The sequence below is a fragment of the Arvicanthis niloticus genome, chromosome 2, assembly GCF_011762505.2.
Source record: "Arvicanthis niloticus isolate mArvNil1 chromosome 2, mArvNil1.pat.X, whole genome shotgun sequence".
In the NCBI taxonomy this organism is placed as follows: domain Eukaryota; kingdom Metazoa; phylum Chordata; class Mammalia; order Rodentia; family Muridae; genus Arvicanthis; species Arvicanthis niloticus.
Window position 1 is genome coordinate 75,284,061 of NC_047659.1, and position 144,179 is coordinate 75,428,239.

The window sequence follows — 144,179 nt, forward strand, 5'->3', positions numbered from 1 at the left end:
CACCAACCTTCTTGGGAACTACAATAAAAATACTTCTGTTGAAAAAAAACTGGTTTGTTAGTTAAAAAGATGGGGAGACAGTTCAATTGATCAAAACGCTTGCTGCCACGCTAGCACAAGGACTTGAGTTTCATCCCCAGAACTCAGTAAGAAGTTTAAAAGGTAGAGCATGGTGGATCACTGGGGTTTGTTAGTTAGCCAGCCTAGCTCAATCACTGAGATCCAAGCCAGTAAGACACCCTGAATCAAAACAAAATGAAACAAGCAAACAACAACAGAAACAAAACCCCCAAATGGATGGTATCCTGAGGAACAACATCTAAGGCTAACTTCTGGACTCCACATGTACCCCCTACACAACTGTACCTTCACACCAACCCTCACAAAGAGGGTTTGGTATGTTCAAGTAAAACCAGAGTTATGTAGGAGCTCAGAGGATGTATTCTGACCCAGGCTGTTCACACAGAGCTCAGCCTGCCCCTTACTAGTGGAATGGCCATGCTTGCTGTGCCTGGATTTTCCTATCTGTAGGATGAGGATAAATGGAGCTTCATCTCAGGTGCTGAGTCTTGCTTTACTTTTCTTATTTTAATGCATGCGCTTACAGAGTACTCTTTGCTAAGCAATATTCTGAGAACTTTAAGATATCAATGTGTTTAGTTTTGATAACTCTGTAAACCACATTCTATTATCTGTATCTATTAGTCTACAGAGAAAGAAACTCAGTTTGGTATACACTCTGTTTAAGACAGTGCCTGAAAGATAACCAGTGCCCAGGGTCATCCGTCATAGGTAAGAATCTTTCTTTGTATCTTCCTTAGAAAAGTCACTTGACTACTATTGTTTGTATTCCTCAGATAAGGATGTGTCCAAATAGACCCAAAAATCTCTAGAAATTAGCAGATAGTAGGTAAATGACAGTCGTGCTGGAACTTATTGTCTCCTTTCCCCCATGATCTGTGAATCCTTTAACAATACAAGATGCTGATTAAACAAGAACATGGAACATTAGTTGCACTCTGAACTTTTCAGCCCAGACTACTCCAAAACACCGCTTTTCCACACAAGCCTTTAGTGAAAGGATCCCCACTTTTACCCTCTTTCTTCTTTCTAGATTTGCCTCGAGGATTCAAGGATTAAAATCAGGTAGCATTCAACTTCCACAAAGATCAAAAGAGGTTTTTGAGATGTCCACTAGGGGGCACATTATCAACAGGCCAGAGATTGCCAACAAGATGGCCTAAAACCACAAAGAAATGACAGTTTCTAGGAAGTATATGAACCCAGGTGTCAGGGATTTTTTTTTTTCTTCTCATTCAGTGAGCCTCCAGGACTGGGTTACACTAAGAAAGACCCCAGGATCACCAGTGGCTTTGCAAACTCGGGCTTTGTATTTCTGAGCTTCAGTGGCCCCCGAACCCTGGCTTCAAACAGAAGAGAAGCCAAGAGCAGCTAATCTACCCTGCCCCAGAAATTCATCTTGTAAACCCCACTGCTTTATAGCTATGTGATTTATGTAGCTACTGTGTTTACAAATGAGACTTAATAAACAACTGTTATCTAAGTGCTCCCGAATAACTGTTTTGATCCCTCCCTTCTTTTCATGCTTTTTCTTTAATCTTTCCAACATCTTTCTCTGGATATTCTCTCCAGTTCAAGCGATGGGGAGGGGTAAGTAAAAAGCAAAGCTCTCAAGAACTCCAATGACTTAAGCAGAAATCTGAATTGCCGTCAAGTCTCCAACTACTCAAAACCTGCCTCTCCACTTCTAAGCTGATGAGTTCCAAATTGGCTGCCTAGGTTCTGAGGAAGCTGGGCCCTGGAAAGGAGTACCCATTCTCTCCTCTCTACATCCAGAGGACACCAAGCTTTGGCAAGGCCTTTGTGTAATAAAATAAAAAACAGTAACAAACCTGCCTATTTCCACACTCCCCAGAAAACAGAAGGGGTCCCTGTTTCTTCTCTGATGGTTATTAGAGTATCTGAGTGAGAGGACTAGAGTTTCAGCATTTCTGTTCTTAGAAGGCTTTAAGAGGGGTCCCAACGACTCTTGGAATATCTTTAACTTCCCTTCCATTAGTGATCAATATTCTACCAGCTCCCTGCTGTATAGTACACAACAGTGCTGTTGATAGTGTCAGGAATGAGGAACAGAAAAGCCATATGCATCTATGAAATTCTGTCTTCTTGTCTCATTCAATTTCCCAGGTATCTCTCTGATAGACACGACTATTTCCATCTTACAGATGAGAAAATGAAGACACATCATTGCTAAATTACTTAAGATGCACATAAGTAAACAAAAGAATGCCAAAGGTGGGTTTGAACCCAAGGTCTGACTTTAAAGACTTTAAAGCTAAAACTAGATGTAGCTGCTTTTCCTGGAGTTTTTGCCATTTCTCCTCCAGGAGTTGGGATGGAGAAAATGGTTTGGATGAAACTGCTGGAAAACAGCAGTCACCACGTGATGAGGTCAGCAGTCTGGAAGCCTGAAGGGGGTGGGAAGGAGGAGGCGGGAGTTGGGGAGTCCTAACAAGCAAACAAAATACTGGTGTTGAAGACTAGATGTCAGCAGAGGAAAGAAGTGGGGCCCGAGGCCAGGGTGCTGGATCAGACTTCCTTATTCTATGACCCTTTGCGTGGGCCATGATGGCACAACTCCCCACACTTCCACATGACCTGATCCTTCACCTTCCAATAAATGCAGCATCCACGAGGTGTTTATGGGTTTCTAAATAAACTCTTTTGTCCAGGTAGCCTACATGGTGCATATCTTCACTTATGCTTCTGGAAAACTCTTTTGACTCCCACAGAGAGCTCTGGAGGGCTGGCCTGGCTTACAAGGTTTGAAAATAATCTCTTAATATCAACAAACTCAAGTTAGCAAACTTATGACAATAGGCCGTGAGACAGGGGATGTCAGAACTTCAGTATAACTATGCCACCTTCTACTTGGGTGGTTTGGAGACTACAATATACTTCTCTGTGTTCCTAGCTGACTCATCCATTAAAAATGGGATGAGAATTTCTTCATCGCTGGTTGAATGTATAAACACAGACATTCATTAAGTGATCAGTAGTAGATAGTAACTTTGGAGGCCATAATTGAGCTGGGACATTTGTCCCCATTTGGAGGTAGAAACACAAAGTCTGTTCTCAAGAAGTCTGCCAAAGTGGAAGAGACAAGACAATGGGGAAATTGATAAGATTGAACTATCCTAGTGACATGTGGAGAAGGTCAAGGTAGTGCTAGGGAGGGGGAGTGGGCTCAGTTTGAGTAAAGGTGGGGTGAGACGCTTCCTGAGGATGACATCAAAGCCACAGGTTGGTGCCCAATTTTGGTTAATGTGTAGCCACAGCTTGGATAGCTGATATTCCATCAAGGATACCAAATGTTTGCTTTGGTGACTCCTTGCTCTTAGGTCTTGCTTTGAAAACAAAAGCTCTTCTGTGAGAATCAATGAGCTTCCCTCACAAGGTGCCTTGGATTCCGAAATAATCTGGATATAGTCACCCTAAGTTAATAACCACACAATTAGGGTCAGAGTTCAGGAAACTGCAAGGGATGGGGAAGGGAGAAACTAAAGAACTAAGCGTAAATGTTGACATGGCAGGTGGGAATTCATGTGTGCATGTGTTGTGTATGTGTGTTTGTGTGTCTGTGGATGTAGTGCACTCATGCATGTGTGTGCATGTGTGTGCTTGTGTGTGTGTTTATGTGTCTATATGTCTGTGTCTGTGTGTTTGTATTATATGAATGTGTTCCTATGGCTGTGTGCACCTGTGGGAAGACCAGAGATTGATTTCAAGGTTCTTGACATCCCTGATTGTTCTCCACCTTGATTTTTGAGACAGGGTCTTTCACTGAACATGGAAGTCTATTAAGCTAGGCTATCTGACCAATGAGCTCCAGATATCTGCCTGTACTGATGTTACAAAGGTTGGGGCACCAAGGCATGTGACTATTTACTTGGATGCTGGAGATGTGGTCTGAGGCAGGTCCTTGTGCCTGAACAGCAAATGGTTTATTGACTGAACCATCTCTCCAGCACTGGAATTAACATTTTTGAGAACCTATAACATACCAGACAACACTAAGAACCTTGCCTAATACTGTAGCTATGGACAGTTTTCCTGCCCACTCTTTATTGCACGTGATAAACTACAACTCCAATTATTTAAGAAAATGTGAGCAGGACCAGACTACTAAGTAGGTGAAAGAACCAATATTAAAAAAAAAACCCAGCTTTTAGACCTGACTTCAATGCTCATGATCTTCGTAGTACTCTGGACACTCTCCCAAACACATACACTTACATGTGGCTGCTCCTTCTTTTCCAATAGTATGGCATTTATGAAGTTGTTCATGGTTTTCCATGCTAATGGTACTGCCAACATGGCCTGAATGGTGTTTCTTAAACATTAACATCAGAGGTACCCTTAAGCCATGAAAATCTTTCAACACACCTACTATAAACTGGTTGTACTAAAATCCCTTGTAATTGGTCTCCTCCTGCTTCATTCTTTGGAAGGTATCTTTGTAGCTCTTCCCACTGGGAGACAGAATCAATCTCTCTCTCTCTCTCTCTCTCTCTCTCTCTCTCTCTCTCTCTCTCTCCTTTAAATCTGAGCTGCTCTTGGGTTTGGGTTTGGGTTTGGGTTTGGGTTTGGGTTTGGGTTTGGCCAAAGTAATATGGTGGAGTCATACAAAACTAGTTCTGGGCTTTGACCACCAGAAGCTATGTAAGCATTCATTTCCTTTTTAGGTCTCTGCCAGGCCTACACAAGCCAGCTGGTAGCACATGAGATATATATGGAAACAATCTCTTGGCATCCAAGATGAAACCAACCTAGATCAGGCAGCATCTCTCCAAGAAGTCTATCAACAACATAAACATGAATGACTCAACTGAGCCAGCCCAGATCGGCAGAGGCCCTGAATCAGTCTTCAGACTTGGGAGAAATAAGTAAATGTTTGTTATTTTAAGCATCTAATTTTAGAGCTCATCTTACCACATCAGCAGTTAGCTGATACAAGCAAAATGTGAATTCCTTTTTAATTAGGAGCCAACAGAGGCAAAACATGTATTCACTCCATTTTTAGTCTGTTCTCTAATGAGGACTGATTTCCCTCTAGATTGGATGGATCATCTTCCCCTGGGATCTCCTTCTACCATTTTAAGAATCCTCTTTATTTCTTTACCCTCACATCTTTCTTTGCTTGGTAACATTTTCTTTGCTAGGTAGAATGCATCCTTTGGGGGTTGCCTGAAAATTAGTGAATGGGCTTGGATACTGTGCATATCTGAAATTCTCCTCTTACCCTTAATTTGTATCATAACTCAATCAAGAGTCTAGCCTGGAAATAATTCCCTTCACATTTTCTTTATGTGTAGTTAAATGAGTTTACTTTAACACAGGCTAAGCAAAACACCTTTATGAGGTTAATTTAGTTCAAGGTAGAACTTCCAATGTTGTATTCTTGAAGGCCTACTATTTACTGTTACAGTTCTAGGGGCCCTTGATTTGAGAAGGGTTCTACAGGTGCATAGGTTTTACTACTCGGCCAGGCTTAGTGTGATCTGAGGGTTGTAAGTTATTTTTCTTGGAAATACCCAAGTCTCTGGGAAGGTCTTTTGAGTGCACATTGTATTTAGCAAGCTTCCTCAAGGCAGGAAACTTTCATCCTACCTCGTCTCTTGGCCTTCTTTCTTCAAAGGTGATGAGTGAGGAGTCTGATTCTATGCTAATTCTTTCCTGGCTTATTTGGTTGGTTTTATTTTTGAGATGGTGTCTTTCTATGTAACTGAGGCTGGCCTATCAGACTTATGATCTTCCTACCTATTTTGAATCCTGAGATTATGAGTACACACTATCTTATACAGATCAACAGAGTTATGTTTAGGCCCTAGTTTGACTCCTGGTTCTATAAATAATGCTCTTTCTTTCTAGAAAATACAGGATCATCTCTTGCCCCAGAATGTTAAGAAATTTAAAGACAATAGGACTTGATATGGTATTGTCTTTTACTAAACATGTTCTTGGTCTCTAGTCAGATATTCATATTCACAAACTGTGAGGCATTTCTTGTTTTGCCTCTTAGATGATCTCCACTCTCCATTGCCATAGTTGTCTCTTTCTGTGTTTTCTTGTGATTTGCATGTTAGATTTCCTAACAGAGCTGTCTTGGGGATGCCCATCTTTCTGTTTACATTTGTCTGTTGCTGCCTTTGTAATGACATTTCTTCAAGATTATCTTACAAACCTTCTCTTGGGCTTATTTTTAAAATCATATATGCTTTAGTCCTTGTATTTTGATGCTAGGTGCTTTTTGCAAGGATTTAGTACCTATGTCTCTTATTAATGTACAAAGTGAGGCATAGAGAACTGGGTGTCTGATGGGGTCTGATGCGTGATTCTTACTGAACAGTCCCTGACAGTTTCCCTGGGGCACTATCATATGAGTATCTTCAGACATTTTTCCTGGCTTATAGAATTCCCTAGAAAGGTTGAACTTCTTGAAGGAAGCAGGACTCTCTGCCAGTGTTCTGAGAGCCAAAGAGAGAGAGAGAGAAAGCCAGGGGATTTGAACATTTTCATATGTACAGCTTCAGTGTGTGTGTGAGAGATTTATATTGTTAACTGTTGACCTTAACTACTTCACCTTCTCCAGATGATAGATAGAATCTGCTTCTCTGTGGGGACTGTGAAAGGGCCATAAACTAGGCTGCATATAGCAGGGGTGGGGCCTGAGGTTCCAACTGCCTCTTACAAAGACTCTAAGCTCCTCCATCACTTTCAGAATAGCTGATTTCAGAGCTTTTGTGGCATTCAACTGGTAAGTTTATTTTTCAACTCCCCCAACAACTGAATTGGGATTGAACATTTCCAAAATAACCATGATCTTCCATCTTCAAAGCTGTTGCTGTTGTTTCATTTCTTCTTCCAAGATCCTTTTGAGAACAGCTATTTCTGTATTGTATTTTTGTTTAAGAGGGAGTCTTGTATATCCTAGCTGCACCTACTTTCACTATGTGTCCAAGAATGACCTTGAACTTTTGATCCGACAGTTCAAATTCGGGGATCGGCATGCACAACCAAACCAATATATGTAGTGCCAGGAATGAAACCTTGGCCTCTGTGTATGCCCGGCAAGCTATCTCTCAACTAACCAGCCATATTGGAGAGCTTTGAGTTTGATTTAAAGACCCCCTACTACCTCTTCATTGCGGTTAAGAAGCTTTCTGATGGACTAAATCTATGTTTCCTGCTCTCTTAAGCTGAGGGACCCAAGGCAGCTCTAGGCATTATAGGAAGCCACACTTTACAGCATCAGACTCACTTTAGATGGCTCTGAACCACAGATCTCCTGTGGGAAAGTCAAATATCCTCAACACTGGCTTCAAGTATGGAAGTTTGTACAGATGTTTGTTTGTTTGTTTGTTTGTTTTTCCTTAATGGAAATAAAAGAGGCAACTCTGGTGGTGGTATATGCTTGTAATCCCAGCACTTAGGGGGTAGAGGCAGGGTGATGGGAGATGGGATTCTAGGGCTGGGGAAATGACTCAGTGGTTACAATGCAAATGTGCAGAGTGGAGAACAGATTCCCCGAACCCATGTAAAATGTTGGGTGAGCATGGTGATTTACCTGTAAACCCAAGAGCAAGCTGGCTAGCAAGACCAGCCATATTGGAGAGCTTTGAGTTTGATATAAAGACCCTGCCTCTTTATTAGAGCCATCCTTATTATTAAAGAATAAGGAGAAAGAGACATCAAAGATGACTTCCAATATCAACTCAGGCTTCAACATGCATGTCCACTCCTGTATGTGTTTCTATGTACATGCAAACACTCCCCCACACACACACACGAGAGAGAGAGAGAGAGAGAGAGAGAGAGAGAGAGAGAGAGAGAGAGAGAGAGAGAGAGGAAAGAAAGGGCTCTAGGTCATTTTCAGCTACATAGTGAGTTCAGTAGCAGCCTAAGCTGTATGAGATCCAGTTTCAAACAAACAAAGAAACACACACACACACACACACACACACACACAAAAAAAAACCACAAAAGAAAAATAAGGGGTGGGGAGAGAAAAGAAGAAAACAAAACAAAAGATCATGATGCCAGCTGCCTCTGATTTCTTCCATATTATTCAGACATCCAGACAATTACCTTATACCCCTCTCCACTTTCCAGACCCTTCACAGCAGAGACCCTGGGTTCCATTTCTTATGACCTTTTAATGTTTTCCAGTACACACTTTCAACTGGGTAATATACACATCATGTTTTCCTCATTATTATTAGTCAGTCAATAAATATACAAAAACTAGAAAAGGATAGGGTTGTCTCTGAAAAATCAAAAGAACAATAGAAATACTCATTGTACATACTTAGCAATTGGCTATGTTTGAAAAGTCAACACATAGGACTTACACAAAGACACAGGACATCATAGTGGGCAATCCCTGTTCTTATGAACATTTTACTTTTCCAAAGAAGGTGTCTGTTTTTTCTACTTTGCTGTGACAGACTTGGATGGATGTTAGCTAAAAAGCCACTTCTTGGTATTATGGATGTCAATATAAAGCTTTTTAAATGTTCTTCTGGAAACATCCATTTTATCTAGCTAAAACATACAAAATATACACATGAAAGTATCTTTCACCTCATTTGATTTTCACCCAAGGCAAACCAAAGGAAAGCCTTCATGATACATGGAAGATTTATAATTGATGGTAAAAGAACACTATAAGTGCTCCTAGTACTTTACAAAATCACTGAATTCCAGCCTGTTATTTTTATTTACAAGACCCCAGTTTAATGACTTAGCTCATATCACCTGACAACTCATTGGTAGGAGTAACGCAAAGTCAGATTGTGCTACCAGAATCATCACCACTGTGGCAAACAATATCCTACTACAACCCAACTAGTGGACATTTCTAGAATGGGTGGAGAATCATCTCTAGCTCTGAGTCTTGCATGACCCCTCCTTGTGCCCTCAAAGGGCATCAGGGGTCTTGGAGAGCTTGACGGCACTCTTTTATGCCCAATCCCAGAGTGGCTTGCTGCATGCAGGTTAAAGATCTCCAGGGAGCCTGTTGTGGGTGTGGTAGGCCAGGACAGCTCTAAGCACCAGGAACATTCTAATACCAGTGGAAAACAGCAAAGAATCATCTAGTGTCTATTTAAACAGGAAAACCAGGTGTCTAAATATGGAACTGGCTAATAGTATTCACAGAAAGGGGGAGAGAGAGAGAGAGAGAGAGAGAGAGAGAGAGAGAGAGAGAGAGAGAGAGAGACTGTGAAAGCCATGGCCCTGGGGAGAGCTGGGCAGGGAAGGAGGGAGGCTGGAATGTGAGTAAGGAGAGCTGAGGCTCTCAACGAGTGTCAGAAAGTCTGTGTATCTCCTTTAAACAAAACCTTCACATCCACTCTTGATATAAACTCAAACCTGACTCAGGTGCAAAACTTGTCTCCTTTTTTGTTTGTTTGTTTTATTTGAAAAAACCTACTAAACATATAAATTTAGTCAGCAGTAAAAATGGGAGCCATAGAAAGGAAGTTCCGTTTTAGAGGCAGCCTTATTTTATAGATTTAATATCTTCTACAAGATACCTAGGAAGATCCAGGAGCAATGAGATGTCCTGGCAGATGAATAAACACTTGTCCAGTATGTGGAAACTATGAGGTCAGAGGGTAACAGCATTCTCCTTTTGCTAAACCATAAACCTGCCTATCTAGTGATAAGATTCTAGTGGTGGGTAGTCTTGTGGCTTTTTGAGGGATTCTCCGGGGAACTGATTCTAAATACCAACTGGCTTGTGAAAGCATCGACAAACAGAGCTACGGAAAGAGTAGGATGGGGGTTGTACATTACACCTCCTCATTCCAGTCTACAGCTCGCTGTCCACACTTTTGTTTCTGTTGGCTTCTCCTTTTATTATAAGGTGTCACAAGTCCCCACCACACTGTTTTGTGAAATCACTAGTAACATCAGTCTCTATGAAACAGGACTGCAAAAGTTATAAGATATAAAAACTTAATGTGACCTTTAAGAAAGAGAAAAGCGTGGTCACCAAAGCACAAAAGGGACTGAAGCTCTCCTACTCTCAATTCACAGTCTTGAAGAGGAGAGAAACCCTTTGATAGCCTAAAATGAAAACAGTGCTCCTAGCCTTGATCTTCTATGAGATTCAGCTGGGTGAACCCAAGCTGGGCATAGATGCTCTAACATGAGTTTAGGAGCACATAGTGATGTGTGTGCTACAAAGACTCAGACCTTGCTAGTTTAGAAACTGAAGGATCACAGCACAACAGGTCAAGATGGAAGATGGACAGGTATTTATTATGAATCAACTTATACCCTGTTATGCTTCTGACAAAGTAACCTAAAAAAACAAAACAAAAAAAAATTTTTTTTTAAAAAGTCATTGAACAAAGGACCTCCAGGGTTTGATATTTCAAAAAACAAAGATAAATAGCTTACTAAAGATAAATAGCGTCACCCTTTGGGGATCTCTCAGAAGCATCTGAAAATTTTCCAGCAGAAGGGAGTCTATAAAGAGAGTGTGTCACCAGTACACCTGATCTCCCACCCCACTGGAAAGCAATGCCTAGAAATTGGACTGCTGGAGAGGCAATATAGACCCATTCAAATTTCCTCCCAGAGACCAATCTCTCTAAGTTCTGGGGAAAATCCTTAGCTAGTGAATGTTACCTGGGACTTTGGGTAGAGATAAGTTTCAATAGGGACCAAGAATATGCATTTGGTAGAAGCCTATGGTAGCATACCCTGGTAATGCAAGGCCTCTAGGAAGGAACTGGAAGAGTCAAATTCTTAATGGAGTATCTTTTGGACCCTCATTTCAGAAAGCAATGCTATTTTCATAGATTGGAACAAACTTTAAAAAATAAAATAAAAAAGAATAGAAAATTTTATGCTAAAAATAATCCCCAATAAAAATAATCAGTAGCACATTGCATCTGTCAAGGGTCCCAGCTCCCAGTAATGACATGTCTCCAATTGTGGTGTCTTTTCAAGTTAATGGTGTAGGCACTACACCCCAATCTTCATGTCCACACTCTGCAGATTCCGGGTCTCGTCGGCTGTCATAAACTGGTCCGGAGTCTCTGATGGTTCCTTGTTCACCAGATGTACCATTTCCTGAGACTTGCTGGCCTCCCCGTTGAGCTCACTTGGTTTCCTGTCCTCCACTGTCCCGTTGCCACTGTTGATCACCAGCTTTTTCTTCTGCCCACACCTGGTGATTTTTAAAAACATCGCATGAGAAAGGGTGCAGAAACCAACCCACCAGCCAGCCATCATCATCATGACCAGTACCACTGGGGATATCATCTCAATCAGCACTACAACTTAACATGGTCCTCCTATGTGCCCAGAACCGAGCATGGTACTTTCTCTACTTCATCTTCCCGACTCCAAAACTTCTTAAAGTGAGAGTCCCTAGTCTAGCATCAGAAGGGAACTTTTCAGATGTGGAAATTATCTATTTATTCTACTGAAGAAGAAATCAGAAAGAGCAAACATTGGGGTCCGGAATCTGAAGTTTAACAGCCTATACTTGGAGCTACTCTGGAGGCTGAGACAAGACTGGAAGATCACAAGTTCAAGGCCTTCCTGGACTACAAAAATCAAGGTCACGATCAGCCTGGATAAATCAATGAAAACCAATCTCAAAGAAGGCAAAGAGGTCTGAGGATATAGCTCAGTGGTAGAGTACTTGCCTAGTATGGATGATGCTCTAGGACAGTGGTCCCCAACCTTCCTAATGCTGCAACCCTTAAATAACAGTCTATCCTGTTGAGGTGACCTCAACTATTAAATTATTTTCATTGCTATTTCATAACTGTAATTTTGCTACTGTTGTGAATTGTAATGTAAATATCTGATATGTAGGATATCTGACATGTAACTTCCGGGAGTCATTCGACCCCTCCTCCCAAAAGGGGTTGAGACTCACATATAGAGAACGACTGCTCTAAATTCAATCTCCGGTTTATTAAAACAACAAACAATAAACCACCACACTGCAGAGGCTTCTGCTGCAGCCTTTGAGAATCAGAAGTGTGGAAATCCATAGATATTATTACACCTTAGCCCCTATAGAGTTGAAGAAACTCTCAGGGGCATGAAAATCTTTCTGAGTTAGTCAACACACAATGAAAGAGTAAGGATTCAGACCCTGATCTGTCTGACTCTGGAGCCCTGATTTTCTTTCCCCGAGCACTGCAAATGTTTGCCTCTGGAGTGGAGCATTATGGTTCTGCAGCCTCAGATAAACCATGACGACTGTGATCATAAATCATTTTGATCTGTGTACTCAAGAAAGTTCCGCTACTTCCTCTTTCAGTCAACACTGTGTTACTTTGTCAGTGTTATTGCAGCATGTATGGGGAGTAAGAAAGTAACCGTGCTCCAGAAGGATAAGGCCATATTGATTTTTCTCTCCCCAAGGTTGGGTAACTTCCATGTAGTCCTGCAATAGGACATTTGATATCAACAGAAGACAAACTATGTGTGCACTTTAAGGTTTCTTAGCAATGTGGCTCAAGATTCTAGGGCAAGAGAAGGGCTTCTATAGTATATCATGACTCTGACCTTGTCCTTGTGATTCTGATGGCACTTCCTGGCCCCTCCCAGCCTGATTCAAAGCTTCCTCTTTGTTGTAACCTGATTGTTGCTGTACATGTACCAGTTAGGTTAGGCTAATGGAAGCCAAGTCTTATGGCTTCACAGCTATGATGAGGGGAAATGGATGAACATTTATTTAATGCATGGTTAATTCTAGACAAAACACAAGAAGCTGCTATAACACTCATTACAGTGGCCATCACTTGCATTTTACAGCAATGGGAAGTGAGGGCCAGGGCACTTTTAAGGCTTGCTTGAAATCACATAAGAATGACCAAGACCATACTCAGAGTTTCAGGATTAAGTGGTTGTGCTCTGCCTGGTTCCGTCAGTGCTGGAGGTTTGGAAACAGTATGAAACTGGAACGGTTCTCTTTGCTGCTGGATATTTTAAACTCTAGAGACAAAATATCTATTATTTGTGATCATAGGCTCTTCCCGGTAAGACTGCCAAGGCCACAAACTTTAATCTCTGGTTTGGGGAAGTCAAAAATACACTGTCCCAACAGGAAGCAAATCCTATATCGTCTAGCACAAGTGTGGGGAAGGGTGGAAGGGAAGATGTTTCAACTGTGAAATAAATGGATGAGGGCTGGGAACACTGGCAAGGTCCATACAGACAGCAGGGTGTGAATGCTTAGTGCAGCTGTGTAGCCTGAAGCAACTCACTTAGCCTCAGTTTATGTGGTTGTAAACTCAGACTGTTAGGATTGTCAGCTCCACAGGATGGTGGGAATTCAATAGACAGTCTAGTGCTGCGATGTATTGTTTTTATGAATATTGTGGGTTGAACAAACTAAGGCCTCGGATAATCAGAAGAGAACCTGGAATGTAGTAAGCATTCAAGAGCAGACTGTGGTTGTTAATAGAATGGAAGCCATGTGACATGAACTTTAATGGTTTCCTTGGCTGCTTTCACTGTAACTGTCCTCACAGGAATGATGGCACCCTATAGAGACCTTTGTTCTCCTCCTTTGGGCTATTAGACCATTGGAACAAGGGACACCAAGAAATTCAAATTTCCTAAGAATATCATGCTTGGGAGAAGCAAAAGCTGAATTTTGGTGCAAGCCAGAGGGGACCTTGTCTTTGGGAAACAGATTTCACATCTTCTCCATAGCATTAAGGACTGCCATGCCAGACAGCCTGGAAACCCACACAATACGGAATCAAGTTTGGGTGGGGTCTTGTCATCACTGGAATTGCTAGCTGCACATACAGCTTATCCTGTATTCATACTTCTAGACTCTGGAGATGAATTTAGGGGAAGAATCGTCAAGGTATATCTTTATTTGCTCCTCTTCCCAACTGTCACATTGTCTACCTCCTCTTTTTCTGCTTTGCACCGACTTACCTGTTTAACTAGCCTACTGAGAATGGATAGCAAAGCCTGCTTGTTAGAGCTGCCAGAGAACAGGCTAACAACCCCAGCACACCACCTGCAGTTCTCTATGCATTGGCAAGATGCATAAAAAGCTGAAGGGGAACACTGCCTGTATTATTCTAAACTCTCAGGTTACATAGCCTGTGTTCTTAAAGGAAGCTTGCTTAACTTAACTAAGTCTCATTTGCTTATCAACAGATTGTTGAGAGGTAGGATGAAAAACAGCAGTATAAAAATATGTCTATTCATGCAGGCAGGACCAGATTGACGCTGTTCCTCTGAATCAGTCATTCTCAACTTTCCTAAGACGATAATACCCTTTAATACAGTTCCCCATGACCTTCAACCATAAAGTTATTTCTGTTACTACTTCATTACTTCACAATGTAATTTTGTTACCGTTATGAATCATAACATAAATATCTAATATGCAGGATGGTCTTAGGTAACCCCTGTGAAAGGGTCATTCAACCCCTAAAGGGGTCACAACCCAGGTTGAGAACCATTTTTTCTAAATGAAGAAACTGATTTGAAAACGTGTAACAGCAGACAGGTAGACATGTCTACTGTGCTGACCCACTGACCTCTAGATTTCTGTCTCTACTGTCTATCTATGTTCTTTCAGGAAGGTTACTTAGGATTGTCCTAAGAAACAGTGCGATATCAAGTGCTCTGGGCATTTAGTGAGCACTTTTAAGACTATTTATAAGACTATTTTGATATATTTTTTTTCCTTTCTCAGCAAAGGAGATGGGTGCTGAAGAGGTTCCTGTAAACCAGATGATGAATCCAAGAGAGATGTCCAATGCCATACTATGTCTGGCATCTTTACAGCTATGTCTGAGAGACCAGATGTCCTTACAAAATCTCATCTCATCTTTGTCTTTTCTTCCCTTCAACTGCAAGCACTACGGAACACACAGCAAATACAAGAAGGGAAATGAGCCAGCCCTGGACTTATTCTGGGAAGGGTGGGAAGACCAGGTAGGCACTGGATTCAGGTTACATACTTGTAGAGCATCCTGGAAATGATCTCTATTTAGACAACTAACTTGTCAACTGATTTTATGGCTTTTCTATCCCCCAATCCCTTCATATATTTATGAATTCTTTTTTTGCGGTGTACTAAAGATGTGCTATCCAATCTAGTAGCCACCAGCCAGATGTGGCTATTTGTTTCTTTGTTTGACCTGTTTACTTTGAAACAGGGTCTTGCTATGCAGCTAGGCTGGCTTCACTCCCATGATCCCCCAGCTTTAGCTTGCTAGGATTACAGGTGTGCACCCCCATGCCCAGTCTTACATGCAGTTAAATTTAAACAATGAACAATTTAAAATTCACTTCTTAAAATCTGCTTTAACAAATGTATCCATATGATTAATACTCTAGTTACCTCTAAGCACCCAACAGAACACTTTGCTAGGCTGCTCTTCTCTCCGATGATGTGCAGCCTGCCTGTCTCCAAACCTGTGCTATTACATGCCCTTTCTTCAGCTCATGGTATTTCTAAATAAAAAGTCTGCCTGAAGGGGAAATGTCTTACTTCTATGATAGAATGCGTCTAAAGTCACTATGATCATAGCTTGGAGAGTAGACATGGAACGTGATCACCCTGGAGGAAGTCTCATGGATAGCACTATTCTAGGATGCAGAACCAGTTCAATCGAGCACAGATCAGACAAAGCCTGACTACTACACAACAGAAGGAAAATCTTACCAAATCATGGAGATTTATGACTAGGAAAATGTTTCCTAAAAATACCATTATTCTCATGAAAGAGAAGACTGATGGGGCCTGCTCTGCACAGCCAGCATAGAATCTTTTCAGACCAGTCCTGAGTTCTGAAGCCTTCTTTGGCAAGGCCCTTGGGGCTTTTCTTCTTTCCAGACACATCAGATAAATTCTTCAAGGGGAAGGCGCCTAAGGCCTGCTACTTTTGGGCCTCATCCAATATCTACCAACACAATTGGCTCCTGATACAACTTGCTCTGATGGGGAGCACAGAAAGCTGTAATTCAGGCCCCTGGTTTCATAAAGGGCAGCAGGGAAAGCTGGTTTGGATCATGTCAAGGGTGGGAAAGGCTGAGGAAATCATGGAGCACCCCGCCATCAGTGTCATTTCAAAAAATGATTGTTTTTATTTTATGGGTGCTTTGCCTGCATGTATGTATGTGTACCACATGTTTGCCAGGTACCCTCAAAGTCCACAGGAAGGTGGTAGTAGATCCATGGACCTAGAGTTACAGGTGGTTATCAGCCACCATGTGGGTGCTGGGAACTGGACAAGGGTCCTCCTCAAGGGCAGGCAGTGCTTATATTGCTGAGCCATCTCTTGGAAAGCCCTCCCCATCAGGATATTCAGATGCTGTGACTCTCAGAAAACTTTGCAATAGAAGCGCTGGGAGTTAGTATCTGTGGCTAAGGCCACCTCTAGTTCAATGAGCACTAAGGGTGTCCTCAATGACAGCTGTGTGTTTGTGTGTGTGTGTGTGTGTGTGTGTGTGTGTGCACTCATGCATACATTTAGGTTCATCAGCTCCTGGGCACATGTGAGCATGGAGGCCAAAGGTCAATGTTGTGTCTCTTTCTGAGTCACTCTCCATCTCTTTTATTGAGACAGATTTTTCCTCACTGAACCTGGAGCTCACCAATTTCACTAGACTGGCCAGCAAGCTCCAGGGAGAGACTCTTGTCTCTGCCTCCCCAGTGCTGGGATTATGAGGTCACACCATCATGAACAGCTTTTTATGTGGGTTCCGGGGACATGAATCTCAGGCCCTCATTTTTGCACAGCAATACATTACAGAACTGTCTTCCCAGCTGTCAGCTGGTTAGGCAGCTATACATCAAACCTCAAGACTGTTTTAGAGAACAGACATGCTCTTCATTTTCTCTACTTCCTCATTAATGCTAACAGCTGTAGATGCCTGCCAAAAAATGCTTATTGAATAAATGAATCCCCTCTGGACCAAACTTTCTTTGATGAAAATAGGGTTCCATATCTTTCTTAAATGTGGTGCTCAAAGCAGAAAGGCTCCTGCCTTCTAATGGGATTAGAGATGGGCTATTAGCCTTAGGAACACAGCACACATTAAGGGGCCCATTCAGTCCTTAACCACTTTTCAGCAGTGTGGCAAATCTGTTTTCAATTATCAAATCAGGACACAGTAATTTATGGAGTCCACGAAGCTGCTTTCCTGGTGAGAGGCTGGCTCAGCCAGCTTTTGCCTGTCCCTGTTTGCAGGTTGCTAGGGTGATGGCTGGCCTAAGGACAAGAGGAGAGGAGGCCATGAGGTCCTTTCTCTGCTGCTGAGGAGACAGGGAGCCATGAGGGATAAGATGCTACAATATGCAGATTCCAACTGCTCTCCAGGACAGCTGAGATGCTGAAGGATGGGCCCCCATGCCAACAGCATCTGGGACATCTCCATGGTGACATCTGCAAAACTTATGGACTGTACATGTGACACATTCTAGGGCCTAAAATCAAAGGCTGATTTCAAACAAAAGGAAATTCATATTTAATTGAGCAAAAATAATCCAAGAGAAAACAGGGAGGTCAAGAGGAAGAATAAAAGCTCTTTGAAGGGCTTCTCCAGCTCCTGCTTCCCCAGCTCCCGTATTTGCTTACATCTAATCGGAGGAGCCCATAGAAGGGCTCTCAGATTTTCCCCAGTTTTTGTTCCATGGGTGGTCAGCACTCATGACTAATATTTTTCTTATCCCCTCAAAGGCATAGGTGGCAGCACCATGATTTGAGTGAGCACTTTCATGAATTCTAAGCACCGTAGAACAGTGCTGTTTGGTTTCTGCAGATGATGAGAAACCCTTCAGAGACTGTGCAGGGCACTGGAAATCATTGCATATTGTTTCTGAACAGCAACAACAAAGTGTATCATTCTCTCCTGACTTCTCAGAATCTGAAGCATTTGGGGCCTGCGAGGTGATTTAGAGGCACAGCCAAGGCAGCCCAGTTAAGCAAGAAGACTTCAACCTTCCAAGAGGCAATCCCAAGGGATATTTACAAAAAGCTTAATGTCTGAAGCAGACATTTAGGAAAACAATGAATCTTTAAAACGTCTGGGAAGGAATTTAGACTTATAGGGTCTTTTGGTTTTTTGATTTTTGTTTTTTGTTTTGTTTTGTTTTTTTGAGTGCCCTGGCTTAAAGTTCCCATCTTTTGATGCTAGAGTTACTGTTGTCCTCCATTTCATCTTGGGTAGCACTCTAGTGAGAGGCTGATTATAATTAGTTAAATATGCATACTATGTACATGACTCTCAGAATACAGAGCCTTTGCTACTATGGGAGAGAGAGGGTTCCAGGATGTGAAGACAGCCCATTGCCCTTTCTTTGGTACTAAACAGATTCTCTAGCCTAGAAAAGTTTATCAATGCTTCATAGACCTCACTGTGAGAAAGATTTACCTAGGCAATGCCCTGAATCCCTTCAACTGAATCTTTCATAAAACACAAAATAACATCCTTAAAGAGAAACAAGCAACAAGACAAGGCCCATGCCAATTTTGGGCAAAGATTCTAGAAGGTTTCATGAGCTTCCGGTAGTCAAAGGAAGATGATCAATTCCTGATTTGTTATACAACCTTTTAAGCCTTGGAATAACTTAGTTAATATTTGTTTAATGAGCCAGTGGATAAGTATATACTTTATGTGCCTTACTAGCGAGCTATTTCATAACTTCTATCAGATAGTTACCATAGGGTTTAACCATGAAAAATGTAGAAATAGTAAAACTCAACCACTGTTTAAAGGAGGGGTTCCAAATCATCATAGATGTCTTATTTCTCTAAAGAATGGAGGAGAGAAGGGCTTCTTAAACTATGATTGATATAGGTAGGACTCCCTGACATATTGCTAAAGGGCAGGCTCTGATGCAAGAAATCTGGTGTCAGGCAAGAAATCCTACACGTCTAACAAGCTCTAGGGTACCAATGCTACCAGTTACAAGGGCTACAGTCTGAGTAGCACCGATATAAAACCCAAGTTCCACAATGCCCTTTGAAGTGGAAAGCTGCAAGGGGCTCTCTCTCTTACCTTCTCCTACTGTTGACAGCAATGCAAACAGCAAGAATCAGAACCAGTGCCAGGAGGGATGCCAAGATGATGAGCCATTCTGGTGTGAAGAAAAGGACATAGTGAGCTTCCCAAATATACTTTATGAAATAAGAATAATGCAACTTAAAAACTGATATGCTCCAAATAAAACCCCCAGTCAGCTCTGCAGAGAAGCCTGACCAGCAGCTTAGCTAGAACCTTCTAAGACAGACTCTACTGTAGATGTTCATCCAACAGGTTTCTTTTATTAACCTTTTATCAATAGCTCTCCCAGAATAAAAATGCTTCCAAAAAAAAAAAAAAAAAAAAAAAAAGATACCAAGCAACCTGTTGAAGCCTGTACATGTCTTTGGTGAAATGCTAAGTCGATTAAAGGAAATTTATATTTCTCTTGACAGAAACATCCCATGCCTGTGTAAATGCATCTGCCTTGCATTTTATTCAAAACAAAGATGGAGTTCATAATCTAGTGGGCAAAGAATGTTCCTAGAGTAAGAGTAAAAACAGAGAGACACCTTCCACTTCTTTCAGTCATTCAGCTCCACTGATGACAGACTCCAATTACTCATGCTTTTTGATTCAGCAGTTACACTTCTAAAAAGCTAGAGGATCTCAAAATTAGCTTTAATGATGTCCGCCATTATGCTGCTTATACCAATGAAATTTGAAACAGACCTAATGTCCAATGGTGAGGGATTGAATAAGTAGATCAGGATTTATACATTTTGTTATGTGCTACATAATTCAAGGGAAAGGTACTTAATGACATGGAAAGTGGAACTGACAGGCAGAAAATATTAGCCAAACAGCACATGTGGCAGTTTTGAAATAAATTACTTTGAAAAAAATATTAGGAAGAATATCACTTAAGACTGGAGTTTTAACACTTGTGGGTATTGAGATACAGTAAGTGATTGATATTTCCATCCATTTTTAAAGTTATAGTTTCTAAAGTGTACTGGATAATTATGTATCACTTGTGGATTGATGCAATAGTATGAACATGTTTTAAACTCTGGCCTCAATAGGAATGACAAGTTGAATCGATTCAGTTGCAGGTGTGTGTGGTAAATGAAGGCTTGAGAAAGAAGAAAGACAGGGATTTGTTAGCCATAGTTCTCCTTGGAAGTCTTGCTTTCTTCTTACTTCAGACTGTGAAGCCCTTTTGGTTTACTTCAAGAAAGCAGCGACACTTTCAGAAGATGTCATTTCTGTTCTTCCTCCCCCACTCTGCCTGGCCTTCAGCACTGAGAAGTCCACATTCCTTCTCACTAGATTGGGATGAATCCTCGGGTTTGAATTCAGCCTGCCTTCCCCTGCCCACTCCTCCATGAATGTCCACTCCCTCTCTGTATATGTCCCACCTCCTCAGGTGCTCAATAAGTTGAGACAAAGGAGCAAGACCCACAAGGAAAGCTGTTTTGGAGGCCTCCAAAGAAAGGGTTAAAAGGGTAATTTTCAGCATTAAGAGAAACTTCCTTTGTGGAATCTCCCCCTTTACACATACTCAGTTTTGACCCCAAGCTAAAAGAAGAAATTGTGTCAAATGCTAAATTCTGTAGCATGGGGCAGCCAGATGCCAAAGCTCCCTCCCTGCATGTGTAAGACTTTATAAACATTTTCTTCTAGCTGCATTAGCAGACTGTCCCTCAAGGAAGAGTGGTTTGAGGACCAGAGGAATGTTTTCACTCCAGCCAACACAGATGATCCGGTATCTCCTCCCTGCCTGCCAATGCAAGAGAATGACACCCTTATCTCAGGCTCAGAAATATAGGGAAAACTGGGTTGAGCTATGAAGGACTCAGGTGTTCCATGAGGTCCTCTGAGTGATCCATCATCATTCATGGGGAAAAGAATCGCTTAGTAACTGATGCATCAATTCTTAGAGGTAGGCCTCAATGTGAGCTCATTCATCTAATGGGTACCTAAAGGGGGGAAACAAAGAGAACTACAAGGAGACTGTAGTATTTTTATTTATACCTAAGCTTGCAGAGGGGAGCCAGATGTGCATTTGATGAGGTCTCATCTAGGACATTCTGAGAATCTTGCTTTAATTATCTAAATGTTTGCTTCATGATGGGAAACTCACCTGGAATCTGAGGTCTCCTTTCAGGACCAGAAGTTGTGGTCACTCCACTGTCTTGATTCCCACTTGAGTGTCCTAAGGGGAAAAGCAACGAGCTCTTTCAGACCAAGTTTGGAATATATAGCCAGGAGTTCCTTCCACAGCATGGAGCTGGGCTAACCCTCCAACTGCTGCCTCACTAGAAAAACTATAAATAGATTCAAGATACAGATGGTTATAATGTGTTAGGCAAAAGATATCATCTCTCCTCACCTCCTAAGGAAGTTTAGTATGATTAAGCTAAAGCTTACAAATGTTATTTTTGTTGCAATGAACAGTGATGGGCAGTGTTTGAACTTCAGCGCCAAAGCAAGTCAACCCTGGGTTTGGGACCTAACTCTGCCTCTTATTAGCAACTTGCGCCTGGACAGGTCATTATCTCTAACTCTCTGTTTTCTTACTTATAAAGTGAGGATCATAACAGAAACCACTTCATTGTTATTTTACAGAGGCTTAAAGAAGTATATTATGGTAGTAGTTGTATGTATTTATTAGTTCTACAAATGGTGGTACCATAGGCCAACAGGACCCACTCACTATGGAGCTGGCTAGGAATACAAAAATCTCAAGCAACACTCAAAACCTCCAGAAACAACATCTTCATTTTAGTACTATCCCTAATGTATTTATATGCTTCAGAAAGTCCAAAGTAAGCCTAAAAAAATTATATGCAAATTGTACTTGTTGATTTTTAATATACATGCAAGCCCAAGTCATCTGTGAAGAGAGAATTTCAAATGAGGAAATGCCTCCATCAGATAAGTAAGTCTGTGAGGGAACTTTCTTGATTACTGAAATAGGAGAGCCCAGCTCACCAGGGTAGTACCACCCCAGACAAGTGGTCCTGAGTAGTATAAGAATTCAAGTTGAGCAGTCCATAGAGAGTAAGCTATGAGTACCATTCCAACATGGCTTCTGCTTCAGTGTCTGCCTCCAGGCACCTGCCCTGACTTTCTTCAGTGTACCATGACTCGGGATATGAAAGTCAAATAGACCTCCCCCACCCCAAGTTACTTTGGTGAAGGCCTTTATCATAGCAATGGAAAGCAAACTGGGACAAACATTGCAGGTACTAAAGTAAATGCCAATTTTATTTTTGCCGTGGTGTGGACGGGGTTGCACTGTCTTTTCCTGTCTATAAATAAGAAGTTATTAGAGTCTGTGCTAATACAGAATAATAATAATAGAAAATGAATGCTTTCTACTGTCAGAAGACAAAATAAGGAGAAGAACTAAACGCCCAACTTGCAAAAAAGCATTGTGAGAAGACAATATCTGAGTCAGAGCCCTTATCAAAACAAGGAAGACAGCACATCTAAAAAGAAACACCTTGGTTTTCTGTTTCCTTTCTTCTTTTACTCCTTGACACTAAACAGCAACCTGTTCTGGAATCTTGAAGGCCACCAAGGAGAGAAAAGCCTAGGCAAAATTATTTGGTTAGCCCATTGGCCAAGATAGTTGGGCTTAAAGAAAAATATCTGAGAGGGTCAAACTTTAGACTCTGCAGAGTGAATGCTGAAATCTAACTACATAGGACAGCTTGGTTTTATAGTTTGGTGCATTTGCTAACGATCAAACAAAATAGAGCCAAGTAATTTCTGTGTTCTTTCAACAGACGGCACCCTATTCTGTGAGTGGACTCTCCTTCACAGATCTCAAGAGTCCAAGGCAATTTTTCTACCCACCTATCAGTGTCCTGAGCAACTGGCAGGTTTTGCATACACAAGTCATGGCATATCAGCCCTCCAACTGGGGAACTTTGGCCTTGAAAACCACTGTAAAGGTATAGTCACTCCCACTGGTCTCTTTTGTCTGACTCATAGCAGCCTTTGATATTTGAAAAGGAGGCCATTAATAGATCATAATCTATTTATTTTCCTTTTCCAAAGAAGTGCTCCCAGCAAGGAAAGATCTAGGTGTGTGCACAAATTGAAACCTCCTGTTTGAACAATAGACACCTGCACAGGAGCCAAAAGAAAAAGACCAGTTCCCACCCACCTGATTCTCACTTCAAGCAAAAGCCCAAGAGGATGGGCCACAGATCGCCCAAGAGCTCCATAAATCTAACCAGGGTAGAACAGGCCTGGAAAACAAGTTCTGCAAAGCAGGGCACTGGACATACCAGTTTGGAAATGTGGCCCAACCCCAGACCTGGGCATGGAGATCATTCAGTTGGCTTCAACTGTGAGAAAGGCAGCAAAGAGTGGAACACACAAATCAACCGAAGGGGAGAGGCTTGGGTAACTCAGACCCTCATCCAGTGTGGATCTATCTGGATGGGGCAAGATTAGGCACTTCCAGCAAGCTTCTATATGCAATCTCTGCTGCTCCACAGGCTACACTCATAGCTGTAGGGATCTCGTGGTGTTGGAAACTGTGTCTTCAAACAGTAATCTCTTACTCTCTCAATGCCTTGACTTTTATATAAAACCTCAATTACTGAGGTAGGTAACCCTAGGTCTATTTTTCTAACAAGGAAACTAAAGCTGGGGAATACCAAGTGTGCTTAAGACCTCATTGAGCTTGAAATATTACTCTCTATTTAAGGATAATTTCTAAAGAGCCCTACACCCCAACGCTCATTTACATTTAAGTTCTATTATCAAAGCCACCATGTAAATATCCATCCCCAGATTTACTTGAACACTAGAGGCAGCACTTGCCCCAAATTCATGCAGCAGAGGCTGCTAATTTGTATGGATTCCCTGGATCCTATGGACCACATAGATTTGTAATAATCAGGAGCTCACAGAAGTGCTAAGAGAACGTCTCTGTAACCTCAGCATTAGGGATTAGACTTAAGCTTGCCTCATGTCAGACTTTGCTGCCTGGAGTAGTGTTTCCAGGGGTTGATTTGAGTCATGATCAACAGCAGTCTATTTAATAATGCAGGTCTGGCAGTAATTATGGTCACTGTGGAATTTTCTTCCAGACTGGACTTAGGAGAGGCAACATGAGACCCCAGGCTTGAAACCTGTGTCCACCACTCTCTGGTCATATTAACTTGGCTAGTTGCTTCCCTCCTCTTACCTGTCTTACCTCTTACTTCACTCTCCTCATTTGTAATAAGGTGATGATAATAGTGTTTTCATATATTATAGGATTTGCAAGGTAATTAGAATGTTTATACTAAATGAGCTCTAACTTCCCTGGTATTGGGATCACTTGCCCTACAGAAATATCAGTTTCATGTAGTTTGATGTAGAAATGAAATGCTTTGCTTAATCTTTCTGGCACACAGTGAATTCTGAAATTCTGGCTACACTATCAGGTTTATGCTAAATACTTTCTAGGAATTTATTCTGTCATTTGGCCTGTAAAGGGTGCCCCTGTGACAATATCTCCAGATTATCATCTAGGACATTGAATCTCAGACCCTGTCATCATCTCGCTCTATTTATAGGTAGAGGAATGAGGACCAAAGTCAAGCTATTTTATGCCTAAAGAGCTCTCTTATTGACTCTATAATGGGGCAGTGTAAAATGGGGTTGTCCTTTTTAGGGTCACATAATGTGATGAACACTATGACCAAAAGCCATTTGGGAATGAAAGGATTTATTTGGCTTCCCATTGAGGGAAGGTAAGACAGGAGGAACTCAAACATGGCTGGAAGCAGGCTGATGCAGAGGCCATGGGGGAAGTTTGCTTACTAGCTTGCTCTTGGTAGCTTACTCGGTTTGCTTTCTTATAGAATACAGGATCACCAGCTGAGTAGTGGTCTCACCTACAACAGACTTGGGTCACCCTACGTCAGTCATTACTAAGAAAATGTGTTGCAGGCTTGCCTACAACCCAGTCTCATGGAGGCATTTTCTCAATTGAGGCTCTCTTCTCTCCAATGACTCTAGCTTGTTTGTGTCAGGTTGCCATAAAATGAGCCAGCAGAGAAGTACTGCTTGAAGTCTTCCAGACCCTGTCACATGGAAGCTCATTTGCTAGAGTGTTAGTTGTCTAAGTATAGTGCCCATCCCAGCAGTATCAGGATGACTGGAAAGTTATTAGGAATACAAATGCTTGGGCTCCCACCCAGACTTACTGAATCAGAAACTTTGGGGTGGGGTTCAGCAAAGTGACTTAATAAGCCTTCCTGTGACTGAAAATACATGTTTTTTTAAAAAAAGTGTGAAACAATTCTCTAGGGACACTGATGCATGCTTCATTAACAATCATCACAATCATCGGGTTCAGAGATTATAACGGTGAGTAAACATTTTAAACTCATCGGGTTCAGAGATTATAACGGTGAGTAAACATTTTAAACTCACCAGCTAATTCAGATCCACGAGTCACAATGCGGGAACCCCCACTGGGGTCCATGGATGAGCCTTGACTGCCTAGAATAATAAGCAATAAAAACCAGTCATCATTGTGTCTTCTTTCACACTGTCACCTTCCTTTCCATTTGGTTGAGTTTTGAGAAAGCCATTGTCTGCTAACAACAATGAAGAAGGCACTGCTCATCCTTTAAGACATTGATGAACAGGCTAGATCATTATTCAAAATTTAGGAAACCGAGGCAGCACAGGCCGTCCTGGATGCACACTAAAAATACTGTGTGGGTAGAAATCCAAGAACAGAGCTAAGGAATGTTCCGAGAAAAATATTATGATGCTTTCACAGGGCTGAGATTTGAATGAGATACTTCATAGCTTGGATAAGGATTGTGCTACTGGAATATGACCACTTAAATGAGTGCACTGTGGCTCAGACCATACAGCATAAAAATAGGTTTCTCTGACTCTGAAACAAAAGAATCTTAGGAATGAAGGAGGCAAAGGCTCAAAGGGAAAAAAAAAACTATCCAAAGAGGAGAAAGGTCAAACTTAAGTGTAATAAAAATCAGTGAAATGGTGTGAATGGCATGGAGCTGGGTATCAGAAGAAGTCTCAGTTCATGTTTTCTTTAAAAAGTTAAGCCCAAGTGATCAATATTCATTGATATGATCCCTTTTCAAATATCCATCACCAGAAAGCTTTAGGTAGAGACAAACTCAAAAGCAGCTAATTTTAAGGCCAAAAGTCAAATTATATGGGAAACAAATATACACAGAGAACAGGGGTTTATAAAGTTGGTACAGATCATTAGAAGGGTGCCTAGAAAAAGAATACAGTGAAATGCGCTATATGTGATTGCCTGGTTAGGAGAAGTGGGCTTGCTTGTAATTGCTCATAACTTTATTACAGAGAGACTGCTTTGTTCCTTTGAGAAGGGTTATGATAACAGAGCACAAAATGCCACACTGAGAGTCCCACCACCAAAATCACCCTTTCCTAAGCCATCCCCTTCACCAGACCCATCACCACAACTGCCATTGCATGTTTCAGTGCATTACATTCAGTGTACAGAAATATTTATGATAAGAAAAATACACTTTGTGAGTCTTCTGAATTAAAACAGGGAATGAGAATCAGACCATTTACTAATCACTGAATTCACAAAGAACTGAAGGCCATCCCTCAGCACCGTTGCCTTTCTTACATTGATCAAATGGGATCAGCACATGGGAGTGCTAATTTGGTAGAAAGTATTTTATTTGCTAGCAATTAGACTCTGCAAACCACCTAAGAAACTCTATCTAAGACTGCCATTTTAAATACAAATCCATTAAGTAGCACAGGGCCATTTTAGCATGAGAACATTTGTGGCACTCCTTTGACTTATTCGGCATGAATCTAACAATAGCACTTGGAGGTTTTAATGAGGAAAAGAAGATTATTAATAAAAAAAAATAACCAAAAGCCTTTGGAGTGTAAGGGGGTTTGGTCTTGCCAATACTGCTGAAGTTGCTATTTTTAAAGCTCCTTTTCTTGAAGCCCTAGAATGGGAAGCCAGAGGGAATGTGCCAAGCATATAACACCCTGGATTTTCCCTCCCTTTGTCAATCAGAATGTTACCACTGCCATCTGCTTTGCATATGGGATTCCCATGAGATCATTTTCTCATCTTTGTCTTTCGGGAGAATGGAGGAGGTAAGGTCTTTCTACAAATTCTATGTGGATGTGCATACATATTCGTACTTAAACTTATTCCTTTTTACTGTGTCAGTGATTGAATGGTAAGAGGTACCCAGATTACAGGCACAGATTACAGGGAGGAGGTATCTAGTTTCTTAGCCACAGAAATCCCCTTTCAATTTCCCTTTCTATAGTGTTAGTTTCTTAACATGAACAAAGAAATAAAGAAGAGAAGTAGAGAGGATTGCTTACTTGAGATAAAAGTTTTGTTCTAGGTCCGTGTCAGACTTAATTGAGTAAGTCATATATTTACTATTACAATAAAAACGAGGGTCTCAGTTTTCTAAGAGCAAATCATAAACTTTGAAGCACACCACAAATAGAAAAGGTTTATATACCAACCCATCACCAAAAATAAAACAAGTCAATCCATCACCAATTAAAGATAATTTCAGAGCAAAGATACCAGTATATGAAAATCATTTGAACGATTAGTAAAGCTTTACTAAATAGGTAGAATATATTATCTGAATCAAATGAAATTGCTAATATTCAAACATTTCCATCCATGAAAATATCAATTTCAAATGATTCAAGTTAATATATCACAGAATGAAGAAAAGACAAAGAAAAAAATCTACAATATGAACCGTTACACACAAAAAAGGATGTTACACCAGGAAATGGAAGCATTATTTTATCTCAAATAAATCCAAGTTTGCTGTCACTATAGTTGATGACCAACATGAAAACTATCCCCATGGCACAAAGTAATCTAATCACAGCCTGCACCGAAAATATTCCCTACAATAGGAAAAATATATGTTGTTTCTCCAGAGAAGCAAGCCAGATGACAAATGGCTAAATTACCTGGTTTGGAGCCATCAACATTAAAGTTGGAGTCAGTAGCAACAGTCACTTCAGTTTCTTCAAAGACCTCAGTCTTAGCAGGGGTCATTGGGAAGAGAGTCCCATTTTCCATAGTGTCTGGGTAATGAGGGGTGTAACCTTCCACTGAAGTAGTCGTATCACTGGGAAGACTTCCACCTCTTCTTGTGTTCTTACTACCACTCTTTGCTGCATGGAGGTGGAATCAATGATAAGCCCACACCTGTAAGGTCACCACCCACTGTGTGCTTGTCTTCAGAAGGTAAAGTTGCTGAGACATCTTTCTACTTGTTCTCCAAAACCAAAAGTAATGGTACTGAGCAAAAACAATGTTTTGCAAGACACCAGCCACATAGCACTCAACGGAAGAGATTTTGGTGACTACTTACTACACAGAAGAGGCACTTGTTACAAGATTTTTCTGAGTCATCAAGAGTATGTGGTTATCCCATTGTGACCTTGAAGTCACCTGAGGTACTATAAGATTTTGATCTTTTTGTCTCAATTGAATCCACCTCTGAGGAAGGGGTAAAGACAAACCATTGGATGGAGAGAAAACCATTCTGCCTGCAACTGGAATAATAAGCTCAAAATCCAAAAGACCTGAGTCTACTGACTTAAATTTTCTTTTCTGTGCTAGGAGGGCATCCTTCATAGTCACCAATACCACAGAAGATAAATTAGAAATAATATTAGTTCAATGGATATCAAAGAAAGCTTATAGAAACAACTATTATTAAACTAAGTTACTAATCTATTACCTTTAAAATTCAGCAGAAAAGTTTGTACCTAATGTACAATGGCTTCTAAAAGGTCTATAAAGCAGAAAAACCAGAGACCACCACCAGACACACCTTTTGATCAAAAATAATGTATAAAAACAGACAACAGAGATACCACCACCAAACATACCACAAAGGTACCATCACCAAAGAGTCTACAAAGCATCGCTACCAAAGATACCACAAAGTACCACCACAAGAGATACTACAAAAGTACCACCACCAAGGATACCACAAAATACCCAAAATGTCTTGATTTCTGCTTAAAAGCCACTTGGGTTTTACGATCCTTACTGCTAGATGGCAGAATAGAAGTTGTTGGATGGTCTTCGTATTCTTCCAGCTTTCCTTGTAATGTAGAGAAGTTCTGAGAATGACTCTGTGCTGTTTCAATGAGGGACGAAGCCATTGTTAATTAGAAACCACAACATATGAACTTACATGGATAATCTAGCTATAGAACATCAGATGGACAGATACAATGGGAGAATGATATTTGTGCCTTTCACCATCTGCTGATTGATACAAAGATACAGAAAGATTATATTTTGTCCCTAGTTAGCTTCCTTGCCTCTCAGTGAAGTTCTGATCTAAAGCTCAAGCCAAAACATTGCCCTCCCTGGACCACTTTAACCCAGCTGTAGCAAGGATCCCAGAAACAAAGACCACAAAGACATGGAAAGCGGTGCTGTAATTTCAGTTTTTCCTCAACAATAAAGGTTACCTAGAAGATAAACTATAGGGTAAATATTGCTATGTAGTGTCTGTGGACACAAAAGAAAAAGCTCGTCTCTATCAATGCACTCAGAGTAAGAAAATACATGATTCCCTTGTAGAGAACATTGTGTTTGAGTTAGTACTTTTTTTAGTAGGGCTGTGGTCTCCCCAGTAGGAGGGTTTCTCTTCACTGCACCAAGGAAATGCTTGCCTGGGCAAACACAGGGCCTACAGTGATATGTATCAAATTGAGATTGAATCATTGCCCATATCTGAAATCACTTTGACTGTTTTGAGTTCTTTTCTTTTGTGTTCTTCCAAGAAAGGCACTGACCTCCGAGGTGCAGGTGCAAAAGCCCCATAAAACACACCCAGCATCCATGTCCACCACCAAACAAATATAATCAGGAGGGAGACATTCACTAAATCCCAAAGCCAACATCAGAAAAAAAGCCAACAGTAGGACAAAATGAAAATACAAGTCTTGCATTGGCAAGGGCCATTTATAGACTTCTTTATGTCTCCTTTGATGCCGAACACGGGGCTATTTACATTGATGACAATTGACACATGCCTGCTGGCTTTTTTCCTATGTCTAAAGGGCTCCTATAAAGGGCTCTGCCCATTATGTGTAGCAAGCAGAGAAATGAGGTCTTCTTAATTTGGGATTTCTTTGATATTCTGCCAAGAATTTATGAATGGCTTCAGGTTGAACCTTAGGCTATACTTATAAATATGTTGAAAATTAAGGGTACTACAATTTTCATATTTCTTCCTAGTAGATGTTTAGTGATAGAAAAAGATGTTCGTAACTGGTTCTTTTTGACTCCGGGGACTTTGCCACCTTAGTCAATTATCAATAACATGCCTCACCCCTTCTCTGAAAGCTAAACGTGATTTCCCTATTCACTATAATGATCTGGCCCTCGTATATCTTCACACAATCATGAAAACAGTATTTCTTCTGCCTGGCCTGGAAAAAGAGTGGGAATCAAAAGCCGTCAGTTAAAACAGAGACACCACTCTACAAGTAATGGTCTTCAGTGTCACATGACTAGTTAGAGATGAAAAATGGAGATAAATGACATTTCCATATCCTTTTGTTTTTGTTTTGTTGTTGTTGTTTTGTTTTTGCTTTTTTCCATATCCTTTTGTTAATAAAAAGTTTTTGACTCTTTTGAGTGGACCTTGGATGAAAATAAATTCAGGTTAGAAAATACTCCACAAGAAAGACTGACAATAAAAAAAGATTCAGACCCTGGCTGAGCTAAGCCACCTGGCAAAGACCGCCACCATTCCACCACCAAATGCAACATCCATCTTGACCAATATGAGCAAGATGTGAAGTAGATAGACAGGTCAACAAAGGGGCTGTGTGTCATTATCCTTACGAGTTGTCACTGAAAGTGGTCCTGTCCTGTTCAAGTCTTCCACCAAATGGGTATTTGGAGCTGAAGTAGGCTGAAGGGTTGTACTATGACTGGAGTCCATATCTGAAGGAACCAAATTGATGTTATTGCCATATTCCAAATGCTGGGATGACCCAAGGGTTATTTATGTGACATAGGCAAGTCATGTGTACATTCAGCCTGGTGAGAGGAAGTAATAGGTTCACATGCCCAGAATTGGGATAAATGATTGTTTGTTCAAGAATATCACAGGATATATGTGGTCTTCAGTTCAGGGCAGAATTAGATGAAAGCTATCACATTTATTTGTTAGTTTGTCTTACTTAGTCTAAAAGGAAGTTACATGAGCACACAATGGGGCTCGAGGTTTTTGCAAAAGGGCAGAAACATAACCCATGTGTGACTTGCTTCAGTCTAAGATAGACAAGTACAGTCAAACACATGGAAACAAATAACATACACAAGCATCATTTTGTCATCTCCTGCTCACCAGGCCAAACAAAACAAAACAACAGTAATAAAAGTTTTCAAACAGACAGTGGCTTTTCTTGTTTCCCTTTTTGTTTCTTTGTTTTTGTTTCACAAAATAAACACAGAAAATACATACATACATATATATATACATACACACACACACACATATATATACCTAGGTGGAGACAACAGGAAGTGTCCACAGACAAATAAGAATCATTTTCCCCACAAATAAAAGCAAGAAGCATCTTGGGACTTATGATTATAGTGTTGAGTGGTGTGAAAATCTCCCTGAAGTAATTAAAAGGTCTGCTTTTTCTGATGGTTATCACAGACTATTGGGCTGAAATAACAAGTTCAGAGTGAAATAGGGACCAAGCAGACCATAAAGAGCATCAGTACTGCTTACTGTACAATTTACTCAATCCACCCACACCTCTGCCTCTGGGTGACTCCAGTGGAAAGCACTGGGATACAAGCACCCCCTTGGGTGGTGCTACCCAGTCGTTACATGCTAAAAGCAAAAACAGACAAGATCTCTCAGAGAAAAATGTGTGGCTGATTCAAAGAACAAAGTCAAGTTACCCACAATCAAAATTTCAAATGGATGCCCAATCAGAAGAAAATCCATGTCTACAGAGGGCCTGCATTCATTCTTGTTCATTTTTCCTTTCAGAAGTAAAATTCTTTGAGAACTATCATGTCACCATATGGCAGAAGCTAACTATCTTGTGTGTATGAGGAGGCACAGTAAAGGATCTGCCAACATGACTGGCCCATAATATGGTTAAGATTTGTATTATAGATGAGAGAGAGAGAGAGAGAGAGAGAGAGAGAGAGAGAGAGAGAGAGAGAGAGAGAGAGAGAGAGAGAGAGAGAGAATGAATCACAGAGGCATCTGGAAGAGTCCAGAACAGAGAAATAAAGAAGTAGACTGAACATGGCCATTAGATTGGGTATGGCCAAGGCTAGGAAAGATGGAGAATGGGAAAGAATGGTGAAGATAGCAGATAGTGAGGTAGCAAGAGATAGAGAATGGAATGTAAGTGAGAGAGTAAGAGTAAGTCTAGGAACAGTAGAGAATTGCATGCTATTAGGAAGGTGAATAGCTGCGGGGAGGGAAGGGCCAGCGGACTGGGAGGTGGGCTTTGAAATGTTGTAAGAGGTACTTGGAAGCCAGCATAGGCTTTGACATGTAGACACAGGTGTATGTCAATGGAGAGCCATATGTCCCTTCAGCCAGAGTTAAGGGAAATGACTCCTTTGTCGAATGGTAACTCAAAAGTTTCTGAGGAATGCTGGCTTTTATTTAACCACCAAAAAATCCTCCTGTAGTTCAGCTTGAACTCATTTCTGGAGATTCTGACTACCTAGGAGACATAACATCTTTTTCTTTTTGATGTATTTACTCAAGGAATGCAATCATGTTGGAAAGTTAATAATGACTCTGGAGTTCTTTTACTTTGCTTTTGTTTGTTTGTTTGTTTGTTTGTTTGTTTAACCAGGGGTCTCTATAGATCCTACCCGGAGAAGCTATGCACTTACTGAGTGCTCAGTCTTTGTGGTGCTTTAGGAACCTAACGTAATAGTCCCAGCCTGGCCACTTCCTTTTAAGGCACATTTGTCCAGGCATAGTGATGTATATGCATCCCTTGGCTTTTCTTCCTTTATTGATCAGCTCACATGAGTCTCCTTTTCAAAAAGTTCTTCAACATGCTTCCTTTTTCTGACTATTCTTTGTTGCCCTCCCACAATCATATTAAAACCTTTGTTTTAAAAATATCCAGGAAGTGTGGGGTCTTCTAAATTTCTTTAGTGTTCATTATTGAAACTATGAATTTTTCTATTTATGACTGACTCATGTTGTCAGATCTACGGTGCTAGTAAATGTTTTCTTTTGTCAGCTGACTTTTAAGTTTCTTGCAAGTGTAAACATGGATGACACATCCTTGTGTCTCCATGATGCCTTACAAATTTAATTGTATGTCTTCATACATGATTGTTTACAGAGTGTTTGTTCACTAAGATTGGGATAAGATAGTATTTCTAAAAAAGAGAACTATGCAAGTTTTTGGTTTACTTTAGAGATAATTTTGTAGTTATCCAATATAGAGATATATATTCACTGGACTATTAGGATGTGCTTCAGTTCAAATATATGTAGAGTATAAGGCTGGCAATTTATATCAGAAAATATATCTAAGTGAAACTTCTCTGAAAAAATTTACTCCTCTATTGGTTATTTTTAGAATGTTACATTTCTGTGATAAGAATATTTTGTTAAAACAAACAAACAAACAAAACAACAAATGACTCTACTCATGAGTGTAGTAGGAACTGAGTCTTCCATTTGTTGAATACTGAGAGGGCAGAGGCTACCAATTCTTGATATTTCTGTCAGACAGGCTGCTGCTCTTATAATAAAGGAAATTTGCTCTTAAATATAAAAAATAGTAAAATAATTTACAACCTTTCTTTCTTGCAAAACTACAACTTATATTTTTTGCTCTTTCTAAATTGCTTAAATGGGTAAGTAAAAGTGAAAAGTATTAGGAAAATAGGGGTTTCATCTCATGTACGAGTCATCTATTCACTAAATTCATAGCCATTCAAGAATAGTCTAAATCCGAAATCCTCCAATACCACATTATCTCTAACTGAGGCAAGAGTGAGTAGCTTTACAGCTTTCTGAGTCATCAAGGTCTTTATATTAATTATTCGAAATTTTTTAACTACTTAGATTTTTCTACCCAAACCAAAATTGTTTCAACAAACTTGTTTCAACAAACATTGTTGAAGACACATGAGGATGCTTACGAAAGTAGACTGAACTAAAAATCAATGGCACATTTCAAAGGGAAAAGGCACTTAGTTGATTCTAAGAAACACAATACATTAAAAAGTCTCAGAGGCTATTACCCTTGCTTTCTGTTTGATGACCTTGTCCCATTGGATGTGAGATCGGGTCGAAGAAATTGGTCCAGGAAACATCCTCTTGACTCTGTGTTGTTATTCTTTGACTTGGATGGTTGTTGTGGGCTGAGGCTGTTGTAACCATACAGTTCAAATAATTGTCAAGACGTTAATTGGCATTTTGGTCAGGGATATACAGATTGACTTTTTAAAACAGACTTTATTCTCTATAGCTGATAATGGAAATAGCTTTCTAGTTCTGAAGACAAGGGGATGTATCAGTTTAGGATGTTTCCCAGGTTTGACTTCATTTATAATCATTTTCTTGGTCACCAGACTATGAGCTGGAGGAAGCATTGCATTAACAAGTGCTGTGATGGATAGAGGAAGAATTATAGGCATCAAGGGAAGATAAAGTAATTCTCTTCTTGACATATGCCCCCACAGTCTCCTAAAGAAGTAAGTGTCAGAGTTCAAGCGCATGATATCACTCTGAGACAAGCACATCCCACAGCAAAATGCACAATGAGCTGGCAGTGATATACAGAAGACATAAGTTAATAGCTTCCCAAGTGATGAGCATGAAAGTGGTACTCATCACAAAAGCACAGATGGAATCTATTTGAAGCATTGTCTTCTAACAGTGACAAATGGCATGTGAGCACATGGTTTATGCCTTTGTTCCATTCAGTGCCACTGTAGAAGTATAGGAAGAAAGATTACAATAGCATCCCTTAGAAATGAACACACCAGGGAGCTAGTCACCAAACCTGCTGTTCTACTGGTGATACATTTATAAGTTGCCATGCACTGCAAAGAAATTATGCATCAAGTTTTATATTGCAGATGGAAACATGGAGATATTTCCCACTGATACCAAGTGATAACATGGAATTCACATGCTTTGCAGGGCAGGGTGAATCCCAATGCTTAATCATCCAGACAAAAGAACCATCCACCAGAGCTTGCAGAGACTTGTTATCATCCTGCGTCCTTCAGAGATGATAAGACTTAAGTCTAATTCCCACAACCCCACAGTTGCAAAATAGAGAAGATGGCTTATTTGTAAATGTGATTAAACAGTAGTACACTTGAGGAGATATGTAAGAAACAGGTGAGAACAAAAGACTTGATGACATCACACAGTTGTCTTTTTTTTCTTTTAATGCTTGGATCCAATCCCCCAACACTAGGTTTTTTATAAAATTCTTATAAGCCTAGTGTTTCACATAAATACAAGGAAAAAGCAGAGTCTTGTTATATAGTGAATAATTTTTACAAACCAGAAAGGGGATTTTAATTGGATAGGAGCTCTGTCATTGTTTCACTACCTCAAGTCGGATATGAAAGATGCTCATATAGACTATTGCTCTTGTGTGCTTCTATCTATGCCTGGCCAGGTAACTTCTTAGGAGCTTTTAGATTCTGGATCTGTGTTTACTTCAACATGATGTAGCAAGAAACAGACCACTTCCTTCAGTGTATTTTGTGCATTATCTTCAGTGTCCAGCATTGACTTCAAAAGGTAGTTTCAACCCACATTATGAAACCCTCAATTACCAGTTGTCCCTTCTGTCACATGGGAGTCTTCACTTGGGGTAGGGGGGTTCTTCCCCTGCCATCCATTCTCAAACCACTTCTCCTGCTGGGTAGCTGCTTCTTCTGCTGTACTATTAGGAGCTGCCCAGGCTGAGAGGAGAATGATGATGGTGAGCAGTATTGTCCAGTTTCTTAACAAGCCCTTTAATATGTCTTGATATGTCTTTCTACATTACAGGTAGAGATAGATAGATATATTATAGATAGATAGATAGATAGATAGATAGATAGATAGACAGAGATATAGACAGATATATAATATGTATATGATACTACAAATATACATACATATATATACATGATACTACAAATATATATATACATAGATGATAGATACAAAATACATAAATGATAGATAGATGCATATGTACATAGATGACAGATAGATGACAGATAGATGATTCAAACATACATAGATGAAAATAAATAGGTGATAGATATATGCATACATAGATGGTTGATTGATATATACATAATACATACATAGATGGTAGATGGATGGGCCATCTATACATACATACATACATACATACATATACACACAAATATAGATAGATAGATATAGAGAAAGATAATAGAAACCAGGGGATAAATTACTAATATTCTAAAAGGTAGATTCTAGAACTACAACATGCAACCTGTTAATTTTTCTGATGAGAAAACAAGTTTCATTTTCTGAAAATCATGTACCCAGAGTAGCACAAAGTCAAAACTAGACCCTAACCTGTGAATTATGAACTCTCAGTATTATTTCTGATTTAATATTTTCTATGGTTTTACATATTTTGCCAGAGGGAGCTTCTGTTGGAAGAATAACCTCTGTGTTTGGATGACTTTGCAGGAGAAAATGTGTTGTATAACAGCTCACAACACTATTGTAATAGGAGACTTTTGCAAACAGGCTGCATAACCTATAATAACACTCAGCAGAAATGGCTGGCGTGCACGCTGTCGGGATGCCTGGGATGTTACTACACTGACCTACTATGTGATTGTCTAGGGACATTTTTAATTGCTAAAATCTCTTCTTAACAAAGCTAATTCAGTGGAAGAAAGACCTATTCTAGCCAGTTGGGGAATTCTATAAATAATAACAGTATCAGACAGGCTTAACCTTTCATGCATTGTTTTTAAAAGTCGAGATGACTAGGCTAAAATCCCATCAGGGTGCTTCCTGGAAAAGTCAGAAAGCCACTGACATTTTCATCTGGAACAGCTCATGGCCAATTTCTGATTCATCAGGAAAGCTAGAGACTAGAAATTGCCAAACCAAATGAATGTGTGTTCACTCTATCTCATTATCTTAGAAAATAATGTGTGTGACTTTATAATAGTAAATATAGTTTTTTAAATGTAATTCATGCTAATTTTGCTTTTATATTTTCCAATCCATTTTGGGGATTAACTGATTGTCCAAAGGGAGAAAGGCCCAAAATCTTAACTTATTTTCTATTATTTTAAGTTATTAAGCACATGTGTGTGCTCACAAACTTACACATATGTCTACATTCACATTATCATCTTTCATATAAATATAATGATTATTCAAGCACTCAACTATGCCCTGGCATTTTCAGAACAGTCAGGAACGTGTTAGTAAAACAGGACTTTCACTGTATACCATAAGGGTTGACTCTTTTCTAAAAGTTGTTATGTCCCCTCAATGAAGTCGTGTGTATTTTTGCAATGATGGTAACTTCTTTTTGTTAACTGTATCTGGATTCTTCAATTTTCTTTGTAAGGATGACCCTAGGCCATCACATTTTGACATTAGACACATTAATTCCAAGTTTCTTAATTAGTATTCTTCTTAAGAGAAAATATTTTACAGTAATTAATAAGATTTCTGATAGATCCTGGAGGAGATTGGCATGAGTCCGATTTCTAAGAGACATCTGTTTCCTCTCTGTTCTTTTTTTAATAGTCTACTTCTTGGTTAACTCAACCCTTAATCTTTATGCATATATCAACTTTACTGGGGTAAAGAAGAGAACACAATGTCTGTTAGACATTCAGTACAATGCCCAGGGTTTATTAATTCATATCTCAGCTGTTTCTTTGATTCTCTGTGAACACATCCATCAAACCAGGAAATCCTAAGCGTCTTTGGTTTCTAAGTAGCTTGTTCTTACATTTCCCTTTAAGAATGTTCAAACATATAGAAATGGTGATTGAGTCATAACTTTAAAAATGCTATAAGATGTCATCTCAAGGATCAGTTGTATTCTAAATTATTGGGCATTTCTCCTAGATACAGATAAAAGATGAGTACATTTCCCTCTTTGTTTACTTGTCCTGGGTTCACAAACCATTGTTGAAATATGAGATTGTTTTTTTGAAAAACTTGATATATTTGTCTATAAGTAGGAGCATCAGGACCTTTTCCAACTTGCCATGAGTGTTTTAAACAAAAGAAAAGCAGCTTAGAATTTAAAAAGAGAACATAGGAGCCACTGACTTTTCACCAAGGACAGAAGGGGTTCCATTTTACCACAGGGCAAGGAAGAGTGTGATAAAAGAAAGTGTATCACAGAGCTTCATAGAAGATGAAGACTAAAGATCTGCCCACTCCTAAAGCTTTCCTCCCAGCTCCCACACTAAATAACTGAAGGGCACACTCACATCACACATTTCCAAAAACATACAGCAGCTACCAAAACAGAACCCTTAGGAACCATTAACACACAAACAGCATCTCACGTCTATTTTGCAAACATTCTTGTCTCTTGGAAAATCTGACAACTTGACATCTTTCTTCCTTATTTTCAAAAATGGCCCCTTTCGGGCTCTGCAGATAAATTTACTGTGCAGACAGAAAAGATGTGGCCAAAAGCTAAACATCTCTGATAACTTGGGTACCAGAACTTCAGTGCATCATCCTTCTTACTTGTGCTTGTAGCATGTGTGGTCTCCTCTTCATCCTGATACTCATGGTTATTGAAAGGAGGCTGGGGTTCCTGGGTCCAGTTTTCTCCATGAGCACTGGTGCTGTTTCTGTCTATATCTGTTGCAATGATGTTTAAGTACACTGTGACTTTTAATCAAATAGTCTTTAATAATCCTTTTCTACTAAAGTACATGTTATTTATCTACTGGTCCTATGCGTAAGCACTATCTCTAAGTACTTACTCTCAATAAATCTGAGTGATTTCACTAATCTTCCCCAAGAAAAAATGAACAGGTACACATTTCTTTGATATTACTTATTATTCTAGAATAGCCACTTTGTCAGAGGGAGTACCATAAACCATTCAGATATATTCATTTTTATAACAAAGTGACATAAAATACCTTATGTTCAGGAAGTATGGTTGACAAGTGACTCCTGTGTGAAAAGTTCTCTAAGGATTTGTGATGAGACATTAATTAATTGTTCCATCACATCCAAAGGTTTGACCTTCACAGCATCATAAGATTCAAGAGAAAGTATCATTAATGTGCATAATGCATTACCAGTAATCCTGGTGGTTGTCTGAAGTAGTACTTCCGGGTTTGAATGGATTGGCTTCCACTGGGTCCAGTCTGGGTTCTGTTCTGTGTGGGCAGAAACCCGTGGAGTAGTCGCAACTGTCATAATGATGATTGAGGCAATTAGGAAAATGTTATTTCTTGAGCCTTCACTGCTTGCTTTGTACATTTGTCTCTTCTGTAGACTACACAGCAGCTCATCTATACAGGGCTGTATAGATGGTTGAGTGGAAATGACGGAGAAGGAGAGTCTTAGCTTCATCCACCATGTTGCTTTGAATCTCAATGTCCTTTCAATTCTATCATAGAATGTCTTTGGTTTAGAACATGAGATCTTCTGGATATAATAGTGAAGGATGTTGTAGCAGTAGGAAGAACAGCTTGAAAGCACTAACCCTCCACCAATAATGACCAAAGCTGTGAAGAGTTTTGCTCATTCATGCAAATTGGAGGAACCCACTGCACCTGAAAGTCCAAGTTATTCACTGGTATCACTGGCAGGTGTGCTAACTGTAGATCCTCCAGCTGAAGAAGTTGATAGCTGAGTTATAACATAGGAATCACTATTGTGCTAGTGATTTTACTGGGGAAAGAAATAACCAAAAGAGCCAAAGCTTTACCTGTAGATGGCTTTTGGAAGGAATGTCTGCTTCATAGAGCCATTTGGCTCAGCTACATTTTTCTGAATATATACTAAACATCCATGAAAGTCCCATTAAATACAGACATGATATAAGCAAGCCATTCACAGCTAATGAAAGAGGACCAATATGCATATGTTTATAGAAAAGAGCCAGAAGTAACCATCCACCATCAACTCAGCACATTGGAAAACAAAGACATGCCAGTTCACCAATGTCTCAATAATAGCATGCAAAATAGGAAGCCTGGAACAGAAGGTGCAAAAAGATCCATTTTGACAAAGTCTGAAACAATATATTTTGTGAAAAGGCTATTTGCAAGTTCAACTTTCTTTAAATTCTATTTTGATACCCAAATAACACAAACCCATTTTACCAAGAAAATATTTTACTAAGAAAATAATTTAGAGTCATTAACCACATTTCTAATAATCTTGAAAAAGTGGTAGTTAGCCCAATTCTCCAAAAGAAAAAGGGCATCTTGTTGAATTAAAGGGTACATGTATTACATAGAAAAATGAACCGAAATTCAATACGCTCTATAAATATGGGGGAGCGGAGCACGGGAACTTTATCTCCCAGAGTCTGACCATGAAGCTACATTCTAAACCTAAAAGACACTGTCACAGTAATGCTCAATATGAGGTTCCTTGGGTTCTTAAGTTCCTAAGCTCTGCAGAGGCATCCAGCCCAAGAAATATACCACTTAAGTCTCCATATAGAAAATCTGGTTCGTCTCTAGTATTTGCTGTATCATTGCCACACACTCAGATGCCTTCGAGCCACAAGTTATTTTTAGATCCTGCCCTCCCTAGGTACTATTCACTTGAGAACGAAATCCTCCAATTTTAATAGAATAGATAGAACTCTTATTGTCTAAGATAGTTGATATAGCATCTCAAAACCCTTTCTCCAAAGATTAATTGAATCTGCTTTATGAATCTCATCTCTTTCCAGCAAAATCTTCACTTAAGACAAGTATAGGGGAATCTGTCATCTGGCAGGACAGGATGTTTTTCTCTACAATCCCCACCTCAGTGTCCATAGGAAGTTTTATAGAGCTCACAAGTTTGGACATGGTAACACAATGGTGTCACTATTTGCTTTTAGTAGTCAACACTTTTTTAAGGCTGTGGTGGCATTTATTCTTCCCTCCAGGGTCATTCTGTTATATGGTGTCCAGTAAGTTTGTTGAAACTTTTTGAGTTTTTTCCTTTAATCATAACCATTTTTTGATTAATTAAGGTAGTTTTTGAGCTCGGGCTTCTATGCTTTAAGCCATTCTAGGGCCTCCCAAGCTTTTAATTCGGGGCATGTGAAACTTTTAATGACCATCTTCCTAGTCACACAAACATCTGTTTCAGAAGTCCTTGAACGTCTTGTAGGTAAAAGTTCTGGCCTTTCCATCCCTGTGTTCCTATCATCTGGCACAGCAGGGACACAATGGATATTAGTTGTGGTGCTTTAATATGCCATCCCCCAGTCACACTTGATAATGTAAATATTTCTCTAAAAGCAAACACCGATGAACAGAACAGGAAAAACACTGGGTGTCTGAAACTTCATGAGTTATTTTTCCCAACAATATCTTTTGGTTCTCATTCACGAAGTTTTATTCCCTCCTCCAAAAATCTCATCAGAGTGGAATTAAGGTAAAATCACAGGTTCAATCATTGTTCACATGACCTGTTTCCCAAGAGAGATCCTATAACACTTAGGTCCCTCAGCGAGCCTTGCATAAACGGTTCTACTGTAATTGAGTATTCTTACTGGTGCTGGAGATAAAATCTTCATCATCATCAATGCCTGATCCAGAAAAACTGGGGTATTTGTCTGTTTCATCTTCATTTTCCTCATTTGGCTCCCAGCCTGTTGGCTTGGTATTTGACTCCGTACCTGTTGTGGTGACTTACATTAGAAGTTGAGCTGACTGCCAAGCAACCCATTTCACCAAGGAAGAAAGTCAGGCATGGGAGGTATCATGGAGTTCCCAAGATTTTAAGAAGAAAATGAGAGAGAAGTTTTGTATATCTGTAAACCCTCACCACTGAAGCTAATGTGTGGACTTTAAAATGACTGGCTATGATCTTTACAACTCAACATTCTCATTAAGAAGGCTAAAGAATAACCATCAGTAGAGCCGTTCAAAGGAGTTAGAGCAAAACACAACAAAACACAGGCCCATTCAAATCCCCCTGGCTTTCAGATGTCTTTCTTATTACATCATTAGCATACTATATTGAAGCCAGGATGTCAGGACAAGAATAGGAAGATTTCACATATCCCTATTTGCTGTTTCAAGACACTTTCAATAATACCCTGATGTCTAAAATCTTATAGTTGCATTCATATTTTTAAAATTCATTTGTTTTCTTCTATTCTTACTTTTTTTTAATCAGGGTTCATTGTATGAAGTAAAGGGTTTCATTCACTAGAAGCAAGGGTTTTCATTTGACATTTCTAAAAAGGCACATGCACTTTTTCGGTCTTTAGCATCAGATCCTGTGTTTCTAATGTGAATAAAAGCAAGGAGTTCCCAAGATTTTGCCCATTCTCGATAGAATTTACCATGGCAGGGGGATAAATTAACAGAAATATTCTTGCCACTTATTAATCATCCAAAATTGTTCAAAAGGGTTTATGACAGTGAACCACAGTTCAAATATTTAGGATTTCTCCCTTTCAATTATTGAACCCAGCTTTTTATAAAGAAAATGGAAATCTTTGTTCTCTTCTTAGCAGATACTTCAAAAGATTTCACTTTACTAAAAGGGATTTTTCTAACGTTTGAATACTATTCAGGCTACCTTATAGGATGACCATTTGGGTTTCTTACTATTGGTGTCCAACCCAAGACTAATTCAACTGTTAGAAATCTTTTATATTTTGGTAGCTATGGTTATGTTATTTTACATTCTCACAAAAAAAGTTTTTGACTTCGGTAATTTGAGGGTATGCCCAGACACTCTTTTAGAATTTAAATGTTCTGTTATCAGCAAAGACTTTGGCCACTACATAGTTTCCTAATTAGCTTTATACTGGGCTATATAGACCCCTATAAAGTATAGAGAAGAAAATCATGTATTAGTAATATTAAATCAAACATACAGAACGCAGAGTTCAAGATCCTTCCTAAACTAACATACATTTGTGAGACAGAATAGTGTTTAGACTTTAACCACATCCCATAGGTTAATGAGAATTATTAAAGGCTGTCAAGCAGGCATATGTTATATGGCATCTATAACTCATTACCAGGCATCTTCGTTGTTGTATGAAAATGACTCTTGGACTCTGATGGTTGAAAAAACCATGAAAACCAGCTCTGGGCTTCTTGCCTCTTGGGTGGTGTTTCAGGGGTGGTCATCAAGGCTGTTGTAACCATGATTGAATTGATTGTTGAAATGTTAATTATCAGTTCCTAAGAAATAGCACCATAAATTTTTTCACTCTCTCCCTACATAGAAAATCATCTCTTCTTGACATAGGTGGTAGAAAGAAAGAAAAAAAAAGTAAAGTAAAAGAATAGAAGTTCTGTTTCTTTCAGGAGCTCAAACTGTAGTCCACAGAGTGTCAGATGCAGAGGAACCTTAAATGACAAGTGGTCCATGCTTTCATCTTAAGATAAAAACCTTTCTTTGCTGGACACTTGTGTGAAGTCCAATTGGCAGAAAAGGCATCTCAAAAAATTGCATGAGAACTATCTGAAGTTCCAGTCTATAAGATAGACAGGGATTTATGATTTGCTTCCTTTTCCATTAGGCCAAATTATTATCCATGGTAAGAATTTCCAAAATAGAATGTTCTTCTAAAAACTAGAATTAAAGTATCAGATGATTAGAAAAGTTGGTTGAACTAAACCATTTAAGATCGTCTCCAAATCTGACCATTTGTGACTTTAATGGCCAGCTCTTAGGAACCCAAGCCCTATGATGTTCTTCACAATTGAAGATGGCCAACCAATATCATTCCCTAGGAGTTCAGGGTATGATATCTCTGCAAGAAGTCACAGGCATGTGACCCCATGAACCCCAAATGCAAGAGAGAATAGAACAGGAAGAGGGACATAGAAGATGTCTTTTCACCTTTTTCCAAGGAGGATGCATATACCATAGAGACATGGCTCATAATCCTTTCCATGTCAACACTGTACTTTGCAAGGAAGAGCAGTCCATTTTAAAAAATAGTATAATAAACCAAGAAAAACAGGAAGAAATGAAGAGACCCACTGACTCCACCAATACCAAAGCAACAGACTTGATTTGAACACTCCCAAAGATTGCCAATTATGGCATCATGATGTACATGGGAATATGAAATAATAGGAACCCAAAATACCAGGATAAGTTGAAGCAAAGAAAACTGAAGCCATCAATAAAATTCCAAATACAATGATCAATAAGATTCCTTTTGCCAGCTATCAAGAAAGCCCAGTAACAATTCAAGAAGAAGCACAGCTGCAGAGCCCCTTTCCTTCCCATGGTTTGTCCTATGAAGATGTATTATACAAGTTCACAGATACAAATATTATTTTCCTTACTCTGACATTTCTCCCCCACAGCCACACATCTCAGCATTATATTAATCATTGTGATGTAGTAACTGTAGTAGAACATCATCAGGGTTTTTTTTACATGATTACAAGGATACATACATACATACATACATACATACGCATACACACATCACTTTCCCATTTCTGAATAGAGAATGCCTACTTGGAAATATGGCCATATTATCTGTCAATATAGATTAATAAGTGGAGAATTTCATATTATCTCCCATTATTATAAACCAGTGGTTATCCATCTTCCTTGTGCTGCAACCCTATAATACAGTTTCTCACATTGTGGTGATCCCTAACCATAAAATATTTTTGTTGTTACTTCACCACTGTAATTTTGCTACTGTTATGAATTTTAATGTGAGTATCTGTGCTTTCTGGTGGTCATTCAATCTCCAAAGAGATCTCAACTCACAGGTTGAGAATTGCTGTTATAGACTGATTCCTTTTGCCAACCCCCTAGGGAAAAGCTACCAAGTCAAAATACTTGAGTGCTAATGACCACATATCCTCAGAGCTTATCCTAGACACTGATATAAAGCAACAGGTCATGTCACTTCTTGGTGTTTTCAGAAAAGGTATTCAGTGTCAATTTTTTAAAAAGTCTATGCTTTTTATTCATTAGTCATTACTTTTTTCTTTTATTGATATGATCATTTGGTCCGTAGATGTCTTTTTAGAGGTCATCTCTTCAGTGACTCTCCTAGACCCAGGAAAACTAACCTGACTCTGTGTCCTTGTTGCCAAAGTGAAATTAAGGCATTTAGGAGACATTAGGTCCACAGGTTTCTGTGGCCACTGACACTATCAGAACCTGATGTCAGCAAGGATGCTGTCTATATATGACAGTGAACATCTATCCTTCTTAACACCTCACTGAAGACAGATGATCAGCAAAAAATATGAGAGTTTACCTGTAGTTGCTGTCGTTGTGGGCTCCTGAGTCTGAGTTGTGGCTTGTGAATTACCAAACCAAGACCATATCCAATTATTTTGTTTCTGAGCTGCTGCATGGTTTTTTGAGTACACAGTTGAAGCAACTAGATTAATTATGAAAATAGTGTTTAGTGAGATTCGCCTTTCCTCTATAAAACTTGTGTGTTCTCTGTCCTAATAGAATATATTTATTATAGAATGAGGATTTTAAAAGGGAAGTTGAGGCCACTTTTATATGTCTAGACTCCTACTATCCAGCAGAATCTCAGGACAGTATGAAGAAGGTAGATTAGGGTGTGAATTCAGTGCTTCTCGGTCTTCTACTTTATCTCTCTCAATCATATCCAGAGCCGACTCAAGCAGCAAAGTAACTCTGATGGAAAGAGATTTGCTCTTCTCTTGATGGTATCATTCAGATTGGCCACAATCTGGAAGTCTTCCGTGTAACAGAGCTTACAATGGCTTCCGTTAATTTATCTTCAGAGATTCTTTGAGGATGCTTGCATCTTTTCTGTCTGTTCAGCATTGTACCTACCCAGATAGTCTGTGACAACTGACATTTCAAGGCTCCACCCACACTCATCAACACAACTTAAACTTTATAGTTGGGTAAGAATTTTGTAGAGGGTGTGTATCTAAATTGTTGTCAGTAAATAAAACTTTCTTCAGTATCTGTCTATCACTTCCCCACATAGAGATGACCAAAGCAAAGAATTGTTGAACTCTATTTAAGTTAAAGAAAGGATAATATAAAAACATTTTGTAATTAAAAAAAATATTTCATTTGACTTTCAAGTTGAACTAACCAGAATGTCCCCCTATAGTAACAAAATAGTAAATGCTATTGGAATAATTGTCTGAATCCACTGGGATTTAAAAAAAAAAATGTTTTAGATCAAACATTTCCCTGAAATTCTGGGTTATGATCTCCACATACTGCAAGTGATTCTTGCGTACCATGGAGAACCTGTTGGATCCCATGTAAACTCCAGTTTAGAACTGGAGCATCACACATAACAAATGCCAAAGATCACATTAGTGAGAGCAGAGAGAGAAGGTAGTTACAATGCTCCCAGGAAGGCACCCACAAGAGGCTACAGACTGCCTCCTACAGAAAATTATACTCAAGATGCATAGTTTCTGGCCTCCAGAAAAATGAGCTAAGAAAAAAAATGGACATACAGAAGACAAAATGAACATTATGTCACCTTCCTAAGTGGAGCTGTATGAGAGGAGACAGTGAAAGAAGTGTCAGCCTAGCCATCAGTTTTCACTTTGCCCCACCCAAGTAAGGTCAAACAAGATGGAAAACAAATTATTCACTTGACACCCAGAAGACAGGAAATAGAGCTTGCCAAGGCAGGAGCCTATTTCCTAAATTAGTTTAGGCTTCTTGATTCCAGAGAATTCCAGATGACCAATAAGAAGGAACCGATGGCACACCTCCAGGCAGTCTCTCCCAAAAATAACATTTATAATAAGTGGCCAGTGGGATAACCCAAGCCTACAGAGCCTGTTCTTGCTAGTTTTCCCTGTTGCCACCCACTGAGCACCCTTAAGGAAGGAATGAGCTGGTTAAGCCAGGCACAGCTTCTTCCATGTCCTCAGCCAGCCCAGCTCCTGACTTCTGCCCCCCTGCATGCTGATCTGCACCCACTCCCTCTCACTGTGCCTCAGCCCTCCACCCAACAGTGGTGAGTAAGCCCTTGGGAAGCTCCTCGTTGGCTTAAACAGTAGGATTCTCCTCAGAAGCTCAGCTAGCATAACTCTATCATGCTACATACTACATTAAAGCAAACTTAAGCTGGTAGGCAAACTGGCCTCTCCTCCACACCCATTAAAAGAAATGAATAAGCCACATTTTCTGCAGAGAGAGAGAGAGAGAGAGAGAGAGAGAGAGAGAGAGAGAGAGAGAGAGCAAGCAAAGGCTCCTTTTCCCCTTAGATCCTGAGCTATGTTTTAGTTAAGTTTCAGGCACCCCTTTTCTTTGATTTCTGGGCTAGGATGATGTATCCATGAAGGAGGACCCACCTCTGACCCTCATAAACTACAGCAGTGTCTGGAGCAGAGAAGACACAATATGGAGTGAATGGACGAGAACCTCACTGACCCTGATTTCTCTTTGATATGACTCTACCACAGTTCCCACCAGAGAGGAAATGACCTGGGAGGGCATGGGAAGCTTGAACAGATATACCTTATGGACGGATGGATTCTGTATATTTGTGTATGTGTGGAGGCCACAGGTTGACATAAAGATGTTTTCCTTGACTGATGTCCACCTTATTTTTTGAGCTAAGATCTCTCACTGTACCTGAATTATTTGGCTAGACTGGCTAGGCAGCAAGCAGGAGATCTCCTGTCTCTGTTGCCCTTGTTATTAGGATTGCAGATGCATGCTGCTGTGCTCAACCCTGGGGCTCTGAGTGTTAAAATAGATCTGGTACAAAATTAGAACTTTAAGATGGATTAACTGACTGGCTAGCTTGGATGGGGAAGGAATGGTGCTTCAGGAGTGGGCTAAGGATGCTCATATAACTGGCTAATTACTTCTCTTCAAGCACATGTGAAACTCCCACCCCACACAGGTTGGGATGCCAGCTGCATTCAATCTCCAAGTGACAGAGTTTGTTCTTTTGGGGTAGGAAATAGAACTTTAGGTTAGACCTGTTCTGCTTCCTTATCAAACCACTAATTACTGTATTTGCCAACATCTGTCAAAACTGCACACCCCAATGAGAAGCACGCCTGACATAGTTGCATCCAAAGGTCAGGGATCCAAGTTGCTGCACATAGCTAGCAACATCACCTGCCTGCTCTGCACAAGTTTCTGTGGAGAAGTATTTCCCAGGACACTACAGACAAGGTGACAAATCATCAGAGAGGAAGTGACCTAGGAAGACATGAGATGCTTGAGTGGCTGTACCTCCTGTGGACAGATGGAGTCTGTGTACTTGTGCATGTGTGGAGGTTTGGGGTTGACATAAAAATGTTGTCTTGATTGCTGTCCACCTTAGTTTTTGAGATAGGAACCCTCACTGAAGCTGGAGCTCACTGACTTGACTGGGCTGGCTAGCCAGCAAGTTCTAGGTCTTCCCCTTTCTCTGTCTCTCTAGTATTGGGATTACAGATACACACTGTCATGCTCAACTTTTGGTGTAGATGCTGGAGATCCAAATACTCATGTCCCCATGTGCTTGCATGGCAAGCACGTTACCAGTTGAGCTATCTCCAAACCCCCAAAATCTGATGGTCTCTTTGTTGTTGTTTTGTTTTTTGTTTGTTTGGTTTGGTTTTTTGGAAAAGCTTCAAAGAATTTTCTGGGAATGATTAGAATCCTGCACCTGTTCGTATCACCCCTTCCCCTCACTCAGCAACCTGATAACAGAAATCTAGAGCACTGTTGGGTAAGTTCAGCTTACATCAGAGTGCTAAGGAGGCCTCCTGGCTTCTGGGTGACAATAGAATTAAAAAGGGCCCTATCTTGAATATTCTCAAGCCAGTACATTCCTGTAAAACTATGAAAAAGCCAGAGTTCCACCCTTCTGAGTTTCAACCAGGAGATGAGAAAATCCACACCATACTAGGAGACCCAGTGAAGACAGTCTTAGCTGCTCTTTTGGGTCTGAATAATCCTCTGCAGAAGGAGCCCAGCTATCTGAAACCTTGTTCTAATACAGACCATAGAGGAAGTGCAAAGAGGGAAGTAGAGGAAGCTCTGAGCCCCTTCCTAACAGAGCCCAGCTGCACAAACTCAATGCTGCAAGGGCAGCCTTCCCTGCTGTTACCCACAGATACCCAAAGAGCATTAGGGTCTTCCCCCACCGACTGCAAACCAGAATGCTGCAGCTGACAGGTGATTAAAAAAAAAAAAAAAAAAAAAAACCCTCCACTTTTGGTGCCTTGGGGGGGAAAAGAATAGTTTGAAAATTAGGGTTGAAAATTAGGGTTAAGAAATATGGATATTACACAATCAGAATCCTAAGAATGGATCTTTTAAGGTGTTAATGAAGCATAGACTCTACAGTCCTGACTTTAACAGAACAGTTTTCTCTATAGTGTAAAATGACAAGAATGAAGCAAGCAACATTACAAATTATTTCTGCAACAGGTCTGAGGCGTTCTTCAGTCCTTAGGAACAAGAGAAAAGTGGCACCTTCCTGAGGAAACCTGTCTGATATGGCATTCCTCATCCCAGGGTAAGAGGTTCAGAGGTGAAGATGAAGGATGTGGGCAGGGGAGTAGAAGCCAGTGCACAATGACCAGGAGCACTGACAGGAACAGGAGCTGGGCTCCCTAAATGATCTCACCCACATCTAGATGCTAGGGATGGTAGAAAACAGACCCTGGGGTGTGCATTACTCAGGAGAGCCATTGGCATTCTGTCCAAGAACTGCTAGAGGAAAACCCAGGATTCCCTTCTCCTTACTGGTGGCCGAGGTGCTCCCGATAAAGTTGTCATCCTGGTCTCCAGTAGGCTGTGTAGTGGGAAGGTGGGTGTGGAAAATGTAGCCTTCTGAGGTGCTCGTCTCAATGGTGGATCCGCTGCTGAAGTCATCATCTATAGTGTTAGAGGCATCGATGTCTTCTTGGTGTGTTCTATACTCGCCCTTCTTGCTGTAGCGGGTACCATCACGGTTGACAATAGCTGAGGGAGATACAGATGCACTTTTAGAACTTCATAATGGATTGTCCTATGACATGACATTAAAGCTACTTTCTTTTGCTTTAAAAAACAATCTGTCTGTCCAGTGCTCACATAGAAAGGGTAAGATGTTGAGATAATTCACCCTCCTTGCCCACATACTCTGGAAATGAGGAGGAGAAAGTTGAAGTACCGGGGAGTTCCCATATTTAAATCTGAGCTTTGAAGAGCTTTAGGCAAGGTGACCCTGTGAGCTTTAGTTTCTTCCTTAGTAAAGGAATGGCCCAGCCTTCTGGATGGGGTTGTCATGAGCTGCACATGATTCATTGTTATTAGCGTTCAACATGGTAGTCAAAATAAGAAAAGGCTCAATAAGTGACACTTCTGCCACCCTATACAGTCCCTTCTGAAATACGTGTACATTTTGTTACTGTTAATTTCATCCAACCCCAGAACGGATTTGAAATAGTAATTTGGACTCCACACAAAAAAAGCATATATTTGCAATCCATTAGAAAGATTCTTTTTAAAAGGTAACTTTTGTCAATTTAATCATCACCCTCCCCTATCCCCCTCGTTTCTGGCTAGAAAACCGGTTTGTCTAAATACTGACAGAGCTCCAAACATCCTCAGGAAAATTCAATTTTAAAATTAACAAACATGTATACATGTATACATGTTTGTATATATATATATATATATATATATATATATATATATATATATATATCTTAGAGAGAGAGAGAGAGAGATCAGAATCTTTGGTTTGATAAGAAAGCAACTAGAATGAACCAGAAGAGAAAAAGTAGAAATGAAATCAATTAATTTTCCATTCTTAAAACCTATTTTCTGCCTTAATCCTCAGCCATTTGCTACACACGGCTACTTGTGCACTTTGCCAGAAATTGTTTTGGCTGAATTGCATGTGTGGTACCAAGGATTCCTTTGTTTCACTTACCTACCTTGCTTAAATGAAACTCTCAGTTGGAAAAAATTTCAACATCTCAGTTACCCTGAACATCAAGCCAAGGCAATTTATATTGTCTTATCATTTTAAAATATTTACTTAATGTTTGTGAGTGTGTTTTGTGTGAGTTTATATGTACCATGTGTATGCAGGAGCCCACAGAGGCTGGAAGAGCATGTTAGATATTCTTGAACTGGAGTTACAGGCAGTTGTGAGCATCCATGTTGATGCTGGGAATTGAACCCGGGCTGTATGCAAACACAATTAATACTCTTAACACTAAGACATCTTTCCAACCTCCAGACAGTCTACAAAGAATGGAGGTTTATTTGGATTGTGGCCCTTGAGTCTAGGCTGAGAAGTCCAAGAATAGTGTCTGCTAGGGATCTACTGCAGGTCCACTCGCTGCATCCTATGGCTGAGGGTATCACATCGAGACACAGCAAGAGAGCCAACTCAGGCCTTTCTCCCTCACCTTATAAAGCTACTGATGTCGGCAGGCTTCATCCTCTTTACCCTATCCAGTCCTAACTACTTCTCAAGGACCTCAATTCCATTTCATCTTGACGTGTAAAATCGGGAGTTACATTTTTCAATGCATGAATTCTTGGCAGGTGTGCAGGGCACATATTCAAACCATGGTATTGATAAAACTTACAATAACCTGGACTTTGGAGAAAATTTTTAGAAACCATGGAAACTGAACATTTCTCAAGCATCTGATGTGGCCCAAGTGTTCATGAGACACATTAGAGTTGCATGATAATTCTTATATGTTGTATCATTATACACAAGAGAAAACTGAAGGTTAGGGAAAGTTGTTGCTCTAATATCACATGGTAGCTGTTGGGATACAAAGCATCCTGCAGCTGCTACAGGCACAGGCCAAGTGGCTGGATTTACACAGTTTGGGAAGGCATCCCATTACTGCTGCCCCTATGTCCATATCCTCGCTGGAAGCTAACTCCAAGGAAGCGGAAGCGGAAATCAGCTTTTTCCAACATTGCTCTTCTTCCCAACAAGAGGGGGCACAGAAGCAAAGCCTCTAGGCTTATAAGTTAACTTGTTGGAAAGATCTGAGGAGGGTTTTCCATCTTCTAAATTGGCACATGTAATTTTCTATAGATGATCTGAGGTGGATGTGGCATAAATGGTATTGAAACTCACATCAGGAAGCCTGTGTCCATCATAAATCATGTACAACAGCTTTACAACCAGAGAATTCCCAAGTGGAAGTCTCCACCCTTGAGACTGATTTACTCTCTATTAGACAGAGCACAGCTCAGATGCACAGTCTTCTACAGCTATAAGTTGAAAATATTATTTACTTTTTCTTTCACTTTAAATTGATTTTTAAGGTTGCCCTCAATTTATGACCAATGATGTTGACTGTTCATTTGCAATCTCTTTTGCAAAGCAAATGTATTTTAAGTAGGAGAGAGTCAACCACAAGAAAAACAATCAAGTATACTATAGTGCTGTGGAATACACAAATTGGTTTCCAAACTGTGGAAGTGAGTTTCAAATGACTGATGTTTTAGAAACGGGACATGGGGTAAATCAGAGAACAGTTTCAAGCCAGCATGGGAAATGGGAGTGGGTTCGTGTAATCACAGCTGTTCTTCCCTTAGGGATACAACTTAATAGGCTATGCGAATATTAACAATGAGAACACATCAGATGACTTCCCCAAGAACAAGACAAATCACCAGAGATGAGAAGGGGTACGTACTTATGGTAACTGGTCCATCAAAGGAATTGGGTAGGTCTGTGACTGATGTACAGTCTTCTTCAAGAGGAGCTGTGAGGAAGGAAAACAAGAGTATGAAATAAAAATAAATAATTTAAACAAACTTCACAGTTGATGTGTCCTTTTAGTCAGTTAGAATAATGTTTACTCGAATTTATCCTAAATAACTTTCTTTCCCGAAATTTGGTAAATCCAAAAGGGACACCCCTTTGTAATGTGCTCTTACAATCTTATTTGACTTCAAAAGTTTCAATAAACTTACTATTCCCATCACAGCAACTGCATTCATTAAGAAAGGCACGTGTCCTAGGTCAGCTGTGTAGACAACTTGTAATCCAAGAGCTGGGATAAACACATTGGGCTATCCCAGAACAGTGGGAGGCAGGTATTCTGTGTCTGCACTGTAGCTGTTTCGTGTTTAATTAGAAATAAGACAGACATAGGCTCATCTCTAATTAAGTATACCATTAGAGGGGATTCAAAAACTCTTTCCAATTAAAAAAGAAATATGTAATCATTGTGAGAAAAGTTAAAATGAAGGCATGTATAAATGATCATGAAAAATAATTTATAATCTCAGATATCAAATTGGGTGATGAGAAACTGGTGAACACATACAATCGGCATGAATATCGAAAGACTCTGAAGATTAAAACATTATCAATGGATTTACCTGATAATCAAAATATATAGTAAGTAACAAATCCCATCTTGTATTAAAAAATTAATGGCTTCATTAGTTTGGCTAATATTATGAGTGCTTTCTCCATATGCAGGGCTTCTCAGTGTCCAGCTAGGGCTGGCCACCTTTGACATGGACACTCATGCTGTCTTAGCATATATCATTTGGCTCCTCTTCTCTTATCTTCTATTTATCTTTTACCCTGATCCCTTCTCTCTGATTCCATGCTGTGATTTGGGCTAGCTGGTCACCTGCAGGGCAGGTGTTTCTCATCGCCTTCTGGCCAGTTCTGCCTGATACCCTCAGAAGCCAGGACTGGTGTTTTACCTTTCATGTTATCTCCTAAATCCTAAAAGCAAACAAGGTTGTCTTAACTACCACCCCAGTCATGCCTTGATGCTCAGTGCCCATCAGTTACTACAGAGCTCTCAAACCCCAGAGAGCTATAAATGATGTTGCTTTAATGTGATGGTTGGTTCCATTTGTATACTTTAGGGCTAGCCCCCCCCCCCCCTTGTTTGTTTTTCTGAAACACAGGCTGTTCTTACTCTCGTAGTTATCCTGCCTCAGCCTCTTGAGGGCTGGAGTTACAAGAGTGTTTCCATAACACTGCATAACAGCTTTTATAGTAAGCATTTCCACTAAAATGTTAAACAAAAATTTGTTAGGTTAGTTTCTTCTGGAGATGCTTCCTGACAAAGATGAAAGAAGAAAGATATTAGTTGGTGGGTGGATACATATAGACATGTGTGGAGGTTTGGAGGGACAGAGGCAGGCAACTGTCAGACAACTGTCACAAGGAAGGCAGATCACAAGCATTTTTAAGTTCCCTGTCATAAACTGTTGCACACTCAGAACACAGGCAGAAACAAGTAGTTGGGCAAATAAGTAGTGGTTGCTTATCGGTAACTAGAAACCAAATAGAAAGGGTTTTTTTTTTTTTTTTTAATCCAATCAGTTTTTTTTAAACACAAAGGATGTGACTGCTGTAGACATTCAATAGTAGAAGAGTGGGTTTTAGGAAAAGCACTCTTGCTATAAGAAAATTCATAAAGAGAACCTTTAAATGAACAAATCACTGATAGCAAGGCCAGGATTCCATCCCTTCCCGACACCTGTCACCATTGCATATCGGCTTTGCATTTCTTCTTCCTGTGCACCATGATCTAAAATTCTCTTGCCCATTTTACCTTATAGCAATTCATATGGTTCTCATACCCACCTCCTGCTTGTCAACCCACCACAGAGATGTGTGGGCTCTACAAAATGAGTACTAAGTTCATCTGCTTGGCCCAAAACATTGTGAGAGAACAGACTCTTAGCAGATATTTGTCAAATGAGAGGAAAAGAGAGGAAAGATTTAAATTCTCCAAGAAGGCACATCTAACACGGTAACTCCTAAATGGACCACAAATATTAACAGAGACCTAGAAATAAGCCTGAAAAGCAATGATCTGAGTAGTGATTATAGAACATTGGTTCATCCACTCTTTCTAAGGGCCACTCAACATATGCAGACCAGGTCATGGAAGAAGAAAAAAGTTGGGGGGAGGGAAGCAGCCAAAGATGAACCTGCTCCTATCCCTGATTCTAAGGAATTCACAAGGTCTTAGAAAATAATATTTCTATAACTCTTTATTCCTTAAAAATATTCTTCAAAACCCCCTTATTTAAAAGTAAGGACAATATAAGCTACTGGGGAGATTTGGGAGGTATTATTCTCTTTGTCTTGGGGCTGAGCCAATCTGTGAGATGTTTCTAGTATCCAAATGTGGACCATCCCCAGAAATGGGCCTGTGAAATTTCCTCGCACAAAGTTGCAATGGATAGACAACAAACAGTCAACAAAACTGAGGCTGGTCTGTCGGTTATGAGAGTGTTCACACAGAGCCTCCTCATGCTCCATTTCACCTACCATTTCATACACTAGTTTAATCTAGCCAGGATGCCAAGATGCACGGTGACCCAAATATGCACCATATTCATTCATGCCCATGTCCACTCTTGTGACCTCATTAGACGGAACTTCAGTCTCTGAAGCAAGGCACAGCTGTGAGAATAACTGAGCACGGGGGTGGGGGTGGGGGGCAGGGGGGTTATTGAATAAATAGTGAACTGGGCTTCCCTGGGGCTGTATTCTCAGGATATTTGGCTCCACTAGCTCTAAAGGGTGGATACAATTATTCAGTTTAGGTGCCAAACTCTGGGTAACAGCTAGAAAGGCACTTCCTCCAGGGTTGATAACTTATAGGTGTTCCATGAATAAATTCACTCAAATAAATGAGTGAATGGACAAGTCACAAATGTCAAATCTGCTCCTCAATTCTACCATAAGAAGAGAATGAGACATCTTACTGAAAGCAAGCTTTAAAACATGAACATGAATGCATCTGTGTCCCTTCACCAGAAGTCACCAGGCTCATTCATGTCAGGTCTTAGATACTGAGAGATGAGGCAGAAAAAAAAAAATCACAAAGCCTTTCCTTCAAGCTGACTTATTTTTCATTGGGAAGCCATAGAAATATGAGCAGGCTTTTAAGCTTGTAGAAGTTATCTGCTATAGTATTTATTGCTGCTTCCTCCCCCTGTTGCAGGTTTCTGTGGCTCCCTTTCCCTGAGATCTCCTGCTTGCAGTCCTTGGGCTAGGTCGAGTCTAAAACTCTTCCTAAGAAGTTCTTGGCAGGGAGCTGGGCACTGCCAGGATCTTTAGCTCACTCACTCTGGCATCCAGGATATGCAAAATGTTTATCCCCAGCTATATTTATTCCTGTCTCTCCTTTCTGTATTTTCTATATTATAGCTTCAAGAAGGTTGTTAATTCCTTTAAGATAAGAAACAGTTTCTGGTTCTTTCATATCTCCAATATAGTTTGCCCAATAGTGTGAAGATACTTCTGATAAATATTATCTTTGAACTTAAATGGAAATTATAAAACTTATCAATATCAAGTCCATGTGGAAAATGGAAAAAAAAAAGAGGGGGGGAACACTATATTTTTAAATGTTACTACTTTTAACAGTCATTTGGCAATAAAGCAGACCTCTAGTACTTGTTCTGGTTTTCAACTGAACTAACACCTGCCTCTCTAAGGAGACATTCATCAACACCATGGACCCCTATGCTAGGGATGGACATAAACTCACAGGCAACAGGAAGGGTAGGAAGAAGAGCCGCAGTAGTTGTTTGCCTGGATCACTTCAACTCTTGGCCATAAAACAATATGTGCTTTTGCCTGTTTCAATTATGTTTCTCAGAACCTTAACTCAAAGTGACACTGACTTGTAAAACACCGGAGACTGTGTGGGAACACAGTTGTGTGGTTTATTGCATATATTCACTGGACAAGATTCAGCAGGAGAAACAAAGCCAGAACTCAGAGACTGTGAGCAGAAGGCAGGACCACATCAAGGTGGGTCCTTGCCACCTGTCCAGTTCCTTTACTCCTGACCCTGTGCACCAAGATGAAAGAAGCTAGGCCCAGGGTCCTCTTTGTCTACCTCCTGTTTATCCATTTGAGTTTTGGGTCATGTTATTGAGTATGGACAGTGTCCTGTCTAGTTTCTGGTGGAAGTTTCCCATTTTGATCAAACTCCATGTGGTTTTTGTTAATATAATAGGGGCAGGTAAACTTTCTGTGGATATTTCTCCTTGTTTTATGTTTGTGTCTCTCCATGCCCCATATATACTCGAAATAATTCACTGGGTTCATGTGCTGTGTTTTAACTACTCAGCCTCAATGCATACATCCTTTTTCCCAAAATTCTAGATTCCCCCTCTGGATTCCCAGTGCTTATGAAATGATGGGTGGGTGACACTGACACAGCCTGGAGATACTGATGTAATCTCTCTCAGTGTCCTTGATGTCCCATGTTATCAGAAAAGTTCACACTGATTTTATATCCTACCACCATATTATACTACCTAAGGTTTCATGGAGATAAAGTCTTAAGCCACTTTCCGATCTAACATCTTCCTTCCATGTTTAAGGAAAAAATTTCAGTCCTAGAAGATGTGACAAGTTAATCTCAAAGCTTTTCCATTCCAGCCACATAATTTCAACCCTTGAAGGAATAGAAGATATAGTTTACAAACTAAGACTTTTGATTGTTGGTGTTTAAAACTTTGACATTTATGGTTTTAATTATTTTCAAATGACTGGACATTTTCAGTTCATAGAATTCTTTGATTGTGTGTGTGTGTGTGTGTGTGTGTGTGTGTGTGTGTGTGTGTGTGATGGCTTGAATTAGACTTGTAGGTACAACTTCTAAGCTCTAAGTTCATCTTGGAAAAGGTTTCCTAGGCAAAGGAGGGAGCCCGACAGATCTGTCTTCCCTTAGCGTTCTTATTCCCAATGATCTCAACTGTTGGGTAAGAGGCCTTCAAGAAGGTCAAGAGTCTATCATATCCTTCTTTCCAGTTCTCTAACTCCATTTATAAAAATACTCTCAGTCGTGTGTCTTGTACCCCCAAATTATTAATAGATGAGTGCTATGTTCCTTTAGAAAATGCTTCAATTTCCTAATACTACAAAGGGTCTAGGTACTGTTCCCCTATAACTCTCTAACCTCATTGCATGAAACCCTGTCCTCTGACCACTGAGCTTTTGCCATGCTGAATTTCCTGGTATTTGTTGGGTAGAATTAAGATGTTCCTGATGCTGGCTTCATATGGGCTTCCTATCTGCCAACAGCTCTACTCTTTTACTTTGATTGTGGCTCTTCTAAATACCTCCTCAGATGGGTACTACCCTCCCTGTTTACCTCTCAAATGGAAAGCATCCCTAAAGCTTGTGCCTTCCATTCTTATGTAAATAGTTGATATTTAATTGTTCATCATCTGCTCCATACGCGTGGCACATTAGTACCATGAACACAGGCATCTAGCGCCTCCTTCTATTGTAGAAACCCTCAGGACTCATTTTGAGTAGGAGCTTCAGGAAACTCTGCCCATGCTTCAGCCAATGCTCCCACATGCAACCCCCCAAACCATGCACTTAGAACCAACCTGAGGCATTGAAGCAATATGTGTCATAGTGGGAGGTGTTAGACGTGAGGAGGATGTACACTCCTGTGTTGTTGGCCGCACAGATAGCGTTAGGGTGGATCCTTGGGATTACCACATTTCCTTCTATGAACCCATACCTGCCAAGGAAAAACAAGAAGCAATAGACATGAACAGCTGAGATGCCATTTCATAACATCCCATCAAATGACATTTAATACTGCACAACACTTTTCTAGGGATGTTAGGAGTTCCAACAACCGGATTATGTAAAATCCAGTAACAACAGCATAGGAGAGTGAGAGAGACAAAGACAGACAGAGGCAAACCAATTTTATTTAAAGGCTGAAGATTTTTCTTGTTTTTAGATAAATATTTTTTAAAAGGTCCATGAATACAAAACAATAGTTCCATATAAAATGTAAGGTCAGTGATATCCTTGAAAGCATCAGGAAGCCTGGGTTACAGAAGAAAGAAGTTACACTGTAAGACTTGACACCAAATTAGCTTTATATATTTTTTAAAATGGCATAAAATAACCCAATCTCCCAGGATACCAAGTGAATTGGCCTTCTGTTCAGTCTAAGACTCCAGACCTGCCTTATTTTCCCATCCTCCTCTTCTTTCCTATCCTCATCTTCTCCCTCAGGACTCTAATTTATTTACCCCACTATTGCCAGCATGAAGCCTTGCTCCTGCGCTGAGCACATGGCATGTCTGGCTTTGTGACCAAGATAAATTTGCTATCATTGAGCTGAGAGCAACAGCAATTATGGAATTAGATGGCAGTGGCTCACTTAACAAAGTTCTCAAGTAAAACACACTCCCACACCCGTCTAGGCGTTTCTGGGAGTCTGTTAGGTCTGGGGGCCTTTTCTGATCCAATGCACATCATTACCATCCTCAGAAGCACCCTAGTGGCCATAACAGAGATATAAAATGTCTCAAAACACAGATGTGGGCTGAGAAGATGTTACTTGAAGGAAAACCCGCAAGAGAACAAAGAGGGAGATGCTAAATCAGCAGGGTTTGAGGAGTAAGATGCAAGCTCCAGTACACCTTCTCTTCCTTCTTCTAGCCTCTTCTGCAGGGGCAACAGAACTGACAGCAGCACCCTGCAAGACCTGTGGCAATGAGCATGACTTGGAAGCTCCTAAGCTCCAAGTCTCTCATTATGTGGGTGTTGCAGTGGAAACTGAATGACTAACTCCCCATCCAAACTGACAGACTGGTTTCCCCATAGTCTCTCTAGCTCAGTGCTGGGAGGGCACACAATTAAACGTTAATAAGTTCTCATGGACCTGAGAGCTGCCACTAGTCAGGGTGGGGCAGATAAGACAGAAGTCGTTGCTGAGGCTTTGGCCGAGCCTGTGAGATGATTCCTTCTGTCTTTTGGCAGATATCCTATTCCTTAGCTACCTGAAGCAAATTATGAAAGTGAGTTTTGAAACACTTAATACCAGTTATGGGTGCGATGACAGATCTCTGAAGCAGAGGGCTTTTTTCTTCCTGTTTTCTAAATAATACTCAACAGTGAAACTTCCACATTATGTTGACAAATTATGGACATGTATACGTATACACACACACCACACATGTGTGTGTGTGTGGTGTGTGTGTGTGTGTGACATTCTAGAATTAAATTCTCTTGGTAGTTACTATGATTTTTCACCACATCACTCTACCTGACACTTATATGTGCATGTACTCTATGTGAATTGGGGACATTAAAATTTCTATATGTGTACATGGCCTCCATTAGTAACTGTCAACAAGGAGGAAAGACATTTAACAAGTCCTTGCATCCTCTCCCTTTATCCTCTGTCCCTTGGGAGAGCTTGGTCATTATGCTCAAACAGATCACATGCAGACTGGGACTCATCTAAGTACAGTGTGACCCATGACAAGCTGTGAGGCTAGGTTGCTTCCTCTACAAAATGTCTTAGAAATAAACAGAGCAGTTTAAGGATTAAGCTAAAGGATGCCTTTGGGATTCTCCTAGCAGCTCAACATTCTGTAGTTTTTTCCCCTCTGGCTCTCAACGGGTGACAAAACAAAACAAACAAACAACCCCCCCCCCCAAAAAAAACCAAACAAACAAAGCCCTATTTCACAAGTATGTCTTAACTGCATTTCACAACCATGGACCAGCTTCCTAAAACCACTTTCCTAGCACAGTGACCTAGTCAGACCTCATTTTAAAACATAGCCTTGGGAGTGGAATAAACGTTTGGCTAACCAGCTATCCTTCATGAAGCTAATGAGTCAGGACCTATAGCTGTGGAGCTATCAGTCCTTCATTAACATCCCTCAGAGGTAGCTCTGGACAGCTACAGACAGATGCCTAGCTAGTGTTACTCAAGAGAACACTCTTAAACAATGAAAACAATCTCTACATAATCTATGCCATTTGATACAACAGCCACCAGGGAATTGAAACTCAGCTAGTGCCATCAAAAAACTCATTTTCATATAACTTAATTTTAATTAACTTAAATGTAACTCACCACATGTGACTCATGGTTACTACATTAGGCAGAGCAAGAGTCTCAGTTGCCACTCAAGAGGTAGGGGCCTGAGTCTGTAACTAAGGGCTGGAGACAGATGCAATTAACTTACATTTAATAGCTTCCATGAAGAGGACTACACTAGACTTTCTAAAAGCATTGCTTGCATTGTGTGGGCACACATGTGGGCACGGAAGAGAAAGGAACTACACTGCCTAAACTATAGGCTGGGGCGGGGATTCATAGCACTTATGAAGACTCTCTAGTTCTTCTAGTGAAATCAAACCACACTAATTACTCAACTGAGGTTCTCACTAAGCCCCTCTTCATGTACACTACTGACCACAAAAGAAGTATACATACACACACACACACATACACATTGTAGAGGCAGGAAACATAAAATATGTATATGTATAAATGTATATAACATATATATATTATGTGTGTATATATTATATATAGTGTATATAATGTATGTGTATAATATATAGTATTATGTAATATAATATTTATGTATAGTCATAAATAATATAAATTATATATATAAAATGTTCCCTGCCTCTAGCAATTATCCTGGAACAGAATGATTTGACGAAGGTCCTCTGGGGCCCTGTATACCTTGTAAAAGACTTTTCAAGGCTTCTAATAATAACTTTAATGTAAGACAGCTTTAAAACTTCCATATCTTTTTACTTAATTTGTCAAACCATAGCAACATAGAAGCTCAACATAAAAGCTCAGAGAGAGGCGGGGGAGAGAGTGAGAGGTTTGAAGAACGTGCTTTGTATCAAGTCTGCACAGCCAAGACTCTGCCAGCTACCTATTTATTTTAAACACTGTTATTTGGCTTGCATTTTCTTGTGGTTCCGATTATGATACTGAATGCTTCTTCAAAGCCAGGAGAGTGCTACAGGAGCACATTAGGCAAGAGGGTTGCAACTGATATGACCCTAATGGCTTCCTCTGGCCTCCCTCCCTATGATTCACAAAGGTGTCTTTAGCCGACTTTAAATTCCAGTTGTCATACCGGTTTCAGTTTGACTTGGCTAAATTAATAGGTAGGGCTGCCTCTTTAGGGAAGAACTCATTCAACTATCAGGGAGGAGCCTTCCAGCCATAAGTCCCACCCTGCTCCAGTGGGCTTTTCCCATTGAAGGTACTGGTCTCTTACCTGCATGTTTCAAACCCCTTGCTCAGGGCCAACTCCATCTGGGCCATCGTGGGCAAGGTGCTGTTGAAAGCCTGGCAGAGGTCAGCTGCCTCAGTCCTGGAGATACTGTAGCGGCCATTTTTCTCCACATGGAATACACCTGCGTAACGGCAGGTTATATTCAAATCTGTGGGAGGAAATGGAAATGTTAGAGTCTTTTGCATAAATAATTTGCATGAAGCTAGATCAATGGTAAGAAGTGCTTGCTTTTAAGTGAAGACATTAAAAAAGCCAAAAGGGGCCTTGGGAGAAGCCAAACAGCAGGCTGGGGTGATGGCTCAGCCAGTGAAGTGCTTGCCTTACAAGTATGAGAACCTGAATTTAATCCCTCAAAATCCACATATAAAAAGCTGGGTATGGTGGCCAGCATTTGTAATATTAGGGTTGGATTGACAGGTGGATCCTATAGGCTCACTGCCAAACCAGCTTAGCCTTCTTGGTGCATTCCAACCCAATAAGAGACCTTCTGAGGAATGAAAGCCAATGTTTTTCTCTTGCCTCAAATGCTTGTATAAGCAGACACACAAATGTGAACCTACACACACATGTACACCCATGCATAAACATGAATACACATGAAAACCAACTAATTGCACATGGTATCTCACACTTGAAATTCCACACTTGGGAAGCTGAGGCAGGAGGATCACCTAAGTTTAAGACCAGCCTGGGCTACATGGTGAGTTCAGGTTAACAACAAGGTAGGACCTTATCTCAGAAATAACAACACAAATCCAAATAAACATCACTACTGACATAGCCTTCCAAACTCACTTTGGCTTTCCAGAGATAGATCAAACTTAAATCTGAGATATGACATTATAAAGGACCCTCAAATCTGAGGTATGATACCATAAAGGACCCCCATTCTTAAAGAATCTTCATCAATAAAGAATTTTTTAGGCCCATTCTTTAAATTAATATAAACTCATAGGAAAGAAACAAAATAAAATCCAGGGCAGTAATGAAGGAATACAAGCCAACTAACTAAGAAAACTACACACACACACACACACACACACACACACACACACACACACACTCGTGTGCACACACAGCAGTATTTGGGACTCTGTTTCCCACTTCTTGAATTATGACCGCGTTTCCACAATCAGCTGGTGTTCCTCCTTACCTTATCACTCCTAACACTATATATTCAGCTGCACCCAGAATAAACTTCCTTCTGGTCAAGAACAATGTGATCTGGCTATGGTTTCTCACTCCCTCTCTAGCCTGGGAGCTGCTGGCTCTGCTCCAATTTCAAAGTTGTCCCTCAACTTCATTAGGCACTCTGAACTCCTTCAGGCCTGAAAACACAGCCTTGCTTTCTTTTTTATGTGGAATGCTCTGTCCTTACAGTGGTAGGGATGGTTCAAAATTATATTTGGAATTGTCACTCCACGACATTTTCTCTCAGCAGTGACTGAGGTGCCTGACTCTGGGTCTGGAGACAGAAAAAAAGTGGTTTTAACCCTGACTCAGGACCCTCCAAAGCTCAAGTCATTTGGCAACAAGCAAACTGAAGCTAGAGACAGGAGTCGCCAAAGGAAGTGACTGTTTCTATCTAGAGCCACATGCTCTGCCTGAACCCCCACTTTGTTCTGTGTTTCATATCAGAGTAGATTGTAGTGGGAGAGGAGGGTTTTTTTTCCCCCTAAATTGTTCCTTGATGTCCCACACTCCTAGGGTTCTGTCATTCGTACCCTAAAAAATAAGCTTTGCATATATATTTAAATGTCAAGAAACAGAAGCTGGGGGGAAATAAAGCAACTTGCACAAGTCCTCAGCTTTTAGTTGGCTGCGGTGGGAACTCCTCTCAGTGTTTGATCCCCTTACGCAGTGTTTTGAACCAGCTTCCCATGTGCCAAGAAGGTCCTTTGTGTTTAGAACAGAGGAGAGACACACCTAAACAACTGTTTCAAGATGACAAAAGTGGGCCTATTACTATGAAACTGTGCAGGTGACAGTTTCCTCCTTCTAGAGCAGGAAGCAGATTCTGAAGTATCAGACGGATGCAAAACCAAGAAAGAAGGTGCCTTTAAGAAGGCATAAGCTGATGTCAGTTGGCTTCTTTTCCTTGGTTTCTGTTGTCAGCAAGCAGGTACGATAAAAACAAACAAACAAACAAACAAACAAACAAGCAAACCAAAAAACAAAAAGCCATGAAACACTAGAACCAGAGGAATAAAGAAAGGGCGCTCTGTGCAGTTAATTGCTTATCTACGGGGCCCAGTGTGCTCTCGACAGGCACTCGTGCAATTCTTGGCGGGTGAAGCAATGAGCACACAGAGGAAGGAAATGCACAAGGTCCCTTTGAAATGCTATTTATTTTTACTGACATTTATTTTACTGACTGCAGCTTTGGTCTCAGTTGACCAGTTTCACAAAGAGAACCTGTCACTCAGAGAGACAGCCCTTCCAGGGCCTCTCCCGGCTCCAGCATACATAAGAAAAAAGAGAAATGTTTAAATCAGCTTCTTGTAGGTAGTGCTGCTAGGGTGACTTCAGTCAGATGCCACCTGCCAGCTCCTGGCCCAGGTGGTTGCTGTCAACTCCTAGTTTAAAAATAAAGGCAGGGGCTTGGACAATGGTTTGGAGATGAGAGGCAGTTTCTTTCTTATGAAAATCAATTCTAGCTTACCACCTGGCAGATTGAATATGCAAATGTAAGAGAGCCCAATGCAAGCTGTGCCTTTTGAGTAAAATCCCTTGCGTTCCATGTGCAACAACCAATGTGACTTTTAGGACAGTGTGTGGACACATGGTGGTTATTTGCTAAGTGTGCCTGTAATTAACTATGTATGTGCATGGACCATCAAGGGCAGAATAAGACAGACAAACTCAGCCTTCACCTTGCTACCTTAGCCAGGGACCTGACATACTCCCAGCATCTGAAAAGGGCTGCTGGGTAAATAAAAAATTCTCAGAAAATATTAAGTACAAGCTTGTGTTTATTTTAATCTTGTGAGACAGAATCCAGCTCCTAACCCTCATGGCACTTGAACACTTAAGAATTACAGTGATGATGCCCCAGACATCAAGACCAACTACCATGCTGGATCACTCTTGCCTTAAAATGGGTCAAACCTTCAGCTCTGTATATTATTTAAGTCCTAGCAATTTATGAAGGCATTCAGACTCTCCAAGAACGGTAGTAGTAGCGAGTACTTGTGTAGATGCCAGGCACTCTTACAAGCATTTTAGAAGGGCTAACTAATCACCTTAAAACACCTATAAGAGGCAGGTAATATTAATCACCACTTTCCAGAGAAAGAAACTGAGTCACAGAGAGTAGAGACTATGGAAACATTCCTGAGATCACTGAGATCACTGAGCTGCGATGGTGACGCAGATATTCAGATGCACCTGAACTGGGATCCTGGGATCCACAAGCGTCACCACTACCTTCTTCTCCTAACCCCAATGTAGGTAACTCTCCTGCTTCTTTATCCCACCAGTGTATAGCAAACACTATTCTCATCATGAAAGGAAGGGTGTGATAAGAGCAGCATGGACCACAGATCATCTTCAGCAGAGCATGAGTATCCATGGAAGTGATGGACCAAGCTTCAAGTAGGGAGGAAGAGCTTCTGTATATCTATCTGCAGTTGTTTCCTCAGAAACAAAAGCCTCTGGGATCTAGGAGTCCTCTGACTTGGGTGACAAATACTAAGGCTGGAGGAGATAACTCAGTCCATAAAAAGCTTGCTGAACAAGCACAGGGTCCTATAAGAAAGCTGGTTTAGTGATACAGTCTTGTAATCCAGAGCTGGGGAAGCAGAGACAGACTGATATCCAGGTCTAACTGGATGGCTAGCCTTAGCTTTCATTGTGATCTCCAGTGAGAGACACTGTCTTGAAGAAAACAATAAACAGCTTCTAAAGAATGAGAGATGTGTTGTCCTCTGGCCTCTGTATGTGTGCAAACACAAAAACACCTGCACATGTGCACCAATATACAGGCATGTACATGTGTGGGTCCAATACACACACACACACACACACACACTCACTCACTCTCACTCACTCACACACACACTCACTCACTCACACTCACTCACACACACACACACACACAGAGAGAGAGAGAGAGAGAGAGAGAGAGAGAGAGAGAGAGAAAGAGAGAGAGAGAAGCTAATATTAAATGGCAATTGTATCTCTTAAACAAGCCCTTCCATGTGAAGATACATCAGGAATGTTTTCTGCCGAACCCTCTGGTCTCCACTAAGCTTCCTTTATCTTGCAGTGAATTGAACTGTTCGAAGCCCCTCTCCTGGAGAGACAGAACAGGCTCAATGAAAGATGTAGACTGGGGCTACTTTCTGATTGAGAGAGAGGCCTCCAGGGACATGCCACACCTTTGAGTGCTCATTATGACAGGCTATGAGCAGGGCAGGATCATCCCTAGGCTTGTCATCCAAGATTACCCAAGACCAAGGGAAGGAGACACCTGAGAGCATCCATAATACCTGAGAAGGAAATAGCTTAGCTGAGTTCGGATCCTGCCAGACTCTGCCATCCCTGAAAGGTAATACAGCCAGGGAGCTGCTTTGCTTCTCTGGTGCTCAGCCTTGTTGAGAGCACCATGGTACCAATCTGCCAGTGTCTGTGGAATTCACTAAATGAAACTGGTAAAAACAGAGCTTATAATAATTGAGGCTGTGAGTATTGGAGATTTGCCAACTGCCTTATGAACTTCATCTAACTTAATTCTCATCTGAGTGTTATGAGGTCAACACATTGGCAAAGTCAATTTTTCTACTTAGTTTTGAAATTAAAATATAATTACCTAATTTCTCCCTTCTTCTCTTCAGAGTCTCCCATACCATTCTTGCTCCCTCTCAAGACCAATACACACACACACACACACACACACACACACACACACACATTCAATGTTCAATCCATTTAATATTACTTGTATGTATATGACTTCAGGTATGCCCACTTAATATTAGATAACCAATTACAGCACTCATTCTTGAGGAAGAGTATGGAAAACCCATTTTAGAGATGAAGAATCCAAAGCACTAAGTCATGTCCAAACTCATCCAAATGGAAGGGTCAGACTTCTAATCTGTTGTAGGCTATGATTAAAAATCACTCTCACAAAGGCCATAACTTATGGCACCATCCACCTTATCTCTGTTTTTTCCTAAGCCTTTCAGATCAAGAAGGATAAAATTTCGCTAGGGAAATCACCCATTTCAACACTTTGCTTACATTGTAAAGTCAGAGAGAAATGGATTCTTCATACACCCAGTCATTTCCCAACTGGAAGAAAATCATAACATCATCGGAGAGGGAGTCACTATGTAATTTCCACTCACGTTTCCATTATCTGCATTTTCCCAAAGTTACTTGAGAGGTGTGTGGGAGTGGTGCCTGCTCTAGCAGAAGGAAGATAGACTTCTGGGCATAAATAGATCAGCTTTCATGTGCCCTCCTAATATCTACCAAGAGATGTCAATCAGGCTTCTTTAAGGAGTCTCTATTGACCACTGAAAATGTCTGAACCTGAAGCTGTTTCTATGAACATTTGCTGTTTTCTCAAGAAGAAAATGTTTCTGAGGACAGCTTGTGGTTTTGTAACTGACATTTGAAGACATCATCTCTGCAATGGGTACAACATGTTTGCACAAGTTCAGGGGGCATTTATGAAGCTAGATCTCATGAAAATAGACAGCAACATGTCACACATGAAGGCTACCAGGAGACACAAACACATTGTGCCAAGAGAGATAGATAGCTCTCCAAATCTCACTTCCTGAGATGACCCCAAAAGAATTAATGCTTGCTAGCATGAACTAGCCATGTGCCTGGTCTCTTTCTGCTCTCTCCCCAGGAGTTATAAGACAGAATTAAGTATTTTTCTGTTGATTTGGATCATAGTAGGCTGTGGTAGAGAGAAGTTGCTGACTTAGAGATAATGGACATAGAAGCTAGAGCAGTTCCTGTGTTCAGTGACTTGCCTAATTACCACAGTTAACTTATCGTGGGTTGAAGGAACATCAGCAAGCCAAGGCAACCTTTTCTGGGTGATGTTTCAATTTTCAGTAGTTTTGCACCTAGTAATTCATTTTATTCTCGTGACAATCCTATGCAGTGTGTTCCTTTATTAACCACATTTCACATGAGTTGACTAATTCATTGAGAAGTCTTAAGGAACTGATAGTGCCAGGTACAGACTGAACAGTCAGGCTGATCAAGTCACAGGGTTAAATGGTAGCTTAGAAATGGAACAGATCTGAACACTATCGGAATCTCATTTGCCACCTGATGTGCTTTTTAAACGTGTGAAGAGTTGGTCATTAAAAGCTATCTAAAGAAGAGGCTTTACACTGATTGAATATGATCTTAGGACAACAGTTTCTTTTACTCTACTTGGAAGGGGAAGGCCTTCACCCAAAAGGTCTGAGTTGCTTCAGTGGAAAAATCACCAAACTATTGGATCTTTTACCCTCTCCCAGGGAAGTAGTCCTGAGTTGCAGTTGTTCACTGGCTTTCCCCAACTGTGATTCTCTCTGATCTTACCCCGTTCTCTTCTGAAGACATTTTTGAGAATTGGACTAGCCCAGTCCTGGCTGCAGTTTCAGCCTTCTGTCCTTTACAGAATGCCAAGAGCTGGCATTCTGGTTTGGACCTCAGCTGGGCTCACCACAGTAGAGTACACTTGTGACTTTCTGAGATGTCTGCTGGCAATCCCAAAGGTCTAGACTGATCAACTAGATGCTCTAGGCTGATCTAGCTGGAACCTGACACCTTTACTTGATGGTCCTCAACAGAATTGAGCCCCCTATGAGATGGTCCCACAAATCTCTTGGGCAGTGAGTGGCAGCCCAATACACATATGGTTTTTACTTTCACAGTGTTTGTTATTTAAACCCAAGGCTCTGTTACTGCTCTCTGACATGCAGAGCTTACATCCTACACAGAAGATCACACAACTCATAAGCTTAACTGAGCTAATTTTGATTAGAACCACAGAGGAAATGTGCCATTTTTCTTATTAAAAAAACATATTGGTAATTAGATCATCCATGATTAGAGGTAGGACAATACAGAATCTTAAAAAAAAATTAGGTATGAACAAAAAGAAAATAAAATTGAGAGGGACTGAGCTTGGTCCCCTAGACCATTTTAAAGAAAGCACAATCTCAGGGGACTTTAATTGCAGCATCCTGACTCCTGCTACAATGCTCCTGACACAGTATATTTTATAAGATGCTTGAGCACGCTGTTCCCAATAAATCCGAAACTCATGGCCATGAAGCATCATTCCGAAGCACATCATGAGCAAGTCACTCTTTTTCCACTTGTGTGATGTCTTTGCAGCTCAGACGTTTCCATCTGGGAGCCTTTCAAGCTGGTATCACCCCTGCTTCCACCAGGCCTGCCAGTGCAGAAGGAGGCTGGCAGCCATCCTATTGCCCCCACACCACTTGTCCCATCCTCTGACTCTCATGTGACGGGTGCCTAATGAAAGAGTATATTGTTCAGCATCTACTTCTGAACGAGGCCAAAATCATTCCTGGTGCTAGATAGCCTTTGGCTGCTCACTGCAGACCATGAGTACCTAGTGACTCAGTCTCTCCCGGAATCACCCCTAACGAGGGCGGGGGTTTAATGAGCAAAGAAGACAGTCATGCACAATCATATGGAGGGAATTTCCTCCAGAATTTGTCATGGGGTGCTTTTAATTGAGCTATTCATCTCTTGCTGCTTAGAAAGAAAAGGCACCCCAATGTCTGGAAGGACTGGCTGAACACCCTGACCTCTCAGACTCTAGTTTAAGGGACAAGGAGTCCATCATGAGCCAACAGGATTCTATGAAAGAACAACCCTCTGAGAAGCTGTCACCCTGGCCATTCCTGCCAAGTCCTCCAAATAGCCAACCCATTGCATAGTCTAGAAATGCCTTGAGTTGGTTTTAGAATTTGAGAAGCCTTTTTCCTGTCTTTTGCTTCAGTGCTGGGGACATGGGCAGTCTGCTGAAGATCCCACCCCTTCTTCTGGATTCATCAAGGTGCATTCTTGCCCCTAGTGTTACCTCACTATGTAAGAGTTCTGTAAGTCCAAGTCCTCTGTGGGGAACAAGCCTTCAGGAAGACAGATGAAACAAGAAACCACAGTGTGTACGTACCCTTACATGTTGCCATGGCAACCAGGAAATCCACTGGCCTCAACACCTTTGTTTTTTTCTCTTTTGGATCTTATTGATTTAGCAGATTGACTAGCACAAACCCAGGATGTGGTTAAGTGGATTGACAAAGCAGCAGAATGCCCCATATGGTTTTTCCTGCTGTAGTTCAGAGAGGCAAGAATGACAGCTTCACTTTGTCTTGCAGTTACATTTTTTTTTTTCTGGGCAGCTGTAATTACTTCTACATCAACTAATTAGAGTATAGCTTTTGTACAAGTCTAGAGGCAGCACTTTGAAAGAATAGCAGATCAAGAGAAGGATCTTGTGAGAGACAAGGCAGAATGAGAAGCTGTTATTTGTTAATATCTGCACTTCAGAAGTAATCAGTGGGTCCTGGCATGCTGGTGAGCCAGTCTCTGTCTGGGAGGAGGATGCACCTGTCACACCCAAATCCTGTGCACTCTAAGCTGTATGACCTTGAAGTACTCACAATAGGATCCCTGACACATCTAATCTTTCTCCATGCTTCAGTAAAATAAGTGTATGCTCAAAAGGCTTCATATATTTTTATGAACATTATGCACATGTCAACTGGAAAATAATTTTTAGAAGAATAGAAATCATAATACTAACTAAACAGTATAATCACTAATCACAGGTAATCTCAAATCTAAATAAAATTAATTGATAGCATCATAGCTAGGACACCTTCGGGGCTTGTGAGATATCTGTTTGTACACAGGGCTCAGAGTATCTGTTTGTACACCTGAGGCACATTCAAATATCAGAAAATTCCTTAAAATTTACGCAACAAGAGATGTAGGGATGTACTTGAGAAATACAGATGCTGCCTCAGATCCTCTGGGTCTATTGATCTCCTCAATACCATGTGGTGCTGTTGTTCATTGCCTTGGGTTGACACCAGGACAAGGAGGGGCAACAGTGACATTCATAGAGTACACTAGTGGTGTTCAGCTTCTTTCTTTCACTGCCATGATGCATTGGAAAGATTCAGGATGGCTAAGACAAGTGAGAGTATAGTTATCTGAGGTGGAGCCAGAATGATGGCTTTGAGATAGACCTAGAACCTGAATCCACCTTGTTTATTCTCACCTCAGTACTTAGCCTGCCCCTTCAGTGACCCTGGCACTCCCAAATCCCTAAATGAATATCTAAACCAGTCTGGAAAATTCTGAGGCAGAGGCTAGTCCTTAAATGATAATCATCATTTGGTCAGTCTTAACATGAATGTGCCAGGAAAATGGGTCACCCCACTGATGTCTATGGAAACAGACAATGAGCAATTAACACAGAGCCCTGAAGTTCCAAGAGTGTCACATGTAAGATACATCACATGAAAATGCTTTAGAAGTAATCTGCCTAGTACTATAACTTTCATATTTCTCTCCTTGTTTCAACCATAAAAGTAGCTTGCAAGTTAGAGACCTCTGTGAGGATCACTGACCTTGCAGAGAAGAAGTAGAAAAGTCCGAACTTTCTGTATATTCTGCCGTGACTGTGGCTGGGTAAACAGTGGACCTGATGAAATATCAAGACTCTGCCACTGAAGTAAGGCCTATTGTCCTTCAAGATGGAATCATCTAGAGGAGGAATTCGAAAGACCACCTCCAGTTCCTACAAAGCTCACTGACCACCTAAAGTCCAAGGTAGGGCCTGTTTTTCTTTCCCCTTTATCGGTCTCTTTTAGCCTCTTTTTGAGTAGAAGTGAAAATATTCCAGCATGTACAGAGCTGTCACTCCATGTGGGATGGCAGCCTAAGTGTCCTGAAGATTCTGCATCCTGGACTCTCTGAACAACATCCAGAGACTGGATAAATAACTTTCCTTATCTCAAGAGTTAAGGGAAGCACAGCAAGATTAGCATCTCATCATGAAAATGGAAAAAGATAGAGGCCCAGCTAGTAAGCTGAGACTCAGCTCATGAAAGCCAAGACTGCTTTGGGACACTTAAAATGCAAGCCAACTGTGGGGTGCAGCAGGCTGGGAAACACTGGTTCTGATCATTTCAGCCACTGAGCCCTCGTCTGGGCTTCTGAGCTGTGTTAACACAAAGGGGCACATGGTATGCATCTACTATTCCCTGCACAGTGATTGCCTCATCTAACAGCAGTCATCTGAGATAAGTGTTGTAACCATCACAAGCCTTTACACAGAGAGCAGATGACAACACTGAGACTGGGAAGTTAAGCAATCGACCCAAGAGGGTACCATTAGGTGTCAAGCAAAGGCCTTCCTGTTTTACTCATGGAAGCACATGTGGCTGCCTTTCACCTTGGCTTCCAGAAGTTCCAGAAGAGAAGTGGAGCCAGGTCTCTTTCTAGACAGTTTGGAGACCAGAGACTCAATATTCTAATTCCATGCAAATAGAGTTGGTAGGCAGGAGATGATCATTCCTTTCTCTCTTTAGGGTAAAGAATTTCATACAGAAATCTGCACTGCAGTGGGACTTAAGGGCTCTGTGGCTAACAGGGTGGACCTTTTAGGGACCTAGATGAAAAGAAAACTCCCAGCTAACAGATAGGATTTCTGCTTGGCTGGTGTAGTAGGCAGGTCAATGCCTCTCTGCTCTGCCAGAATCTCTTTCAGATACTATTTAAATTGATGCTTGTAGCTCCTCCCTCCACGTTATCACTTTAGTTCCTGGGTTGAATGGTGACACTTATAGTCTAGTAGCTACTAGATAGTTTTCCACCCCCAGTGGCCTCTGCCTGTCACTACTCAAAAAGCCTTATCCAAATAGCTATGACTTTGGTAATAAATTAAGCCTTAACACTTATCTGTAGCTCACCTTGTAACCAATAATGACTTAAGGTGGATTAGAATGGAACAACTCCAGAGGCTAAGTTTGTGTCTTAATCAGGGTTATTATTGTTGTGATAAAACACCATGACCAAAAGCAACTTGTGGAGGAAAGGCTTTATTTGGCTTACATATACTGAGCCACAATCCACTGATGGTTGCCAAGGCAGGAACCCAAACCCTATGGGTACCTGGAGGCAGAAGCTGATTTAGAAACCCTGGAGGACTGCTGCTTACTATCTTGTTTGCTCCATATGGCTTACTTAGCTTGCTTTCTTATAGTACCCAGGACTACCAGCTCAGGGTGGCACTACCTACAATCGCTAATTAAGAAAATGCTCTACAGGCTTCTGTATAGTCTGGTATTATGGAGGCTTTTTCTTAATTGAGATTCACTCCTCTCAAATAACTCTAGCTTGTGTCAAATTGACATGAAACTAGCCAGCATAGTTAGGAATTATCATGAGTTCTGGGTCATCTTGAGCTACATATAAAGACTCTCGTCTCAAAAAAAAAAACAAAAACACAAAACAAGATTCATGCCTTTAGATGACTTTCTCATCATCTTCCAGTTTGTCAAAACATAGTGATGTGACACAGTTATAAAAGTATTTATTTGGAATGACAAAGCATTGCAACAACGAGGCAGAGTTCTAGGTCCCCACCACTTCCCAAGTTGGAGGCACAGAAACCATCCGGTCTCACTGCAACATTGCCATGTCTCATTTCTCATTTTCTCTTTGCATATTGTGTGCTAAAATAAGTAGGTAGGGATCCCACGGAGGTATCTGCTTCCTCCATGAGTCTGACTTCTGTTCACTCTGCAGACACCTTTGAGCACACAAACAGGGTAAAACAGATGCAGCAGAGACTAGACTGTTGGGGAAATTTTTAAAAATCTGGGCCAAAGAATGTCCTGGATTAGGACTTTTCCAATCACCCCAGTAAACAGAGATATTGTGATTCATGCCTCTTTGTGCTTCCAACCTGTGCAAGCAACTACATCTGTAACAGAGATGCCAGTCTCAAATGCCAAGCTCCCAGAACTCATTTCTAACAAGCTCTTACATCCAAGTAAAGCCACAGGGTTTGGACAAGAATCTTTAGCACTTGTTACATGTTCACACAGAGTAGGCCAAACATAACTTCCCGTTATTAGAGAAGGCGGCTCATGCAAAGACCCAGAAGTCTGGAAACACAGGAAGATACAAATGACCCCTCTATCAAGGTGCCAATAGAAAATAAGGTGTTAATTTCCCTTAAAATAAGTGGTCATTCAAAATGACAAGGGAACACACATGCCAAAGGGCTCTTCTTTTACTACAGAGACCTCTAGAAAGTTTTGGGTGAGAACAATTACCACTTGGGATAAAATCACACAAACACACACACACACACACCGCACTCGTGCCAAACACTCATCAGTCTATAAGGACATGGTGAAAGGTGTTGACTCACAGGGTCATCCATAAAATATGGAAGTGTATGCCAGCTGTAATCCTGGGTACAGGATCAAAGAGTATGAGGAAGCAAACAGCACACAGGTAAGCTGCTAACCTATAAATGAGGCTTGGGTCCCCTTAGGCTCAATCTTATTCATCTTTACATCTACAGTGCCAGAGAGTGTGACACAAATTATCTCTGGTATAGTGATGGAAGCACTAATTTGACGTGGAGCTCTGTGCTCATCTCCTTACTAGTAAGTTGTGAGTACTTAAAGCATCACTTCAGCTCTCTAGATCCCAGTATTCTCATCCAAGAAGTGGGATTTGAGGATCTCTAGTTCCCAACCTAGCCCTCGGCGTCTAGAAGAGGTCTGTGAGAAAGCTGATCAACTTTCCCAGTGATCCAGAGACTGGGTAGTGGCATTTTGCTCTGTTATCTGGACAGCTAGAATGTAATGAATATTTCAAACAGGGTGGACTGGCCAGCAGAGTGAAAGAGCAGACAAAACAAAAAGCGTGGATAGCATCCTGTTCTCGAATTGCAGCACACAGAGCCCAGAGTCCACCCATCAATGGAGCTCCAGGCAAAGAGTGGTTTCAATTAAGTGAAACACAACAGAGTTGCTAATTTCTTTAGAGAGAATCTTCCTAAATTACTACAAACATCCCCACTGTGCCCTGCAGTGAATTTCAGTATTTGGGGCCAATTCAAACCATTCTGTAGTTCTGGGGTGTCCCTTGCCTGAGGAACTGCTCAGTGGAAACAATGGGAAACTGCCCCCCTAGGCTGGCTCCCTGAACCCTGGTGGTCTTAGAGGCCCCATTGTCCCTGAGAAAAAGAGGAAAACTCCCATCCTCTCCTTTCCTGCTTAACAACCTTTCTGAGTTGTTACAACTGGGTCTTCTTACTCAAAGATGCAGGAAAAAAATTAAAAAAAAAAAAAAAAAAATCTAGATTCTTCAAAGACAGGAAAGAGACATTGATTTTTCTAGACCTCTGAGTCCCAAGAGCAGAAGAATAGAATTAACTGGACAAAGGTCAGCTGGTGGGATCATGAGAGTTGGGGAAGAGGAGGCAACTCTGAATTAAATGCTATCCCAAGCACATAGGATCTGAGGCATCTTAAACAAGTGACGATTCTGATTCTTGAGTCTCTATTTCTCAGACCCCCGTGACTCTGAAGAAATATTGTCGCTCATTTATTCAATACATATTTACTCAAAAGAATAGATGAGTGTAAGACAATAAATGCATGTAAATTGCCAGCAAACAAGTAGATGATAGTATATGCTCAGTAAATGCCCTTCTCCAACAAGAAGAGAAAACCATAGGCACTTAGCTTTGACTCCCCCAGATACCAAGAAAGCCTATGAGTTCTGAATCTATTTTATCTTTATACAATGAAAAGTCATCTTTGATTTGATAATCTGTTGTTTCATTCCAAACAACAGTGGGGGAAAAAAAAAAAAAACTAAGCCAAATAGAAGGAAGATAGAAAGCTGACTCAAATGCAAATACTCCTATTAAAAGGTGTAAAAAGCCTTGCTCAGTTTTGGGGTGTGGCTGGGAGTAGCTTTTGGAGGACAGCAGAACTAAGCAGTTAAAGGCAATTACAGGTATTTTTGGAGGTGAAAGAATTGAACATCCCAATGACAGGTAGAGAGGCATTTACTCTATGCACTCAGAAACTGGCCCCCAAGCTGGGACTTGTGGGAAGGGTGTGGGCCCTGAGAAACTGCAGCAGAAGGAAGCTATTGCATTAAACTAACCCCCTGAAGGCTCTTCTGTGCTCTGAGGGCACAGAACAACACTATGAAGAAGTGTCTCTATGGCTTGGGCGATGGCTCAGTAGGCAAAGCAGTTACCGCACAAACAGGAGAATCTGAGATCAGGCTTATAGCCTCTATCTACTATGTGAGGAGGGGAGTACCTGTGCCTATAACCCCAATGTTGAGGAGGGAGAAATGGGGAGTCTCTGGAAATCACTGGTCAGCTAATCTCACTGAGCAGGTGAAATCCAGGTTTAGAAAGAGACCTTGTCTCCCAATAGTGAGGAAGAGAAAGATAAAGACATCCAGGCACTATCCTCTGGCCTTATCATGCACACCTGTATGGAGTCATGCTTACAGCCCATGCTCACACCTCATGTACACACACACACACACACACACACACACACACACACACAGGCAAAAGCCACTCCTCCTCCAGCCCCACCACCAACTGGAAGAACAGGAGGCAGGAAAGGCTGATCCTGCTGACACAAGCAGCCTGAGAGATTGACTGTAATTGTGCAAGTAAAGACAGGACCCAAAGTGTGCTTCCCAGTTTGCTTTTCACCAGCTACAGCCAAGGTTCCCGGAACTTCACAGGCTGCTTCATCTGCTCAGAAAGCATTCCAGTAAGCCTGTGCAGGAGTCAGCACCCTAGGGTACTGACCCCACCAAATGAAATGAGAATTCATCGGCTAACATTATGCTCAGAAATGAAATGAAAATTTTCCCAAGGCAGTTGAAAGCATTCCTCAAACGTGCCAGGAGCACAGTTAGGGCTGAATGGAGAAGAGCGAGGTCTCAGAGACTTAGGATCATAACAACGATCATAATTATTACTCTTGAATGCGTGTTCCATGCCAGAAATTCTATCAAGGGCTTCATGTACAGCATCGCAGCAGTCCTTAAGCCATGGGAATTAAAACTCTGTTTCAGAGAAGAGACAAATGAGACTCAGAGAGGCTAAGTGCATTACTGAAGGCAGCATAATTAGAATCCAGCCATGACGCCAGGGCCGGCATTGCTTTCCGAGCATATAGGACACGGGATGGTCCTGACAGTCCAGACTTAACTATGTGGTCTGGAGTAAACATGTTTTGTTCCAGACTTTAGAAAAAGATAAAATGCCTGGCTGTAAGGAGACATTGTTTCTTGGTCGCCTGTTTGAAGTAGGGGCCTGTTTCTGAATGTCTTCCAGGGGGGTCTGGGAAAGTTGTTTGGAGAAGAAACCAGATGAGTTTCCCTAAGTTTTTAGCAATGCAAATAATGCAGAATCCAGAAGTGGCTGATGACTGTAACACTCCAAAAACAGAAACAGGAAGCTCACAAACTTAATAGGACATTTTTTTTTTCCCATATGAAGAGACAGCCGCTAAAGGAAGCCTGGGGTTTACCTAATGGTGCTTGTTCAAAAGAAGACAGAACTCTTCCAAACACAACTCTGAAGAGAGTCTGTGGGAACTTTGTGCTTCACCAAAAGGGGTCTGGAGTATCCACAGCTTGCTTCCACAAACCTCATTACCCCCCCCCCCCCCGTGTCCTGTGTTTAGAAGACCACTTCTCAGTCTTTCACATGTATCCTGAGTGGTCAGATGCTGTACACTTCAGCTTCTGTGTGGCACGGTTTGGGGAAAACACAGAAGAGAATCTCCTGGATGATGCCACTCATGGAGGGACTGAGGACAGTGGGATGACATGCACCAGAAAAAGAAAAAAAAATGGAAAAAGATGGATCCTGTTGATAATCATCCTTCATGTGTGTGTGTTGGAGGGGGGTATGTGTATGTGTGCAAGAGAGAGGATATGAAAATAGTTTAAGGAGATAGTATGAATTGATAAATAATAGGCTCAGAAGCTAAATGTAAACAATATAAGTACATATATGGCAGATAAATAGATAGACAGACAGATAGACAGACAGATAGATAGATAGATAGATAGACTCATTGCCAGATAGATAATCAGAGAAATGTTTTTTTTTTCAAAAATTCAATTTCAAACTTAGTCTAAACTATGTCTAACCATAAACTCACCCAAACCTCTCCAATCCTAAAGTAAAGCACAAGCCTTCAGAGAAAGGAATTCCAGTCCCAGTCTCGTTTATTCAATAAGGATTCTTCCGATGATTCTATGTGCAGGGTACTATGCTCCTGGGGTCAGGACATTCAATAAGACACACAGGGTCACTATTCCAATAGAAGTTATGGCCCAGTGGAGAAGCCAGACATTAGACAAGTCAACTATACAGCATAGTGAGTCATGGTAGGAGCACAAGGTGTGGCAGGATCCAAGAGCTTGTTCTAGCAGCAAGCCTTTGCTCTGCAAGGTCCCAGCTGGGAACTGAAGGATGAGTTAGGAACTGATTTCATGAGCTGAAGTTCAGCTAGGTGCACAATCATGACATTTATCTCAAACTAAAGTCATGTTGGCTCAAGAGAATCTGTTCCCTCTAGCTCCTTCATCATTAGATAGAGAGAAACCCGGCTCCCTTCTTTTCTACTAAATGATCACATCCGTGTGACCCGTCTTTAAACATCCTTGCATAGTGTTGTAAATCCTTAAACTGTATTTAGGCAGCCAAAGAAGAATGGAAAACCACCACAAGAAGGAAAGAATGTAAGGGCTGGGGAGGGGGGAGGGGAGGGGGAATCTGTGCTCCAAAAAGACATCCTGGACATGGCGTGACTGTAACACTCATTAGCTCTCCGTGGCTGTGGTAACCTGCACAAGATCGGACCTGCTAATGTTTCATCATGAATAGAGGAGATGGTAATGAGGCCTCACCCCTCCCTAAGGAACGAGCAGCAGTCAGTGGCTGCTGCGAGAAATGGAATCACTTTCTTCAGTGATGTAGACACTGACAAGGGGCTGGTGTCCCAGTAAATAACTTTCCAACCATGCTCATGTGAGCAACTATAACTAAAGCCAGTCGCTCACACACAAAAAACAGACTTGAGGGCAAGAAGCAGACTCATGGGGAAGAAGAAAGACTTCGGCTAAAAACAGAAAGGGAATGAAAGAAGAAACTGGGAAGGAAAATGACTCAAAATCATTACATACATGTATGAAATGGCTAACAATATTTTTAAAATCCTGATGTTTTCTCCCTCTCTCAGGATGTGAGACTCCTGAGCTAAACGCACTGGGGCAGAGGGTTGGAGCAGAAAAACAAAACCTCTTGTCTGTTCTCAGATTTATTCAAAGGTTCATATATTGAACACTTGAACTTTGAACTCAAAGGAACTAGAAGAAGGGCTCCTCCCACCTGTGACAGACAATATTAGTATAGGATTCAGTAGTCAATTCTAGACCCCCTGAAGCTAAATCAGCCCCCAGGGAGCTAATGAAGGCACAGGCAAAAGTTCTGAGGCTATAATCTAGGATTCAAATCCTCAAAGTACACTAATTAGCTCTGACCTTGACTTGTAGTGAACTTGAGAGAAAAAAAATCATTAAAACTTCAATATGGTTAGAAAAAAGTTATAATACTGCTAACCACAAAGTTAATGTGAATACTGGATTAGATAATGGAGCTGAAAACACTTCACACACATTAAAACACTCCAGTGGAAAAATGTAATAGAAAGGGAAGCTGGCCATTTCCCTTGGGGGTCATCATGTCAGAACTTACAGGAAGAGATGCTCATCCAAGGTCAGGGTAATTCTTTTTTAATGGATCACTGCGGGGAAGTGGTCCTCATGTATGGGGCAGCTCCAGCAGCGTGGAGATGGGCTGCAAGTCACGAGTTTCCAGTAATAAAGTGCTCAAGCATGTAAAAGATGAGCCCAGGAGCTATCTTGTATAAACTAATACAAGTTTCAGATTGTTTCTCAATGTTTTTTTTTTTCCCTTTTTTGGAAGAGAGAAAAAGATACATTTATAGCTACTGGAACTGAGAAAAGGCATAGAACAAGGGAGCCTCAAATTGTAATGAGTCTCTCACAAAGCCTAGCCATGAGGTGCAGCTTCTTGGAAAAAGCTAAAGGACCTAGAAGACGTGGCTCAGAAACAAGAAATTACCTTTGTCTTTTTGGCTTTGCCACATATTGACTCTCAAACCATAGTTCTACTGGATTGATTGATACATTCTGTGTCCTTATACATCATAGCAGACATTGGCAATATAGATCTAACTGAACCCAAAGTTGCACAGAAATTTAGAACCTGTTCTGAAGAAGAGAGGACCACACTTTCATTTCCAATGAATGGATCATGATTGGCTGAATGAAGTCCGTTACTGTGGCCTAAATTCTCCTTGCCAGTCATATGATCCTATTGATCCAATGAAAGAAAGGAGAAATCAATCAAAGACCCTCTCCATTTTAAAAGAGCAATGCTTATAAATAAAGCATCCCTTCTGCTGAAGGATACTGATACAGTTTTCATGCATGGAGCTGTGGATGCCAAATGGCCAACCCGAGGAAGACTTGTTAGAAGACAATGAAAATAGCAGGGTACAAAGTTAGAAAAAGAGAACCATGGGTCTCGGCACCATCACTGAAATCCTAAAACTACAATATCCTCACATTTCTTACTTTGGGGTGGGGGGAGTTATTTCGAGAGAGCTGATTGTTCTATTGCTTACAGAGATGCCCAGCAGGATGCCCTGACAAGTGTAGACCCAGATGCAGGTGATAGGTAACAAACATGTGGTCTGCTGCCTCGATGGGTTGTAGTTTCTGGTGGGCTGTGGTAGTTGTAACTCCATCCCTATCTCACCTACCCAAGGATGTACAAGAAGATGAGAAGGATGCTATCATCATGGTGGAGCAGATACCCTTCACTTTTCTCTCTTGTATCAGACATGGTTGCTGACAATAGACCATGTGGGGCAGCTGCTGCCTATACCATCTGGTAAACATTTTTTTTTTAAATCATCCCCTGCATTTGACATCGAATGTTTGTTTTCTCACCACATCCACATCACTAGTTTGAAAGAATCTACTCTCAACATCTTCAGAGTCAGCAATTACCACGAAGATAAAGCAGCGAGGCCCCTGAAGCCAAACGGGTTGACATTCATATTCCAGAGTGCATAGCTACTCATCTTGTCTGAACCCAAAGGATATACCTGCATGACCACAGGAAGTCATTCAACATGCCACCTCAAACATACATGTTACCAGACCCTAGATCCAAGCCAAAAGTTTTAATCCTACATAGAGGGTTAGCATCACAACCTGAGAGTAAACGTAAGTTTTTCCCAGTGCTGCTCTATGCTGCACCTTCTCCAGAACTTGCCTTCTTTTGCCACTCCAGAGATGCTTCAAAAAGCTCAAGTCACTTCATAGATTCCCATGATTCTAATCTACCACTATCAACTCAAAGCAGACATAATTGTCAACTAGCTTCAATATCTGGTGAACTTTCATTTCTTGCTCTTTTATAGAACCCAAGAGTGAGGCAGCCAAGGGGGGTGGTGGTCTGTTTGGTTAATATCACTATGGGAACTTTGACTACACCCACTAGACTGATGGGGTTCTAAGAAGTCCAACAAATAGGAACCTCAAAAACAAGGGATGCTACACACACAGTTAATGCTGGTCACCTTATGTGGCTCAAGAGGCTTAGAACAGATAGGAGTCCCCTTACTATATGCCTTTATAAGATTGTGGGTATCTCTTTCATAACCCAAGGACATGTGTAATCAAATAAGGGATCATTTTTTTGATTAGTGTCTATCTCCCAGACACATTGTTGATTCCAGGGAGCACCAATGAGACTGGGCTTCACATCTCAAGTTACATCTTCAGTGTCTAGCAGACACTATTAATTATTATACACATCTTGTTGACTCAACCCATGAAACACAGGCCCATTGACTCCACTGAGAATCCCAAAAGACAGCCTAGGTTGCTCTGGGCCTTTTGTTCCAGTCGCCCCATAAGGCAAAAATGAGCCAAAGAACACCAAATAAGACAAGCAAGAAAATGCACAGCTTTAATGCAGCAATGGTCCCCAAAGAGTGTAATCACCCATACCATTCTGCATTGTGCCAATAATACATTGCTCATTTGGCTCCCTCTCTTTTTATATTCAAGGTCTTCTTAGAGTGGTATTCAGTGCTTAGTAACTTATCCTCTACTATTTCAAAGGGGAAAAATGGAAAAAGGTTTGTTTAGGAGTCAGAAGACCTGGGTATATAGCTAATGAGTTGTGTGACCTTGTACAGTCACTTAAAGCCTTGAGGTTTCCTATTTACTTTCCAATGCTTCCTTGTGAGTTGGTAGCCTCTGCTGCTTGTAGTGCCAAAGCCATTGTAACTTCTCTCTTAGGTTCTTTCTTCTCTCTCTCCATTTCTCCATTTTATGAGCCATATTATGGTGCTGCTGTGGGGAGCCAGTTCAGCTTGTACCTTTCAATCTGTCAGCACTGGACAGCCCTCCCACCTGTCTCCAGCATTGTGGTTGAGTTATCCCACCAAAAGTATCGAGACCTATCGGTGCAGAACACCTCAGTCCCCTGCCAGGCCGAACACATTCACACGCTTCAGGAAATGGCACAACCAAGAAGAAGCCTGGGCCAATGTGAAGCCCTCCTAGATAAGAAGGGGGTGGAAGCTCTGAGAAGATTGGGGAGCATTCCAAAGAATATGGTTTCAACGATTGGGGTCAACCAGCAACAGGAGACACAGATAAAGGTGAAAGTTAGCCCAGGTAATAATAGCACCTTGTAGTTTTATTCACGTGCTTCAGCTTGACTAGGGAAGGGGGTGGGGGGAAAGCAAAACAAGCCTACTTTCACACCAGCAAGCAAAGGTGCAGAGGTCAAGAGGAGGCAGAGGGATTATTATCCTAGGTGGTTCACACAGTATATCGAAGCATTCGATAGATAAAGCCATTAGCCCAAGGTCACACAATTAGGCTTTCACAGGTTGGGAATTAGAGCAGAATGTCCTAATCTTACCCAGGGGCTATTTCTAGTAGACTCTCCATGGAGCCTTTTGTTTATACTTCAGTTCTATCTTATCTTACCTTCCTAGGTAGTGAGCCTACTTTTTCCCTTGGGGACAAGTAGGGAAATTTGAGTGGCTCAAAGTAGCTGGCTAGCCTGAGCTTAGAATTTAGCTTTCTGATTTGGATGCTATGAGCTGGGCCAGTCTGTGGAATGTTGGTGCTGTTTTACATTTGAGAAGCATAGAGGAGAACCCAGTGGCAGCTGAGAATGCAGAGGCTCCAGGGGCTGATAAAAGTTGTAATTAACATGCACGTACAACCCTTTCATCTTCAAAGGCTTTTTTTCCCCATTAGCTAGTTCTTTCTCCTATCACCCTCATGGGTAAGGCTGCTGCTGCTTCTTCTTCTTCTTTTCTTCTTCTTCTTCTTCTTCTTCTTCTTCTTCTTCTTCTTCTTCTTCTTCTTCTTCTTCTTCTTCTTCTTCTTCTTCTTCTTCTTCTCTTCTTCTTCTTCTTCTTCTTCTTCTTCTTCTTCTTCTTCTTCTTCTTCTTCTTCTTCTTCTTCTTCTTCTTCTCCTTCTCCTTCTCCTTCTCCTTCTCCTTCTCCTTCTCCTTCTCCTTCTCCTTCTCCTTCTCCTTCTCCTTCTCCTTCTCCTTCTCCTTCTCCTTCTCCTTCTCCTTCTCCTTCTCCTTCTCCTCCTCCTCCTCCTCCTCCTCCTCCTCCTCCTCCTCCTCCTCCTCCTCCTCCTCCTCCTTCTCTTCTCCTTCTCCTTCTTTCCTCCTCCTCCTCCTCCTCCTCCTCCTCCTCCTCCTCCTCCTCCTCCTCCTCCTCCTCCTCCTCCTCCTCCTCTTCTTCTTCTTCTTCTTCTTCTTCTTCTTCTTCTTCTTCTTCTTCTTCTTCTTCTTCTTCTTCTTCCCCCTCCTCCTCCTCCTCCTCTTCCTCCTTCTTCTTTTCTTTTTCTTTTTGTCTTCTCAGTTTGCAGATGGAAGTGATGTGAAGGGGCCCTTTACCAGTAAGTCTGGCCTTGGTTCAAACAGGAGATTCCTGGCTCCAACAATCTAACTTGACATGGGGTGATGGGAAAACAGAACAAGCATGAATCAGAAGAAAAGGCACAGGTGACTGAACCTGTCCTCTGGGTAAAAGACTATTTTTATACTCTTCTGGAAATGGGGTGGGATGGAGAGGATGGCTCCTTATCTAGATTCAAGAATGGCTTAACTTCCAGAGGATTCTACATATGACTTTCAGAAACATGACATAGAGAAGTCTGGTGCTCTATTATGGTGTCACTGGTGTGACAGGAGGAAGTCAAATGCTCTATATTTTGTCAATAGCAGATGTCACTAATGGATCGCAGCATTCTTTGTATAAAGACTAAGCTTTTTAAAAACACAGCACCCCAAGAAGCCTCTATTGATCAATAATAAACTTCACATGAGCAGAAATCCACCTGTTAATGAACGTCACAGGACTTGTTTGGGGGTCAGCCTTATTGTCACTCTCCAAACAAGGTAAAGGTTTTAAGGTTCTCACTACCATGTTGGCATTCATCTTCCAAATTCTGTTAGCACTGCTTGGCAGGGTTGAGGGCTTCCTCTGAGTCTCTGAGGGAGAATTGGACCCTATAGACAATGCCATTATTATTCTGTCACCTGGAATCTGCTGCATTCATCTCTTCAACATGAACTGTCTTATGTAGTCAGCCTTTAATGTCAATGAAACCATACTTTTATCCACACCTTTAAACATTTTGTTCACGATGAACCCTCTTTATCTCTTCTCCTGGGTTCTTTTTTTTTCCTCCCACACTCAGTACATCTTCTAGTTCCCTGAGATCTTCCTATATGCCAGCAGCTCAGGGACATATCTTGTTTTTCTGATCTCTGCTCAGCTATATGCTGTCTTCTATTTGGTAGCTTGATAGCTTCTGCTAAGTTAATAGCTTCTAGATATCAAGCTTCTACTAACCTATCACATACCTGAGATTAGCTCTTCTGCATTCCTCACTTCTTTCCACCTGTCAATCACACAATTCAGTATAACAAAATTTGCCAGTTTGTCACCATTTTGTATCTGAGGAAACAAGAGCAATAATGAAGGAGGGACCATGTCCACAGTCATCCTGTGACCAAGGCAAAGGGCTGACTGCTGGCGGGGTGTGGGTTCTCACTTCTTGTGGAGTAACACGATGTTTATATAACTGGTTGGGAATACAGAGAGCAGAGCCATACTCAACAATGAAGGGCATAAATATGACACAATGTGTGAAACTATCTAGAATTTTATTTCAATCAATGGCTGGTGGATTCCAGGGGACTATGATGTGGAGACAAGCAGAAAGGATTACAACCTGACTGAAGACCTTCAGTCACTGACTGAGGGCTGGAAGTAGACAGGGTATTCAGCCTCTGAACCCCTTTAAAAACCTCCTTGGTAGCACAGTATTTATGATTTCTTTTATTTCTCTCACAAGCAAGATTTTCTCTGGATTTATAGGAGAAAAAATTAACAAGAATGTAGAAGGCTCTGGGTAGATGAAGTAAACTCACGTCACTGGCCTGCTTTGTACAGTACCCTACTAAAATTTATATGTATATAACATGTTTTATATGCATGTGTAATATATGTAATATGTACATATATATTATTATCATTTTATTTTATGTGTATGAGTGCTTTGCCTGAATGTCTATGGACCATGCCTGAGTTTGGTATGCTCAGAGGCCAGAAGAGAGTGTCAGATCCTTTGGAAGTGAAACTACAGACAGTTGAGGCTAGCCTATAAGTGCTGGGAATAGAACCTGAGTCCTCTGGAAGAGCAACCAGTGTTCTTAACCACTGAGCCATTGCTGCAGCCAATATGTACATATATTATCATGGGTGCTTTGGTTGAATATATGGATCATTTTGTACTAACATGCTGTAAAGACTCCTTGAAGGAGGTTGAAAAATCTGGGATGCTCATGAAACTTGAAGAATGAAGGACATAGTTCTTTCTTCTCAGAGAAGTTGGATTTTCAGGCCTCCTGGTACAATAACTGTTTGAATTATTATTTGAAACAAGCAGTGTTTCATTTGGATCCTGCCCATGATCCCAGGACTAGCTCCCTGCAGTAGAAGCTGTGTGGCTGAGACACATTGTTAGCTTCTCTGTCCTGGACTGCTGCATCTGCCTCCTTCCAAAAAGGGAGAATTTGGTAGTGTATAAGGAGGGAAAGTCCTTGTCCCTAGGACTCACTTTTGCCTGCTGCTGTTTATGGAGTATAACTAGGTCTTGTGCTTGTTTCTGGCATGGATTAGTAATTCACTGCTGACATTAAATCCACACTGGTCATCACATTTTTGGTACTGTTCTATTATAGTATTATAGTAGTGTTATTTTCTCCACTAAGTGTAATGAAGCATGGGTATTAGTGAACTCAGAGTGGTGAATTTAGACAGCAGGAGGCCTGGAGAGAACTATAGAGATCACCTAGAGTCCTTTCACACATGGAGGAAATAGAGGACAATGGTGTCACCACATTGTACAGTGTATTAGCAACAGAGAGAAACAAAGAGAACATTCTATACTGAGAGCACTTCTGCACACTGTGGGACTTTAGAAAGCACCAGCTGAATCTTGTTCTAGGCACAACTGCCTGAGCTCACCCTGCTCATGGGTGACAGAGAGAATGAACTAGAATCTCTCTTGTTTCACAACCATGGAGTCTAACCCCTTCCCTAACCACCACCACCCTCCAGCTCATTCCCATACCAACTGTCTGATTACATGGACCAGCTCCTATATCTGGAAAGCACTGATGGGAAGAAAGGACACTCACTCTCTCCATCCCATCACACATTTTTAACATAGGGACCAAAAAGCCAACACTGTGTCTCAGAGTGTTGCTGAGAGCAGGATTTTGATGGTGGGAGTTCACTATATACAGGGTCAGATTTTAAGATGACTGAGTCACACACATAGCCAGACCTAAAGGAAATCAAGAGGCTTACTCTATTGGATAAAATAAAATGAGCTTTTTTTAACCTCCTTTCCTTGCCTGACACGTCAACCCTTAAGAAAGACCCACTTAAGCTGAAGAGGGTGTCCAGAGAAGAAACCTCAGGGAGTTTGAGATTTGCTTCAAAGGAACACTAGGGAAGAAAATGTTTTCTAGAGACCAAAAAGAAAAGACAGAACTGAAAATAAGACAGCCAAAACTTATCCAAAATATCTCAAATAGTTAATGATGGTGATTTCTTCTAGACTAAGTCCAGAAATTTTATTCAGTTAACCATCTAAATATTTAATGAGAGCTTACTATAGTTGGGGAAACATGTCAATAGCTGGGAGCTATGGTGTATGCAGAAATGTTCATAATGCATGGGTTTTCCACCTGGAGCTTCGGAGTTACACAGCTACCACCAAAAAGCATTGCTTTAGCTCCTTTTAGAATTAAGTCTTTATTATTTTTGTATATATGTGTATACCCATGTATGTATGTGCATGTGTATGTGTGTTCAGGTGCATGTGTACACAGAGGCTGGAGGACACCTCCTGTCATTTCTTAGAAGTAGCCCACCCTGTTTGGGGAAGACAGGATCTCTTACTGGCTTAGAACTTGTCAAATAGGCTTGGCTGGCTGCCCAAAGGACTCCAGCGGTCTTCTCATCTCCACCTCCCTGGAGTTGGGACTACAAGTGCACACTGACACTCCTGGTTTTTTACGTGGGTGCTGATGGCCGAATTTAGAGCCTCATATTTTCAAAGCAAGCATTTTACCAACTGAGGTGTCACCCTAAGTGAAGATCAGGTAGTGCAGTGCAACGATAGCATAAACAACTAGCAACCAGTAGAGGACACTTAGGAGAGTCTAAATGAGTGAACGTAACCTCTAAGGAATCATGAAAAAACAGAGGATCCAACACGAGACAAACTGCCAGCAGACTTCATCCAAACTTCATCCATGCATGCATGACCTCTGTTCTTTGGGCTTCCCTCAGTCCATGTCCTCCCTTTACCAGTACAGAGTCCTGACAGCTCTCTGGTAGCTATAGAAAGGAAGTAAGTAGTTCTCTTGAGGCTTCAAGTTGGAACTCATCTCTGTTAGACTCAGCTTTTTGGACTGGGTACAGTCATCATTGGCCGCATTGGTGCCTGACATACTTATTTGATGCTTCTGAAACCTGCAGAGACGAGGTCAGGATTATAGTGAAATGACTGTCAAGGGCAAAGGCAAGTGCCAGGTGTGTGCACCCACTCTTTTCTCCCTTATGTCTTAGTTCCAATGGTGGTGAACACTTGCAAAGGGGTTTCACTAGTATCATTTAAAAAAATGAAATTAGGAACAATGCTGCCTCGTTCATGGCTCGTGGGTGATGATTTTGGAAGGCACTGCAGACTTGCTTAATAGTAAAGATATGCATGACATTGAAGCAGATGTGAAATCCTGAATGACTTCCTGCCACTAGATTAAAGGCCTGCAGCCCTTTTACAGACTGAGTCACATGTGCCCAAGTGCTTCACCTCCTCCCTTCCTGAATGACTTCTTTCTCAGCCAGGAATGCACAAAGAAAAGGATCTTATTGCCCAAGTGACATTTACCTGCTGTACACCAAGCCGACTCCAGGTCATCTGGTTTGCTATAGAGCTGGGAAGAAGAGCTACCATGTACTAAGTCCTCTATGCCCTGAATGTAAAACCCAACTCCTGGCCAATTCCTGTCTCAGTTTTCCTTTCTTCCTCATCAACTCCTATTTGTAGAGTGAAGACCCTGGATGCAGAAACTCTTCAGCAAACAGAAAATATTTGGTTTCTATTTATTTGTTCCGTGCCTCCCTCTGCTTTCTTTAATCACAAGTCACAGTCTTAGATGACAGAAAAACATCAGTCATCAAAATCTACCTTCACCCAGGAGAGAAATAATAAATGAAACAATCACGAACAAGAACACATATCACCGTTCATTAACTTACCTCCCCAAACCTCCCCACAAAGAAGGGACTAGACTCCTGATCAGGTATTTATAAGTGAGCCACTCAGAGGACATGAGCTTTTCCCTTTTTATTTGCAAGTTCTGTACTTTTCTCTGACATCATGTTTTCAAATGAAAGGCAAGGACCTGGAGAGATAGCTTAGTGGCTAAGAATGCTCAGAGTTCAGTTCCCAGCACCACACTAGGTGGCTCACAGTTGCCTGTAACTCCAGATCCAGGGTATCTGATACCCTTACCTGGACCCTTTTGGTGCCTGCACTCACATGAGGACCTGGATTTGAATCTCAGTCCCCTCATTTTACAACTATGTGACCCTGGCCCAGTTCCTTAAATTCTGGGCCTTGGTTCCCTTATATGTGGGAAGAGGGTAATAAAAGTACTGTTTTTGTAAGACTGGTGCATAATTTAGACAAGTTGGTTTATAGAAAACAAGGAGAGAGCCAGTCCTGTTTGTCATGATTATTAACATTGGTAATGGTAGCTTACAAACGGTGTAAGAACTCTCAAAATGCCTTAACTCCCAGCCATTGCCAAGGGTATAGATGCTCAAAATCACTGCTCGTATGACCTTTTCCTTCCTCCCTGGGGTTTTGCAATTAACCTTTACTTTCAAAAGCTGAAGATTTGAGGAAGGTTCTTGGGACCTCAGTTTTGCAAATCACATCCTTGGTGACTCAAGCCCTCCCCACCCACTTTGAGTCTGTCTGCCCACACTTGCACAAAGGAGGGATACTTACGCCAGGCAGGCACACCCAGGCAGCTGGGGCACCCCAACCTCATGGAGTTTTGGCCCTGTGAGTCTAGCCTCCATAATAGCATCCCCTCACCCTGTGCTTGACTGTCTCTGAGCACTGGTAGACAAGTGATCCAAGGGAATGCAGGACCTACTCCAGGCTTGAGTGACTTTGTACTAGGCAAGCTCATTGCAGAGGAAGCCAGTGGGTGCCCTGTTAGCTGCCAGGCTTCCTGCAGATTAGGCACTTTTGGGATACAGTAGTGTCATTTGGAGAGCAGTCCATGGAAGATATCAGAATGCCTGGGAAGTGTTTCTGCATCACTCTCTGCTAATTCCACCTGCCAGAACCAAGTGTGAGTCAGAGGGTCTGTGAGCATCTGACTCAAGGACTCTTAGTGTCAGACCAGCAGTTCACAAAGCCATCCATTGCTGGACAGTGTTTCATTTTGAGATTTAAGTGAGTTTGGTGTCATCAACCCATTCCCTTTTCACGCAGCCATCCACTAACCCAATAGCCAGCAGCCACCAAAAAGAGACAAACTCTCTGCTTGGGAAGAGGAGATAGAAGCCCCCATATAAGCAGTTGGCCAGCCAAACCTTCTCCCCACCCTGTGAAAAATGACAAAACTATCCAGCATGCTGTCATACACACACAAACATATTTGAACATTCAGCGTGTCAGCCAGCCTGCCTCTCTGCATGAAAATTCTTATTTCTCTATTTGAGACACTCTTTTCAGTTCAACCTATCTGGTCCTCATTGTGGGCCTGCACTGGGGTCCAGGACCACAAAAGTGAGTGAAATCTAATGCCTGATTAGGTGGAATCCCTCTGGGGATTCCATGAGGCTGCAGAAGGTAGGTAGATAGAGACCGTTTTTCACTAATGGTCCTGGCTTCCCAAATCCTTACTGGCCAGTTTGGAGCTAGTATGGGCTTTTTTGGTTTTGTTTGGTTTGCTTTTTGTTTTGTTCTTTTTGTGGCTGCTTGCTTTGGGGTTTTTGTTTACTTGCTTGTTTCCTCAGTTATGAAGGTTGATCCCAGGACTTCATGCATGCTAGGCAGACACTCTGTCACTGAGTTTCACCCTAGTCCCGGAAGTGTATGTTTAACAAAAATGTGAGACCACTAAACGAATGAAAATCTGGGCTCAAATGTAAGACCCTCCTTTTAAAATGTTTGTGTCCTCATTCAAGCAGAGGCACAAAGTAAACAGAGTCATCAGCTTCTTGTGCAAACCCCAAGAATCTCTCTCTGAAGTAGAGAAGCGCCCCCTTTGAAAACTCCATGTGGTCAGGACACAGCTACCTCCTGCTTCAGCTCACACTTTGACAAGAATCATTCCCTGCTCATGCCCTGGTTACAGTTGCTAAAACGGAGGTCCTCATGAAACACTACTGTAGCTCATACCTTGTCCAAACCCCCAGGACAGGCTGCTGGGGAAGTCACCCCTCACTCTCCACCACATACAGACTTGTTTTTTAGTGGATCTGAGTCTACCTGGTTGGGTGGCCACGTGTCTTCTAGAGGCTCTCAGGATTTTGGTTCAAGAGCTGTGACTTGTCTAGAAAGCCATGTCAACCCACTGCCTGGGATTTCAAGGCTCCCCTCAAATGGGGTGGGCATATGTAACCATCCACAAAGTACATAACAGCAGCTCTCTATGGGTCACTGCATCTAAAATGCCTACGAAAGCAGCATAGGAGTGTCTGTGGGGCCTTTCTTAATTTGCAGGCAAGGAGTATTGCCCTGACTTGTCTCTTAGGCAAGGAGCAGCCTCTCCCTTCTTGCCAAGCCTACAAATAAGAGCATGTCTAAAGGGGCAACTGGACTCTGATAAGGAAATGGACTTATTTTAGCAATAAATATCTAGGCTGGCATTTCTAACAGCTGTGGCTGAGCCCTGGGAAAGAGGAGGGTAAGGCAGGGCAGCCAGGAGCCTACAGCCTTCTGGAGGGAGGTAAGAGAGGCTATATTCATGATCACTCTGCTGAGTATAGGGGGCAGGAAGAGTGAGAGACCACAAGCTATTTCCAGAATCTTCCAAAGGTAGGGATGGGGTGATGTTAGATGATGGGGCACCTCAACTCCACTCTTGTGTCCTTGGAGCCTTCATTTCTTTATCAAGAAAACGATGCCAGGAAGACCAACAGAGTCAGCTAACCTGGACCCATGGGGGCTCCCAGAGACTGAACCACCAACCAGCAACTATGGGATGGACTCCCACATATGTAGCAGATGTGTAGCTTAGTCTTCATATGGGTCCCCAAACAACTGGAGCAGGGGCTGTCCCTGAATCTGCTGTCTGCCTGTGGATCCCATTCCCCTAACTTGGCAGTCTTATTTGGCTTAGTGGGAGAGGATACACGGATGCACCTAGTCCTGCAACAACGTAATATGCCAGGGTGGGTTGGTACCGGGGGTGGGGAGCACTCCCTCTTCTCAGAAAAAGGGATGGGGAATGGGGAGAAAGTATGTGAAGGAATACTGGGAAGAGAGAAGATGCTGCAATTGGGATGTAAAGTGAATTAATGAAAATAAATAAGTAAATGAAAAAATAGGGTACTATAGGGCACTTCTAATTTCTCAGTGATGCTCAAGAGTCATGAAACCAGAAAGGTCTATCTTGAGTACCACTTTCCTTCAGGGTAAGATAAGGTGATCACTATTCTTAAACTCAAACTGAATATATTGAGTCATAAAATACAAAACTGTGAGGAGTGTATAAGTTAGTACTGAAGCTGTTAAAAAATGTTATGCCACGCCCCAGATTGGCCACACCTTCCTCCTCACCACTTCAGGGGAACCAGTGGGGCTCTTACAGTACTCCAGAGACCACTGTATTTCAAAGATGTCTTCACACCCTAACAGAGTGGGGAACTCACCAATCCCTGTCTCCCATGGCCTGCTTCCTCTTGGGGAAAAGAAGGGTTTTTTAATTTTCCTAAGTGATCTTTAAAGTTTCCATTTTTGAGTCTATGACAGTGAATCAGGAAATTTTTCAGGAACGAATGGAAGGAGATCTGTCATAGACCAGGAATTTTGTGTGGTCCAGCATCCCCTACTGTGTAAGGGGAAGTTGGCAGAAAATAGATTATTTTCCCCTTAGCTGCCAGAGTCTCCCAACACATCAGCTCCTCATTGTGCTTCAGAAGGAAGTAGATGTCCTGTGTGTACCCAGGAATAACTTAATGAATGGAGACACTTCAGCACAGATGGGGCTTGCTTCCTTACTTCTTCACATGGGAAGACTTAGCCTGTACCCTAACTGCCAATGCTCAGAGGAAGCAGAATGATGCCTCCTGACCCCAAGTCCCAAGACTCTCAGATAAACCTCTCTTTATCAACATCAGAGGTGCAATTTCCTAGCCATGATCTTTTGGAAAGGGAGAGGAGATACGCAAGTGGACACTTGTCTCCTCTGCCTTCAACCAAGACACTTTCTCCCCTGGGGGAGAAGTTGCTTGGTCACCTCAGCCACTTCTCTACTGTTTGACTTCCCATGCAGCACTGGACACAGCATCGGCCAGTTTCTCCTCTTACTCCACCCCTCCCCAAACCCCTCCTCTCCCATTTCCTCCCTCAACAGCCCCCCCCCCCCACTAACTTTGCCCAGCCTCAGTGCTTCCTCATTATCTTCCCAACCCAGTCACTCCCAGAATGGGGCAACCATGACGCCTCTCTTCTCCCTCCCCTCTCTCCTTCCCCTCTGCCTACCCAGACACACACCTTGTACTAAGTCACATCTCATTTCTGAGTCTCAATTCCTTTTCAACAGCTTTACAAGGGCAAGAAAGTCAGGGTCCAGGTAGCCGTGCTGCTCGTGCCCACCCTACTTGTCCTGGAGCCACAGGGTACAACAGAAAGGTAGAAACCCCAAGGCAGAAGAGAGCCTGCCTACAGGCCTCAGGACTTAACTCCAAGGGGGCCAGAAGGGCAACAGGTATCTGGGAGTAAGCCTTTTAGGATAGCTCTGAGACAGGTCAGGAAAAGGCAGACTTCAACTCCTCAGCCCCCGACAAAGGTGGGAGTAGTGTGCCAACCTTCCTGATGTCCCATGGCACTCTAAGCTATGGCACTTAGTGAACCCGAGTTCACACCCAGCACCATCCCTCAATGAGTGAATAGGGAGAAGTCACCAAACCTCTCTGAACCTCTGTTTCCCTACTGGTAAGAGGGGGCAGGATCGTTCTCACCAAATCACCGTGAGGGTAAAATGAGATATAGCATATGTGAAGTGCCTAACATAGAGCCTGGTACAGCAAAGGGGCACAAAAACTGTCCAGTAGTGCCGTGCTGCTTTTATTATTTGCACTTCTTCTGAATCAGAACTCAAAATTTAACATTCAACAATGGAGGTGCAATTTCCTAATCCCTACCTACCATGTCTAACAAAAGGAAAAAGAAAAAAGAAAAAACCAAAAACAAACAAAAAACCAAACCAGTTTGACACCCCTCAGCCCCCCCAGAACTGGATTTAATAAATTCTTGCTGAGAGGAACTCACTGAAGTCTGAGCTGACTTAATGACCTAGCTGGCACTTCTTAAAAGAAAAATTAACTATGCTGATGATAAACAAAGCCTTCGTGGAATTATCTGTTCATATATAGATAAAGGAGGGGAACGCTTGGAATTGAGCCATACTGAATACTTGGCCCCAGCTCCCTCCCTCCACAGCCACCAAAGCCACCAACCTCATTTAGCTGAAATATTAGGGACTGCGCTAAAGTTCATGTGTTACCCTGATACAGGTTCCCTCAGGCTCTGAAGCTGCCAGGCAGCGAATCTGAACCCTGTTGCTCTTTGACTCTGCCTACATTGGCAAAACCAAGGGACTGCAAGCACTGGGCGGCTGGTCCAATTATTGCTCCTGTTATGTGTTCTGGGTCCATACTGGAACCTTTGGGGCACTCAGAGCCTCACACAGAACCAGTTCACACTCTCACCAGCTAAAATAAAGCAGCCGGTGACCAAAGCGGACTGTAAGAGCCCTGAAAACTAGTCTAAGCCGGGACCCACTCTCTTCAGCTTTCTGAGGCTCCTTTCTGAAAAGCTCATCGCTAAACATCTGGCCTACCGCTATGTGAACACCTTAGGGAGTGCTCTACACTTAGGTCCCCTCTCTAGCTCTGTCCCAGTCCCTGGCTCTACCCTGCTAGCCAGAGCCAGCCAGGCTTGGGGAGCCCTTGAGCACCAGAGCCTGTTAGTCCGGACAGAGGCTGCGTGCATCCAAGAGTACAGTTACTTTTGAGCCATGTGCTCCAGCAAGCTTGGGGACCTCGCCCAAAATCTGCAATGGGCAACCTGCCCAGCAAACTTTCTTCTCCCTTTCTCTTTTCCTTTCACCAAAGCAGCGTTTCCCAAGCGCAAACTCTTTCCAATAGAGCAGCCCCAAATTCCAGCTTTGCTTTGCTAGCCCAATTCACTACAGTTCCCCCCAGCCCCCTGACGATTCAACCCAGCGGCATCCAGCTGGAGTCCTCAGGCGCTAGCTCCGCATACGCGCATACGCATCCCCCGCTGCCCAGGTTGGCGGGCCACTCACCGATCTGCGGCTGTGCCAGGCTCAACTGCAAGAGGCAAAGTCCCCAAGCTGTGTGCCACCAAAACTTGTCCATGGTGTGCCGGATGAAACGGAGGGATCTAGTCGCCTCTGGAAAAGGGTCGCGGGGAGAGGGGCAAAGAGGGTGAATGGGACCTGTCACTGGCTGGGGGCCGCTGGGCAATGAGACCGCCTAGGAAGTTGGCTGTGGTTTTTATTCCAGGCTTTGAAAGAATGACCTAAGAGGGAGGGAGCGCGCGAAGGACACACCCAAAGCGAGGGGCTGTGGCTAAGCAGCCAACGGAAGTTTAAAGACACACCAGCCTGCTTTCCTGCTGCCCCTGCGCCCCTGCCCTGCTCTCCCGGGATGGTGAGAATGGCTGCTACCTCCGTGCGCCCACGTCCCCCAGGATCACTCCACAGGCTTCCTACCCCGGCCCAGCCCTCCAGCCTATGAGAGGCTGCCTGGAACAAGGAACATGACTGAGTCCTACGACCTCGCCCCTCTGAATTAAATCCTCCAGTTTCTCCTTTGCCACTAGACTTTTGGGAACCTGGCTAGGGAAAGACTGGGTTTCCCAGGAAGCTGGATTTATCTTAGTGAGGAGCTGAGGAAAAAAATAGGGAGAGATCCTTCCCGGTGGATAGTGCCTTCCTGGCCAGGGTGGGGATTGAAAAGTGGGGAACTTGTGGGAGTGTCCTTTCCTCTTTCCCTCTGAGAGAAGTCCAAACCACTCAGCGGATCTTTGCTGGGGAAAACCCAAGGATGCCCAACACATTTCATTCATGCTCTCAAATATCTACCAATTCCTTATATCCTTCTAGGACGCCCTCTGTCCACCCATCTTCCTCCTGCAAATGCACTAATCTAGCCATACTACATCTGTCTCCCAATTCTTGTATTCGCCCACCTGTACAACTTTTCACCCACCATTCCATAAAACCTTTTTACACCCGTCCTAAGCTCATGTCCGTGCATCATATTTCCCACCCATCCTGATGTATGTACACGTTTCCCAGCTCTCGTTCTATCCATCGGCATATCCACTCACACATTTAACTTTTCTTTCTTGTTTGCATTTTAGACTCCTTTTGCTGCAAACTTTAATACATTCCCCTTTATTTCTTGATAAATTTCAAGAGGGAGATATTTCAAGGGAGATATTTCAAGGCTGAAAATAGGGGAAAATCGTATTTAAAATCACAATTCCCTGTCTTTTCTAATGCCTTGCGAGTTGCCATTTGGATATTAAAAGCTCTGTTTATTTTTTACTGGGAACTAAATCTGAGTGGACTTCTTGCCCAATGAGAAACAAAGAAGGCATGGCCGTGGCAGGACTCGGAATGAATATTGCCAGAATTTCTGAGGGAAAATGATATTTTGGTATTTACTGAAAGAAACTGAAAAAGTGAGAGAAATGTACCCCGCCACCTGTCCATCCATTTATTCGTCAAGCAGTTAATGAGTGCCCAAGGTTGCAAGAGAAGCAAAGCCTGGTTTGTCTCCAGGCAATAGCTCAATCACAAGCCAGCTGCTGCCTGCAACAGAAAATATACTGTAAAACTACAACGAGGACTGGAAAGATGGCTCAGTGATAAAGTGGTTGCTACCAAGCATGTGACCAAGTTAAATCCTTGGAACCCACATGGTAATTTAGGCAAGTTGTTCTCTGCCTCACACAGGCATGCCTATGTGTGACATGGCATAAGTGCACACACACAGTAACTGTTAAAATGATTAAAAAGAATCATTTTATTTTTCAGCCAGCTTTTCTGTCTACAGACTAAAAGTATTCGTAAGAATTGCATTTGTTCAGAGTATCTACAAGCTTTTTGCTTTTCATTATTTTTGTGAACATGTTAACAGCTATGTATCACATATATAATATACTACATTCCATTTTGTTAGGTACTACAAGTATCTAGCAGTGATTAGAAGAATCTGTGGGGGTTATACGCAAATACCGAGCTATTTTACATAAAAGAATTCATCTTCCGAAGGTTTCCTATAAGCTTGAGTTTTCTGGAAGTGATCTGCTGATAAGGAACCCTCTCTCTCTCTCTCTCTCTCTCTCTCTCTCTCTCTCTCTCTCTCTCTCTCTGTGTGTGTGTGTCTCTGTGTGTGTGTGTGTGTTTAGGATGCCACCAGTCCTGCAATCTGAAGGAAGAAGTCACAATATTTTCCAATATTTTCTTGGAAATACTAATGAGACATCCCAAGAAAGATGATACTTTGGGCCAAGGTATGGAAAGAAAAGGAATTCTTGAGAAATTGCAGGGACAGGTCACTCACGGGGAGTTCTCTTGTTGAGGAGTAGCCGGCATTCAACACTAGAATACCTAACTCTCAATCCTGTTCTGGCTGCTTACTACTTTATGGCCTCAAGATAGGCAAAGAGCTTTTATGTGCCTCCAGTTCCCCAAATATAAAAACGGGTTTAATAGTAATATTCACTTCATAGGACTGATGAGGAGGCAACAGATTTGAAAGCCTTGCATCTCCTAAACACTGGATATGTGTATGCATGTAAGTTTGTACACATGCATATTTTACATGATATATATATATATTGCATATTAATATATATATTAATTTTATATACATATGAAAACCTTGAATACTAGATCAGATGAAGAGACTGAGTGTACACATCGAGAATGATGACAAAAGAACTTTGTGGGGGGGCCAGGTTATAAAGTTCAAGAAACTTTGAATTTGATCTTATAGAAAACCAAGAGCCATTCAAAGTTTTAAAAATGATTTTTATGTGAAAACACACATAAATTTACTGTCTTATCCACATGCAAGTGCAGTGAAGTGGCAGTTAGTTAATCCACAATGTTATGCCCCCTTCACAACTTCAGTGTGGGTTTTTCAATTAGAGAGAGCCTTATCATCGCATTTTTAAAGACAATGATAGCAGTGATAAGGTTATAAAAATCACTGGACCTGGCAGTCTGTACCTGGCAGGGCAGCGTGACTGAAGCATCTGCCTTTCTGAGATGGAGAAGGCACCTCTCAGCCTCATCTGAATACAAAACACTTTAGAATTTGCCAGTAGGTGGAAAGAGATGGCCACTCTGTTATTGGAGAGCTAGAGACCATTTATTTCAAACTATAAAGGCCTCCACTTCTTGGAGTAAACATCATAGTGGGTTTGGTGAACTGTGGATGAGGAATAATCTTGAACATTTGTGTTCAAGATCTTTGTCTGATTTCTCTTTGGAGAAGGGGAGGGAAATAGGCAGTTACCAGGAATGACTTTTTGTGGAACCTGGGGGTTCCTTTGGGAGCCCTTCAGAAAAGGACATAGAAGCCAGAGCTGAGGATTCACACTGAGCTGTGTTCTTCCCTTGTCCCTTGGCCTATATGACATGGTCAGTTTTATATATCAGAATACCATAAGAGAGTTCATTTTGACAAAAGATTCTAAAAAACAAACAAAAAAAAATGGAAGATAAAAAAACAAAACAAAACAAAACAAAAAACCAAAAAACCTCAGACCCTGCTTTGTTGGTGTGTTTTGCATTTGTTCAGTAAACAATTCTGCCCAAAGGTGTGTGGTGGAAGACGAGGGGGAGCTGACTGAAAACGCTTTGCAAGCTGTAGAGAGACATGCAAATTCTCTAGAAATTATTATTAGGATTTTTCTCCCATAGGGGAAAGGCTTGTTGTCTCTTCCCGATAGTTCAGCCAGGGGCTGAGACAGCTTGCCCTGGTGCCACAAATGACTCATTTTCGATAACAGACTAAGTCAAGCTAGTCCTTGGGAATTCCTGGATTATCTCTGGGTCTCCTGTCATCCCCTTTTAAAACACCTCGCTCACGCCATGGGCCAGTATGTCTTATCCATCTTCTCTTTTGCACCGCTATAAAAGTGAAAATCCTTAAAGTAATTTACTTTAGGCGTTTGCTATCAGTTATCCATCCCATCGGTCATCTTTTGTATGCCAAAAATGGATATGGGAAACTGAAATGGAGAGTTTGAATTGGTGGGGCTTGTCGTGAGATCACAGGATTTGGAAAGAAGCCAGAATGCAGTCATCAGCCTTGGGCTGAGAAAGCCCAAGTCTGAGCATCAGCGACTTTACCTCTGGGAAATCTGGGTTCAAAATGAGGGTAAGGAGACCGTTTTCACAGCTTAGGAATACTGAGAAAAATAAGATATAATGATCAGCCTCTGGGATGCCTGGCTGGTGGAGAAAGCAATCACCATCCTATGAGCTGCCCGTGTTCGGGGACATGATTGTACATCAATTGCAGTAGCTGACTTATTCCGGTCTCTGGCTTTATCTATCATGATCCATAAATAAGCACTGTACAAATGCATGAGTGATTGCTGCTTTCTTCTTTCCCATCACAGCTTATGGGATGTTTCAGAAGCCACATGAGCTCATAGGAAGATCCATTTAGGCAACTTGAGGATTGCTGAACTCATTCAGACAGCACTCTCTGTAAAGTGGCCAGTTTAGCAGCCTGCAGAGGAGCCTGCTCACAGGAGCAGATCAGACATTCTTATAGAAACAAGAGGACCTGATGGCTTCTGATGAATGATAATAAATCTCTTCTTAAGTGAAAAAAAAACCCTAAAAATCTAGACCAAATGTGAGTGGAAGTATGAAGGGCAAGGCTGAAAGACCCAGGGATGGATCATGGAATGGTACAAACATTGAACACCATTTCAGAGACAAGAATTGGTCTGTCAAAGTAAAGGTAAAAGTACCATTCCCGTTAATATTGAACTCTCAGTGGAATTCATTCTTAGTTCACAGTCACAGGGTGAGTTCTACACATGCAAATGAGCAATAGTGAGAAACTCTCATGAAATAATCATTAGTGGAGTCTAACAAACCAGTAATTAGGGATGAGTGACTCTTTATGATAAATAAATAACTTTGAATGGCTATTATTCAGCTACAAGTGATCACAGAGTTGGACCTTTAAGATTAATAAAACTTTGAAATTATGCCAAACTAAGTAGCTGCTGTGACTGCAGCACTCTAGGAATGCTTAAGGGGAGAGAGGAGCCTAGGTTCTAAATTGGTCACGTCAGTCACAAAGCTTTCACATAGAGCACTTGGGGCTAAGAAAATAGCACCCAACCCCAGAGCTGCTTGGTAACCAACTTAGAAGCGTGAACATTTGAGAAGAGGATTTGAATTGTTTGTTCTCTTTATTCATGCATGCATGCATAAATGCATTGTACAACTACTAAATAGTGGGCACATTTTACACATTCTTGGTTTTTAAATAATTCGCCATACAATTCTATCATCACAATTGCCATCACCACTACCACTATCAGTTCTATCATCGGCATCGCTCTCATCATGACTGTCATTAATATCATTTCCATTGTCCGGTTTTTGTCTCTGTTGCTGTGATAAAGTACCCTGACAAAAAGCAACTTGGGGAGAAAGGGCTTCATTTTCACTTACAATTCTAAGTCATAGTCCATCACTGTGGAGAAGGCAGAGATGTCAATCAGCTAGTCACATCATAGCCACAGTCAAGAGCAGAGGGAGACAAATGTGCACATGTTCATTTGCCTTCTTGTTTGCATGTTCTTGCTTAACCTAATTTATCCACTCTTACAAAGTTCAGTTCTCCCTGACTAGAGAATGGTGTCACTCACAGTGAGCTGGGTCTTCTCATATCAATTAACTTATTAAGACAATCCTCTGTAGACATGCCATAGAGCAAATCAACATAGACAACTCCTATTTAAGACCCTTCTCAGGTAGTTCTAGGTTGTATCGAGTTGACAAAGCTAACATCACAACCACCATATACATTGCCATTACCATCATTGACAACATCACTGCCATTATCACCACTACTATTACCACCATTTTCTGTCAACATAAACACCCTTATTGTCAGGCTTGTAAAAGTAAGTCTTACCACAGTCAATCCAATGTTATCTAATTGTCACAGAAATCCTATTGACAGGTTTAAACAAACAAAAATCCCCGAGTCTTGAAAGGTCAGATAACTGATTCAAAATCACCTCTTTATTTTACTTAACAAAATTTCCTGTCATTAAGAAATATGAAGACAAATCTTTTATTCCTTCTTAATTATGGATCTGGCAAAACCACTAATTCAATAGAGTCCAGATGGGTATTCGCTTTACTTTTATTCTACTCAGTTTCATTTAAGGACAATAAAAACTAGTTCTCACTAATAGAGTCTCACTGGATATATTAACCACACTGAAAAGTAGGCCCCATGCCCAGCAGTAGATGGCCAGCACAAACCAGCTCAATGGTGTTGCTGTAGAATTCTGTCTCATATTGCTTTGTTCCCCCCTCTCTGTCTCTCTCTTTCTCTCTCTTCTTTCCTACTATGGTTTGTTTGTTGTTTTGTTTGCCTGTTTGCTTTCTCAAGAGCAAGTGAAAGAGAAACAAAGGGCATGGAGCTGGGTCAGTGGGGATGTGGGGAAGAGTTGGGAGAGGGAAATTGTGATTTGAAAATATCACATGGGGAGATGGACTGGTGTTAGATAGAGGGCTGAACATGCTGATTCTCACTTTTTTTTTTTTTAATGAGAAAGGCTTATTTAATAGCAGAGACTCAGATGTTGACTACTTGTTAGACAATCTGAAGTTGTGGAGTGCTATCTCTTTTTCCCTATAGAATCATCACAAGATAGCTGTGTGCTCAAACTAGACATGAACACCACTCCCTTGCAGGACACATTTTGTTATTTTTTTTAATTGTTGTTGTTGTTACTGTTGTTCAATCCACAAGACACAGTTTCTTCTCTGCTCCTGAAAATCAGTTCCTGACTCTGTAATTTAAGATGTGACTCCTCATTTTCCATGAGCATGGCTGAATGATCCCAGTGGCACAGCCTGATCCAGTCTAGCCATGTTAGAGCTGTTCATGAAATTTGGAAGCACACAGTAGCTGAATATACATAACACAAGCTAAAAGGCTATGGGACAGTCATATACCTCCACCCATGTTTATGTAGAAGCAGGAGAAAAAGTAAGGCAGAGAGTTGGAGACAAGCAGAAAATATGCCCTCAGTTCTGATGCTTTGCAGGTTCCTTGGCTGCTGTGGGGCACCCAAACCCTTCTCACTAATTCCCTTCTCTCTGCCTCTGTTAGCCCACACTAGTTTCCGTTATTTACAACCAGAAAGACTTAACAAATATAAGACTGTCATTCCACCTACAGAGTGGTAAAGAGATTTATCATCGGGACTCCCGTTGATGGGTTTGAACCTCAGAATTTGACTGTATAGCTTAAGTCTTCTCTTGTTCCTTTTGTGACTTGGCTCTCTCAGCTCTCCTAACATTGTCACATTCTCCCCAAAGAATCTCATTGTCTCTTCTGTACTGTGACAGAAACTAGATTCCAGAGTGATTTGCCTACAGTTGCAAGCTGATCCAAATGAGTAGCAGATCTTCTGTCTTCCAAAGCCTTTGTCAGAGAGCCCCTTTCTGCCTGGACATGCCTAATAATCTATTTCAAAGGCAAAACCTTCCACCTGGCAGACAGTAATAACTTCTCTTCGAAACACCCAAAGGGTAGAACTTCTGGGCTCTGTTGCAGAGGCGTGAACCTCCAGCCAAGTCCCGATGGGGCTTAACATCAATAATTATAGAAAAGGAAGAGTTTACAGGACTAGGAGAAGCCAGACCAAAGCCTCTATCATTGCTGGATACCATTCGCTGACCACACAAGCCTGAATCTAGGTCCTGCATGGCTGACAAAGATTCGTTGAACTAAACTCAATCAAGAAAGTATGTAGGCAGGGAGTGGGGAGGAGAGAAGAAGAAAGATATCTATGATGAGTGTGGTTTTGATTGTATAAGAAAGTAGAGGATAAAAGGCAGGGATAAAACTCACCAAGATATGAAGGAAAATAAAGCTTTCCAATCATCAAATTGGAATGTGACAGATCCCATCACCAACCAGAGTGCATCTGTGTGCAGTGCACAGACTAAGCACTAAGAGACAAAGATGAAAGAAACTTGCCTTCTCTTCTCGAAGAGAGTGGTTGGGATCCATGCTGGCATGTCAGAAACCCTCATTAGGTCAAGAGTGTTTCATAATCACCTCTATATTCTAGGCCCTGCTCAAGATGCTAGTGTTCCAACAGCTCAAAGACAGGCTACTTTCTCTTTATCATTGAGGAAATTGGCCAGGGTAACTAACAGTTGTCTGGGGAAGGTTGGTCTGAAGAGGTGATGCTTGAGCCACAGTCTCATCAGAGATGAGAGAAAACGTTGTCAAAGTTCACTGCAAGTGCAAAGGCTTGCTGGGAGGGTTCTAGTCGGTTTGGAGGCAGACAAAGCTCATGTGGCTGGAGCAGAGGAAACAAGCATTAGGACATGAGCTTCCCCGGCCTTGCAGGCCATGGTGGGAGGTTTGGACTCAATGATGCTTGCAATGGAAAGACTTTAAATGGGTGAGACCTAAAAGCTCCTGGTAACATCTTAGGTCACGGTTATAAGGAGGATACTAAGACTTTACCACACAATGGGTAAAGGTTCCTTGGTGGATTAACAATGTACATTAGGTTTACAGGATGCAAAAATGATAACACAAGTGCTAGGTGGGTAGCTCAGTGGTGTAGCCATTGCCTGGCATGCATGATGACATGAGCTAAATCCTGAGCACTGTGAATAATCTGATCACGAGAGGGGGTTAAATTGTATTAGCTAGAATGGTCTTGATAATGCCTTAATAACAACAAAAATAAATTTTCAGTGATTTAACAGTGACCAAAGATGATTCCTGCCATGCTAAGGTACTTGGGACTTATCTGTGGACTAGGATATCATGTGCATCACATTAGTCTAAAGTAGTCAAGAACATAAAGCAAGCAAGGGGCAAAACTATAGCATATTAGGAAAGTCCAATAATATTTCAAGGCAGTTTGCATAAAGCCCATTGTGAGAGTCAAAGCACACAATGTAGCAATGTGTGCATTCAATCTACTATAACAGGGTCCAAAAATCAATGGATATTTCTGATGCAGTCTTTCTCCTTTTTGCAACTTTCTATGTACTTCCCTTTCCCATCTCTCACCTCACTTCCATATGGATTTCTGTGGTGCTGGATCTAATTTTGGTATTAATGAAGTTTGAAGTTCAAAAATGTACAATGGCTTTGCCATATGGTCATTTTATGTTGGGGTTATCTTATACCCATCACCACTCCTGAGCAGTTGGGATGGTGAGCCTGGGCTGCTGATGTTTCTGTAGATTACAGCATGGCCTTCAAGTTTGCTGGGATCTTTTTTACTCATAGGGTAGAAGAAAAAGAACATGGAATTCCCATTTGTGAAGCTTCCATGGGCTATGTCTGTTAGTGAAACCCTCACTTTCGTTTACATTCCATTGGCCAGAAGCTAATCAGAGACACAACCTCCTGCAAGACAAGCTGGGGGTTGATCTCTGAAACCAGAAGAAGGAGGGTGAAAAGAGAAAGGCAGGTGGGAGGGGCAAGTGGACAGAAAGCTGAAAGAAGATAGTGGAAGATTATGAATGAACTTTTCCTTAAATAAAGCTTAAATAAAGCTTAATGGAAGAGAACACCAAAGAACAGTGGAAACTAAAAGCTCATAGTATGGAAAGGTTCAATAACTACACAGGTAGAGAGAAATGTATAATGAGTCCCAGAGTGTCACTTGTCAGCTTCAACAATGATGAACATTTCGCCTATTTTAGCAGTGAGTGTCTTTTGATTCCTTCTTCACAGATGGATTATTTTGAAATGCTTCACAAAAATCACATCTTTTAATCTGTACATATTTCAGAATGTGTCTCTATGAGATACAGGCTACTTAAAATAACATACTCACAATCTCATCATTACATCATTGGTCATTTTTATTTCTTACTCATTAAAAAATTTCATTCTTTGATAATTTGTACATATATAATAAATTTTGTTTACTCTTATTATTGTTTTACTTTTTCATCAAGGTTTTATATAAGTAATATAAAAATAGATAGGCCACTATGTAAAAGGGCTACTACCTATGAAGTGCTTCTGAGGATGTCCTGCTGATCATTTTCTCTTAGATGAGACCTCACTGTGTCACCTATGCCTAAAGAAGACTAGTCCCCTTTGCCTATGGGTCAGTAAGTTTAATTAATCTTTCCTTGTCACTGGTGAGAGCAAGAGAACCAGGAGAAATTGAAGAAAAAGTCAACATAAGAATAAAATCAGCTTTTGTGGTTATTATACCCAAGCCAGGCCTTCTTGGGAGCAGCTTCCATTCTGTATCCAGCCCTAGGAGGCTATGCCCTTTCTCTGCCTATCCTTGTTTATGAATAGAAAGTTTACTTTATTCAGCTCTGGTGTTGTGAAATAGGAACACCCAGGACAGGGAAGGGAAGGTCCTATACCTCTTCAGAAGAACGAGCCAGAAAGAGCCTTGCTTCATCCCAGGAAGAAACCACCATTACACCTGTGCTGAGTACCAATGGTGCACATGTGGGAGGCAGGGAAAAGACGGGGTGCTCTCATTCTCCCAGAAATTGCTCCTCTATCACAAACCCAATTCCTTATCTCTTTCTGAGTTACTTTTCTTGTTACTATGATGACACAGGTGAAAAAAGCATCTTCAGGAAGAAAGTGTTCACTCTGACCTGTGGTTTGTATATACAGCTCATTGCAGCTGGGAAGGTGTGTCACCAAGAACAGTTATAAATGCAGCAGCGGGAGCACGGAGCAGCGGTCACTTCACATCTGTATTCAGGAAGCAGAGCAAATGTTAGTGCTCAGCAGAGTATCACGTTCTTATTCTGTCAGGGGATCTTGCCCATGAGACGGTGGTACCCACAGTTAGAGTTAAGTCTTTCTCCCTCAACTTACCGAATCTATAAATCCTCTCAAAGTATAACCAAACATTTGCTTCTTCTTTCTACTAAAGAAGGTAGTTCTGGATCCTGCCAATATGATAATCAGAATAATCCATTGTATCCCCTTCTGTCCCCCCACCCCCATCTTCACCACCATCCCTTAGCTTCTCACTTCCGCTGCAGACCTATCTCTGGACTGGGATTTCCTCCCATGAGATACAGACTGCGTGTGCCTGTTTTGGAGGGCTTGAAACGCGCCCTTTCTTCTGCACCTTGGTTCTTGCTGCACAGTCTGCTACCTCCTCAGCCGGGGTTTGCCCCTTTCTCTTCCCCCACCCACAGAGTGTCAGCTCCCAGTGGCCTCATCTAGGCCCCAGATGTGTCTCTACTCTCACTACATGCAACCTGCTCTGGTGCAGGCTCAGGACAGTCCCTTCACACCACTCCCTTGGGAAAAATAAGCAAGCTTCTCTTGGCCCTTGCTGATCAGAAAGAAATAATGACAGGGTTAAGACTAAATGCTGGTAATGACTTGCATTCTGGGACAGGTTACATTGTGAGTGGTTTCACAGGGCCCCAAGCAACATGGAACATGGAGTTCATTATTGATGTTATCAGCAAGACACCCAGAGATGAGCTCTCTCAGGATATCTCAATTAATTCTGTGCTAGAAGATTGGCTAATGCCACTTAAAGAATCAGAGGATCAGAAAGGTTAAGTGGATTGCCCATACTCAAATAGACAGAAATCTGTAGAATGTGGTCTCATCTGAAAGCCTCAGTCATGACACTGTAATGCTAGCCCCTATGGATGGAGGACAGGAGAAGATAAAGTAGCTGTGACACCTTTTCTGTTATCTGAGAAATTCTCTCCTTCTCATACCTCCAAATTTGTCTCTCTTCCTGTTCTTTACTCATTTGTACTTCACTTCCTCTAGAGAACTGTTCGTGGTGTGTGTCTGTGCCTCTTCTTCATCCTGTCCCATGCATGTCTCTGCCTGTACCTCGGGGATGCTGATGACGACCTGGTCAAGCTTCAAAAACTCTTGTGGAAACTCTGGGACCTAAGTGATCCAGAGTCAGGGTCAAGATTTCCCTTTCTGGCCGGGCAGTGGTGGTGTACGCTTTTAATCCCAGCACTTGGGAGGCAGAGGCAGGCGGATTTCTGAGTTCAAGGCCAGCCTGGTCTACAGAGTGAGTTCCAGGACAGCCAGGGCAACACAGAGAAACCCTGTCTCAAAAAAAAAAAAAAAAAAAAAAAAAAAAAAAAAAAAAAAAAAAATTTCCCTTTCTGTGATGCTATGGGAACCTGTACTCAAAGCTACACTGTCTGATTCAAGTTGGAAAGTGAGCTGGTCCAAGAGAGGAAAGTAGAGGAGAGATGAGGAGGTGACTAGAGTTCAGACTTCTTGAAAATCAGGCTAACATCTGCAGGTCTGGTGAGGCTGAGCTGTGTCCAAACCATAACAAGCCTCCCTCATATACACAGTTACCCTTCTGCCACTACTGAGCTAACTAGTATATACACAGGCATGCATGTGAACACACGTGCATGTGCACACACACACACACACACACACACACATAAACATACATGCACATATATGTATACAAATACACACAAATATGAACAAACCTACAGATGTGCACATATACACACTACATGCACACACAAACATTTACACACACACACACACACACACTGGCTTCTGTTCACAGTGCCTCCAGCATGCCTCCAATTCTCTTCTGAACAACTTAATGCCTCTGCAATGATAAATACCTTTGGTAGGATGAACCACCTTTGTCTGAGGTTCCCTTACTAGTAAAGGTTAATGCTTTACTTTTGTGAACCTCTTTCCAATTTTCAATGACGTGTGGAAAGATGTTTTTACCTGGTAGTTACAAAGTATACATATTGTTTCCTTTACTGTTTCTTTTCATTTAGAGTCTTTGTTTGCTTGTTTTGGAATCTTGTTGTTTATTTGCTTTTGTTTTTCCACGACAAGTCTGTCCTAGCTAGAGTTTCTATTGCTGTGACAAAACATCACCACTAAAAGCAAGTTGGGGAGGAAAGAGTTTATTTGGCTTACACCTTCATATCACAGCCCACCATCAAAGGAGGTCAGACCACGAAATCCACACAGGACCTCAGAGGCAGGAACTGAAGCAGAAACTGAGGGAGTGCTGCTTACTGGCTTGCACCTCATGGCTTGCCCAGCTCGATTTCTTATACAACTCATGACCACAAGCCCAGGGTCCCTTATCTCAGATGACCCTGCACTGTGACAAATCTAAACAAAAACAAGAAAAGCAGGACAAGGCATCCCACTATTTCTTAAGCTAGCCTGGGATAATCCTCCTGCCTCAGCCTCCTGAGATTACAGACATGAGTCATCACTCAGCTTATTTCTATTATTCATTGCTTAGTTTTCAGTGAAAATTTTAGAATTATCATTTTTATTTGTATCTAACCCATGGACCAAATATGGCATAATTCATTTAAATATATCCCAGATGGCACACACTGACATTGTTTTCATGAGCTACATTGGTCTGGAAACTTTAATGGAAATACTTATGCATGTAGCTTTGAGCCTCATTTAGGGTATCTTCTCAGACAGCTGATAAGGATAGGAATGGTTATAAATACTTAGCCAATAAAGTCAGTACTAAGAGCCAAGTTCCCAAAGGTAGGTGTGGAGTCGCAGGCTTGTAATCTCAGCTCTGGGGAGGCAGATACTGACAATACCCTGGGGCTTTCTGGCCAGACCGACTAGTCTAAGCATAAAAACTCCAGGTTCCATGTCGACTTGTGTTTCAAAGAACAAGATAGATGGCTTCCCAAGGAGTTACACCTAAGAATGACCTCTAAACACACTGGTACTTGTGCAACACACACACACACACACACACACACACACACACACACACACACACGTATCAAGGGCCAACAACTGGTTTAAAATCCCAGAATTATCTTTTCCTATCTCTGTGTCTTTGAACAAAATTTTAATTTCTCAAAGCCTCATTTACTTTACATATAGAACAAAACTGATATAACACTCAATTCATAAAATTATAGTGATGACCATGTATCCAAAAATCATTTTTAAAATTTCTTGTCAATTTATAATTTCATTCATCATTTAATGACATTATTTATCACTTATATACAAAAACGTTAAAATTTTCAATCTCTAATAATACTACAAGATATAAGGACAGACTTATGGGATAACTATTGACACTTGAATGATATTGTGCCCAGGTTCTTTCTCTCTTTCTGTTCTGTCATCTGCTGCTGGCTGCATTCTAAGGCTGGTTCCCACGTGGTCCTAAGATGCTGCCATTCTAGGTATTCCATTGGAACCATATGTGCTAGGAAAATAGAGGTCATACCAACTGGGTATTGCTTTTTTGATGAGGAAGTATTTTCTAAGACACTTCTTATTCTGCATAAGTAACTGTCACCTTAATCTCTCAGTAGGGGGTAGATCCACCATTGCTGTCTCAGACACTCTAACAAAACCAAGACTTTGAAGTAGAGGAAAGGGAAGTGGATGTTGGATGGGCAAGATGCCACTTCTGTTGGACACCACCAAGCATATTTTTAGGGTTCATGATCTGGAAGATGTCCTTTTATCTCTGTTTTCTTATCTCTGAACCTCAATTTTCTCATCTGCCTTCTGCACCCTGTAAGGATGCTTCCGTGACCAATTGAAATAATGAGTATAAACTGTGTGGTGCAGACCGTACACCTGACGGATATGATGGACCACATTCGAGCTTGCTTCATCCGTCCAAAGAGAGTGCATTTTAGACTTGAAGCAGAAATCCTTGCATGGAAACTGGAGGCCTCTCCATATTGAAGGAGTTCCCTTTTGACATCTAGATTTTTTAAAAGAAAGAAAAAAGTAAAACAGGGTGCTGGGAGGCAGCTCAGTTACTAAAGGGCTTACTGCACTAAGGGCCTGAGTTTGGACAACCTAACAGCCACATAAAAGTTAGGTGCTGGCAGTATGTATCTGTAATCTGAGAACTGGAGGGTCAGAGAAAGGCTGGTCAACCAGCTTAGTCAAAGGGGTCTAGGATCACCGAGAGACCTTGTCTTCAACAGAATAAGGTGAAGAATAATCGAGGGAGACATTGAGCATCAATCTTTGCCCTTCACACACACACAGACACACACAGACACACACAGACACACAGACACACACACACACACACAAAAGAGAGAGGGAGAGAGAGAGAGAGAGAGAGAGAGAGAGAGAGAGAGAGAGAGAGAGAGAGAGAAACAGGGACAGACAGACAGAGACAGATTTTTTTTTTTAAAAAGTGAATCACATTCAGCCAATAAACATGTAAAGATGTTCCACATTAGGGAAGTGCAAACCGAAACCACAGTAAGATACCACCGTTCTCACAGTTGGTATGGTAATGGAGATCAGGAACACAGTAGGTTTTTATTTTTATCAATTTATTTGTTCCTTACAACAACACTGTTCTCAACTTGGGAATAGAATCAGAAAAGGAAGCCATTTGCACTCATACAACTGGCTGTTAGAGAAAATAGAATAAACTTCATGCCATTTGGCCAGCGCCTCATTGACCAGATTTCAAAATAATTAAATGATTATTTTAATTGCCAAAATGATTAAGCATATACTATGCAATAGTATTTTACCGACTAGCACTTCAACCTTTAAAAGTTACTCTAGGAAAGATTTAGCATTCTTTTTGTTGAAGGTGCGGTATGAGACACGGGTACGGTAAAACACTTGCCGGGAGTCATACAGCTGGTAAACGGCAGAGATGAGGCTCACGCTATAGTGGGCGTGGTCCAAAAACATTCATTCTTTCCAAGAGGCCATAATTAATGCATGCCAAGCCCACAGGATCTGTGTCATTTGTCTCATCCCTGATATTAAATTTCTGTTTTGGGGACCAGGTCAACATTTTGCAGGCATTGTCGAGAACGGTCGTTAAGCACATAGATGCCTGGGAACTGACAGAATGGCAAAGCTGCTGGGATTATTTATGTGTAAGAGGACAGAGCTGCTACAGTGGGAGATTCTCCATTCCTGAGTAAATGAGAAGCAGAGATTCAAGGAGAGCGAGCTCAGGGTTGGACAGCCCAGAGTCCTTGTAGTAGTCCTGCTGCTCCTTGGGTAGAGAATTTTGGACAAGTAGCTTCGCCTACTTGAGCTTCAGTTCCCTTATCTGTGACACAAGACTGATGCCACAGGATCTGGTTCATTGTCTAGTGTGGCTTGAGTGCTGGTGGCCTGGTAGCCTGGTGGTTTTATTGTACTCGTTGTTGCTGTTATTATTGCTGTTTCCACAGGAGAAAGTAAGAGGCTAGCCACCCAGCTCTGGGACAGACATCTGTTGCTCATGCTTCTGGAATTCCTCCCTCCGTGAAGCCTCCAGCAGCTTCTGCCTTAGCCTGCAAGTTTCACCATGGGCTGTTCAAAGCACCTTGACCACAGCCTGTTGCTGTCTAAAGCAAAGGAGAAAGGAAAAAGGGAGGCAGCGAAGGAAGTTTTCCTCAGGCCTTTCCCAGAGCCTGAACCAACCCGCCCAAACCCCACCCTTACCCCACCACCACCCCTACCTCCAGGCCCTAGTTTCCTAGGCACCTAGTTTCCTAGTCATGTGCTCTGCATCTGAGGCTGAAACCAGCAGCTGTTGGCCACTGGTTCCGACTATTAATACCATGACTGAGAAGCAGAAGGTCAGTGAGCTCAGGGCTGGTACTGAAACAGCCACCTCCCTCTCTGCCTTAGGGAAGCAGGAAGCTGGAGACAGCTTAGCCATCTGCAGAGCCCAGGGAACCACAGCTTGCACAGGGTGCTGACTGCCAAGGTGGTGGTCAAATTTCCACATCAAGATAAACCCATCATTCACCTGACCCCAGCTGGAATCAGAGACTCCCCTCAGCCGTCAGGGTTCTTACCTGCTCCTAGAATCTGCCTGTGATTCTGCAGGTGCTTAGTCATGAAACATGGAGCTGGCAAAGTCGGTAATCAAACATTCTGTTTCACGGGTGAAGAAACTGAGGCCTGGAGGGATGGGGTGACTAGTTAAGGATAGTACATGAGTCAGGAAGGGCTGGGCAGGAACATCTTATTGTAGACACTGAGCCTGGGGCTATTGCATTTGGCCAAACCAGAGCCCATCCAAAATTCTCACTAGTGTGCTACTACTTAATGATCCACCTGAAGCTTGAGAGCCTAGTAACCAGCAGAGATTCTCCAGGGCTGTACTCCCTTGAGAGAGATGTGAAAGAGAAGCAAACACCCCAGGCAGAAGTCATCATGCAGCCCCACTTGGATAAGGAATATGCCCATGCATAGAACAAAGAGACTGGAAGGAACAGCGGTTGCTACTAGAAGTCAGGATTATGAGAAGTCTTCCACTCGCCCTTTCTTACATGTATTTTCCACTTTGAGATCGCTTGATTAGAAACAATTTTAAAAGGATACATAATAAGGAGGCAAGTGCCCGGGTCCATTGTCACCCTCTCAGCCATTAAGACGGGCTTGGCTTGCTGCAGCTTGCATGACCCAGTGCCCGTTGCAGGACGTGGGAGTGTTTTCCTTTCCAGTGCAGTGTGAACAAGCTCAGACCTGAGAGCAGGAAGCCAGATTGATTCTGCCAAAGCCTGGGAGCTGTGGTTCCAGTTCTGGGCACTCCTGGATCTTATAGTGTCCTCTAGGGCAGGAGAAGGCTGCATCCCAGGCCCTGGTACCAACACCTGCTCAGATGACGGTGTGTGAGTTGGAAGCAAGAGGCAAGGCTGAGGTCTCAGATGCAGGAAGTGGGGAGAGGGAGAAGCCTCTCTAAGTCCCCAGCTGTGGTATCTAGGAAACCACATGGCCAAAAGCGACCATTCTCTCTCTCTCTCTCTCTCTCTCTCTCTCTCTCTCTCTCTCTCTCTCTCTCTCACACACACACACACACACACACACACACACACACACACCCCTTGCCACTTGCCCAATACAATGCCAAGACCCTCAAGACTGGTCCTAACCTTTCTGCCTATCCCATGGAGGCTGCTCCTCTGTGGGAGCCTTCCACTCCTTGCTGACCAAAGGTGAGGTGCTAGTTTGGGTGTTAAATGTTCTTCAAAGTTCCATGTGTTAAAGGTCCAGTTTTCAGCTTGGGACTATGAGGAGGTGGTGAGAACATTAAGAGGTGGGCTCTGGTAAGAGGTCTTTGACTTGCTGAGGGTGTGGCCTGGATGGGGTAATGAGACCACTGCTTGTTTTCTTTGTTGTCTCTCTCTGTGTGTCCTGGCCATGAATGGAACAGTTTTGTTTCACAATGTACTTTCTTGATGATGTATTCAGGCCACCTGTGCCCCAAAAACCTAAAAGCAGTAATAAACCCAGAACCAATCACCAAGTAGAATCTCCAAAACCATAAACCAAAATAAACCTTTCTTCTTCTTGTGTTGATTGCCCTGGGTTTGCATGACTGTAATGGAAAGCCGAAGGAATGAACATACTGAGGAATGGTGGATCTTGCCAGATTGCCATGGAGACCAGAAGTTTGTTTAGACAGGACTATCTCCCCAAGCCACAGCCCAAGTCTTTCCTGCGGTGATGCCTGCCTCCAGCTCCATCTGGGATCTATTATCTCCTGGAGCTAGGAGTCCTGGGCAAGTGATGCTGCTCCCTATAGACCTGCACATGGTCACAACAGAAGGGGCATGTTCGTTAGAGCAGCTTGCCTTATCCCACACAGCTACATCTACAGCTTCTTCTTGTGAGAGGACACCTGCAGAGGGAACTAGTGCAGCTAGATCCAAGGGCATCATGGGGCAGGTAGGCAGAGAACCCAAATCATAGCTCCTCTTCTCACAAGGCTGCATTCTCAGGCCAGTGAGAACCCTTGAACCTCCATATCCTTGCATATAAAATGAGTCTCAGGGATTCTGAAAGAAAATCAATGAATCTAAATCTCTACAATAGGATCAGTGACCTGTAGCCCTCTTGCTGCTTTTTTTGTAGAATCCTCAGCCTCCCATGTGTGTGTGTGTGTGTGTGTGTGTGTGTGTGTGTGTGTGTGTTCCAGGGATCAAGCCCAGGGCCTCATGCATGTTAGGTAAGTGTTTAGACACTATGCCACATTCTCATTCCTAGATTTTACATCTTTAAATGGCTGAAAAAAAATTATGGCAAGAGCAATGGTTTGCAATATAGGAAGTATAATCTCGAGTAATTCAAATGTCAGTGTCCACAATAAAGTTATATTAAATGCAGCAGTGATTATTTGATTGCTTACTGCCTATGGTTGCTTTAGTGCTAGCCCAGCTGAGTGGTTGCTATGTCCTGCAGACTGCAAGCTAGTTACTGCGTGGTCCTTTATACAAAAGATATGCTGAGTCCCGACCAATTCTGAATCATAGTAAGAGTGTTAGAAAAGGTTTCTTCCTATTTTCCTATGACTCTGATCATCTTTTCTCAAGTTCTGTCCACTGGGCAGAACCTTTTATCTTGTCTAATACACAGAGTAGTGGCTAAACTTATCCCTGCTGTGGAGAGCAGGGAGGAGCATGTGTTCCCAGGAGCAGCCATTATCCTTAGGTTTGAAGTGGGATCAAGTTGTGGAGAGAAAATCATTCTGCTGCCAACTGGTCATGTGGCCTGGAGAAAATCATTTTGCTTCTCTAAATCTCAGTGTCTGTCATCTATAAGATGGGATTGTGATCACAGCTTATGTTTATGTTTCGCATGTTGAAGCCAGACAGTGTTCCAGTCACTCCTGCAACCTAGTTAACCTCTGCAGTCTTGTGAGGAAACTATGCCGTCACTCTACTTCAGGACAAGACACCAGAAGCCAAGGCCCAGGCTAGCCTCAAGCACGTGTTCCTCCCACATTAGCCTCCCAAGTGCTGGGATTATAGGTGTGCACCACCATACCCAGCTTCAATTATGTTTTGATATATGCATACTTTACCGAGTGGCTAAATTAAGCACTTTACCATGTGCATTGCCTGATGGTTTTTTTTTTTTTTTTTTTTTGAGGTGAGAATACTTAAAATCTCTTCAGCAGCAATCTTCAATTATATAAATTTTTATGACTGATAACCATGATATTGTAAAATAGCTGTCTTGATTTTGTTCTTCTTGATGACAATTCGTATCTTTTGACCAACATTGGCCCAGGCCTTTGACTCCTTATTTCTGACAATGATCAATCAAGCTTGTCTCTATGAGTCCAACTTTTCACTGTTGTTATGGGAGAAAGTACATTGAGAATTAGCCAGGTGGAGTCAGTTTATGTAATCCAAGCTTATTAAAATCATCCGAAGAATCTTAACCAGGAGCCAAGAGAACATGTGGTTTCTTTTTGCCACTGGGTGAATTTGGCTTTTCAAGTGAGATTGCACAGTATTTACCTTTCCAGGTCCTAGTTTATTTTGTTCATCATAACACATCCGATATAGCCATGTCATTGTTCTTTCCAAGGCTAAGTTATATTCTCTCTCTCTGTCTCTCTCTGTCTCTCTGTCTCTCTGTCTCTCTGTCTCTGTCTCTCTCTCTCTCTCTCTCTCTCTCTCTCTCTCTTTCCCCCCTCCCATGGTGTGTGTGTGTGTGTATTGTTTTCTCTATTCATTTACCCATTGACAAACCACAGCTTGATTCTAGATTTTGGCTGTTGTGATTAACATAGGTGTAGGTGACCACAGACTGTAGATGTCTCTTTCGACATACTCATTTCATGTGATTAGGTATATACCCAACAATAAGGTTGCTGGATCACACGATATTTCATTTAAGGAAAAGTTCTATTCCATATTTTATACATTACAACACTTTTTTTGACACCTATTCCATTTGATAATCTATGTAAGTTCATTGTGAGGAAGAGGAAGGTATAAAGTATCTGAATCTTTTGGAATAATGTTCTTACAGTAGCAGTACCTCAATGGGGAGAGGGCACTCGTAGGGTAACATCCAGTCCTACCTGGGTTATTTTTACTTCTTTGTTTTCTTTTATAAAGAAGAAAACTTTGTCCATTTACAAAGCCACAGGAATCCTCTTATGTCCTATTTTCAGTGGTATCTTTATTATCTCCCTCCCCACTGATTGGAAGCTAATGGCTGCCTTCCTTCCAGGTGTAGACTCTCCTTTCACTGTTTCCTGCCCTCTCCTGGAAAGATGGCTAAAGAATAGCTCCTCCTCTTCCACTCTGGTGTCAGCTCTGTGTGCCTTCTACCTTAATTAGGACCAAATTCTTCTGGTAGTTTCCTTTCTGAATTTTCCTGAAATGGTAGCTAAGTTCAGCCAGGACACTCTAGACATTCTGGAAGAAACCTGACAAAAGTTGTCCACTCTATCTCTTGCCTTTCCACTGTCTAACATCAACACCATTTGCAGATCCTGGTCCTGCATCTCTCAGGTTAGGCAAAACCAACCCTCTGGTAAGTCCTCTCTGTACCTCCATCAGGCTCAGCACTTTTTCCCAGCTTCTCATTCCCATGCTCACACTTAGAGGATAATTGAATGTTAAGGGTTGGGGCAGGCACTGTCTTGCCCTTTTGTCTAATTGATCCACAAGGCAGCGTATTGTCTATGCTATGAGCTCCTATGTGGATGGAAAAGTTGGGAGATGTGTGACATTTGATTACTAGCTTGCCCTCTGAAATAACTGCAGGACCTTGAGAAAATTAGTTAAGCCTTCTGGGACTCTGGAGAGAGCACTGTTTTTCCTTATGCAGTTCTGAGAATCCAGAGAGATACTACACAAAAAAACCTGTAACAGTGCCTGGCCCATGTTTAAACATAATACATGTTCAACACAGACAAGCTAGTATTACGTCCATATCTTTGAACAAGTATCTCAGCTTAGAGGGTTTTGAGAATGTGGCAGAGCTTTCTCCACAGCTTGTCTAACGTCCTACACTAGAGTGTGTGGTGTGCTGATGTGTGTGATGATGTGTGGTGTGCCTTCTCCCATCACAATTCCCTCGCCCTGGAACTGTGAGCCAAATAAACTCATCCTTCCTTAAGTTGCTCGTGACACGTATTTTGTGGCAACAATGAAGAAAGCAATTAGTACAAAAGAAAAGCAATAACTCAGTTCTCTCAATAGGAACCAAGGAGCTTAAGTATAGATACTGTGAGTGTGCAAGGACCTCACAGACATCCAAGAGGAGAAAAGTATATCAGAAGATGTGGAGCCCAGAGCCAAGGATTGAGTGCTTGGGAACCTGTGCATCACAGGAGGGATCCTCCATTCCTGGGAGGCTGAAGGGAAGACAGGAAGCAGAGATAAGCCTGCACAGAGACCCCAATCCTCTCTAGGAGCAAGCTAGAACACAAAGGGCACGGCAAACCACAGAACAGAGTATCTATATAGTCATTTTTCATCATGAAGTCCCAACTTAACACTACTTACTAAGCTCATGCCCTGGTACTATAGATGGAGGAAGCAAGCAAATTTATTTTAGCATTGAACATTAACAGGAAAGAAGGGAGGCTGGATGAATGTTAGAAAAGAATGCATGGTGAAGGGAAAGAACTAGACCACTGGGTAGGGCATAGCGCCCTATCTGACATAGGGCAGATCAGAGTCTGGCTGAAAATGCCTCCACCACTCCCTCAGCCAAACCCCTATGTGAATGAAGAGCAAGAAAGGGCCCGGCATATGACCAACCTTTCCAGTCTTTGTATGGAAGAAGGGCAATGGTCAAGATTGGCCTGGAGATGAAGAATAGCATTTTAAGGGAGTGCTGTAGGGTAAATGCTTCCTCCCCCCCCAGCCTCTGATTGTAAGAGCCATAATTTCCTCTTTCAGCACACAACCAGGACCACAAGCACTCAGACAGTTCTAGCAAAGGCAATGATGGCTATTCTGGTGTCTGAGATTACAACACTGGATTTGCAGCCCAGTTCTGCCCAATACTGCAGTTCCAACTCCTCTTTGGGGAGCACAAGGAGCTGGAAACAAAGGAGAAAGCACTGAGCCTTAGGAGGAGAATGCTAGGGTCCTCACTGAACCTTGTTCTATGACTGGCAATGTGAATCAGACACATTTATTTCACTCTCTCTGGGTCTCCATATCCCTGTCTGTACAATGGGACCTCACATTTGCTCTCCCTAATTGTTGCCTTGGAGAAAAAGCTGCGATATGGCAGGATGGCATTCGTGGCTCACCCACTAAATCTGAGTTGTCTTGGGTAAGGACTCTTTAGTGTAGTTCACTGTTGTATGTCAGCATCTAGTACACATCCTTAGGACATTTGCAGGTGGTTTGCCTAAAATCGTGGGTGTGAGAGTAAAGCAGATAGACAGAGAAAGTTACAAGGTACAGGAAGGAAGGAAATGAAAACCTCACAGCCCAGAGTCTGCTTGACCAGCAGATAAGAGTCAAGAATTCTAACATGGGATTGGAGAGACAGACAGCTTAGCAGTTAAGAGCACCGATTGCTCCTCTAGAGGACTGGAGTTAGATTCCTATCACCCACAAGGCAGCTCATTGTAGCTCCAGTTCCAGGAGATCTGATGCCTTCTCCTGTCCTCTACTGGCACCAGGTATGCATGTGGCTCAAAGGCATCCATTGAGGCAAACCACCCACGCATGTAAAATAAGATTAATAAAGTAATAATTCTGACAGCTACTGTAAAGACAATAACTAATTTTTGTAGAAAGGCATGTCAAATAAAAATGTTTTAACAGAAAAGTTAGCTATGCTTAAGGCCTAAGTACAATTTTTCTCCTTTTCCTTCCTAGTTGCAAGCCTGCAATTTTCCTAGAACCTCACCAGACACCACATTGACAGTGAAAGACAGGCCCCAAGCCTCTGTGCATTGCTTGTGACTCTGTGGTCTTATCTCATCAGAATAACATCCAGTAAGGCATCCCCAGGCATACCATATTATCTTATTCATAGAAAAATAGGAGGGGGGGCTTTGAAATGTAAGTTGAAAGCAACCAAAATGACATAGTCTACTGCTGAGACGCTACTGTGTGACTCCTCTTTGAGAAGTGCTCACCCATGTTCTCAGGTGTGATTACTCTCGTTCCCTGATCACCTTCTTTCTGTTTGCAGTCAACTCCCACTCTGCTACATCTTGTCTCTTCTTGAAATTCGTTTCTTCATGAAGACAGGAGTCTGACTTCACCTGACAGAAAGTTCCTCTAAGTTTAAGGGAACGCCTCATGTTGTCACCAGAGATGGTGTGGAGCTGCTGACAACGGGACATGATTTCCAGGTTTCAGTCGACCCCTGTTCTGCCCCAGCCTTATGGTCACCTACAATGACAAAGGCTTAGCCTGCAGCTACAAAAGGAACCATCTGGGCAACAGTAGGGTACAGAGGAGCCTGAAGCTTATTTCCTCTCCTCTCACCTCTGGGGAGATTTACCATTATTCCCAGGAGCCATCTTCCCATCTTCCTGATGAGCAAAAATCCAGTTTCCTCAGTTTGGGCAAAATTTAGCAGTCAACACTTCATTTCTCTTCATCCCTGCATTCAGAGATGCCAACTAGTTACAACACAGTTGTAATTCCCAAAATAAGACCACTTTGGATTGAGATTCTGAAAAGGCTGACACAGTTCAGCTATAATTATTGTCATTTGTTCTTCCTCTTATTCCTGATTGGAATGAAGAGCTGACTGATGGAAATTTAAGAATCATTTTGTGACCATGAGGATGAATGTTGTCTGTTGTGAATGTGCAAAGGCCCCCTCCAGCAGGTTTGAGCTGTGCCACACAGCCACAAACTGCCTTCCTCCTGAAACTTAGAACTCCTACTTGTCGCAGTTACTGTTTACGTTGGAGCGGGTAAAGATTAGGGTAGAATGTGTTATATGTAGATAAGCACAACTATAAACAACAGCCCCTTCCCTGCAAAGGCTTCCCTATCTTCACCTTGAGCTCTATGCTCACTAAAGAGCTTGCCACTCTATACAGTAAAAGCCAATTACCCATACATATTCCCACCTGGCTGTAAGCTGAGTTTACAGCAGCTACACACCCTGTGTGATTCCTGTTGCATCCTCAAAGGCAGCACTCTTTCTGGTAAATGCTGGCTCCTCTCACAGCTTTTCTTGAAACCCACCAATAAAAGACTCTGCACTCTTATTTTAGGGACCATCAATTGGCCATTGTTGAAACTACCGTTAATAGGTGAAAAGACCAACAACTAAAGAGAGTTGCCTAAGAGACATGACACTTGTGGTGCACAAGCTTTGTGAATAATTCTTCTGACCTCCCACAGAATGATACAGTCAGTTATTCCCTCCAACTTGCTATGGGCAAGATGCAGGCAAACACTTGGCAGATTCCGATGCCAGGTGCACTGAGGTATGGCACATCCCACACAGGGAGACTTCAGTTGATCATGCATAAATGTAGCATTCATGTTCATATTTGTCTGGCCATTTCCCTATCTTAATCAGACTTATAAATTACTTCCTCTACGGCTTCTGGATGGTTCCAAAACCTTCCACTTCTTCCTTGCTTTTTTGGGACTTTATCCTTAAAAACCTATAGTCTTTAAAATATCCCAGTTATTCTCAGTTTTGAGGGTGGCCAGTGTAACTTCATTTATATCCATTTTGAAAATCATGGGGACTCAACACATTACTAACAAGAATGCCCAGATTGTGAATAACACACACTCAGAGTTCATCTGTCAAGGTGACTGTTGGCAGTCATTTGGGGAAAAATCACAAATGGTATGCTAAGGACCCCTGATAAAGTCTCACATTCTCTTTCTTCAGGATTCACATTAGAACTACACTCTTAGCCTTCCCTGGAGTTAGGTGAACCCATATGGGGTCAGATCTTTGTGTCTTTTCATCTACCAGATGCAGAAGGAAGATACCCAGCATATAAGGAAGATGGAACCATAAGATGGAAGGATCTTGGGTCTTCGGAGTGGCTGCATGAAGTAGTGGTCTGTAGCTGTACTGAGCTGCTACTGGAGCCAGAATTAACCTTAGAGTTTTAATTCCCAGTGTTTTGGAAGTTTGTGACTACGCATAGCATTATTGACAGGTCACTCCTTATTTGTTCACATTCTGTTCTAGAATGTTGCAACAATTTGCTTCTCACTACAGCTACTGAAATTCATGACTCTTGAGTGTGTTTATTTTGGTTAATGTCAACCCCAGCTGCACAGTAGAGAGCATCTGGGAGCTATGAGAAACTCAAAAGCCTTGGACTTTGTTCTTGGAGCATCTGGTTCAGTTGGGTGACGAGGAAACCACATCTTGGCTAATTAAAAGGAATGCTAGAGGCTGGAGAGATGGGTTAGAACTTAAGAGCATCAGTTGTTCTTTCAGAGGACTTGGGTTCAGTTCCTCTTCTGGCCTTTATGGGTACAAGGCATGTGTGTGCCACAAAGACATACTTTTAGGCAAAACATCTTTTCACATGAAAAAAAGTAATAAAACATTAAAAAAAAAACTGGACTCCACAGCTGATTTCTGCAGAGGACCGCCAAGGTTAAGGGCCATTTGTCCCATGCAGGGCTCATCGAGCTAAATGCACATGAGAGCATTTGAGGGGCTCATTGTCACAGCCCTTTGGTCTTGTCCCTACATGCTCTGTACAGCTATGGCACAGCTTGAGAAATTCTTTATTCCTACTTGAGTACTATGCTGTTGGTGCAGGAGCAAACATTTTCTAGATCTTTGTATTCCTTACAATGACAAAAAAATTATAGCATTAGTCACAATAATTCAGGGAATGGCTGAGTTATAGATAAAGGCATAAAGGGATATATATATACCTAATAAGGCACAAACTCAGTCTGTGTTTACTTAGCTGGGCTGTCTAGCCAAGATATTCTAGAAGAACAGGAAGAAAGGACAATAGGTAAAAAAAAAAAAGTATTACTTTGAGCTGACATGTGGAAGTAAATATTTACTGAGCACTTTGTATAGACATAGCACCATATAGTCAGTCTCTGTTTTTGCTTCCAACTAAGGGGAAGTTCTCAAAGAAAAAGAGAATTGCAGATACCTGATACTCTGCTACTCTCTGACCAGTAAAACTTAGTGACATAGAAGTAATGGAAAAGTTTTAGAAAAAAATAATAAAAAAGCTAATACACACAGAGAAAGGGAGAGAGAGAGAGAGAGAGAGAGAGAGAGAGAGAGAGAGAGAGAGAGAAGTCCCTTGGCGATAAACCCATTCAAATTTAGTACTTTACACTTAGCATTGTTTATGTGACTTTATTTCAGTCATTGATTCCACTTCTAAATCCACCAATTAATTTGATACTGCACAGTCAGAAAGCACTTTCCTCTATTTATTAGATGCTTTGTAAAAATACAGAGACAGATTCTTGCTGTTATAGCAGAGAAAGGGGTTCTCTTGAAAGACATCAATTCTCTGACAAAACTGCAAGGGCAGCTGAACTCCATTTGGAATCTTCACAGCCAAGGATGACATCCAAAATCATACCTTGATATTTCCAATGCCACAATAAGCATTTTCCTGGACATGGAATATGTGCTGTAACTGTGATTTGGTAGCTTTAGGGAATTAAGTGAAGCTGTCCCATCTGCCACTGTTTTGCCACCAGAATTCTTGAGTTTGCTTCCCTATTCCTCCCTTAGTCAGTCTCTGGGATACAGTATCAGATTGGTAGGGCCCAGATCACATGTGAATGACCTTGTTGCAAGGGAGCCTGGGAAATGATCTTTCCCTCCCATAGGTAGGGGCTAGGGATATGAGTCAGTGATGAACACTTCCCTAGAATGCACAAGGTTCCAGGTTTACTCCTCAGAACCTCAAAAATAAGTACTAATAAGAGGGAAATACAGAAGAAAGAAGACTTGATTCCAAGGAATCAATTATCAAGAAAGGATTCTAACTTACACTTCCTTTATTTTGAACAAAAAAGACAGCATTCAAGAACAAAAGCAGAAAATTAACACATGTGAGCAGCAAACAACAAAACCAAAACAGAGAGTTGAATTCAGGCTGACTAATTTCTTGTCCCATTTTCCTTACCTTTCTCAATGCGGCAGATTCCTGCGACAATCAACTGATCCTTCTTCCGGTAATGTTCCTCACTGGATCTCTCGTTCTCGCTGCCCCACATTGGGCGCCAAAATAATGTTGGGGTCCACACTAGCCCCACGTTGGGGCAGCCAAAAAATGTCGAGGCCCAAGCAAAATGTTGAGGCCCCGGGCCGACCCACGTTTGGGCGGCCACTGTATCCCGGCCCAAGCTGCCACTCCGGTCCGCAGGTCGGGGTTCAGCAAGAGCAAGAGTGAGGACAGACTCGAAGAATGCAGACCAGACAGTATAATTCAATCCATTTATTCTTCAGTCTAAGTCCTAAGTCTTGAGTTCCTAGTGCCTAGTCCCTAGCTCCTAGTCCCTCCAAGTTCCAAGTTACTTCTTCCAAGTTCTCTTCCAAGTACCTGCTACCTGTCTTCTCTCTGCTGTGTCTGGTTCTCTCCTCTGTGTCTCCCTAATGTCTGATGTCTCTACTGTCTGCCTCTGCCTTTTATATGTCTTACTTCTAAGCCACACCTCTAAGTTACACCTTTAATCATGCCCTTAGGTCTTGTCTCTAAATCTGATCTCTACACTTCTAAGTCATACTCTTAAGTCACACACCTTTAATCTCACACACCTTTAATCTCAAGGTATCTAAACCAAGATTATCAGAGTGTGCTCAGCTGTTGTAGGTTATTGTAATCCAAGTCACATGTCAGGGTATATGGCTCAAGATGGCTGCAAAGCTGATAGCCGCTTTCTGCTAAAAGTCAGCCCCCAACACATAGTCCACTTGACCTTAAGGTAAAATTGATGGGTGGGTCCTTGACTTTTCCTGTGTCTTGCATCAAGGACACAGGGAGACTATTCAAGATGCCTCTCAACCCTGTTGCTTCAGGCTTTCTCTAAAGCTATAGAAAGATGTTTTAGAGATACAGCAGAAAAAAAATGAATTGAGTTTGTTTCCCCAGGAACAGACTCAGTGGATTGTGGATAAGAAGACAGTGGATAAATGCCCCTACTTTTTTAAGCTCTTTGAAACTGTTTTGAGGTACAACTAAACTTTCCTCAGAGAATCCCCAAGGTGATTACACCCCGGGTGCTCATGAAAGCAACTAGATTGTTAATACATCTTCTATTGCTTTTTTTTTTTTTTTAACCCTCCTTCTGTTTCATGGAGTCAGTTTCCAAATCAGCTAACAGGATTCAATATTTTTTTCTCAGAAACTGCCTTTGAAAGGATGCACACTTAGTCACAGATGCAACCTTTGACAGAAAAACAGTAACTTCTACTATCCATTGACATGGAAGGAGCGAGGAGACTGAACGACTCTACCTCCACCATCTGGAGTCTTGCCAGGTCTGCTTGGATACCCATTTCATGGGGCCAATAAATATCAGCCTCCTGGAGCACAGAGGTAGTGAAGGGCAGGGGGGATGGGTATGAGCATGTGGCAGCCTCTCATTCCTGCCCCCACCCCCTTTTCACATCTTTGCCTTGTGGCAGTCTCTTCACTACTGTGTCATGGCAGGGAGGGGGTTTATACTCTCACTTGAAATAACATTTAGTCACAACATGTGCTCTTCTTAGAAAGCAGTGGGAGAAAAACAGAGCCCAAGACACAATTATCCTAAATTATAGCCTCAGCAGACCCCTTTTCTCTACCTAGTCCTTTGGCCTAAAATGATAACAATTGTTGCCTTCTGTTACCCAATTCCATGTTCCCCTTTGCCAATATCTTTGCTGGCAATATCTTCCTCCATTTGGAGACCACATGATCAAGACACCAAAACAAAGAGTATACTTTGGCCAGAGCCCCGTCCTAGTCACTGTTGTATTTCTCTGACACGATGCCTGACAAAAACAACTTAAGGGAGGAAAGGTTCATTTTCCTCAGTTTCAGAGCTGTCAGTCCATCTGGGTAGGGAGGACAAGGCCGAACAGAGCAGCTCATGGCATGATGCGCCATCAAAGGAAATGATGGCTCACCACCAGCTTTCTCCTTATCCCTTTTATCTATCCAAGTCTCCACTTCATCAGATGTTGCTTCCACACTCAGGGTAAGTCACTTTTAGTTAATCCTCACTGAAAACCCCTCATAGACATAGCCATAAAAATGCCCCACCAAACTCTTACATTATTCAAAAATCCAGTCAAGTTGACAACTAACATGAACCACCACTGTTCTGATCTACTCTTGCCTTGAAATCGCCTCAGTGTCAAACATAGGTCTTCTTGCCTCCATTATATAGTAGATATTGCCATTGTACCTTAGAAAATCAATGACTCGTTCCTTTTTCTCTTTTGTGTTTCTCCTCATAGCTGTGGTACCTAGGGGAAACATTCCACCCTTGGGCATTAGAACCTCTAAACCTTCTGAGCTTGAGAATAAAAGGAAGAGAGGTACCAACTTCAAACCAGGTTATTTCTTGACTAGTGAGATGTATTATATGGGTACTCTTCCCTCTACTCACTTTTCCAGAATTATTTCTTCTCTGAATGGTGGAGTCGGTACTTCTAGCCATATTCTGCATGCTCCAGAATAGCACTCTGCCCTCACAGGCTGCTGCCTTCTGGATAGAGGCATAGATCTCCTGATGCTTCAGTAGATCATCTTACTGCTGTTTCTAGAGTTATAATAGCTCCCAATGACCTGCTTCCAGGCATTCTTGGTTCTGTGTATTCTTTCCCCTTGATTATGTGCTAGACCCAGTGACTTGCTGTTAATGAATAGCACATGGCACAATGAGCTGATGTCTCTTGTCTGAGACTAGGCTAAAGAAAAGTTGTGTCTTGTTTGTTTTCTTTCAATCTTTTGTTTGCTTGCTCTCATGGAATCCAGCTACTTTGTTGTGAGTTGCTCTTGGGGGAGATCTGCATGGCAAAAAGCTGTCATCTTCTGCCAATAGCCATATGAGTGGGAGTAGTTATTCCTGGGAGACAAGTCTTGAGATGTTTGTAGCCTTGGCCAATGCCTAGCTAGAGGCCTTGTGGAGGATCCTAAGTAAAAGTTCTCAGCAGAGCCATGTTCAGGCACGTGGCCCACAGAAACCTGCAAATATTGTTTATTGTGTTAAGAGTCTAAGTTTCGGGGTATTGGTTATACAGCAGTGCTTCCGGACAGTTCCTTCTGGATGAAAAAGCATACTAGAAAACTCATTAGCATCGAGCCTCCTGCAATGCTTCTGCTGCTGTTACAAAATGACAAATTACAGCCAATGAGGCCTAAAACAGCAGGAGACTAGACAATATTGTCCATATAGCCCCAAATGATAGTGTTGATTGAAGCATTGAAGGGAAAGTGATTCAATGAACAAAATAGGCATCTTTTCCTATGAAGACAAACCTTTCCTTTTCCATAACAGGAAAGGACCATTGTAAGCATACTGCCATCAGGTAGTTGAAGGTCTTTTAAGGAATGATCCTCCATTGGAGGTTTATATAGCTTTTTTTCCAGGACAGTCTTGGTAATGGTGATAGCCAAATCAGCCTTGGTGAGGGGGGCACCATTTTTCTCAAACACATGCACACACTTTATCCCTATTTTTGTAACCATACGTAGATCAAGTACAAGGTTAGCTGAAAAAGACTTGTGCAGTGTTCTCACTTCAGTGGCATATGTACTAAAAGAGAGACCAATATCACTCAGATCAGCCTGCCCATCTGATTGGCACTTTATCTGTAGCAAGTGCCCTTGTTATCAAACTTGGGTGGGTGGGTGGGGTGTCACAGACTGGGCCCCAAGTAAAGTCTGGTTACCTGGCTTCCATAGCCAGTTGAAAGGGCCAAATTTTTAAAATAGAATGTAACCAGACTTTGGCTGCTTTATTGTTTTTTTTTTTTGTCCTACCTCCCTACACTACTCCTATCCTTCCCAACCCTTCAGTGCTATATAGGAGTAAATGGTTAGAAGGGAAAGGAGGTAGCAGTCTCGTTAGACTACTTCCTGCTGAGTAAGGGCGCTGAGTTCCTTGGGAAAGTTTGATCTACATTTTCAGGATATCTCCAACCACCAACCACCAACCACCAAACAACAAGCAGCTACCAGCCGCATCAGCACCAGCAGGACCACCAGCAACAGGGGTGGCAGCAGCAATTGTCACCTTTCCCAGGGCTCAGGCATTTATATACCCTCTGAAGAGTCCCTAGAATTCCAAATGTAAACTATTTTCAGCTGGCAAAATCATGCCCCTACCAGAGCACAAGGCAAATCATAGACTGCTGCTATGGACAGTCTGAAGCAGCCCCATATTCCACATCTGGGATTAAAACCAAAACATATTCACATAACATTTCTGTATTTTTAAAGAAAACCAAAAATCTCACTACAGTGGAAAACAGAAAAAGGAGATTCCCAATGTGGCCACATTGGGAAGATGGACAAAAAGGACGTCCCAAGTCCATCTTCAGGGTCCTGAACTAAGATCCAAGTCTAAATAGAGGGACAAAGATATGAACACTTCACAAGTCCAAGTCAATATGAGGTCTGGGCTTCAGTCTTATTCTACAAGATTGTATGATAAGTTGTCAGAACTGTGTGAAATCTCTTCCTGGAGATTGCCCCTCTCCAAGTATGAGACTTCTGTGGAAATTCCTGGTTTAAGGAGGTCTATTGTTTTAATTGTCTGATATATTAGATTGAGAGACATAGTGTCTTTAGAATATCTGTGTCTGTGTTTGTGTCGGGCCAATTACAGGCTCAGAGATAAATATCATCTCCTCAATACCTTCAGACTCAATGCCTAGGTCCAGAACTATATCCCTGGATTTCTCCCCAAACTCCCTTGTCACCAGTTTTTAGTGGTTCTTAGTCAAAGCTCTTCACTTTAAAAAGCTCTACTCACTTGGCCATCCCACTATCTGTTTACGGTCACTACTGAGCAGATCTACAGGTAACAATCAGCATTCCTGTTTGATTACAGAATATTCTGTAGACAAATCTGTAAACTGATATAGAATGTCATTTTTAAAAACTGACCATCATAAACTCCCAGGAAGCCTTCAGGAAGGAGAGACAAGTGACCTTGAGCCACTCTCTTACCCAGGCTCTGTCTTGCAGACCTCAGAGGCTTTCTGATTCTCTATTTGTGATCTTGGTTGGACATGCAACACTTTCATTTGCTCTTTGCACTGTGTGTACTCATTACAGTAGGCAGCCATGTCATTACAGCTTCTGTCACTGTTTCACTATCATTGTCACTAGAATGACTATGGAGCCAGGGACACTGACTACAAAGTCTGTGCTTCGTGCACATTCCATTCCATCCCTTGCCACAACTAGTGATTTACACAATCTTGAGGCCATTATAAACCATAACAAACAGTGTTGCTCATATGTTTATCCACGTGAGCTAAGTAAACATGTGAAGAGCCCAAGCCCAGAGTCCCACTTTTAGGCTGCTTTCTCAGTTTCTGGTACAACTTGCTGTTTAAGTAGTAAATGAAGACAAATGATACATTGACATGAAGAAATGAAGAGAGCCTAATAAGTTACATATACAAAAATGTAACTGGAATAGTAAAACACTCTGGAGTTGGTAGCTGAATAAGCCATAACCATGCTTAGCCTAAAGGGATAAGAGAATGGAGGTGCTCCAAGAACCCAGAACACTTTCAGCTGGAGAACACAATCTGCCTTTGTCAAGGAGAATAGAGACTGCCAAGCTGAGGCCTGGCAGGGAGGACATTGGGGAAATGAACACTCTGACCTTACATTCATGATATCCTCCAACTCATTTCCTTGTCTACCATCAGCCAAACCCAACCAGAAGGTAGGCGGTAAGAGAGGCAGGCAAAATTATCTGGCATCAATGGGAGGGGAGGCCCTTGATCCTGTGAAGGCTCAACACCCCAGTGTAGGGGAATGCTTGGGAAGTGAGGTGGGAGTAGGTGGGTGGGTGGGGGAGCACCGTCATAAAAGCAGAAGGGAGGGGAATGGGATAGGGGGTTTGCAGAGGAGAAACTGGGAAGGGAAATAACATTTGAAATGTAAATAAATAAAAATAACCAATAAAAAAAGAAGAGGCAGGCAAGAGATAGCTTTGTAGCTTTGCAGCTTTGAGGGGAGTGGCTTAAGTGGAGGAAAATGAAAGGTAGAGTGGGAGTGGCAAATAAAGACCACTCAGTGCATTTCTCATCCCACTGAAGAGAAGCTCATCTTCCCAAAAGAGTATGAGTGAAGTATATTTAAAGAGTGGAAAGTTCCATTTCTAAAGCTTCTTTTATTAAAGTGTCAAGTTCTTCATCTGTTCAGGGAGAAGCCAGGTTGCTCTCTGTCTTACTAGGAATGTTAGCACAGGTAGAAGTGTACAAAGGATACAGACCATGACTTTCACTTCGACATCATAAAGGTCAGGTTGCAATAGCTACACCTCCTCATAAAAAAATACTTCCTAAGAATATTATGAAATAGAATATGATGTTTGCTCTATTTGCTTTCTACTGTGATAAACATCATGACCAAAAGCAATCTGGAAGGAAAATATTTATTTCAGGTTACAGTCTATAGTCCAGTTTGAAGGGTAAAAACTGAAGTAGAGGCTGTGGAGGAATGTTGCTTGCTGGATTGCTCCTCATGGCTTGCTTGGCCTGCTTTCAAATATAACCCAGGATCACCTGTTCAGGGGCAACACCGTGCACAGTGAGCTGGGTCCTCCCACATCAAACAGTAATAAAGACAGCACTCTAAAGGTTTCCTATGGGTCAATCTTACATATGCAGTTCTTTATTTTGGTTTGTGTCAAGTTGAAACCAGTACAATATTCTAACAATTTATTGAAGTGAAAAATTTTGGAGATACTGTGAAAACATTGACTCTACTTCCATTTTCATTCCTAGTAAGACAGATAGCAAACCCAGGGTCCATCCTAGTTTCTCCATGAACAGATGAAGAGATTGACACTCTAATAAAGGAAGCTATAGAAATGGAACCTTCTATCCTTTAGACACACTTCACTCATACATGGATGTGTGACAATCAAAGTAGCTGTAAGGGCTCCTCCATGACTGATATCTGGACTGTATAGATTAAAACCTCTGCACCTTAAGGTCCATTCCCTGAGAGCCTAGATTTAATCTTTTGAAATAACTCCCCTCCCAAAGAGAGGTCTAACTCCCTCAAAATTTTGTCTGAGTTCATTACAATTTAGAGTTCCTCATAAATATCTAAAATGAAGGCAGCATTGCTCTTGATGGGCATTCTAGCAATCAGTTTCTCCCTGGAGTGCTGTAAGTTTCACTGAGGGCCAAGGGCTGGACCAGATAGTTGGCACAGTGAAACACAAGAAGGCACTGGTAGTCAGGAGTGTCAGCACACAGAAAAAAAATTTAACATAATGAGAGTTAGAGGCAGGAGAAGAGAAGAGCTTGGCAGTGGATCATGGAGCTGTTGTAAAAGTCATGAAGTAGAGGGATTTATTTTATGATGAATGTTAAGCTTTTTGTTGCTTCTTTTGAGCAAAAGGAAATAGGCCTGGTCCATCTGGTCTACCTTTATTTATTGGCTTTGTGTCAGGCTAATAAAACCACCCAGATCAAGACAGATGAGTCCCTCAACTTGGAGGCATTTACATTCCAGTCAAGGGAAAAGAAAGTTAAAAGCAAACAAAGTGGGAAGTAGCTTGGTTTAACAGTTAAAGTACTGGTATGCAATGTGGGTAAATGATGCTATGGGATACAGGGGTTAAAAATCTTTTCCTGTATAAGCCAGATGATGACATGTAGACTGTGTAGTCTCTGTTCCTATGCATCATACATAATACTCAGCCTGCTCCTGCAGTACAAAAGAATCTATAGACAATAGGTTTCATCCATGAGCTATAATAGAACACAGTAGATAAAAGTGGGGAGAATAGTATATAAGGTATCCCAAGGACATACACGACGGGAAAGAAACAATCAGAGATTGCCTTGGAGATGAGCACTCCTGGTAGGACAAAAACAAAAACAAAAACAAAAACAAAAACAAAAACAAACCTTGAGATAATGGGGCCCGGCCCATTCCAGAGACAGAAAGAAGCATATTAAGTAAGTGTGAAGAAATGTCACAAGAGTAGGATGCAACTGTGTCCTGAAGTTTCTACAAAGTATGATGGGAAATTGCTGGAGGGTTCTAAAAGACAATGATAGTCAGAGAGGCACATTGCTTGTTAGAAAGAGGGAGAAAACAACATTTTTTTATTCATAAATTATTATTTTCCTCCTTCTAGTCCTTGACACAGCAGTAGTAGGAATGCCTTCTTGTGTACTGGATGACAAAGTGCTGTGATTCCAAAAGGTCAAGTCCTAGAACAGGAGAGAATGTAGCTGCTATCTAGCAGATAGTTTACATGAGAGTATATTGAAACCAAGAGAGGTTAAATACTTTTGCCCAAGATCACTCAGCAAGGTGGCAGTGGCAGTACTCATCAAAAAACAGAATCTCAAAGAAGAGGCTGGACCTGTCAAGAAGCTGTCTATCTGTTGTGCAAAAAAAAAGACAGGATGATTGTGGATACAGTATGGTTGATGTCATAGCTGCATCCATATTTGGACAAGTCCCATATGTTCCTCCTGTGACTATTCTAGAAGAAGGCAGGTTGAGAATAAAACTAGAGCAGCCAAGAATTCCTGAATATGTAACTCAGCAGGGACTTCAAATATATGGAATCTTTGGTATGAGATTTTTCCACTGGCTGAAGAACTGGGGGCCTAAAAAGTTACCTTTGATAAAAACTGAGAAGAAATAATGAGGCACAAAATAGAAATGGCAAGGGGTTTCTTGAGAATATTTGTCATATCCCTAAGAATACTTAGACATACTGGAGGGACAGTTGAGAAGAGCTGATGTATATGACAGCAGGTAGAATTCTTCTTTGTAACTCTGCCCCATGTGTTTTAGCAAGTCATGTTTCAAATTTATACTTGGGTATATGAACCCATGTCCTTTTTAAAAATTGCATATTTTATTTATTTACAATACAGATGTCATCCCCTTTCCCCATTTCCCCTCCCTAGAACCCCCTATCCTATACCCCCTCTTTCTGTATGCTTTCATACCATTTTGATTACATGCATGTATTAAGGTCAGTTCTAGGTTGAAGGTCTAGCAATACAATAGATGCAAATAGTCGAGGAACAAGCAATACAATAAACACAAATAGTGTTTCTAAAGGCTTACCAGGATAACCAAAGTATCTGAGCCTACTTCTCTATCCTAGCACAGGGTCATTTTTATGTCTGAAGCCTACTTCCTTGTTCTAGCCTAAAATTTAGATTCCTGTCTGAAATTACTTCTTTGTTCTGGTCTAATATTTATATTTCTGCCTGAGATTGCTTCTTTGTTGTAGCCTACAATTTAGACTTCTACCTGAAATTATTTCTTTGTTCTAGTCTAGTGTCAGATTTCTGCTTGAAGCCTACTTCCTTGTCCTTGGCCAATGTCATATTCCTGCCAAGCAGTACCTTTTTTTGTCCTTGGCCCATGTCAGCTTCTTGCCAAGCAGCCCCAAAGGCTCTCCACCTCTCCCCCTTTTTTATTTTGTTAACAAGGCTTTCTTAGGTTGTTCTGACAAGAATGCCTTCCTTACCCATCATGGAATGTGCATTATCAAAGGCAATGTACTTCTGTCTTCGGTTGGCAAGGCTCTGTGCAGAATCTTACCCATCCTTGGCTTGCCAGCCTGTTAATTTAATAACTCTCTAGGGGTCCATTTTCAGGTTTAAGTAATGTACTTTGGCTGTCAACATGTTGATGTTGTTAAAGATAAGCTTTAACATGATGGGCAGGAATAAAAGTATTCTCAGGGTAAGAGGGCTAGCCTGATCAAGCTATATATGCCATTCCTGGGGTTTGTCCAAAATGGAAATACTGAGCTCAGGCCGTGAATAATTTTATCTGCATTATCTGCAGCATCAAAGGCCAATAGAGCAACATTCTTTAAATTTATAATCTCACTATGCAAAGTTAACACACCCATAGAGGTGTTAAGATTATGCCAAATATCCTACAGGTGTCTTTAAACTTTTTTTCTAATTATAATGACAATCATTGTGAATTTCAAAAGTGACACTACTCCAATGATATTTGTCATGACACTTGGGATGGCTCCTAACTCTTGAACCCTGAACCTCCTTCAGATAATTTGAATGGGTTATAGAGCATCATTTGTTGTTCTAGATACCCATATAAATCCTTTTGTGTACTCAATACATTAGTAACATTTTTTTTTTTTTTTTTTTGGCTAGATGGTTAACAAAAATAGTTGTCTTAACTCTTTGTGTCAATGCTATTGCAGAAACAGTGGTGCTAGCTATTAATGTAATTAAAGCTGTTATACCAGCAATAATCAAGCCTGTTACTCTCTTGCTTCTGCTTAAAGCCTAACTCACTTCTTCTAGCACTTTCAAGCTTTTTTCAGAGAATCAAGGTTTTCTAATATTCAAGGCAGTGAGATGAAAGCTGGTTGATAGACCTCCATAACAGACATGTCAGGTTTTTAACACACTAACATAATTAGAAATTATACAGTCAATGCAACTTACAATAAATGCTATAGAAGAGACAAAACTAATTTTAGCTTGACAATTAAAAGAGTCTTAAAACATGCACTAACCCTTGTTTGAAATCCAGATCCTGTCCCAACATTATCTCTTGCTATCCTAACATCATAGCAAGCTACAGCTAGCTTCCAAATATGTCTCTGGCAAAGTCCAGATCCAGTCTTCCAAAAGTAGACTGTTATTTTCCATATTGGATTGATTTCTAGACCAGTACATGATTAAGTTCTAATAGCCGGGCACCTTTAAGAAAAATACAAGAGACATAATTTCTCTTTTCGATTCTCTATCCCACAAGGTCTAAAAACTTGAGGCAATGCAGCTTGTTCTATCTGAGGTATAGTCAAGCAAAGGTGGGTCAAAAACATATATCCAATACAGCTCTCCAGTCACCCTTGTAAGGGCACTCAGCAAGCTCACAGGTCAGCATCATTCTTTGTCTCAGCAACAGTATGTCTCACCAATGTTTTTAAAGTTCCATGGGCCTCTTCCACAATACCTTGTCCTTGAGGATTATACAAAATCCCCGTAATAAATTGTTGACAAAAAGTCTTGACTGCTCAACTACAATTGCCAGGCACATTATCTGTTTTTTTTTTTTTTTATTGGATATTTTACTTTTCAATGTTATCTCCTCTCCCATCCCCCCCCCCCCCAAACTCCTTACCCCATGCCCATTCCTCCTATTTCTATGAGGGTGTGCTCCCGCCATCCTCCCATTCCCGCCTCCCTGCTCTCGAATTCCCCAACACTAGGGAATCCAAACTTTCAGGCATCAAGGCCTTCCACTTCCACTGATGCCTGACAAAGCCACCCTCAACTACCTATACAGGTGAAGCCATGAGACCCTCCCTTTGTGTTCTCAGGCTGGAGGTTTTAGAATGGCTACTCCAACTTGTTTCTTAGGACCATTTGCTTGAAAAATTGTTTTCCAGCCTTTTACTCTAAGGTAGTATGAACCCATGTCCTTGTGCATTCCACATGAGGATGTGACACCTCTTTGAGTGTCCATCCACTGCCTTGTCCAAGACACTGATTGTTCTCAGAGAAGTATCAATATCATTAGTGACTCCAAGGCTATGCCAAAAGCAAGCTTGGGCAGCCTAGCCCACTGGTCTGAGCAGGATGGAGAGAAACGGGGAGTCACACCCTTCGTATGGAATATAGCTGAACTTAGAAGCAGAAGGGCCTTGTTCAAGGGTGTGAAATCAGATGTCAAGAGATGCGACCTCTCTTCAAGCAGGAAAATAAGAGTCTCATGAAGTTAAGAGTAATTTTTTATTCCCTGGACAGGACCATGATTCTCACCTCTCCAACAGCAAAGCTATGATTCTAACTATAGAAAAAAACAGTGCAATGGTGTGCAATTTACCAATTTCAAGGCTCCTACGTGCATTCCATTTCTAGTGACCAACTGGAAAAGGATCTCTCATTCAGTATGTACATATTTGAAATCTGTCCAGTGGTTTGCAAATCCACTCCCTGGAGAGAATTTGCAGGAGAATCATTCCAAACAATGACGGGGCCATGTTTCTGGGTGAATGTCACTTCGCATTTTGCAGAGAGGCGTTAACCTCCGTGGTTAATGATCCCACCACCTTCAGCCACAGGGAAATTTGAGTCATGTGTTGTTTTTCTAGAATATTCAATTATAGCCTTGGGGCCTTCTGCTCATGGAAAGGATGATACTTTGGGACATCTATAAATAAAGTAACTCAAAGTCTCAAGTGAGTACAGGCCCCTCAAGACTGCCTCTTGGTGAGTTCCGCTTCTGACAGAAATTGTGATTTTTTTATGTATCTATATGTGCTTATGTGTGTACATGTATGTATGTGATGTTCAGGCATGATTCCTGTGTGAGCCCCAAGAATCTGTCTGTCTCTGTTTCTCCAGTATTGGGATTATAAGCATCTACCACCATGCCTGGCTTTTGTACCTGGATCTGGAGACTCAAAGATCAGGACTTTCAAGATAAGAACTTAATGACTGAGTCATTGCCCCAGCCTTCAACAGGAATTGTTAACCATGACAGAAGAATGGCCTAATCTTTCACTATGAACAAAGTTCAAAGTTGTACATGAATTCAAATCACTTTCACTAGATAGAATCTAAGCCCATGGCACAGAGAAAGACACACACACACACACACACACAACAACCACAAGAGACCCTGGAATGTGGTCTTCACAGTAGGATTTAGGGCTCCTACATTCAAAGGCCTAAACATGAATTATGTACCGGACACAATTCATCTAGAAGGTGGGAATTGTTCTCCCTATAAGGATGAGTCACTTCATTAGCCCCAGGTCCAGGCTATAACAATGACCAGAGCCTAGGGAGAGAACGCTTACACTCCTGGGAGTGCATGGACTATCCAAAGGAGATAAAGCCTGATAGAACAGGAAGTCTGTTTATAAAACATTGACTCCCTTTGCAACCTGGTGGGTAAAAAACAATGTTCAGACAGATAATGGATAGCTTAGGCCCATTGCCAACCACTTGGTATGTTTTGAAAGTCTCTTTCTTCAAGAACTAGTCTATCTTCTGGGTCCTGCATCCACATATAGATGCTGGAATTTACTCTTTAGTCTTCTGTTGTAGCAACATTATGGCTGAATCTAGGGTGTTTCCTGCATACCCAACCACTTAATACTTCAACTGGCCTGAGGCAATCTGGGAGAGGGCAGCACCTGGCAGAGCCATCCATTTCCACATGGAGAAGTGCCGCATCTTTCTATCAGGTCCCTAGTTGGGTCAAAGCAAGTAGTTATGTCACAGTAGGTCTGGAGTGCTGAAACCAAGGCCAATCCCAATGGCAGTCTCTGGGTCAGGCCCAGAAGAAGTGGCTTTGTCATGTTTCTGATATACAGAGGGCTCACCATAGTCCATCTTCTGTAGAATCCATAGTTCTGTCTGAATAGCCAGAATGGACATAATTTATAGCCAAGAACTGGAGCTGACTAATATGCATATATAATAAAAATTCAGGGGTCACATGGATCTTAGAAGTGAAATATGAGGTAGTGATGGAATCTCATACCTGAGAGTCTGAGGCATTTCAATCTTCTCCAGCGATCAGAGGCATTTTGTGGAGACATTTGAAAATTCCTGGCCTAAGGTACAGGCATAGGAAAAAAAAAAAGAAGAAATAAAGAAAATGAAGGGCATAGAGTAAGCAGGATGAAGGGAAGAAAAGAGGTACTGAGAGAAGGTGAACAAGTGATTGAAGTCTGTGTGCACAAAACTTCCTGCTTCTCCTGCTTCCAAAAGACCAAGGCACACATTCACTTCAATGACCGTCGTGTTGAAGTTGTGGGATCTGAGTTAGCACAGAGACTTCACACAAGTGCCCAAGAGCATGTAGGTGAAATGCTGCAGAGGATATGTGTGCAACATCTTTGCCAAGTGTCTGCTGCCTTCCCTACCTTTGTCCCATAGTGGGACACGGCTCTGGCTCTGTTGTCTGGGTTTCTTGTTCCTGAAGAGTAAAGAAAACAGAAGCTCAAAGAGCAAGAACCAGAGCTCACCTGCTGCTCTGTCCAGTGAAGCTGCTCTTAGCTCCCCACACCCACCCTGCCCCACCAGCCTCACACTTGCAGCCCTGACAGACTCTGACAGCTGTTGTTCTGGCTCAGGGATCAGCATTCTCCTCCCCGAGACAGCAGACTCGCAGCGGTATAAGTAGCCTTTGGCCAGAGCTTCTGGCTTCCCTGGGGCCGCTGGCTTTGGCTGAAGCAGGCCTGTCCCTCAACCCTGCCCTCTCACTGTTCGGTGACACGATGAGATGACATGGATCTCACATACACACTCGGCATGGCTGGGAGTGACACATGGCCTGAGAATGGGAGCCAGGCTGCTGAGAAAACAGTTTCTCTATTTGGAAGCTTGTGCCCCACCCCCATGGCCTGAGCTCACAGGGCAGCTCGAGCCACTTAAGACCTGTAGCCAGACTTCCTAACAAGAGAAGTTAGGGTCCAGCTGTCTTTGTCTTTCAGGCTGCCAAATGAGTTGACCATTATTTGGGGAGCTTATCAGTAGCAGAAATTAATTTCCCATAGTGCTGAAGCTTAAGAAGTCTGAAGCAAGGTTCCAACTGTTTTGGTGTCATGAAGATCTGTTGCTGCCCACACTGTCCGGCTTGAGGGCCACTATGTTGCAGACCACACTACCCCACGCTTGGGGGCCGCTATGTCCTGGCCTACAGTGCACTGCTCCAGGCTGCCCCACATTTGGGGGCCACTTCGTAAAGGCCTGAGCTGCTGCTCCAGTCCCCTGGTCAGGATCTAGCAAGAGAGAGAGTGGGGATGAAGGGGAAAGAGACTCGAAGAATGGAGACAAGACAGAGGGTCTGATCAAGTCTTAAGTCTCCTCTATTGAAAGGAAATCCTGGGTATTTATACACTTTGCCATGGGCTTTGTAGGTGTGAATACTGCATGGGCCTTACAGGCTTGGATACCACGTGCACCATGTGCCTTGTAGCTGGGGACACTAAACAGCAAAATAAGATATGAAGAAAGAACAAGATGTTTATCAGAGTGTACTCAGCTGTTGTAGGCTGTTGAAAAATAAGTCTCTTGTCAGGGTATATAGCTCGAGATGTTTGCAAAGATGATAACCGCTTTCTGCTAGAAGTCAGTTCCCAACAAAGATCTGTTTTTATTTTTCTTTTTAGGTGTATGCATATTGTATGCTGCATGTGCTGTGTATGTATGTGGTTTGTGTATAATGTAGGGCTGTGGGGGGTTATAGTACATTGTGTAATGTGTGTGTGTGTGTATGTGTGAGTGGAAATGGTGTATGTGTGGTACAGATGTGTATGTGTTATGTGTACGTGTGTGCACATGTTACAGATATATGTGTTATGTATATGTATGTGCATGGATGTGTTGTGTGTATGTGTGGTATGCATGTGTGTGGTGCATTTGTGTGTATACTGGTGCATCTGTCTGTGTGTATGTATGTTGTATGTATGTGGTATCTGTGTGATGTATGTGTGTGCATGGGTTTGTTGTATATGTGTATGTATGCACATATATGGTGTGACGTTTGTGGTGTGTGCATGTGGTTCTTGTCTGCGTGTATTGTGCATGTGTATATTTGAGTGAGTGTCATATGATATACAAATATAGTATGATGTATGTATGGTTTGTATATATGTCTTGTGTGGTGTGATATATATTTCTGTGGCCCACCCCCACAGTGACACACTTCCTTCAACAAGGTCACACCTGCTAATAGTGTCACTCCCCAGGCCAAGCATATTCAAACTACCACATATAGTAAGTGTTAAGTCTTTTTATTATTTATCTTGTATTTTTATTAATATAATAATTATACATGTTAATGTAATTTGATGTCTTCTTTCAGCACATACAATAGCATTCATTAATTAGTCAAGGTAATTATCATTTGCTTCTTATAATTTCTTCCTATTTAGATTATTCAAGTTCCTCTCTTTGTAAACTATATATGTTTTTGTGAACTATAATCAACTCACTGGTATAGAACATCAGAGCATAATCCTGCCGATTGTGTTTTGAACCTGACATCCAATCTTCTTCGATGCCTACCTCCATTCTTCCTCCTAATCATTTCACATGTTAGTAGTAAACGTGTAGTTTCTGTCTATTTGTCCATTTTCCTTTACATAATGTTCTCCAATTTCACTTGTAAATAACAGAATTTCATTCTTCTTTCTTGGTTGAACAATACTCAATTGTATATATGTACCAAAGTTTCCTTCCCCATTCATCTTTGGTAGACTTGTTTCCCACATGACCATTACACATTGTCCCAGCTCCTAGGGAGCCATGCACAGTAGTGTTTATTTAAATGCTATCGAGACCTCTTGTCATCACTTTCCAGTTTTATGGATTTCCAAGACAATCAACAAATTAACCAAATTCTGGTAGATAAGTGTAAGAAATCTGACTGCTTGAATTTTATTTCACTGCCCATGGACCCAAGTCAGTGTCAGCTGGTACCATTATAGTGCTCGTTTTTTTTTAAATATAGTATTTTTTATTAATTCTTTGAGAATTCGTAAGTGATTAATGCATTTTCACTCCCTCTCCAGACCCCACACCGTACTCCATCATTCCCATCCCAGCTTCATGTTCTATTTTTTTGTAAACTCACAGAGTGTAATTTACTCTATTTATATACTCAAGGCTGTGGGGCCATCATTCCACGGAGCATGGTAGACCTGCCAAGGGCCACATCCTTAAAGAAAACTGACTCTCCCAACTCCAGAAACCATCGACTGTCTACAACTCCTCTGATAGTGGTGGAAGTTCATGAGCCCCTCCCCACTCTGTACCAGCATGTTGATTGGCTTGATCCTGTGTGAGTCTTGTGCAGGGGACCACTGCAGCTGTGAGTTCATGAATGAGGTAGCAGTACCTGGTCCTGAAGACACAGGAAATATCTATATTTCCTAAGGTGTACCCATTCGTGACAGGCTCCAGATGGGCTCCGGATGGATCCTACCTTATGATGCATCTGTCTCCCCTCTACAGGATCTAACAGAATGCAATCATAATAGACCTCAATTTGAATAAACAAATGAAATAATGAATTGATGTAACTATTCACAGAGATGTAACATGTCTTTCTCTTTTGGTACTACTTTCTCCTTCCAAGCAATTTGACTAAGACACAAGAATATTCTGGATGCCAAACTTCGCTCACAGAGATCCTCTTACAGTGACTTGGCTTTATAACACTTTATACTAATTTTCTTTTATAATTATTTCATTTATTTATGTGTGGCTATGCCATTGCATTTGTGTGAAGGTCAGAGGGAATCTTTTGAGAGCCAGTTCTTGCCTTCTACTCTGTTAAGAAGCCCTTTTTTTTCCTTACCCTCCCCCCACCCTGTTGGCTGCTGAGCCAAGTCATTGGGGTGAGCTGTTTTTCAAGCTTCTGGATAATTCTTCTGTCTCTCCCTCCCAACTCACAGAGTAAATTACAAATAAATGCCACAGAACCTGGCGTTTTAATACCATGGCTTCTGAGGATTGAACTCTGGTCATGAGGCTTACAGGGCAAGTACTTTTACTGGCGGGGCCATTTCCCTGGCTCCACATTACTTCTAAAGAGGTGGTGTCTGAGACACAATGGAAGCTATCATGGAAGCATGCCTTCCTGACTCTTTCTTTTGTGTACCTGCAATGGTGGGAGTCAAATGAGAATCTACTTTGCCTTAGCCAGAGAGCCATGAGGTGCTAGGTGCTGTGCTGGAGTTTCTCTGTCTACGGTGACCATGGCTTTGTTTCCAGCTGTCTTTATTTGACTTAGTCTTCTCTTTAAATAAATTCTATTCGTGAATGTAAACAGCCTTCTTACAGACCCCGTCTCCTCACTTCCTCAGAGTTTCCTACACATAACTGAGTTCCAACAGTAAACACAGCATCAGTTCACTCTCAGGTCCTCCTCTTTACCCCTGAGTGGTGGAGACAGCTGTATAATTAGTGTTGTATAAGAAACCACCCCCAAATTAAGCGATGTAAGCAACAACCGTTCTTTTTTTCCTCATAATTATTCCTCATGATTCTACTGGTCACCGGGTGGTTCTGCTAATCTGGGTGGGGCTTGGCTGACGTCAGCGGGACTTGCGCATGTGCTTGTGGTTAATTTGTTAGGTGACTGGGGTAACTAACTGGTGGAGGATGGCTGGGTCTTGATGACTGGGCTCTTTTCATGTATCACACTTTCTTACCTTCAGCAGGGCCAGCCCAGGCAGGCATGGTCTCAGGGAAGGCAAAGGTCAAGAAGGAAAAGAGTTTCTGAAGCCTTTTCTGGAATCAAAACAAGTTGTATAGCAGAGAAATCGGTGGAGGAAGGTGCTACCAAAGGGGTAGGTTTCAGGCGACATTAAAAAGCTACGATCACTTGCATCCAATCTACTACGTAATGGAAATAGTGTAGCTTCAACGACGGAAAAACTGAATCAGAGCCAGGACCCCACGCAAACCCACTCTTAATGATAAGGAAAGTATCAAATCAGTGCCATTTATCCCTCAGATAAATGCTGTGAGATGAGAAGGCTCAGCCGAATTTCCTCTCTTAAGGGGCAATCGATCCTTAACCAGTCACCCAAGCTGCACTCAGGAGCTCCAGCAGAGGACAAAAATAAATAAATAAATAAATAAATAAATAAATAAATAAATAAATAAATAAAATAAAATAAAAAACCTTTTCTCTGACTAGCCCAAGCTACCTCTAATATTTCCCAGCATTCCTTGCTAAGTAAGAAGAATATATTTCCTTCGTATCCATTGGTACAGAGAGCTGCTTTCCCATGTCTGTAGTCTCTTTTCTAGCTGAAGCTGGACACACCTCCGTTTGCCTTTATTTCCACAGCAGCTGTTATCGCCTGGTAGTTTTACACTGGTACATGCCCAGAGTGGAGTGAGAATTTGTTCTTTGTGCTTCCAGAATCTCACTTTCTGTCTGCATCCAGCTGGGACTCAGCCAGCTGTGCTGTTCCAGTGGAAGCAAGCTCTCACTCACCACCTCAGCAGAAATAATTCACAGAAAGTCCAGGGAACTGCTCCTTCTAAAGGGTGCAATTCTCCCCAAATTCCTCTTACCTTGAACCTGCTGAGTCCTCTTTGAGATTTGATGTTCTCAGATGGAACCAGGAGCTTGGCTAGAGCTGTTGCAGTGGTAGAGGGCAAGCTGGCAGCTAGCTGCCTTTGGGGATCATCTCAATTGAACATATCTGAAAAGAAGGTGGTTATGTTATGTTTCTCACATTGTTAGGTGAGATACCGTACTTCCAGGATGACTGATGGGGATTTTATGGCTTCTGTTCCCCAGATGGGCTGATAAGCTCCTGTTCTCTGGATGGAATACACAGGACAAAACAAAATAATCAATCATCCTTATAACTCCAGATGTCATCTCATGTCCCTCTGTTTACAGTATCTCATGTAATCTCAACAATTGGTTTGAACTGACAACCGAAATGAGCAAATACTATCTACCATCTTGGATCAGAATAGCCCCAGGGATGAGTAAAGGTGGTTGCTGTTAAACTGCTCTTCTCCCAAATTTTGAAACACTACCAATAAATAAATAAATAAATAAATAAATAAATAAATGCCTCAGAATATGAAACTGAGTTAGGAAAATATGAGTTTTTGTTAATGAAGTTAGTTGTGTGATACAGACAGGATTCAGTTATAAAAAGAGGGAAGATTCCAAACACAGCTGGTGTCTTATTATAAGAGGAAATTTGGATTCAGGTGCAGAGAGGAAAACGTGAACACAAAGAGTTCTCCAAGATAAGAACTGTCAGAGACGACAAAAATCTGGGGGCCAGCATGATTGATCTTCCTTCCTGCCTTCTGAGGAAACCAAACTTCTGACACTTAGATCTGTGACTTTCTAACTTTCAGAGCGGCTTGATAATAGATTTCTACACTGTGAATGGTACATTGCTCGAGCCGCTGTGGGAAATGCATACATAGGCAAAAAGACTCTTGCCTGAAGAGTACTGATTAATTCTAGAAGGTTCAAAAAGTCAGGGGATTTTTAAACAGAAATGCAACTTGGAGAACATGTAGACAACTTCTCTTCCCCTAGTCACAATCCTGTGTCACAATTAAAGACAGAAAAGGTCAGAGAAGTCACGGGACTTGATCTTACAGAACCATCTTCTTTTAAATTTACCATGCTATCTTGAGTGGAAATCTAACAGCGCTTTATATGCTGCAAGCGTCTCATAATACTTGTTATAATAATATTTCTAAGGTCTACCAAAAGTATAATATTTATATTGGTTTTTAAAGTGGTGTTTTTCCCCCTAAAGTAACTTCCAGAGAAAGAACAGAAGCAAGTCTCTATGTGTCAGGCTGTGGACAGCAACTCCCAGTGGATGGAAGTTATCAGCCTGGTCCACAGTCAAACAGGACAGTCAGCCTTCTGCTGACAGTAAGGTACTCAGGGGAATAAGCTACTGAGTGAAGTTTGACAGCTACCCATGAGTTGGAGCCATCTCCTAAAAGCTATAAATGTATATCCTTCCCAGGTGAAAGTCATATATATGTATCTTAAGGCAGGGGCTGTCTACTTTATTCTTACAATTTCCATATTCAGAGCAGACGCCTAGCAAATGTGAGTGCTTTTGACTCATGAATGCATTAGTG

At 41.8% G+C, this 144,179-nt stretch overlaps 1 protein-coding gene and 1 long non-coding RNA gene across 14 annotated transcripts; both read right to left on the bottom strand.

Annotated features, from left to right (window-relative positions):
* Nucleotides 1–8,217: 8,217 nt before the first annotated feature.
* Cd44 (CD44 molecule (IN blood group)) lies at nt 8,218–95,997 on the bottom strand. Of its 13 annotated transcripts, XM_034494014.2 has the most exons (19): nt 95,684–95,997; nt 62,310–62,475; nt 58,632–58,768; nt 52,928–52,996; nt 50,013–50,231; nt 45,562–45,687; nt 43,339–43,455; nt 41,854–41,979; nt 39,428–39,541; nt 38,862–38,978; nt 35,936–36,064; nt 34,382–34,507; nt 30,971–31,072; nt 29,157–29,246; nt 28,063–28,269; nt 25,504–25,572; nt 21,203–21,274; nt 19,093–19,171; nt 8,218–11,263 (listed from the first exon to the last, which is right to left on the bottom strand). In XM_034494014.2, the coding sequence occupies exons 1-19, from the start codon at nt 95,754–95,756 to the stop codon at nt 11,059–11,061; spliced, it is 2,343 nt and encodes a 780-aa protein (XP_034349905.1). In that variant the 5' UTR covers nt 95,757–95,997; the 3' UTR covers nt 8,218–11,058. The 13 variants fall into 13 exon arrangements, with proteins under 13 accessions (XP_034349905.1, XP_076785457.1, XP_034349897.1 ...); XM_076929342.1 differs by lacking the exon at nt 28,063–28,269 and having other exon boundaries at nt 95,684–95,995; XM_034494006.2 differs by lacking the exon at nt 45,562–45,687 and having other exon boundaries at nt 95,684–95,993.
* Nucleotides 95,998–110,961: 14,964 nt separating this feature from the next.
* LOC143441375 (uncharacterized) lies at nt 110,962–112,944 on the bottom strand. The gene is made up of 2 exons (XR_013108711.1): nt 112,463–112,944; nt 110,962–112,006 (listed from the first exon to the last, which is right to left on the bottom strand). It is a non-coding gene; the product is annotated as an uncharacterized LOC143441375 (long non-coding RNA).
* Nucleotides 112,945–144,179: the final 31,235 nt, after the last annotated feature.

Bases quoted from the DNA above. Each gene is read 5' to 3' on its own strand.
- Cd44 (XM_034494014.2), bottom strand. From the start codon at position 95,756: ATGGACAAGTTTTGGTGGCACACAGCTTGGGGACTTTGCCTCTTGCAG. The intron at 34,508-35,935 runs GTAATTGAGGGT...TGGTTACAACAG, and splicing joins TGTGACAGAAGGGACAACTG to CCTCAGCCCACAACAACCAT. The intron at 21,275-25,503 runs GTGAGTTTAAAA...TTTTCCCCTTAG, and splicing joins TCGTGGATCTGAATTAGCTG to GACACTCAAGTGGGAATCAA.